The 115,037-nt window shown below is 40.9% G+C and overlaps 1 protein-coding gene and 2 non-coding genes across 9 annotated transcripts; all 3 read left to right on the forward strand.

Annotated features, from left to right (window-relative positions):
* Window positions 1–1,630: 1,630 nt before the first annotated feature.
* On the forward strand, window positions 1,631–114,075 carry UBAP2 (ubiquitin associated protein 2). 7 transcript variants are annotated; one of them, XM_047831237.1, is made up of 29 exons: window positions 1,632–1,652; window positions 32,582–32,721; window positions 39,546–39,623; window positions 42,620–42,730; window positions 48,105–48,258; window positions 50,115–50,192; window positions 63,576–63,630; window positions 66,668–66,771; window positions 72,740–72,805; window positions 77,833–77,888; window positions 83,028–83,095; window positions 85,394–85,583; window positions 89,151–89,364; window positions 92,453–92,727; window positions 93,338–93,507; window positions 95,140–95,353; window positions 99,537–99,576; window positions 101,711–101,894; window positions 103,077–103,146; window positions 107,589–107,784; window positions 108,629–108,720; window positions 109,001–109,048; window positions 111,395–111,473; window positions 111,693–111,898; window positions 112,218–112,317; window positions 112,402–112,509; window positions 112,665–112,732; window positions 112,818–113,009; window positions 113,100–114,075. In XM_047831237.1, the coding sequence occupies exons 2-29, from the start codon at window positions 32,623–32,625 to the stop codon at window positions 113,193–113,195; spliced, it is 3,411 nt and encodes a 1,136-aa protein (XP_047687193.1). In that variant the 5' UTR covers window positions 1,632–1,652; window positions 32,582–32,622; the 3' UTR covers window positions 113,196–114,075. The 7 variants fall into 7 exon arrangements, with proteins under 7 accessions (XP_047687199.1, XP_047687193.1, XP_047687195.1 ...); XM_047831239.1 differs by having other exon boundaries at window positions 77,836–77,888; XM_047831238.1 differs by lacking the exon at window positions 1,632–1,652 and adding an exon at window positions 1,872–1,976.
* On the forward strand, window positions 85,702–85,784 carry LOC125151056 (small nucleolar RNA SNORD121A). The gene has a single exon (XR_007146614.1). It is a non-coding gene; the product is annotated as a small nucleolar RNA SNORD121A (small nucleolar RNA).
* On the forward strand, window positions 101,015–101,097 carry LOC125151057 (small nucleolar RNA SNORD121A). The gene has a single exon (XR_007146615.1). It is a non-coding gene; the product is annotated as a small nucleolar RNA SNORD121A (small nucleolar RNA).
* Window positions 114,076–115,037: the final 962 nt, after the last annotated feature.

A 115,037-nucleotide genomic window follows, 5' to 3' on the forward strand; every position in this document is an offset into this window, starting at 1 on the left:
TTCAGAATTGTCTTCTTGTACTCTTTCAATTAAGTCTTTGCCTCTCAAGGGTTTTATCTTGGACTCTCCCACACATTTCTATAAAACAGGAATACAAAGAGGAGGAAGACTGAACTGACCTGGCACAATTCCAGCTCACTGTCAGAAAGGGAGAGATAAGGTACATCTACACATGAATGGTCATGATAATAAGTTTTATTTGTTTTAGCCTGAGCATTCTTTGATCAATTCAGATAAATAACAAAGCAGGACTATTAAGGTTTCAATTGTTATTCATCAATTTAACCTACAACAGTCTATTAGTAACTAGCATGTTAGTAAATAGTACAGTGCCCTGCACAAAGATCAGTATATGCTAATTTCCTTCCCACCTTACTTTTATATCTGTTGTGCCCAAAGGGTACATACCAGGTGTGAAAATAATTACTACTGATTATTGAGGGTTTACATGCCAAACAGGTACTTTACTTGATCTCATTTAATTTTCACCACGTGGTGAAGTGGTGTTATCACAAAGGAAAGCTCAAATAAATGTAGGACCTGCTGTATTCCAAAGTCCATGTACCTAACTTGCCTGGGATACTGCCTTTGAGGATCAAATAGGTCAGTTAACGAGCAAATACTTTAAAACACTATGCTACGAGTATAAAGCATTATCCCCCTTGTGCTTAATTCTTGGAGTTAGATCTTTTTGAGAGTAAGGGGTTATTCATTGCTTGGAGACAGAAAATGTGGTTTGAGTCTCTTCAGCCAGAAACACCTGAACCTCTAAGCCTTTTTCTTTCTCCTTCCTTCCTTTTTCTCTTTCTTGCTTTCTTTTTCTTTCTTTCTGAACCTCTAAGCCTTTCTTTTCTTTCTTTCTTCCTTTTTTTTTTAAAGTATTTTAATCTTAAAATAATTTCTACACCCAACCTGGGACTTCAATTCACAACCCCAAGATCAAGAGTCGCGTGCTCTACCAAGTGAGCCAGCCAGGAAGTCCTCTAAGCCTTTCTTTACCAGCTGCAATCCCTACTTCAAAGTGTTGATCATAAGATTTAGTAAAAATGGTTGTATAGACCACTGACATGAAGTAAGCGATCAATAAACATTACTCAATTTACGTAGAAGGAGCTTCGTACTGCAGAATTCCACCCTCGCATTTAACAACATATTATCCACGAAGCCCTCCCGCTCTGTTAAAGTTCCTTTTGAAGCTTCCTCCACCACGGGTGTACCTTAGCTAGCCGTTGGCGTTTTCCCGCGCAGGGGGCGGGGCGGAGCGCAAGCCCGGGAACGTGGTAGTGGAACCCCACCCCCCGGCCGGGACTACATCTCCCAGCAGGAACCACGCTCAGCTACCTGGCAAGCGGAGCCGACTGGTGTTAGTTTCGGAAGCCAACGCTGACCGTTTCCCGCCTCCACCTTCCCTCAGCACTAAGTCATAAACGCATGGTCTATGAACTCGCGAGGGAAACGGGGCGGTGGCGAATATCTCTGCTGTGCGGAGGTCTAGGAAGAGTATTCCCAGGGTTTGGGGAGCTAGGCCTGCTTTGAGTGGTTGGCCCACATCACGTGATGGGAGGAAGGCGGTCGCAGGGGAGCGACTCCTGGTGTCTTGTGAGATCATCACACCGCGACTACACGCTGCAGTTGTTGGCATCTTGGGTGCGGTATGTAGTACTCTCCTGACAACTCCGAGTACGATAAATCCTATAAAATTTCCCTTATTCCTTCCCGTGCCTGCCTCCGCCGCGGCGCTGTTGGCCTCTCCTACTAGGCTTGGGGGAGGCTAGGCGAAGCAACGCGCTCTGTGGGCGGGCTGATGAGCGGCGCGCTAGCTACGTGTGGTGGCTCCTCCTTCCCCCGTGACGCGGAGGTCACGTGACGGGCCGGGCCGCCTCTGCCGCCGCCGCCGCTTTGTAAGAGGCACATTGGCAGGTAACGAGCGGCGGTGGCGGCGGCAGCTGGTCCCGAGTCCAGCGAGAACAGCAGCGGTAATTGGCACCCTCTTTTTCCTTCCCTGTTCCAGAGCCCTGAGCGTGGCAGCGTGCGCTCTCTCGTCCTGGTTCAGCTCTTCTTTCTCCTAACCCTCTTCGTACTGCCCCAGCGCCCACTCATGAAGACCGGGCCAAGCTTCCCTCGCCAGCTTCTTGCGTCCTCAGTATGCCCAGGCCCGGACGCCTTCCTGCCTTCTCGCCCGTGGTCGTCCTGTGCTTCTTCCTGCCTACCCCTGTCCTAGTCGGCCTGGCCCCACCCAACCCCAGGGGGCGCCTTCCCCTCCCCCCCTTCGGGTTTCTGCCCTGGAGGGTGTGGTTTTTCTCCCACCTCTCCCTCCCTGCCTGTCCGCTGGAGCTCCCGCTCAACGCTGATGGTCCCCATCCTGACCACAGACCACCTTTCCGTTTTCACGCCTGTCACTAGTCTTGGGACTAGACATCTTAAACCCCAACTTCTGCGCTCTGTAGCCTTTCCCGGCATACTCGGAGGGATAGTTAGGTTCTACCCTTTTTCGTTCTGGAAGGTTTTGGTGTTAGACTCTGGGGACTCAGTTTTCCTCCTCAGTCTCGGTTCCCCTAGCCTGGTTGTATCAGAGTTGTTTTTTTTTTTTAATGTAGTTTTGAGAACGCATTGTAAACTGAAGCTTTATTGTACGTATTTAAAATGTTATTCTTTCTTTAGTGTATTATATCTGTCTTCTTTGCCTCTGAATCACTTTTCCCACTTGGCTTTTCCACCTTTTCCCCTCGGTTTTCAATCTGATTATTTGCCCGGGCATCTCAAGACCTACCACTCTGGTCTCATATTCTGTTCTCTGTAGGAGTTAATCCTGTCATCATTCCTGTTATTTCCTGTTTGAAATAATCTTGTAGTTTACTACTTCCTCTGTTGGATATTGGTTTATACTTCTATTTGATGTATATGGTCTGTGAGTATTTAGGCTTATTGTCTTTAGCCCCTGTGTGTCCTAACAGTTGAGAGCTTTTGAAGGTCTTTATAAGGTATCCAAACATCTTTTATTTGAAGGGCATATACAATTGGGTGAACCCAGGCCTTTTTTATTTTCTCTTCAATTATGGTATACCTCCTCTTTAAACCAAGAGTTATGTCAGTAGTTAGTGTGTTCCTCACTTTTTGTCACGAATTGTATATACTAATTTTTAGTGTCAGTTTGTCTAATGGAGATGGAAGGAAGCTCTCCTGTATCCTAGGTGTTAGGTGCCTAGATTGGGATGATACCTATCTGTTTCAGGAAAGGGAATAAATTCCCCTCTATGGAGAGGATAGAGTTGTCCTGTCCACCAATATCTCTTACCTGCCTGCAGGGCTCAAGCTATCATCCTCCCATTGCTGTGAACACTTCTCTTATTAGGGAGAAGTGATTAGTTTCCCACACTACTCTTCTGCTTACTTCCCATATGTTCCATCTGATTTTTGTTTTTTATGCCTAGTTCACATGTGTGATGAAAATTTCCCCCGCCACTGTCCTGCTTGTTTTCCACAGCTGTGATTTTCATTGTTTGCTTCCTTGTTGCTTCTGACCCTCACAAATTAATTCTGGGGGGGGGGGGTTCTGTTACAATTGAAATATGGCTGGAAGTGGTGGCATAGCAATGAGGCCATGGGAAAAGGTTGTGGTAATTGCCTCTCCTATTTCCTGCCGTTCTGGTTTCCTCTGGCCTCTGTCTTTAAATGTGGGCTGGACCGGCAGCAGTCACATGGAGCTGCCTTAGAACAAGGCTAGAACAACAATAACAACTCTGCTTCCCTTTCCTGGTAACTGATGCAGCCTGTGCAGTGCTCAACAGCGGTGTCAGTGTTAGTGACTTATTGTTGAGGGAGAAATGGTAGGAGAACATGGAGAAGAATGGGTTAATTTCAATATGCCTTATGCCCTGTGGGTTAATTATAGTGGGAACTGGTTGCTTTCTCTACTCCTTTAATCATATACTGTATGTAGAGGGTATAAACCAATCTTGAAGTTTTGAACTGGTCTGAAGTGGAGCGTTTTCTTTGAAAGTATTAGTCTTCAAGTATTGATCCTCCAGTCTTTTTTTTAAAATGATTAAGTTTTTGTTGTTATTAGGCACTTTTTTTTGGTGTAAGCAAATGCCTGCTCAAAAGGAGCCTGCATGAATTCACAGACTGTGAAGTTCCTGTTGTTACATCTGTCATATTTTGTTTATTAATCTTTACGAGGTCAGCAAATACCCGTTAGCCCTTAATTAATTTGAGTAAATGGAATGCCCTTTAAAAGTGGGACGTATTGTACTGGTGGTGTTGACTGGTAAGATGGTGTGGATCACTGATAGGTCTTGGAAGCAGTTGTCTCCCCCTACCTCTGCCCCGAAGGAGATTGGAGATGTAACTTGAAGGAAGGCAAAGAGAGGGAAGACTTACAGGGAATATCAACCATATATGCCTGTAGCTGGTTTTGAAATAATTTTGACCCAACTGTTGAATATTTAGGAATGAAATCCTTTTTTTCATTCTAAAGTCCAAGAATCAAATTTAACAGGTTTGTTTTTACAGATACACAGACTGCATATATTGATATTTTCTACCGTGTTTTTTTTTTTGAGATTTCTTTAGTGTTTCTCTCAAAGATGCTGCATGTCCTGTATTTTTTCTTATATATGTATATTTAAAACATTGTTTTAATGTTTATTTTGAGAGAGAGAGAGAGAGAGAGAGAGAGAGAGAGAGAGCATGCACACAAGTGAGGGAGGGGCAGAGAGAGAGAGAGAGGAGAGAGAGAGAATCCCAAGCAGGCTCTGCACTGTCAGCACAGAACCCCATGCAGGGCTTGATCTCACAAATCCTGAGATATTACCTGACCAATACCAAGAGTTGGAAGCTTAACTGATTGAGACACTCAGGCGCCCCTTATATATTGTATTTTTTAATTTGAGAGAGTTGGGGAGGGGTAGAGAGAGATTTTTATTAATTTATTTTGAGAGAGCAGTGCACGTACGAGAGAGCAGGGAGGTCAGAGAGAGAGAGGGACTGAGAGAATCCCAAGCAGGCTCCCTGCTCGAGCCTCTGACTTTGGCTCAGGTCGTGGTTCATGAGGTTGAACCCTGCATCGGGCTTGCTGCTGTCAGCACAGAGCCCACTTTGGATCCTTACCCCCTCCCCCCAGTCTCTGTCCCTCCCCAGTTCATGCTCTCTCTCAAAAATAAATTAAAAACAGGGGCACCTGGGTGGCGCAGTCGGTTAAGCGTCCGACTTCAGCCAGGTCACGATCTCGCAGTCCGTGAGTTCGAGCCCTGCGTCGGGCTCTGGGCTGATGGCTCAGAGCCTGGAGCCTGTTTCCGATTCTGTGTCTCCCTCTCTCTCTGCCCCTCCCCCGTTCATGCTCTGTCTCTCTCTGTCCCAAAAATAAATAAAAAACGTTGAAAAAAAAAAATTTAAAAAATAAATTAAAAACATTAAAAAAAAAAAAAGAGTAGGACACTTAGCCAGTTGAGCCACCCTGGAGCCCATGTCCTGGATTTTTTTTTAAAGAAAGTAAATTAGGGATGCCTGGCTGGCTCAGTTGGTGGAGTATGCCACTCTTGATCTTGGGATTGGGAGTTTAAGCCCCATGGAGTTAATTTATGAAACCGGACTTGGATAAAGGAGTAGGTGTTTCATTTAAAACTACATGGGGTTCTTTGAAAAGTTGTTAGGAATGTGTAGCTCTGTTTTTCTTCATTTGGAATATGAAAAGTAATGGAACATATATTTGATTGGGTCTCAAACTTAAAATTCATTTTAAAGATTTTTAAGGATTTAAAGAGGAGGGAATTTCATTTGGATTTAGTTCCAAGCTTACTGTTGCTGTAACTTTGTTTCTTGCTATTGGTGTAGTGTTATTATTAACTTGTTTTTAAGTAAAATATCACATAGGAACTATCTCATTTAAAGTTATAGTGTATGCACACAGTCCAATAATACTTAACAATGTTACTCTTTACTCATTTTTTTTTTTTTACATGTAGTCTTAATTTTCTGATCAGATCAGTCCTAGATATTGTGTGAAGACTTTTGGAAGCTCGGAGTTGCTTCTTGTTGATGATGTTTTTCTCCCTGTGTCTTTTAATTCTCTCCACTCCCTTTTATTTCTCTTCCCTGTGTTTTCTCTCCATTTTATTTTTTCTGCCTCCTTGTGCCCTTTCATCCCCATAAAAAAACACTCTGAACACTCAGTCTCAACTGAGGAGGTTGTAGGCCTTCTGACTGACTGTTCTTGGCACCATAACATGCTGCTTTCCAGGTTAGGCAGATGAAAACCTAAAATATCTTCACAACCTCATGGGCTTGGGCAAGGTGTATAGTGCTACCTGTATTGTGTGTCTACCTGGCTGGAATGTGTGCTCTTTGAAGCGTGGGATTTTTCATTTGATAACGGTGTTTAGCATTGCCAAATCATTAAACAAGAGAGTAAAGTGGGCTTAAAAAAATACAGGTTTAGCTGAAACAGGGTTTAGGAAAAAAAAAAAAAAAGACTAGCTTTAGGATTGATTTGATAAGCCTAATATTACATAATTTTTAGACCCAAATTAATTTTTTTTCCTCCTCTTTTCTCAAAATTTCATCTTACAGAATGTTTTAGGATCAGACTAAGAAAATACATTTTAGAAAATTTGAGAAAATTAAAAGATAAAAATTATGGGGCGCCTGGCTGACTCAGTTGGAAGAGCATGCAACTCTTGATCTCAGAGTTGTGAGTTCGAGCCTCATGTTGGGTGCAGATTACTTAAAAAAAAAAAAAAAAGATAAAAAGGACTTAATCATGGTTTAACATTTCATTATAAATCCTTTTTTTCTTTATGTTAAGTAATACATACTTAAAGTGGAATAATGCTTTTTAAATATTTTTATTTTTAAAATTTTTTTTTTCAACGTTTATTTATTTTTGGGACAGAGAGAGACAGAGCATGAACAGGGGAGGGGCAGAGAGAGAGGGAGACACAGAATCGGAAACAGGCTCCAGGCTCCGAGCCATCAGCCCAGAGCCTGACGCGGGGCTCGAACTCCCGGACCGCGAGATCGTGACCTGGCTGAAGTCGGACGCTTAACCGACTGCGCCACCCAGGCGCCCCTTATTTTTAATTTTTAAAAATTTTATTTATTTCTGAGGGGAGTGAGGGGCAGAGAGGGAGATATAGAATCAGAAGCAGGCTCCACACTCTGACCTGTCAGCACAGAGTCTGACAGAGTCTAACTCACAAATCGTGAGATTATGACCTGAGCCAAAGTTGGACACTCAACCAACTGAGCCATCTAGGCGCCCCTAAAAAATATTTTTATTTATATTTGAGAGAAAAATTGTGAGCAGTGAAGTGGCAGAGAGAGAGGGAGAAAGAATCCCAAGCAGGCTCCCCACTGTCAGGATAGAGCCTGAACTATGAGATTATGACCTGAGCCTAAATCAAGAGTTGGAAGCTTAACTGAGTCACCCAGGTGCCCCTGGAATAATACTTTTATACTTAATGATTTTTATTGAGAAATAAAAGATACATTTTGGGCAAGGTATATGAGATATAAAAACACATGTAGAGTTTTCAAAAACAAAAATAAAATGACTACCCATGAAATAGAGCATTGTTACCTGAAAGCCTGTCATCTCCCAAGGCATTCCTTTCCCTCTTTCCCAGAGGTATCCATTATCCTACTTTGTTGTTGTTGTTTATTTTTTAGAATAATTTTTATTCCATATAACCCATAACTAATACATGGTCTATTGTTGCCCATTTTCAAGCTTGCTTCATTCATTCATTCATTCATTCATTCATTCATTCATAGTAAACTATACCCCCTGACATGGGGCTTGAACTCAGGACCCTGAGATCGAGTGTCCCATGCTCTACCAACTGAGCCAGTCAGGTGTCCCATCAATCTTGAGTTAAGTGGAATTTATGAGATTCTGATACTTTTTCTCTTACATGTTTTAGATTCATTCATATTGGTTTTTACCAATTTGATAATTTTCAGTAGTATGGTACTCCATTGTAAGAATGTGCCACATCTGGGGGTCCTGGGTGACTGAGTGAGTTAAGTGTCAGACTCTTGATTTCGGGTTCAGGCCATGATACCACATTTCCTGAGATCAAGCCTGAAGCCCAGCCTTGGGCTCTACCCTGATTGTGGCCAGTCTGCTTAGGATTCTCTCTCTCCCTCTCTGCCCCTCCCTTGCTGGCTCTTGTCTCTCAAAATAAATAAGTAAACATGAAAAAAAAAAAAAGGATATGCCACATCTTACTCTATTGTGATGAATGTGTCATTTCCATTTTTTTATGATTAGAAATTTTACTTCTATGTGAACATTTGTACAACCCAACCCTCCCCCTAAAATAGATTTCTCAAGACTGTAATTGGGAGTGGAGTTTTGGGTTGTGTGGAGTATGTGTAACTTTACTAGGTGATCTCAAACTGTGTTGTATGGTCATTTTTTATTAGGCTTTTCACCTGAACTACAGAACACAGAAAATTGTGTGATTATTTTTTCAGTTCTCTTGAGGATGTTAAACATCTGATGCCAAGAAACCTCGGGAAGATGCTTAATGCATACATATAATGGATATCTTAGATATCAGAATTTAATTCCCAAGACTGAATTGATAAGAATTCCACATCCTTACTTACATTTGATACTGCTTTAATTTTTAATTTTTTTTTTTCAACGTTTTTTATTTATTTTTGGGACAGAGAGAGACAGAGCATGAATGGGGGAGGGGCAGAGAGAGAGAGGGAGACACAGAATCGGAAACAGGCTCCAGGCTCTGAGCCATCAGCCCAGAGCCTGACGCGGGGCTCGAACTCACGGACTGCGAGATCGTGACCTGGCTGAAGTCGGACGCTTAACCGACTGCGCCACCCAGGCGCCCCATACTGCTTTAATTTTTAAATGCGTTAGGCAATTCTAGTGGTATGTTTTAGATACATCTTTTATGAACATCACACAGCTGGATTTTGCTTTGCTAATATATCCTGCAGATTTCTCTTTTAACTGGAGCGTGGGAACTGTCAATGTTAATTATAATTGAGGATATTTTGTATATATTTCTGCCATCATCAAAGTCTTCTACATGCCTGGTCGTTACTGTTTTTCTGACCTTTTTGTAGTTTTCATTCTTCTGTTTGGTTTCCTTCAGCTTTTTTTTTTTTCAAGTTTATTTATTTATTTTGAGAGAGACAGCATGAGTCGGGGAGGGCCAGAGAGAGAGAGGGGGAGGCTGAGAATCCCAAGCAGTGGGGCCCGACATGGGACTTGAGCCGACAAAACCCTGAGATTATGACCTGAGGTGAGAGAGCACGAGTTGGGGAGGGGCAGAGAGAGAGAGAGAGAGGCACAGAATCCGAAGCAGGCTCCAGGCTCTGAGCTGTCAGCACAGAGCCCTATGTGGGGCTTGAACTCACAAACTGAGAGGTCACTACCTGAGCTGAAGTTGGACGCCCAACCAACTGAGCCACCCAGGTGCCCCAGAGCATAGTATACCTTTGACTTGGAGTCAGTACTTAATATTTTGCTACATTGACTTTTTTCTCTACCTTGTACATCTTTTGAGGCTGATTTGAAAGTAAGGTGAAACATCATGACGTTTATGCTTGAGTATTTCCTAAGCAAGTGTCTCTTTCTCTTTTTTAATGTTTACTTCTTTAAGTTTATTTATTTTGAGGGGTGGGGGAGGGGCAGAGAGAAATCCCAAGCAGGTGCTGTGTTGGCAGCATGGGGAGCTCAGCGTGGGGCTTGATCTCACGAACCATGAGATCATGACTTGAGCCAAGATGAAGAATCAAATGCTTAACCGACTGAGCCACCCAGATGCCCCAAGTATTTATTTATTTTTGAGAAAGAAAGTGCATGCGCGGGGCAGGGGCAGAGAGACAGGGAGACAGGATCCAAAGCGGGCTCTGCTCTAACCAGTACAGAGCCGAATGTGGGGCTCCAACTCACAAACTGAGATGACCAGAGTTTAACGCTTAACTGAGCCACCCAGGTGCCCCTCCTAAGCAAATATCTCTTTACAATAAAGAGCTTCTCTTACAAATAATCATAGTAACATAATCATACCTAGGAAATGAATATATATAAATGAATATATATAAAGAGTAATCCTAATAATATCTGATAAAAATTCATATTTAGATTTCCCAGTTCACAAAATCTTTTCTAACTCAGTTTTTGCTTTACCCTATATATGTATTGAAGTAGAATAATGACAATCCACTTAAGCAATTATTTTGTTCATTATCAGGCATAATGGCCAGTCACATCTGATAAGCAAGATAACTACTGTTACTTAGGTTAGATAATTCTTTTGTTTTTATTTTTTATTTATTTTTTATTTTTTTATTAAAAAAATTTTTTTTTTTCAACGTTTATTTATTTTTGGGACAGAGAGAGACAGAGCATGAACGGGGGAGGGGCAGAGAGAGAGGGAGACACAGAATCGGAAACAGGCTCCAGGCTCTGAGCCATCAGCCCAGAGCCTGACGCGGGGCTCGAACTCACGGACCACGAGATCGTGACCTGGCTGAAGTCGGACGCTTAAGCGACTGCGCCACCCAGGCGCCCCTATTTTTTATTTTTTAAAGGAAAGGTTTATTTTTAGAGCGTGAGTGCGGGTGGGAGAGGGGCACAGGAAGAGAATCTTTTTTTTAATATTTATTTTTGAGAGTGCATGAGCACGAGTGGGGGAGGGGCAGAGAGAGAAGAGGATAAAGGATTCAGAAGAGGGCTCTTCACTGATAGCCGAATGTGGGGCTGAACTCATGAACCCTGAGATTGTGACCTGAGCCGAAGTCAGATGCTCAACCAACTGAGCCACTCAGGCGCCCCTTGGGAGAGAAAGAATCTTAAGCAGGCTTGGTGCCCAGCCCCCGCCTGCCTCAGGGCTTGATACCATGACCCAGGGATCAGGACCTGAGCCAAAATCAAGAGTTGGGCATTCATTGGACTGAGTCACCCAGGCGCCCCTAGTTTAGATAATTCTTGCTAGTGTTAAGTAAATTGCAATTTATTGTAGGATAAGTGTAACTTTCTTGGGCTGATAGAAAGACTAAAAATGTTCTGTGTATCTTGCTAATCTGTGCAGACTTCAGATTTTTTCAAACAGTGATGAAAAGTCTTCTTGATGCGTGGGAATAAGGGTAAATGCTTACATAAATAAAAACTTTAGATAGTAAATTCTTATGGCATTTTACTTCTGTGAAATGCTCAGAATGTAGGTTAACCCAGATTAGGCCTGAGTAATAGTTTTTGTTGCTGTTAATGATATGTGCTACTATACAGGTTTTCATTTAGATTGAATGTTGCTACTTGTCAGCAACTGTTAAGTGTTGGGGATACAGAAGAATAATGCACTGTTCCTGTTTTCTAGGTGCTTGCATTCTGATGGGAAGACTGAAATAGAACAATGCAGTTAGGAGCCAGAATCCTTTTGGGAGTGACAGGAAAGCATTGTCATTTGAGTCTGGATATTAGAGAGGCTTCCTTGAACCAGTGGGAAACTGAGCCTTATTTTTCCTGTATTCTTCCTATAGGATCAATAGTAGACAAATTCCTATAGTTATAATTGTCTCTTTTGTTAAGACACTTAGAATTTTAGGGGCATCTGCCTGGCTCAGTTGATGGAGCTTGCCACTCTTGATCTCAGGGTTGTGAATTCGAGCCCCACACTGAGTGTAGAGATTACATAAAAAAAAAATCTTTGAAATGTAAAAAAAAAAAAAAAAAACCTGGGATTTAATGTTTATAATTTAGTTTTATTATAATTTGCTATTTTGATTACTATGTTATTGTATCTTTTGTTTGGCCTTGATTGGTAGTTTATTTGCAGCAGCTAGTAAAGGAAATTTAAGTTACTCTGTTTGTTAAATTTATTAATTTTTTTTATTTTTTAAGTAATCTCTACACCCAGTATATGGGGCTCGAACTCACAACCACAAGATCAAAAGTCTCACGCTCTATGGACTTGGCCAGCCAGGTGCCGCAAGAGAGACTAAGTTATTTTTGATATAAGTTAGTCACATTAGACATTTTCTTTGGGTTCGCTTTTCATAGTAACTTACTGAATGTTTAAGTTTTTCCCTCAAGATTTCATTTTATTGTGATTAAAAGTTTCTTGGTATATCAGTGAGTTGATGAAACCCTTCTTTGAATTGCTGGAGACCATAGGACCTCTTCAGAATTCTTAGCTCTGGTACTTCAGTTTATTTACTATCTTTTTAATTCCTTGTGATTGGGAGTACTAAGGTAATGGTGGGAGAATACCCCTGTATATTACAGAACAATCCAGATGGTGGTTACAGCAATAAAAACCTTGTTAATATAGGCCATTTACAATTATTTACCATGGAAGAGTTTTTAAATTTATTTTTAATTTTTTTTAGTGTATATTTTTTAGAGATGTAGACTGCAAGCAGGGGAGGGGCAGAGAGAGAGAGCAAGAGACAGAATTGGAAGCAGGGCTCCAACTCACCAACCGTGAGATCATGACCTGAGCCAAAGTCGGACACTTAACCAACTGAGCCACCTAGGCACACCGAGTCTTTTTTTTTTTTTTTTCAACGTTTATTTATTTTTTTTGGGACAGAGAGAGACAGAGCATGAACGGGGGAGGGGCAGAGAGAGAGGGAGACACAGAATCGGAAACAGGCTCCAGGCTCTGAGCCATCAGCCCAGAGCCTGACGCGAGGCTCGAACTCACGGACCGCGAGATCGTGACCTGGCTGAAGTCGGACGCTTAACCGACTGCGCCACCCAGGCGCCCCCTTTTTTTTTTTCTTTTAAGGCATTTTGAGCTGTTTAATTGTTCTAATGTTTATTGTGCTTTACCAAAAGATCCCAGCTGTAATGGGATATATAGCATACCATGAACCAGTTCATATACTCTGACAATCTAGCGATCTGTGGGAGAAAGAAATGACCAGTGTTGCAAAGGGTTTTATTGGAGTGATAGTTGGCCTGCAGTGATAGTTGTGCAGTTGGTAAATACTAAAAGTCATTGAATTTTACACTTAAAAAGGGTGAACTTTATGATATTTTCTATAACTCAGTAAAATTATTTGAATAGTTTTGAATAAATAGGCAGTATTTTGAAATTAAATCAGAAACAGAAGTGGCCAATGTACATTAATAATATAGTTATTATTTATGGTAGCTATTAGGATCTAGACTAAGCATTTGAGGTACATTATTTTGTTTGGTGCTCCTTCCAGGTTTGAGAAAGAGTAAAGTACTGGGTCAAGGTTACTTAATCATGTAATTTGTAGAGTGCAGGTCTGACTTCCAAATCTTAATCACAAATACTGTACTACTGTACCTGTCTGAAATAATGCTCCCAGAGAATGTAGCCAAGTGCTAGATGATGAGTCAGTGTCCACATTTGTGGTGCATAAACCTGGGGTTTTGCACTGGATGGGGAATAAGAGGATGAAGATGTAGGTGTGGTCCTTGAACTCCTGAGTCTGGTTCCGCTAGGCTCCATTTCACTTTTATCTATTTTATTTATTTACTTATCTAATTAATTATGTAAGCTTTATGCGCAGCATGGGGCTTGAACTCACATCCCCAAGATCAAGCATCATATACTCTACCAACTGAGCTAGCCAGGTGCCCCACTTCTGTTTTTATATGTTGGCGTTTGGTGAGATGTTTAGATTTGATTTCTGTAGTTTAAAACTGCCTTTGCTTTCATTTTTCATTCTGATTTTACTAGCTGTTCTAATCAGCAAGGTGAGCTGATCTCTAAGCCCTCTGCCAATTTTAGGTGCATTCTAGGAGGAGGTCAGGCACATAACACTGAGAAGTGGCAATTGATGGCACACTGTGAGAACAGTTGGAAGAAAGCCATGTGGTTGCATGAAAATTACACTTAAGAACTCAAACTGCTGTCAAGTAGGGCTGTTTAATATATTGTTAAGTGGCCCTAAAATGCTGTGGAGTTGTGAACATCGAGTAGAGAGTAATTGCTGTTTATGCTGAGGGACAGAAAACAAGAAAATGCGGGGATATGCTCAGTATGATGTTGAGAAACCATGCCAATGGAAGGTGGAGGCAAAAAAGTAGGTGCAATTTGGGAGAATTGCAAGGCCATTTTGACCAAAGTGTATGGATCAGAAAGGAATAAAGAGCTTGTATTTTATCAAGGAGTTGATTTGTGAACAGAAGATCATGGATTTTAGTGGTATTCTGAAAGATGAAACAGATCACTGTGTAATCAGTTTTACCGTTAAGCTAGTTCAGACAGGTAAATAAGGGTATGAAGTTTCAGTGAACCAGGAGGCAATTATTGATATTATAGTTGATAAAGGTATCTTGTAACTGCTGGGTTATGTATGTAACACTGACATCAAAACTAGTACTAGACTGGGCTACCTAATTTATTCTTAGAAGACAGGAGGAGGCTTTAAATACAAACAATGACCCTTAATTCAGGTACCTATACTAAGTTGATGGCAGAATTGTAAAGGAAGGTATAGATATAGGTCTTAAAGAAATGGTGGCGTTAAAAGAATGGTTTAAAGGCTTTGAGCTCTGCAGTCCATTGGGTGTCTGACTTCGGCTCGGGTCATGATCTCGCAGCTTGTGAGTTGGAGCCCCACGTCGGGCTCTGTGCTGACAGCTCAGAGCCTGGAGCCTGCTTCTGATTCTGTCTCCCTCTCTCTCTCTGCTCCTCCTCTGTTCGTTCGTTCTCTCTCTCTCTCTCTCTCTCTCTCTCTCTCTCTTTCAAAAATGAATAAACATTGACAAAAATTAAAAAGTTTTGAGCTCTGGAACACTGAAAAATATTGGTCACTTGGAAAATTGTGCAAGTCTTCGAATGAGATGCATTTGGATGAATTTCTTTATAGGTTAGATACCTAGTAGGCAGTTAGATGTGGGCTGAATCTTTGGAGAGACATGAGGTCTTTTGCTTTGAAGTTGGAGGTAATTATTGATGCCAGTAGAGCATAAAATTTCTGTGGGAAGGGAGAGTGTGCTCAAGAATTGAAATTTTTTACATGTCAGGGCTCAGGGAAGGATGTGGTGCTGCTGAGGATTTGAGGGAGAAAAAAAAAGAACCAGGATGTGGTGTCTGAAAAGCCACAGGAATAAAATTATGAAATGTGTTGAATGCCAGAGACCGGTGAAAGAATGAGAATAGAAAAAAGATTTGACAGTTAATTCAGTGGTGACCTGGGAAATAGCATTTTTCTTAATGTTGGAGTAATAGAGTGATAGAAACCAGACTACAAGTTAAGGAGATGTTTGGTGAGGAACTGGAGTCAGTTAGTGTGTATCCTTTTTGAGATACACAGTTTAAGTAGTCATTGCTTACCTGGTAGAACATGCAGTTTCCCAGAGTGTTGGAGGGTAATTTTTGTAACCCTTTGTTCTTGAGATTAATGTGGATGTGGAGAATAGTTGAGCCGGTTTTTAAACACATACTTGTCAGAAGGAAAAAGGTAGGGAATACTTTCTCAATAGTAGTGGTAGGAGATTTCCTTATTAAGGAATTTTATTTTTGGTATATGAATGAAAACCAAGCCTAGTGTGTGTCAGATGTGTTAACATTTGAATCAAAACATCTGTGTTTTGATACATTCTTCATGTAACTGACATTTTTTAAAAAGTTGCTTTTGGCATGAGTGAAATGGTAATAAAGTCACCATTACAATGAAACAAATACACTTTTTTTTTTTTTTTAAACAACTCGAGTATGGGATTCATTAGGGAGTTTGGAGGAGGGTAATGAAAAACTGTGGGTCTGAAGTACTTAAATCAGTGTTTATATTTCTGGCTTACAGTAACAGCTAGAGATGATATTACTGTTGTGGACTAGCTTCATAATGGATATACTGAACTTGTATAAATCAGTTGTGAAATATTTGTGTATTTATAACAATTGAGTGCCAGGTGTTTAAACGGCTCATGCAGAGCTGTGAAAAAGAATAACTTGAAGTATTCTTACTCATCTCTCTTCAGTAAGAATTGGAGATTTGTAAAGTTCTGTCTCTTGTGAAAGTATGGTTGGGATGTAATCATTTTTAGCATTAATATCCAGTTTACTATATGAGAATGGTTAGCAGAGATGCCACTTTACCCAAAAATCAAAACAAGAAAATAATGTGAGATGAAGACTATAACTTTGAAGTGGCTATCAAGTGATTATGAGTTGAACCAGGTAACATTTTTGAGTGTTGTTGTGTATGGGAGATTTCTTGAAGTCCTTTTCACACTTTGGAATTTGGAGGTTTTCCTGCATTAACTATTGTTAAGGCTTTCCTGTGCTTGAAAATAAGATAGGAGTTAAATTGATAATTTTGATTAAATACTGTTTTGGCTTAGAGTATCAAGAATAAAGATTCTTGGTTTTTGTAACTGATGTAACTGGTTAGTAGGACTTGACTAAAAGAAACATTTGGCTTATTAAACTTGTCTCCCCAAGGATTATGAGGTAGATTAGCCTACAATTTGACACCTTCTTCCTTCCCCTTTCTGAGGGGGTCTTATGAAGAGGAAATAGGCCAAAAGGAGAAGGCAACTCCCCTGCATATTCTTTTCCTCAGAAGGCCTTGGGACAGAGTTACTAATGAGAAGTTAATCTTGATCTGGTGGATGCAGAGGTGGAGGGTGGGGGTGGGGATGGAATGGAAGTGAGGATGTGAAGACAAAAAATTTATAAAAATATGTCTGTCTCAGGGTGCCTGGCTGGCTCAGTTGGTAGAGCATGTGACTCTTGATCTCAGGGTTGTGAGTTTACACCCCACATTGGGTGTGGAGCCTACTAAAGAAACAACAACAACAACAAACATGTCTGTATTACAGACTAAGACTTGTTGGCATTAAGTCTGTCCTGTTCTAATGACTCTGAGACTTCACTTGATTCTGTCCAGAGAGGATAGGTGGGACTAATGCAGCTGAACATGGTTGGGGAAGAGCAGCATTAGAGTAGGGTTAGGGACAGGAGGATTTGAGATGGGAACATTCACTTGGAATTTATTACCAATTTTTGTTAATACCCAAGAAATAAATTTGCCCTCTTCTTTCTTTCCTTCCTCCATCTCTCCCTCCCTCCTTGGTAAAATGCATGCTGACCTAAGTGCATGCTGGCAGGTGGTAAGGTTGTCTCTTAATCACTCAAGCTAGAAGTCCTAGAAGTCCTTCTGCAATCTGCTGAAAATCAAGGTTTGAGGGCTTACTCTGTATAAGGCTTGGTGGAAAGTCGCCCTCTATCCCCCAAAAGACAACAAATCAGTGTAAAAATAATGCAGATTTTTTTTTGTTTTGTTTTTTGTTTATTTTAGGAGAGTGTGAGCTGGGGAGAGGAGCAGGGAGAGAGAGAATCTTAAGCAGTCTCCACACTCAGGAGGATCATGGGATCATGATCCTGGGAATCAAGACTCAGATGCTCAACTGATTGAGCCACCCAGGTGCCCAGTGCAGATGATTTTAAAATAAATGAATAACTATTTGAAACTGCATTGTCCTTGAGTTCAGAAACTATTTTTGAAAAGTAGCCATACTATGGGGCCCAGAAGTTCTGCAGATACGTAAATGGTGCCACTTTTGAGAAAGAGGCCAAGGATAAGTAAGACAATGATAAAACGAATTTATTTAGGAAAGCAAGTTCCTAGCTATGTCTTGGAGTTAGAATATTTTATTATTAATTATAGAGTGTGAGCAGGGGAGGGGGTGGGGAAGGGGAGGGAAAGAGAGGGAGAGGGAGGAAGGGAATGAATCCCAAGCAGGCTCCATGCTCAGCACAGAGCATAATGTGGGGCTCGATCCCACGATGCTGGGATTATGACTTGATCCCAAATCAGAGTTGAACCACCCAAGTGCCCTGGAGTTAGAATATTTTCAGACTGGGGCGCCTGGTTGGCTTAGTTGGTAGAGCACACTGCTCTTGATCTTGGGTCATGAGTTTGAACTTAATGTTGGGCGAAGAGTTTAAAAAAAAAAAAGATTCAGACCAATTCCCCACGTTACTCATCACATGGGTATAATAACGATGTAGAATCAAAAAAAGTTAAATCATGTTTGTTGTGTACTGTATTTCTCAAGGAAGGGAAGTATATATTGCATTTTAGGAGGCATTTCTATCAAAAAGGATTGGAACCAAAACCATTTTAGCCCCTGAAGAGTTTTCTTTCATAGCTCCATAATGCTGGATTCCTCAGCTGAACAGGATAATTGAGGTGCTGTAACTACAATGCTGCCTTGCTTTTACATAGTACTTTATATTGCCAATGTGCTGTGATAAAAGTATGATATGGCCATTTCTAGTGGATGACAGTGATGCACTCAAATAGAAAACACTGGAAGGATACTTAATAAATTAACGATTGAAAGTATTTTTGGGTGGTGGTTTTATTTTCTTCTATTGGTCAGTATTTTTTGGAATTTTGTAAGACTGTATGATTCTTATATAGGTGAAATAAGAAAAGTGAAATCGTTTTATTTTTTTTAGTTTTCTCATCTTTCAGTTTAAATCACATAGGAACCTTTTTTTTTTTTTTTTTAACGTTTGTTTATTTTTGAGACAAAGCATGAACGGGAGAGGGTCAGAGAGAGAGGGAGACACAGAAACTGAAACAGGGTCCAGGCTCTGAGCTGTCAGCACAGAGCCCGACGCTGACACGGGGCTCAAACTCACGGACTGCAAGATCATCATGACCTGAGCTGAAGTCGGACACTTAATCGAATGAGCCACCCAGGTGCCCCCCGCCCCCCCCCCCCCCCGCTTTTTTTGAATTTTTTTTTTTTTTAACGTTTATTCATTTTTGAGAGAGAGAAAGACACGGAGTGTGAGTAGGGGAAGGGCAGAGAGAGAGAGGGAGACAGAATTGGAAGCAGGCTCCAGGCTCTGAGCTGTCAGCACTGAGCCTGACGCGGGGCTCTAACTCACGAACCACGAGATCATGAGCTGAGCTGAAGTCGGAGGCTTAACCGACTGAGCCACCCAGGCACCCCTATGCTGGATCAAAATTCTTATCTAAGTTTCTTTAAGAGCAGTAATTCTCAAACTTTAGTGTGCCATTAGGTCTTGTTTAAACATAATTTCTGGGGCACCTGACTGGCTCAGTCAGTGTAGCATGTGACTCTTAATTTCAGGGATGTGTGTTCAAGTTCCACATTGAGAGTAGAGATGACCTAAAAAACAAACTGACTTTCTAAACATAACTACTGGTTCTGTAGGTCTGGGATGACCTTGAGAATTTTCGTTTGTGAGAGGTTCTCAGGTGATGCTGCTGCCTGTCTGGGCATCATACTTTGAGAACCACTAGTTTACAGAGTAGTAGTTTGACATCCCAGTTACACATTGGAAACCTGGGGAAATTTTTTTTTTTTTTTAAGATTCTAGTTTTAAGTAATCTCTACATCCAACATGCAGTTTGAATTCACAGACTTAAGACCAAGAGTCGCATGCTCCACTGACTGAGCCAGCCAGGTGCCCCTGGAAAAAAAATTTTTTTGAAAGATATGTTTTGTTTTGTTTTGTTTTTGAGAGAAAGAGGGCACAAGTGAGGGAGGGGGCAGAAAGAGAAAGAAAAGTGGGACTCGTGCTCAATCATGACCAGAGCTGAAGTCATATGCTTAATGTATGAGCCACCCAGGCACCCTCTTTTTTGTTTTTAAATGTTTATTTTTGAGAGAGAGTGTGTGTCTGCAGGGGAGGTCGGGGGGGGGGGGGCGGGGACAGAGGATCCAAGGTGGGCTCTGTGCTGACAGCAGAGAGCCCAACATGGGGCTCGAACTCATGAACTGTGAGATCATGACCTGAGTCGAAGTTGGATGCTTAACCCATTGAACCACCCAGGCACTCCTGGGCTCCTTCTTGTTTTCTCATTCTACTGGTTACCCAGGCCCAGTGTAACTACAGGGTCAGAACATGGTAGGAGATCCTAGCATCCAGTAATTCCTTGTTGCTAGCGCCTGTGAGGAACTTGGAAGCTTTCAGAAATGGAAATTGAAAGCAGACTGTAGATGTGCCGCTGTATATGTGGATACATACACATTCGGGCGGCGGGCAGGCAAGACCAGAGAAAAATACATAGGAAGGTGAACAGAATATAAGTAGAGCAAGGGTGGGGGGGAAGAGTATGTATCTGTGTAAGAATTTTTACTGGATTTATGAGGAAGGTATTAATATGTTCTGGTAAAGGAATGGTTTATAGAAATTCTATTTTAATTTGGTCTTTTATAATTAAGCTTTTTTTTTTTTTTTTTACTTCGTAAAATAGACCCTTTAAAAGTCCTTGGCTGTGGAGTAGTAAACCTCTAATAAAGGTATCCTTTTGGTATTTGGGGGGTGCTTATTTGAATGTAATCTAAATTAAGAGTATAGTATTTAAAACATTTTTTTTTAAATTTTAATGTTTTATTTATTCTTGAGGGAGAGAGAGACAGAGCATGAGCAGGGACGGGGCAGAGAGAGAGGGAGACACAGAATCCGAAGCAAGCTCCAGGCTCTGAGCTGTCAGCACAGAGCACGATGCAGGGCTTGAACCCACGAACCATGAGATTATGACCTGAGCCGAAGTCGGATGCTCAACCGACTGAGCCACCCAGGCGCCCCTAAAACATTTTTTAATGTTTATTTATCTTGAGAGAGAGAGAGAGAGATGAGCAGGGGAGGGGTAGAGAGAGAGAGAAAGAATCCCAAACATGCTCTGCCCTGTTAGTGCAGAGTGCAGTGCGGGGCTCAAACTCACAAACTGCAGATCTTGATCTGAGCTGAAATCAAGAGTCGGATGCTTAACTGACTGAGCCATCCAGGTGCCCCAGTATTCTTTTTTTTAAGAGTATAGTATTATAAGTTTATAGGTCTTGTGAAATCCTGTATAGTATAGGCCTTTTTTTGAGGGGGTGGGGAGAGAGAAAAGGCTATTAAAAAAAAAGGGGGGGTAAGACTAGTCATGAATAATGAGAGGCTTTTCAGGGGATAAGAATAAGGTAGCTGCTGAGCTGGAGTTCTGGGTAAAAGATGGTTTATAGCCAAGAAATTAGCAACGTAGGAGTGGGACAGATGTATGCAAGCAGCCATAGATAAAATTAAATACTTTTTCCTCCTTGACCTTAAGTAACCTGAAAGAGGAAATATGACTTAAGTAATTTTTGTAATGTTCAGAGTTTACCAGCACTTATCTTTTCCATGGGCATATTATATGCACAGAATAGTAAATAATGTTGTGGCTCTTCTGTCAGCCAAGCTTGGATGTAGGGGAGTTGACCTTGTTCACCAGCTGCTGGAGGCTTGACCCTGCCCTCAGCAGCTGTGGAGAATAAAAGTATCAGCTTGGTCAGCTTCTGGCATGTAGGGCACAAGCAGTTTAGTTGCATGGAATTGCATCTCATACTAGAGTTTTTTGGCACCCTAGCCTGCCTTATTGTCTCCTGGGTGGGGGATATAGAGTTCCTCTTGCTAGCTCCTCTGGGTCTCCCAGATCAGTTGAAGTTTTTGTTTGTTTGTTTTTAAGATTTTATTTATTAAAAAAAATTTTTATTTATTTTGAGAGAGAGAGCGTGCGCACAAGTGGGGGAGGGTCAGAGAGAAGGAGAGACAGTCCCAAGTAGGCTCTACACCATCAGTGCAGAACCCAGTGTGGGGCTTGAACTCACAAACTGTGAGATCATGACCTGAGCTGAGATCAAGAGTCAGATGCTTAACCAGCTGTGCCACACAGGTGCCCCATGATTTTAAGTAATCTTTGTACCTTATGTAGGGCTCAAACTCACAGCCCTGAGATTGAGTCACAAACTCCACCAGCTGAGGCAGCCAGGCGCCCCAAAATATTTTTTTAAATTTTATTGTATCTTTTTCTAATCTCTACACCCAGTGTGGGACTTGAACTCATGACCCTGAGATCAAGAGTCATGCTCTCCCAACTGAGCCAGCCAGGCACTCCCTTGAAGTTCTTAATCTAAACCAATCCTGTTCTTTGCAGAAATGAACAAATGAATTTCTTCTCTGGAAAACAGTTGAGAATAATGGGTATTTTCTCTCTCTTTTTCTTAATGGGTATTTAAAAAAATGTTTGAGAGGGAGAGTATGAGTGGAGAGGGGTAGAGAGAGGGAGAGAGAAACCCAAGTAGGCTCCTCATTGCCAGTGCAGAACCCTACATGGGCCTTCATCCCATGAACCATGAGATAATGACCTGAGCCAAAATCAAGAGTTGGATACCGAACTGACTGAGCCACGCAGGTGCCCCAGTGGGTATTTTCTTAACAGGAAAAGCAAGAACGCAAATTGGAAGTTAAATACACATAGTGAAACAGAACTGGTAACAAAACTGTAACGATATAGAGCCAGGGAGCACCAGTGAATATCTGAAAGGTTAGGAAGATAGCTGAGATTCTGACCTAGAACAAAATCTGTCACATCAGGTGATACCAACTGTAGTTCTGCTGCCTTAAAGAGGAAGCTGACTTGGAGTCTTGTTGTGTATCTACAATTGAGCAATTAGCCTTACAGCATAGCATAGTGGTTAAGGACACAGACTGTGGGCCTAGACGACCTGGGTTTGAATCTTGGCTTTACCACTGACTAGCTGTGAATCTGTCTCAGTTTCCCGTCTGTAAAAAAATGGGAGTAATAATTAGCATATACCTCAGTGTTGTTGGGAAGTTTAATGACTTAATACTGTGCGTATGATAGTGTCTGGCACATATTAAACAGTATGTGTTTGCTGCTGGTATTATTCTACTTATGGGTTTTAGGCTTTTGGGAATGAGTGAATAAATTAAATCCTTCATATAGATGAAGGATCCCCTTTCCTTGCCAGTCTAAGATAGTCCTGGCACCATTAGTCTCAGGACTGAGTGAATAGCATCTCTAAGCATTCTTGATAGAAACTTGCTTCTTGGACATAAACTGTATATTCTGTTTATAGTAGTTGAGCCCTTAGCTGACTAATTCATGTTGTTTGAATAATTACATTCTCTTTGAAAAAGAAACATGTATTTTTGCTGTGTCTGGAATATAGATTTTTTTGATGTAGTAGATGAGCTACTCTACAGTTGTGTGAGCCTCCTGGGTTTAGAATTACCTTCCAATGCTGACACTTTGTGATACCATCTTAAATAAAGTACTTTGGTGGTTGGTGCTTTCAGCAACATCTTCATAGTTTTTAGCATGTTATCAAAAGGTGTTCTGTAGGGGCGCCTGGGTGGCGCAGTTGGTTAAGCGTCCGACTTCAGCCAGGTCACGATCTCGCGGTCTGTGAGTTCGAGCCCCGCGTCAGGCTCTGGGCTGATGGCTCGGAGCCTGGAGCCTGCTTCCGATTCTGTGTCTCCCTCTCTCTCTGCCCCTCCCCCGTTCATGCTCTGTGTCTCTCTGTCCCCAAAATAAATAAACGTTGAAAAAAAAAAAATTAAAAAAAAAAAAAAAAAAGGTGTTCTGTAAATTTTTAGAAAGATCAAGTGTGCCCTTATTTTTTCTGTTAGGGTATGATATTATGTGGTTTTTAGATAAAGTTCCAGCCACTTTTTTTTTTGTTTGGCCTAAAGTTAGCGTCCTCTTAAGATGAATTTGTGGTATTTACTTAAGCTTTAATAGAAGTACAAGTGGCTTGTAGCCGTTTTCAGTTAATTCTAAACTCTAGACTCACTCGAAAATGCCACTGTTTCACTGAGGTATCTTATCTTTAAAAAAGTCCTTGAAAAAAATAGCGGTTAATAAAACATTTTCTAAAAATATCCCTTCTACAGACAAAATGTGTAGTTTAATCAAGTTAGTTTATTCTCCTGGCTTACTTTCCTTATATAACAAGTAATTTAGACTATTCCTGCACTTGAGATAATCTAGGTAGGACGTTTTATATGGAATTTTGCTGATACTGTTTTTAAAGAAGTTAAAAATGTAGCAGTTCTAACCTGATATTAATCTGTCCCATCTTTAATTTACTTTGGATGAAGTGAGGTAAACATGGGTTTTAAAATTTGGTTGGATAGATTGAAATAACCTCGTCTTTCCTTCAGTTCAAGAACCTGAGATATGTATGTTTGAGTTTCTGCTGGATTATTTTTAGAATCTCTTGCTCTTGTCTGTTTCTATTCTAAGAATTCTCTTGGAACCTGTTGGAGAGTAGTAGTTCTTGTGGGTGGAGAGTGATAGAGGGAATGGAACACAAGTGTAAACTGAATTCCTTTGGTCTGGCAACTGGGTGCTTATTGCAGAAGCATTCCGATTTACTACACATAGCTCTGTTTCCAGAAGAGACAACATAGAATTTCCCCATGTGACAGTATGTTAGTTAAAGTTGTTGCTTTTTATAGTCTAGTTTCCTTGCCTTATTCATTTTCACAATTGATTGGTGGTTGATAAGTTTTTTAATAACTTATGCTTTTACTTTGTTTCATGAATTCACTATCTCCAGAATTTTTTTAAATGCTTATTTATTTTTGAGAGAGAGAGCATGAGAGGGGGAGGGCAGAGAGAGCAAGCGAGAGCAAGAGACACAGAATCCGAAGTAGGCTCCAGGCTCTGAGTTGTCAGCACAGCCCAACGCGGGGCTCAAACTCAAAAACCTTGAGATCATGACCTGAGCTGAAGTTGGACACTTAACCAACTGAGCTACCTAGGCACCCCCAGAAGTTATATATAAAATTAATATAAGAAAGTTTGTTTTTCCAGAAAATTTCAGTAACACTTTTTAATTTTTTCCTCTGTGCTTGCTCTGTAAATTCCCAGTTTTATCTTTGGAAGTTTTTCGCTGGACATCTTAAGCATTAAGACTTATTTTTTGAGGGGCACCTGGGAGCCTGCTTCGGATTCTGTGTCTCCCTCCCTCTCTCTCTCTGCCCCTTCCTGCTCATGCTCTGTCTCTGTGTCTCTCAAATATAAACATTAAAAAAAAGACTTCAGTTTTTGAATTTTTTAAAAAAAATTTTAATGTTTATTTCTGAGACAGAGACAGAGCATGAGTGGGGGAGGGGCAGAGAGAGAGGGGGACACAGAATCTGAAGCAGGCTCCAGGCTCTGAGCTGTCAGCACAGAGCCCTACGCGGGGCTCGAACTCACAGACTGCGAGATCATGACCTGAGCCGAAGCCAGCTGCTCAACCGACTGAGCCACCCAGGCGCCCCAGTTTTTGAATTTTTTAAAGTAAAGTCTACATCCATTGTGGGCTCAAACTGAGACCCTGAGATCAACGGTCACATGCTCTACGGACTGAGCTAGTCAGGCACCTCAAGACTTTTTTTTTTTTATTAAGTGGAAATACAGCTATTCTGACATTTCAGTTAGTGTGGGTAGCTATATTGACAGAAAATAAGCTAATCTGAATTGGTTTAAGCATCCTCAGAAGCAAATGCTGGGGCCATCGTTTTTCTTCTTTGAATTTTTTTTTTTTTTTGGCAAGGATTGTATTTGTGTTTGGTGGTAACAGTTTATGTATATATAACCCAGAGGAGTTAACTTTAATTAAAGGATAAAAATGGTTATTTCCAAACAAAAGTATGTAACATAAAGTAAGCAGTGTACTCATGTTTCACAAGGCAATATAATTCTGATTCAGCCATGGAACTGGGGACATTATTTATAGTCTAAACACCTACTTGGAATGTGGATTGAGGATTGATGATTGCAGTGGAGATAGAAGTCTTAATATTTATACTGATACAGTGAATTAGTAAAACTGTAATAGTTTGAAACATAAAAAACTTCTGTTGCTTTCCTGATTGACAAGTAGGGATTCAAGTACATTATATCAAAATGTTTGGCTGTAATAACAAGACTGTTAAAAGTCTCCTTTGGTAAATCAGAAAGGTCAGTCTTAGCATCCATTCAACTTAGCTTATGTTTATTTCTGTACATGCAGATTTTTATCAGCAGATGGCACTCCTGTAAGAAGAAATTCTTACTTTGTTATATTTAATGTATCTAGATTATTTTCATAAATGAGAGCATAGAGTGATAAACAGTTGAAAAGATGAGTGAATAAAGGGTCACATAATTCAGTACAAAAGCAACTGTTTGGAAATCTGTAAGTAAACTAAAAAAAAATTTTTTTTTTTAACTTTAGGAATACCACTAAGATTTTGATTGGATGTTTAACTTTAGATACATAAGGTAAAATTACAGAATAATCATGCTTAGAGGTGATTTTAGAAATAATCAAGTAAATCCCTTTACTTCAGAAATAACTTTTTAAAAGTTTTTATTTAAAAAAAATTTTTTTTAATGTTTATTTATTTTTGAGACAGAGACAGAGCATGAACAGGGAAGGGTCAGAGAGAGAAGGAGACACAGAATCTGAAACAGGCTCCAGGCTCTGAGCTGTCAGCACAGAGCCCGATGCGGGGCTCGAACTCACAGACTGCCAGATCATGACCTGAGCTGAAGTTGGACGTTTATACGACTGAGCCACCCAGGCGCCCCAAGTTTTTATTTATTTTGGAGAGCATGCGCCTGAGCAGGGGAAGGGCAAAGAGAGGAGAGAGAGAATCCCAAGCAGGCTCTGTCAGCACAGAGCCTGATGTGGGCTTGATCTCTCAAACTTTGAGATCGTGACCTGAGCTGAAATCAAGAGTTGGATGCTTAACTGACTGAGCCATCTAGGTGCTCTGGGAAATACTAATGTGTTTTAACATTTGTGTGGTGCTTTATAGTTTAAAAAAGTGTATTTGTTCATGTGTATTTATTCATTTTGGAGAACACTAAACTCGGAGAAAGCTGTAAAAATCATTATGGCAGAACAATTAACTGTGTTCCATGTAATATAACTAAAACAATAAACCCAAACCAACAAAATATCAAAATGGTTAAACTCAAAAAAAAAAAAAAAATTCAAAGTGTGTACTGTTACTGAGAGGCAGATTCAAATATAGTAAGTTTTTAAGTTTGTTTATTTTGAGGGAGAGAGTGTGTGTGTGAGTGCATGCAAGCTGGGAGGGGCAGAGAGAGAATCCCAAGCAGCCTCCATGCTTTCAGTGTGAAGCCCGACACAGGGCTCGAACCCACAGACTGAGATCATGACCTGCGCTGAGGTTAAGAGTCAAATGCTCAATTGTCTGAGCCTTCCAGGTGCCTCTGAAATATAGTGAGTTTTAAACCAGCATATTTGGCATGTGAAATACTCTGGTTAATTGGTTATTTGCTATTATAGTTGATGTAAAAGTCAGTGCAGTAATATGTCTGTGGCCTTTATCTAGTATCCCAGTTAACAGAGGACCTACTGGGAACATAAGTAAATGATATAAGGATAGGTAACTCAGAAAAAGCTGGTCAGACTTTCAGGGATATAATTTTCCTTGTGATGCCTGAACTGGTATGTTGAATTTTGGTTAGTCTCCTCTGAGTATCTTTTGGATACACAGGTCCAAAAGATACTTAGAAATGCTAGTATACATAGTGTCATTTCATTAACTTGAGATGTAGAAGATTTATAAATAGGGGAACATTATTCCACATCATGTGAATGCTTGCTTTGAGGTCTCTGTAACTGCTTGTTCTAGAAAATAGAATTCCATTTATTGTTCTTTTTGGAATCATTGGCTCTGCTATGATTTGGTCTTAGGTCATTCTTAATCTCTAAAAGTTACCAGATTCTATAGCATGTAAGTCATAGGGTATATACATGTTCACCTTTATTAGATAAGGCCAGATTGTTATACCAAGTGGGGCTCGAACTCATGACCCCGAGATCAAGAATTGCATGCTCTTCTGATTGAGCCAGCCAGGCACCCCTAATTTGACTTTTTTAATGTATGGTCTAATAAAAAAAATTTTTTTTAAGTATAATCAACCACTTATTTCAACCTCACTTCTTTAAGAATTTATCTTTTCTAATCACATGCAATGCCATCTCTGTTAGAAACCATAGTTGTATATGCTTGGGTCTCTTTCTGGGCTTCTTGTTCTGATCCATTGGCCAGCTTTTCTATCCCTGTACTGTTGTAATTACTGAAGCATTATAATCCTTGGTACCTGTAAGGTAAGTATTGTTCCTTTGCTTTTTGGTTTTGTTTCGTTTTGAAGGAGTATCTTGGCTGTTCTTGACGATTTGCTTCCCATGTAAATTTAGAATCAGGCTAGTAACGTTTTAGGCAATAAAACCTTGTTAGAGGGGCACCTGGCTGGCTCAGTTGGAGGAGCGTATGACTCTTGATCTCCGAGTCATGAATTCAAGCCCCATGTTGGGTGTAGAGATTATTAAAAAAAAAAAAAAAAAACTTCAAAAAAAATCCTTGTTAGAAATTTGATGAGAATTAAATTGAATCTGTAGTTGAGGGAGAATTACCACTCTAACTCTAAAAAACGGTTAGAACACTTTCTGTAAAGGGCCAGGTAGTAAATATTTTCTGCCTTGCTTCTGTTACAACTATTCAGTACTGCCATTGTAGTGCAGAAGGAGTCATAGACAATTTCTTAAGAAATTGACTTATTTTTTTCCCTTTAGCTGGCATATAGGTACATATACGTAATTTTTGTACATTGTTTTGCACACACACATTTGTATTTAGAAGTTTTGCTACAAGCTATAGCATAGAATTTTGAGGGCTGAGACAACTCATACATTTTTTTTTTCCAAAGAATATTTTGTCCATGCTGATTCAGCATGTACGAATGGGGATAGCAATAATATCTATCTATTCCTTAAGACTGTTGTGGTGTACAATAAGATAAAAAATAGGATACTTTGTAAACTAAAAATAGGATGTTACGAAAATGGATTCTTAGGGGCGTTTGGGTAGCTCAGTCAGTTAAGTGTCCAACTCTTGATTTCAGCTCAGGTCATGATCTCAGGGTTCCTGAGTTTAAGCCCTGTGTCAGACTCTCTGCTGTCAACAAGGAGCCTGCGTCAGATCCTCTGTCTCCCTCTCTGCTCCTGCCCCCCCCCCCCCCCCACCAAATAAACATTAAAAAAAAAAAAAAAGGACCTTGAGATGGCAGATAATGAACTTCTTCTAGGCTTCCTTAAGGGGATGGATAGGTTACAGCTTATCCGAGATAGGTTGGACCAATTAGGGCAGTGTAAAATGCCTCTTTCCTGGACATCTCACCATGAAATCATCTTATAAGTGGTACACAGTGTTTTTAATTTTTTTAATGCTTATTTATTTTTGAGAGAGTGCGTACATGAGAGAGAGGGGGCAGAGAGAGAGGGAGACACAGAATCCAAAGCAGGCTCCGGGCTCTGAATGGTCAGCCCCAATGCGGGGCTTGAACTCACAAACTGTGAGATCATGACCTGAGCCGAAGTTGGACGCTTAGCTGACTGAGCCACCCAGGTGCCCCAAGTGGTGTAAACTGTTAAGTTCCAGTTTTAATTTTTAGTCACGTAGGCCCAACATTGAAAAAAAAATTGATATGAAGTACATTGTTTCATGTTTCCTATTTAGCATATTGATTCAAGCAGATATTTGTAAGTCATAGAGGGTTAGTCTAGTTCCAGTTGATGCTCTTAAATGTGATTTGGAGGGAAGGATATATAGGTTTTCCCACTAATTATATTTGTCTAAGATATTTAGATAAATCATGACTTTTAACATTACCATTAATCGAGTGTATTTGTAACATTTCCACAGATCTTGATAATAGCCAGTTTCTCTAGAGAGGACATAGGTAGTAGTATGATGATTAAGTATTAAGACTTAAGTATATGTTTATTGAATGTAAGAGGATATGAGTTTTCCCTTGTTTCTTTTGTAGCAAAGCAGGTGCTTTTGGTTTTTAGGGAAGCAGAGAAGAGAACCCCTTTAAAAAGTGTGATAATTATGAGATTTTGATTCATGACCAAATGAGCAGTTATATTTTAAGTAATCTATACACTCAACTTGGGACTCGAACTTAACAACCCTGAGATTAAGAGTCTCCATGCTCTACTGACTGAGCCAGTCACGTGCCCCAGCAGTTATATTTAATATTGGCCTGATCAAGGATACCCTTAAGAATAAGGGCCCTAATAGTTTATATTTTTGAACTTTTCCAAAAATTTTTAAAAATGTTTGTTTGTTTATTTATTAAAAAATATCCAGTGTAGGGCTTGAACTCATGACTCAGATCAACAGTCACATGTTCTTCAGACTGAGCCAGCCAGGTGCCCTGAGAGCTGTTGTAAATTCTTGGAGCATGGCTTTTTGCCTGGCTGTTTGTGGGCATTGAGGGGGTGGAGTGGGGTTGCCCATTGCTTTGGGGAAGGGTATGGGAGATGTAAACCTGAAGTTTCAGGAAGCATTGTATGTGGCTATGCATTTTTCTGAGGGGGGAGTCCATACTTTTCATCAAATTGTCTGAGTACTTAATGACCCAGAAGGCTGTAAGTCAATCATACTAGAATAAAATACAGTTTTAATGGAAAACATAAAATTTTTTTTATGTTTATTTCTTTTTGAGAGCGAGAGAGACCGAATGTGAACTGGGGAGGGGCAGAGAGAGAGGGAGACAGAATCTGAAGCAGGCTCCAGGCTCTGAGCTGCCAGCACAGAGTCCTACGAGGGACTTGAACCCCTGGGCCATGAGGTCATGACCTGAGCCAAAGTCGGATGCTTAACTGACTGAGCCCCAGGCACCCCTGGAAAACATTATTTAAAAGTGTTATTCTTTGCCTTTAGTGAGGTTGTGAATCTCACAGCCAGGATCGTAATAAGCTGGAGAGTATTCTTTAGGAAGGGATGTTTTCAAATACGTATTATGGGAAAGACCCCAGTGTTAGAGGTAGATAAGAGCAACTCTTCACCTGGTGATGTCATCTGTGCCTTGAATAAATGGACTCTTTCTGGTTTAAAATTCTTTCGTGAGATAATTCAGCAAGGGGTTTATTCATCTTAACCCACATCTCCCTTGATTATTCAGTTGCAATTCTCAATTTCTGACATTAGCGTTGCTTTCATGGTAATATGTGGATTAATGCCACCTATATATTTAGGATTTCTGCTTTCATTTGGGATCCTCAGTGTCGCTCTTCAATTCTTTCTACTTGTTTTCTATCAACTTCCCCTTGTATTTCCCTTAGTAGCTATTACAAGCTTTTGCCATTTTCTTTCTTTCTTTCTTTTTTAATCAGTTAATGTATTTTGAGAGAGAGCTTGAGTGAGGGAAGGACAGGAAGGGAGAGAGCGAATCCCAAGCAGGCTTCTTGCTGTCAGTGCAGAGCCGGACACAGGGCTTGATCCCACAAACCATGAGATCATGACCTGAGCTGAAATCAAGAGCTGGACGCCTAACTGACTGAGCCACCCAGGAGACCCCCCTGCCCCCCGCTTTAAAAAACAAGTTTTTTTTAAATGTTTTATTTATATTTGAAAGAGAGCATGCAAGTGGGGAAGGGGCAGGGGAGACAGAATCTGAATCAGGCTACAGGCTCTGAAGTGTCAGCACAGAGCCCGACACAAGGCTCTAATCCACTGACCTTGAGCTCATGACCTGAGCCGAAGTCGGACGCTTAACTGACTAAGCCACCCAGGTGCTCCCCGACCCCCCCCTTTTTTTTTTTTTAAAAAAAAATAGTTTCATTTATTTATTTTTGAGAGAGTGAGCACAAGTCAGGGAGGGGCAGACAGAGAGGAAGAAAGAGAATCCCAAGGAAGCTTCTCACTGTCAGCACTTAGCCCAGTGGGCTCGATCTCATGAACCATTAGATCATGACCTGAGCCAAAATCAAGAACCATGTAGGCCCCCAGCCCTTCTCCCCCCTTTTTAAGTTTATTCTGAGAGAATCCATTTTCTTAACATTCCTCACCCATCCCATTCTCTGCAGATGTTCTTGCCTATTTTACTAAAAAAAGTAAAGACTGATACAACAAACTGTTGACTGTCTCCTAATCATAAAAATTTAGCTGTTGTAGTACCTCTCCTTCACTCTGCTGGCCTTCAGAGAGGGATCCCTCTTGTCCAAGTGAACTAAATAGTCAGCTCTACTGACTAAGCATCCCAGGAGCTCCTGAGATTTTTGTTTAGAATTGCTATAATTTTGGGGCGCCTGGGTGGCGCAGTCGGTTAAGCGTCCGACTTCAGCCAGGTCACGATCTCTCGGTCCGTGAGTTCGAGCCCCGCGTCAGGCTCTGGGCTGATGGCTCGGAGCCTGGAGCCTGTTTCCGATTCTGTGTCTCCCTCTCTCTCTGCCCCTCCCCCGTTCATGCTCTGTCTCTCTCTGTCCCAAAAATAAATAAAAACGTGGAAAAAAAATTAAAAAAAAAAAAAGAATTGCTATAATTTTAAACTATAGATTTTCGTTAAAAAAATTTTTTTTTAATGTTTATTCATTTTTGAGAGACAGAGAGAGCATGAGCAGGGGAGGGACAGAGAGAAGGAAACAGAATCCGAAGTAGGCTCCAGGCTCCCAGCTATCAGCACAGAGCTCTACATGGAGCTTGAACTCAAGAACCATGAGATCATGACCTGAGCTGAAGTTGGACACTTAACCAACTAAGCCACCCAGGCGCCCCATTTTTTAAATTTATTTTTCCCTAAACTTTGAGATTGCATTAGTTAGTAAAATTGGTCCACTTGTTGCTAGGAAAATGTAAAACCTTAATGGATTATTTCTTGAGAATTTGTGTTTTAGAGAACTTTCATGTTTTGTCTCATGTTTCCTCCTTATCCCCGGATTTTTTTCTTGCCTCATACTGTAATTTGGAATGTCTGCTTACCATGCCTGCTTACCATGCCTGCTTTCTTGCAGATTTTCTATTTTGTACATACGTTATTTTGTATATACTGTATATGATGACTTCGGTGAGCAGTGACCGTTCCCGAGGTTCTCGGGAAAAAACACAGATTTCAGGAACACAGGCATCACAACTACAGAAACAAGTAGTACAGGTAAGTTTTTGTGAAACTCTTGTTTGCTTTGTTTAGAGTTACGTTAAGTAGGAAGCACATATGTCTTTTGTAGGAAACCTTAGGATTTTGAATCTTGTTTTTATAAAGTAGATTTTACATAATGGGAAAGAGAAGCAGTGATTCATAGACACTGTCAACTACTTGATTCTGAACATTTTTCTGCTGCTGTTAGCATCTAGCTATCTCCTTTTTCTTCTTTTTCTTTTCTTTTTTTTCTTGGTAAGATTTTATTTTATTTTATTTTATTTTATTTTTTAAATTTTTTTTTTCAACGTTTATTTATTTTTGGGACAGAGAGAGACAGAGCATGAACGGGGGAGGGGCAGAGAGAGAGGGAGACACAGAATCGGAAACAGGCTCCAGGCTCTGAGCCATCAGCCCAGAGCCTGACGTGGGGCTCTAACTCACGGACCGCGAGATCGTGACCTGGCTGAAGTCGGACGCTTAACCGACTGCGCCACCCAGGCGCCCCGGTAAGATTTTATTTTTAAGTAATCTCTACACCCAACATGGGGCTCGAACTTAAAACCGTAAGATCAGGAGTCGCATACTCTACTGATTGAATTAGCCAGGTGCTCCTCCTTTTCTTTATTATTAATCTAGGTATGTGCTTGGAATATATATTTGGAGAATCCAGAATATATGGAGAAGTAATACTCTGAAGTAGAGAAATAAATGAATTATAAGACACTTATAAAAAGCTGCCTTTACTTTCAAGCATTGTTAGCTGGAAAGAGTCCTTTAATATTATATGGCTTTTAGTTAATAAGGCCCATATGTATAAAATATTTAATTTCTATTTAATAGAAATAAATAGTTCTACCTTAGATTTATTTATATTATTAAAATTTTTTTGAATGTTTATTTTATTTTTGAGAGAGAAAGAGACAGACTGTGAGTGGGAGAGGGGCAGAGAGAGAGGGAGACACAGAATACAAAGCAGGCTCAGGCTCTGAGCTGTCAGCAGAGAGCCTGACGCGGGGCTCAAACTCACGAACCATGAGATCATGACCTGAGCCGATGTCAGACACTTACCCTGACCGAGCCACCAGACGCCCCTATATTATTATTTAAAAAAATTTTTTTTTCAGTGTTTATTTTTGAGAGTGGGAGAGAGCACGCAAGCAGGGGAGGAGCAGAGAGAGAGGGAGACACAGGATCTGAAGCAGGCTCCAGGCTGTCAGCACAGAGCCAGACACGGGACCCGAACCCATAAACCATGAACTCATGATCTGAGCTGAAGTCAGACATTCAACCCACTGAGCCACCCAGGTGCCCCCAACCTTTAAAAAAAATTTTTTTTTTACTGTTTATTTTTGAGAGAGCAAGCAAGGGAGGAGCAGAGAGAGGGAGACAAAGGATCTGAAGCAGGCTCCAGGCTCTGAGCTGTCAGCACAGAGCCTGTCCCCTATATTATTATTTTATTTTATTTTATTTTTATTTATTTATTTTTTTTTTAACGTTTATTTATTTTTGGGACAGAGAGAGACAGAGCATGAATGGGGGAGGGGCAGAGAGAGAGGGAGACACAGAATTGGAAACAGGCTCCAGACTCTGAGCCATCAGCCCAGAGCCTGACGCGGGGCTCGAACTCACGGACCGCGAGATCGTGACCTGGCTGAAGTTGGACGCTTAACCGACTGCGCCACCCAGGCGCCCCTATATTATTATTTTAAATGAAGTGAGACAATTTAAATAAAATGCTAACTACAGTACCTGGTACAAAATAGAGCATTTTATACATGTTATTGACTAGTTTTGCAAACCTTTTTCTAGAGACCCATCATAAATTTCAGATTGATACTTGACTATACTTTGATAGCTAATTACAGGTACTTTTTTAAATAGTCATTCATACCCAAGTGCCCTATTGATATTAAGAGACACAGAAAGTAGGGGCGCCTGGGTGGCTCAGTCGGTTAAGTGTCTGACTTTGGCTCAGGTTATGATTTCTCTTACGGTTCGTGAGTTCGAACCCCGCGTCGGGCCCTGTGCTGACAGCTCAGAGCCTGGAGCCTGCTTCAGTTTCTGTGTCTCCCTCTCTCCCTGCCCACCCCCACCCCAATTCCCCCTCCAGCTCGTACTCTCCTTGCCTCTCTCTCAAAAATAAATAAACATTGAGCCCTGGGTGTTGTATGGAAATCAATTTGACAATAAATTTCATATTAAAAAAAAAACCCTATGTCTTGCAAAGCTGAAAAAATTAATAAACATTAAAAAATATAAAAAAGAGAGACACAGAGCATAGACTCTACTTAATTGTTGTTTTACATTTTTCAGTATAACTTTAGCCTTGTATTTTGCTTCTGTCAACAGACCTACATCTATACAGTGCTTACTCCTAAATATATTTATCCTGATACTTACTCACAAATAATCAAGAAAACTACCTATTTTTGGAAAAATTTGGACTTTTTGGAATAGGCCCTCCCTTTATAGGTGAATGCTTAAGAAAATATTTTATCAACAGCCTCTTATCAAAGAAGGAATACAAGTTATAAGTAAGCATAGGTGCAACCCTGCTAATAATAAAAAAAATAGATGAAAACAATATTTTTTTGTTTTTGTTTATTAAATCAGTCAAGATTAAAAGTGTTATCTTTTAGGGATGCCTGGCTGGCTTAGTCGATGGAGCATGTGACTCTTGATCTTGGGGATGTAAGTTTGAGCCCCACATTGGGTATAGAGATTATTTAAAAATAAAATCTTTTGGGACACCTGGGTGGCTCAGTCAGTTAAGCATCCGACTTTGACTCAGGTCATGATCTTGTGGTTTGTGAGTTTGAGCCACGCATCAGGGTTTCTGCTGTCTGTCAGTAAAGAGCCTGCTTCAGATCTTGTGTTCTCTCTCTCTCTCTCTCTCTCTCTCTCTCTCTCTCTCTCTCTCTCTCTCTCAAAAATAAACAATCAAAAAAAATTTTTATGTGTATTTTTAAGGGAGAGAGAGCAAGAGTGTGAGCATGCCAGCAGGGGAGGGGCAGAGAGAGAGAGAGAGAGAGAGAGAGAGAGAGAGAGAATCTCAAGCAGGTTCCACACTGTCAATGCAGGGCCCGATGCAGGGCTTGAATCTATGAACTGTGAGATCATAACCTGAGCTGAAATCAAGAGTTGGGTGCTTAACTGACGGAGCCACTCAGGTGCTCCAAAAATAAAATCTTAAGGGATGCCTGGATGGCTCAGTTGGTTGAGTGTCTGACTCTTGACTTTTGCTCGGGTTGTGATTTTAGGAACGTGGTATTGAGCCCTGCCTCAGGCTTCTTGCTGAGCATGGAGCCTGCTTGAGATTGTTTCCCTCTGCCCTTTTCTTCGCTTGTGCTCTTTCTCTCTCTTAAACTAAAAAGAAGAAAAACTTGATAAAAGTGTAATCTTTTAAAGGAGGGCCACATGAAATGTCAGGATTATAAATTGTTTTCATCTTAGACCCAAGTAACCTTCTTGGGCTGATATCCAGTGAATCAGTCTCCAGACTAGGGGAGGGGACTCTCTTCCTCTCAAGAGTTGTAATTAGTTTCTCCATGGGCCTTTTGGGGATGGCTCATTTTATGCAATGCGATGAAAAAACTGCATACTGAGCTGTAGGAAAGATTCTTAGGCCCTTAAATTCCTAATTTTCCTTTCTAAAAACTTGTGATGAGGGTTGGGAGGGGTGAGAAAAATAAAAAATAAAAATGTGTTTGAGAATTTCGCAAAGCAGTGTGAATAAAATTGTGTTCATGTTCATTTATCCATTAATCCCATTCTCCCATTCTAGGAAGTATTTCCTAGGGAAGCAACCTAGGGTGGGGGGGAAAACTTTATTCTGTAAGATGTTTATTACTCAATTCTAAATGTCCAAAGGTAGAGGTGTTCTGAGATAACCTATCAAACTAGAGGGAGATAAGAGAGAAGACCATGAGTGGGCCTGCCACTTTACCAGTTAGATGAATTACTTCAGTCTCTTTGAATCTCACTTTAAAAAACAAACGAACAAAACAAAAAATATGCTTTGAGAGTTAGAGAAAAGTTGCAAGAGTAGTACACCTAATTCCTGAATATCCTGCATCCAGATCTCCTAGATGCTAACATTTTTACCATGTTTACTTTATCTTTTTCTCCTTCTTACAAAGGAGAAACTACACATAGCGTTTCCCCTGAACTTTTTCAGAGTAAGTTGTAGATTGTGGTATCTGAATACTTTTATTGTGTATTTTCTTTTTTAATGTGTATTTATTTTTGAGAGAGAGCTCATGAGATGGGGAGGGGCAGAGAGAGAGATGGACAGAAGATAGAAGACAGAAGCGGGCTCTGCATGGACAGCAGCAAGCCCAATGTGGGGCTTGAACTCAAATCTTGAGATCATGACTTGAGCCGAAGTTGACTCCTCAACCGAGTGTATTTTTTTTTTAAAAACCTTAAAACAAAACAAAAAATAATCACAGGACTGCTTAATAAGAATCAAGAAATTGGGGTGCCTGAGTGGCTCAGTTTGTAGAGCATCCAACACTTGATTTTTGGCTCATGTCATGATCCTAGAGTTGTGGGATCAAGCCCCATGTTGGGTTGAAAATATAGGATGTTGGCAGGGTATCTGAAGGAGATGGGAGGCTCCCAAAACAAAGCCAAGTTCTGTCTCCCAACAACAACATTTAGTACAGGTTAATACAGGCAGTCCCTATCATAAAGGTGACAGGACTTAGCCTCTTTGTTCTATGTGACAGTTACTACATGTTTTTTCCATATGACAGGCCTAATACAAGGCCATCCCAATATCCCTACAATCATATTTTACTTGATAGAGGTGGCCCTCAAGTGTAAATATGACAATATGGCAGCCAGTGCCAGCCTGAAGGATAGGTTGGTGCATCCATTGCTTCAGGGTACAGCCTTTGGGACCCTTGGGACCTAAATCAGCTGACAAGCCACATCTGGAAGTTGCAGAGATTCCCCAGTCGTCTTCTTTTTAGTTATACTGTATCTATATACTCTGTTCATTACCTGTTGTACAGCATATTTTCTCCCTTTGAGATATCATTTGCCCTCCCCCCCCCCCCCCTTTTTTTACAGTGAGTATATGCTCAGCAGTCACAATTAATACTTAGGAGCACCTGGGTGGCTCAGTTGGTTAAGCATCTGACTTCAGCTCAGGTCATGATTTTGCAGTTCATGAGTTTGAATCCCACAACAGGCTCTGTGCTTATATCTCAGAGCCTGGAGCCTGGTTCAGATTCTGTGACTCCCTCTCTCTGCCCCTCTTCACCCCCCCCCCACCCCCCCCGTCTCTCAAAAATGAATAAACATTAAAAACAATTAAAAAAAATACTTATGTCAATGTCTATAGTCATTTTGGTTGTCTAAGGACAATACTGTTGTTGATTCCTGAGGAAAGGCTCATGGGAATAATATTCCCTTGTGATTAGGTGCTGGTAACAATTTATGCCCTTTACACTTGAGCATAAAATGAGGTTGTTGTTTTTTTTTTTTTTTTGAAGTTTATTTATTTTGAGAGGGTGAGTGAGCCAGGGGAGGGCATGGAAAGAGGGAGAATCCCAAGCAGGCTCCTCACTGCCAGTGCCAAGCCCCATGTGGGACTTGAACTCACTGTGAGATCATGACCTGAACAGAAATCAAGAGTTATGTGCTTAACTGACTGAGCCACCCAGGCACCCCTAAATTTTTACTTAAAATATTTTCCCCTTTCACCTTCTAGTTCTCTTGAAACATTGTTAAACAGTATCATGATACAGATCATGATACAATGATATTATGTTTCTTCTTTGTGTATAGTCTTCATTTTTATTTCTGAGTTAGAAAAACTTAGGTGTTGTTTTATGTATTGTATCATTTTCTTTGTGCTCTGTGCCTTTTAGTTTTGAAACAAGATAGCAATTGTGCTTTGTTCTCTAGGTTTTTTTGTGTGTGTTTTCATCGGTTTTGCTCCTTATTCTATTTTTCTTTTTCTCTTTTCTCTTCTCTGTATTTATTATTTAGAGAGAGTGAGAGTGGAGTAGGAGCAGAGAGGGAGGGAGAGAGAATCCCAAGCAGGCTTCAAACTCCCAGTACAGAGCCTGACTCAAGGCTTGATCCCATGAACTGGGAGATCATGACCTGAGCTGAAATCAAGAGTCAGATGCTCAACCAACTGAGCCACTCAGGCGCTGTTCTTCCCCTGCCCCCCGCCATGTAGGCTTCCCACCCAGCATGGAGCCCAACATGGGTCTTGAACTCATGACCCTGAGATCAAGATCTGAGATGTAATCAAGAGTCAGATACTTAACTGACTGAGCCACACAGACATTTCCCCCGTCCCCCTTGCACATAATTTTTATTTAGATAAATATAGCCCTTCTCTTCAGTACTGACCAAGATACCTTTTAAGAGTTGACAGCAGAGTTTCTTTTTCTTTTTTGACAGCCAGGCTGGTTCTAAGCCTGTGTCTAGCAGTTGCCATGGCTTCTTGTTCTTCCAGTTTTCTCTAGTACTTGTCACTCCCTTTCCTCAAGGGAAAGAAAATTTAAATGAGTCACGTGGCCAGTTGAGATGAATAATAACTTTGTCATTTGGCCAAAGGAATGGGACCTTTATGCCATTTAATTTGATGCTAATTTGGCTTATGGAAACAGATTGTATACATTTTAGAGCTCTAAATTCAGAGTCCGGTTTTTTTTTTGTTTTTTTTTTTTTTTTTTTTTTTTTTTAGTTAATCAGTATTTCTGTTACATAGTGCTGTAGTGCTTGAGAGCTTTCTTTCTTTTTGCAGCATATTTTGGCATCTAACTTCTATTTTGTGTGCTCAACTCTTTAAAAGTTGTGTGTGTGCTTTTCAGGCAACAGCTGAACAGATGCGTCTCGCTCAAGTGATCTTCGATAAAAATGATTCAGAGTTTGAAGCGAAAGTTAAACAGGTATGTTTTGGCAAATTATACTGTTATTTTGGCAGTAGAGTCTTCATAGTTACTAGTGTTATCAACGATGAGGTAGACATTTGTGAAAAGGCACATTGACATTGTCTATACCTGTGAATAGAAGGTACATTTAATATTTGGCAGGTTTTCAGAAAATTTTGTTTAATGTTAAGAAGAACTGAATTGCCTCTTTCAACGTGGTTGTGCTTCCAAACACAGGCTGGAAAAATATAACATTAAATTTTAGGGTGATGTTTTCACTTAGAACTTTGAGAGGCCATTTTGGTAATAAAATCTTAATCTCAAAATCTTCTTTCCTGTTAAGACTTCTTTTTCTTTCAAGATTCTAGAATCAAGCTGTAACACTTCTCTTGTTCCATCCCTTGGTAGAGGTCTACCAGTAATTGTTTCTTGGAGTGAATGTCCCATAGTGAACTTGTTACTGAAAGTTAGATGGAAAAAGAAAGAAGTCTCAGTTCTTTTTGCAGCCACGGTAAAGAATTACAGAAGAGCAAACAAAACAAAAAAAAAACACAAAATTTTAGTAAAGTATACTCCAATGGAGGAACAAACCAGTCAAGAGAGACGTTGGCCTTGGAAACTCAGGGTGTGGACTTAACATCAATTTTTTTCTTTTTGGCAAATCCTAAGGTTGCAACATTTGAGTGACAGACCTGGATTATATAATAATTATCCAACTATGCAGGTCCTTTCCCAAGATGTATTTGAAGCCTGCACCTGTAGGAAACCATGACATTATTTGTATTCTAGAGACATAGGTCAGATAAGGACAAACATCTGCTTTCTACACAAGTGCAACAAGCACAACAGACTTGAATCTTCCTCTGCTGGGATGTTTAACCACAAACCCACTGCTAGATAGGTGGAATGGGGTGGTCCCCTGACTCTTCTCAGTTAGAGTTCTCCATCTGGACATCTAAGGTCGCTCATGCCTACCTTCCTGCCTAACAAACTATTTTGCCCTTTACTATGTAAACGCTTTGCTCTTACTTATAGTTGCTGTTGTTAGACTGTTGGTAATATTTTTAGAAGGCCACAAAAAATTTATTAAAAATTATAGAACTCTTTTTCTGGAAGGAGATTTATGTACAGTTTGAGACGTACTGCTCCATATTATATTGCATTTTATATGAATAGCATAGTAGATACATAAAAAAAGAGCACTGGTCCAGGAGTTCAGAGTTAGAAGTTTAAATTTCAGTCTGTTACTAATTCAGTCACTGGGGGTAATTTTGATACTTAATATTCATCTTAACACAGGCATATTGCAGGTATTGCATTAATACAGATCACTGATGGGGCGCCTCGGTCTCTTAGTTGGTTAAGTATCCAACTATGGCTCAGGTCATGATCTCACAGTTCATGGGTTCAAGTCCCGCATCTGGATCTCTGCTGTCAGCACAGAGCCCACTTCAGATGATGTGTACCCATCTCTCTCTCTGCTCTTCCCTTCCTGTGTGCGTGCTTTCTTTCTCTATTTCCCAGAAATAAGTAAACATTAAAAACAACAAAACAGATCATTGATTAAAACTGACACTAGTAGATATCCAAAGACCAAAGCACTGGAAAGCTGTAAAGTGCGTAGAACTTTAGCTGTGTAAAGCAGAGAGGAAATCAGAGAGAGGGTATAGTGCAAAGAGCTGTATTTATGAGATCAAGATACCTAGATTCCAGGTAGGCTTTGCTATCAATTAGTTTTTTGACCCTAGAGAAAGCACTTCAGATGTTGGGGTCATACCATTTTGAACAGGTAGTACACACTAAAACAGTTACATGTATGTAAAACACAACAGATATGTAAATCATACATTTCAGTTGTAATTAAGAAACCTGTCTTGTGCCTAATCTGTGGTTATACTTGGTGATGAAAATGTTAACTAGCTTAATCTGCCTTGTTACAGAGAATGTATCAGGGGATTTCTTTGATTACTTCAAACATAGTGCCCTGTTGAAGCTGCTTGTGAAAGTACTGTGTCTAGAAGTGAGTTGGTCATAGCTATAGAATTTCATTTGTGAGAACTTTAGGTGTTGCAATTTAGTATGTATGTGGAGTGTTCTAATCCAAGGGGTGATAGACCACATAGGGAATGTTTTCTCTGTATAAAATAGTTGGACTGGATGTTCTGTTAATGTAGCCACATACAGCTGGTCTTTGGGAAATGTATAGTCCACTTACTGTTTGGTTCAGAATTTTGCAAATCCCAGGCCATTGAACTAAGAGAGTAGTCAGCTGACTCTGAATATGCTGAGAATGTTGGTATATATGTATGTGTGCGCTGCTGATTAATAATCTGATACTTGGTCAGTTTGAAGGAGGGTTAGTTAGTAGTTTGGCTCTTCTGTACTTATAAAAAGACAATGAATGGCTACAAAAAGCAGGTAAACCTATCCTTGGATTATAAGCTCAGAGTTTGGAAGGAGGGCATCTTCATGTGGATGGACTGTGTAGTTTTTATTTTTATATAGAAGAATCTTTTTTAAATTTATTTAAAACTTTTTTTTTAATGTTTATTTTTGAGAGAGGAGAGACAGAGCGTGAGCAGGGGAGGGGCAGAGAGAGGGAGAAACAGAATCTGAAGTAGGCTCTAGGCTCTGAGCTTTCAGCACAGAGCCTGACTTGGGGCTCGAACTCAATTGTCAGATCATGACGTGAACTGAAGTAGGATGCTTAAGTGACTGAGCCACCCAGGCTCCCCAGAATCTTTTTTTTTTTTAATGTTTATTTGTTTATAATAGAGCTCACGTGCACACAGTGAAGGGACCGAAAGAGAGGGTGAGAGATTACCAAGCAGGGTCCACCCTGTCAGCACAGAGCCTGACAAGGGTCTTGAACCCATGAACCATGAGATTACGAACTGACCTGAAACCAAGACACTTAACTGACTAAGCCACCCAAGTGCCCCTAGAAGAATCTTAAAATTAATATTAAGTGCCATTTTGGGGTCCCTTTAACTATTTCCTTATAATTTTGATAGCTTATGGAAGTGACGGGGAAAAATCAGGATGAGTGCATAGTGGCTCTACATGACTGTAATGGAGATGTGAACAAAGCTATCAATATATTGCTGGAAGGGAATTCAGACACGGTAAGTATTACTAATTATTATTAATTGTTTTGCAGTGCCAAGATTTGTCTCCAATTCCATATTGCATTTTGAACTTCACCTTTTTGGGGGTGGGGGTGGAGAGGGTTATGGGTTCCATTCCATATTTGTTTTAAGACCAGAAAGAACACTAACCTGAAATGACTGTTTTTGTTATATATGGTTTCTTCATGAAGTTGTAGAATCTGAAGACTCGAAAGAGAACTTGGTCATCTACTCCAGCCTTACACAGTTTCCAAATTCTCTGGGCCTGTGGACATTTTCACCACCTGAAAAACTTCTCTTGGCTTCACTGCTCATGTTTCTTCATCTCAGTCGTCACCTCTTACTACTTCTTATATCTCTAGACTAACAGAAAACCAGGATTTGCTGGTATATCTATTTGCTTATGTGTGAATATTCTACAGACAAATTTTGACAGATAGATAAAATAAGGAAAAAACAAAGTGTGGTTTTTTTTGTTGTTGTGTTTTTTTTTTGTTGTTGTTGTTTAGTAAAGTTTGAGGATGTGTAAGCACACTAAAGCTCATCCCTTTTATTTTAGGAAGGATATAACTAAAGCCACAGTAGGCAGTTGTTAGCCCTAATCTTTTGATTTCTACATGGAGATTGCACAATATTTCATTTGTATTTGGAATTGAAACCATTTCAGAGCAGATTAAAACAAATAATGATGCACCTTAAAAGGGGTATAAAAATGAATGCAACCAGAAATGCCTTCCTTGTCTGTTCAAGTTTAGTCAGGTTCTCATTTTTAAGGATAGGCTATATAAAAATGAACTGTTTGAAAGTAAAACATGTTATCTTTAATATAAAAAAAGCAGAATGAGTTTTTTGTAATTATAAAAATCAGATAATTGGGAAAATATTTCACTATTTGAGTATAGCAATATCTGTGAGTAAAATTTCATTCAAGATAACACTAGTCAACATGATGAGCTACCAAATATGTCAGTTTGTTGGGAAAATACGTCATGTTAAGTGATGAAATAAAATTTTGAATAGTTTTTGTTTGCTGACACTTAGGCCTATGTTTTCTAGGGAGTGTGTTTACCACATTGCTAATGGTTGCAGTGTAGAATGGCTCTCTGTTAATTTCCTCTTTTTTTTTTAATGTTTATTTTGAGAGACCACGTGAGTGGGGCAAGGGGAGGAGAGAGAGAGAGAGAGAGAGATTGAGAATGAGAATGAGAATCCCAAGTAGGCTCCCATCTGTCAGCACAGAGCCCAACGAGGGACTCAGTCCTATGAACTGTGAGATAAAGACCTGGGCTGAAATGTAGATTGAGATGCTCAACCCTCTGAGCCATGCCGGTGCCCCATCTCTATTATTTTCAAAATGAGCTGAAGGGCTAACTGTCCTCCTATTTACATATTTAAAAAATTACTCTGAATAAAGGTAATATTTCCAAATTGTTAATTGGAGGGCCTGTTTTTTTTTTTTTTTTTTTTTTTTTTTACAGTACAGGTAGGCCAGGAGACTACTTTGTGTTGCCTTTCTGTTAGCTCCAGCAGACTTTATTCCTTTTCTGTGGTAGTTGGGTGAATTTTTAAATCTTAAATGAAATGTCCAGTTCTCTGTTTTAGTTAGTTTTACTTCCTCTGCTCATTTGGCACTGAACCCAAAGGAGTTAGTACTGGGGTGAATGATAAAGAATATATCTTTGGTTATCTTGAACCTGAAAATCATGAAGTGGGGTCAGATCTGGTTTGATTTCTTCACATATCAGAAAATAGAAAAATTAGGGCCTGAATACAGACACAAAAGGTCTATGCTTGTTGAGAGATGAGAAGGCTGTTGAGAGAAGAGGCAGAGGGAAAGTCCTTTTGAAACCCTGGTTTGTTTAGGATCATGCTGTGGTACATCTTTTCTTTGGTAGTAGAACCTACCTACCTGGTTGCTGTCTGCAGCAGCCATGGCTAACCAGTTGTAAGGAATATCTTCCCCTGACTGGGGTAGAATTTATTGGACTGGGGTGCTAGACAGTGTAAACACTGTAGGGTTGGTAGGAGCAAGAACATTTAAAATAAACCACTAAAGGCCGCCTGGGTGGCTCAGTCGGTTAAGTTTCTGACTTTGGCTCAGGTCATGATCTCGTGGTTCATGAGCCCCGCCTCAGGCTCTGTGCTGACAGCTGGAGCCTGGAGCCTGCTTCAGATTCTGTGTCTCCCTCTCTCTCCCGCTTGTGCTCTCTCTCTTTCTCTCAAAAATGAATAAACATTAAAAATTTTTTTAAATCATGAATGCAAACAAATCTATTTGTCCTATTGGCTAACCTTATTTTGGGCCAGGATCTTCTGAATCCAAATTTTTTCTCTGAAAAAAATGTTAAGTGGAAATGTCCATGCTTTTCTTAAGGAAGAGTGTCTTTCTCACGGAAGAGTAGCTGTTGCAAAAGAAAATATTAAACATGATCATAAGTACTAAACCTTTTGTTTCATTATAATGCTATTTTGAGTGACAGAATATTTTTGAAATAATCAGTCTTTTGCATTAATGTATTTTTCTTTTCCACGTAATTTGTTTGTTGTGTAGTTCCTGGCAAATAGGAGGTGGGAGAGTGAATTTTAATTAGCTGGCCTGGGAAGTTGCTTTTCTGATTTGTAAATGTGTCTGGGAGGGCCATCCCTCTTAGAGTTTCTTCAGACCTATTTTACAAGTAGTGTCAAAATACAGATAACAAAGGTTGTCAGAAGTTCTGTTGAAATCTTTTATAATCATTTGGTTCGTGTTGAAAGCTTGTGTGCATGCTCATGGACTGTTGTGTCAAATGAGAGATATTCTTTTTAGCATTTACGGTGGTGTTAGGTCAGTTGCCCCTTAAGTTTGCTTTCCTTACTTTGCCTCACAAATAAGTTCTTGTCAGTCTCTGTAGAGTTCACAAGCCAAGACTTGCTTATGGGTATCCTTTGCTGAATGAAATGGGCTCAGATGTTTTTCTCAAATGTTTTATATACAAAGTATGCCCCTTTATAATGATTGAGTACTTTTAGGTCTGGCCATGTAAAGACATTATAAATTGTATACATATGCAACTTGTGCTGACTCTACTGTGTATAATTTTCTAGGACCTCTGTAATTTACTTTTTCTCTTGTTAACCTAAGAGGACAGGATTCTACCATATATATATATATAAGTATCTTGTTTATTCATATTAGCAAACATAATAGAGTTTGTACAATGCAGAATTATTTTCTGGAATAAATAAGCTTTATTGTTTACTTAAAAAAGCAATGCAGAATAAGAAATTAAATCAGATTAATGCCCTCATTTAAATAACTGTTCCTAACTTTCTTCAGTATATGCATGGGCTTCCATTTGAACAAAAAATGTAATCCTATTTTATACAGTTTGTTGGATATCTGGCTACACTTGTGTCATGGATCTCTTTCTGTGTACACCTGGATAACTCTTTAAGTGGCTGCATTAAGTGGCTACTCTTTAAGTGGCTTCCCTTTATAGATGTTCTAGGGTAGATAGTCTCTTAAGCTAGATATTTGTGCCCTCCCCACCCCCCCACCATTTTGTACTGTTGCATATAAATGTTTGCACGATTAAAAAATTATTTCCCATGAATAAAGGCCTGGAACTAAATTTGCTGGGTCAAAAGCTGTGAACTAATTAAAAGTTTGAGTATTATTCCCAGATAGACTTGCAGGAAGGTTAAAATAGCTGCATACTCATCAGAAGCGAATATACCTGATTATTATGCTGAAATTGTTGATTTTTAAAAATATTTTTCAAAGCTTAAATGCAGAAAGTTACTTGTTTTAATGTGTATTTTTTCCATATCCAGTGATTTTATATTTAAGTATACATAGGTTCAGCAGAGGTTTCTAGATGTTAGAAAAATTCCTTCTAAAAAAAGGTTTTAATTCTGGCCTCCACCGTTTTGGAAATAATTCACCTCTATGTTTCTTTAATTTTAGTTGGTTAATTTCTAGTGCTTTTGTTTATTTGGATATACATTGTTAGTAATTTCCTTTTATTGCTAAGTTTTTTTTAAGCTTAATAAAGTTATGCTCTTATTTTGGGATTGAATCACTTCAAATCTCTTGAGAATGAGTTAAATAATGACAAAGTAAATAGAAACAAATGGGCCAGTTTTGGGATTTCTCAGTAAAATACCTTTATTGATATCCTAGTACTCACTTTCACAAGAACATAGCGTTCTTTTCTCAGTGATTTACATATATATGATTGATTTGATTTCTGTACTATTATTTTTTTTTATTATTTAAAAAAATTTTTTTAACATTTATTTATTTTTGAGACAGAGACAGAGCATGAACGGGGGAGGGTCAGAGAGAGAGGGAGACACAGAATCTGAAACAGGCTCCGGGCTCTGAGCTGTCAGAACAGAGCCCGACGCGGGGCTCGAACTCACAGACTGTGAGATCATGACCCGAGCTGAAGTCGGACGCTCAACCGACTAAGCCACCCAGGCACCCCTGATTTCTGTACTATTAGAGGAGAGGCAGAGAAGGGAGGTTATATAAATAATTTGACTTCTCATTAGAACAGGTCTTTGAAGTTGAACTTTTGGGTAGTTTACTTTTTTTTAATGTTAAATTATTTTTGAGAGAGTGCACGTGCGCACACAGTTGCAAGTGGGGGAGGGGCAGAAAGACAGACTGGCTCTGAAGCAGGCTTGGGCTCCACACTATCTTTGGGTACTTTGGGAAAAAAAAAATTTTTTTTTTTTTTTTTTTGGCCTACCATTAAATTTTTTTAGATGGTCATTTTGGTTAACTGAATAGAGCAGGTTTTTCTGAGATTTTATCGAGTATTTAAAAGTAATTTTGTATTCTTTGAGCAAATCCATTTATTAATAGGTTTAAGGCTTACTGATAAAGGTGAGGATGGCATTGTGTGGGAAATTGGGGAAACATCAGTTACTTTAGTCTTAAATCATTAGTCTTAAATCACAGGTAAAAGCCTTAAAGCACAGGAAAAGGCTCTGTGGGGGGACAACACACAGTATGTTAATTCAGCTAGTTGCTGTCATATATAGCATAAATATATATATGTATGTGTGTGTGTGTGTGCATATACATATATATATATACATATATATATACATATATATATACATATATATATACATATATATACATATATATATACATACATATATACATATATATATATATACACACATATATATATATGCTGTATATAGCAATAGGAGCCTAGCAAGAGGTTTGTTGTCTTTATCATCAGAGGATAAGATTTAAAATGTTAGGCAAGTGAGTTGCAAGGCATGGGTAATTAGGTCTGAAAAATACATGTGCATACCCTTAATGAGTGTATACACTTTGAACGACAACTCTGACCATTCTTATCTTTGGTAGACTTCATGGGAGACTGTAGGGGGGAAGAAGAAGAATTTTGGAAAAGAAAGTTCAGAGAACAAAGAGAATAGAGAGAAGAGAAATGAGAGAGAAATAAATCGTGGACGTGGAAATAACAACCGGAAAGGAAGAGGTGGCAATCGTGCGAGAGAGTGTAAGTACATCTCTTCTCAATTTTTCATTATGAAAATTTTTATGCACACCGTAAAGCTGAAAGTGATCCAGTGAATGCCCATAAATCTAGTTCCTCAATGCAGTGTTTATTATTATAGTTAACACTTAATGAGCTACAACTAAGTAGTTCATTAGAATTTTAACTGATGCAATTCCATGTTAGCCCTTAACCTGAGCTGTAGGTAATTGTGTTGTCTCTTAAGACTGCTTTCTGTTATGTATCAATTGAACCCTTTAATTTTTTTTTTTTTTTTAAATGTTTATTTAAGAGAGAGAGAAAATCCCAAGCCGGCTCAGTGCAGAGCCTAACTTGGGGCTCAAACTCAGAAAATGTGAGATCATGACCTGAGCTGAAATCAAGAGTCGGGCACTTAACCAACTGAACCACCCAGGCACCCCAGGTGTACCTTCTAATTTTAAACTAGGTTTTTCATTCCCTGATAGATGATGCTGTTTATTCTTCCCACTTAACACATACTCATATAAGCAAGGGTTTGATAAAAAGTTTGTCAAATAGGAAAGATTTTCACTGTTCTTTCATTTGATCCAGAGTTTGTAATTATTTACCCATAACAACACTACCTGCTGTGCAACCATACCAAAATAGCTGAATTTTGAGTGAATAAAAGGTAAATATTTAATATTATCATCTTAGAGACGTTTGCTAGTTTATTTACTCCACAGATGTTTACCTACAATGTGGCAGGTACTCTAATAGGCATAGGGCAATGAATAAAACAAATTTTTGCCCTCCTAAAACTTGTAATGTAGGTGGAGTGAGAAGTAACATGTTTTGCAGGAATATTGCATTTTAATGATGTTATATGTGGAAATTATGGGGAAGAACAAAGGCATCAAGATCGGGATTTGAGGGAGGTATTTGGCAAATTTATTTATTTTATTTTTTTTAAGTTTATTTATTTAGAGAGAAAGAGAAAACGAGCAGGGGAGGGACAGAGAGAATTCCAAGTGGGATCTGTGGTGAAGCACAAATGTGAGGCTCTCGAACCCATGAACTGTGAGATTATGACCTGAGCCAGACCACCTAGGTGCCTCAGGGAGTTGTTTGGCAAATTTAAATGGAGTAGCCAAAAAAGGCACTCGGGACAACACCAATGACTCATGGGAAAAGAGATGAGAGAAAGCTGTGCCAGTACTGCTCATGAAATTTCTGTATTCTATACAGTCATTAATGCCAATAAAGGGATGAGGAGAAGACAAGACCGTGTTGACATATTCTGGATAGCATCCTAAGAAAACCGGTCTGCAACGTAATTTTTCTAGCAACTCAGTATTTCTTTGGTATTGCTGTTTCACTATTCAGTGACTTTCTAGGCTTTGAACATGAACAGTGGGCCAATGTTGGTGTGTTATGTAGCTGGATAAGCATTTTTTTGAAGCAAACTTGCTTTAGGGGAGGGCCAAGTTCAACTAGAACAAAGAAAAAGTGGTACATCATTTTAATTTCCCAACAGAATTTTCAGTTATGAATTTAACAAGATGTGTTGTCATCAGTCTTTAAAAATTTCTTTTAAATGTTTAATTTGAGAGACAGCACGAATGGGGAAGGGGTAGAGAGAGAGGGAAAGCGAGAATCCCAAGCACACAGAGTCTGACGTGAGAATCTTATGAACCTTGAGATCATGACCTGAGCTGAAAGCAAGAATCAGGCGCTTAACTGAGCCACCCAGGTGCCCCACTGTCTTCAGTTTTTGATCCACTTTTATTTGGTTTTGTTTTTTCCTGTTTTCTGATCCAAAGGTGAAACTCTTTTGTCCTTGCCTTTGATAATTCATACGTACAATTATATACAAGAGGTGCTCTTTTCTTCCATAGTTAGAGGCGAAGAGAATGGAATTGATTGCAGTCAAGGGGACAAGCATTCAGACCGTGGCAAGCGAACCCGTGGCAGAGGTAAGACAGAATAACAGGGAAGGAGATGGTTGTGTTCAGAAGAAGGATCAAGCTTTTGGTATACTTACTTCTCCACTAAGGCATGGCAGTGTACTCTGAAAGAATGGTTGATCTTGTGTAGTTTTTTGATTTGTTTACTGATGGCTATGAATGAATTGTTTGAATTCATGTAATTTTGAGGAAATTTTGTGGTTGTTTTCAAATAAGCCAAGAAAGCCCTTTAAATGAATAATATAAAACTTGAAGTTCTGATCAAAAAGTTACTAAATTCTTTTATGTTGGACTTTAACAGATGTGTTTTACTCATATGATACTGGTTTTATTTAATTTTTTTTTCAGTTTATTTATATTGAGAGAGTGAGTGAGCTCAAGAGAGAGAGAAGGGGAGGGGCAGAGAAAGGATCCCAAGCAGGCTCCCTGCTGCCAGTGGAGAGCCTGACAGGCTCTGTCTTGACGTGAGGCCCAGTCTCATGAACTGTGAGATCATAACCTGAGCTGAAATCAAGAGTCAGGTTCTCAATCGACTGAGTCACTCAGGCACCCTATGTTAGTGATCATTTCTCAACATTCATTAATCTGGCATGTCATTAAGCCACTTTAATAACATAATTTCATATTCTTTAGAGATGTGACTGAATTTTCCCAGGGTTCTAAAATCAAGATACACAGTGTAATATGCCGATGTTACTTTGGTTCAGTGGATGATCTCCCAGAATTGACATTTTGCTTGATCCATTTTTTTAATTGTGTGTGTGTGTTTTTTTTTTAATGCTTATTTTTGAGAGAGAAAGCATGAGTGAGGGAGGAGCAGAGAGGGAAACACAGAATCCAAAGCAGGCTCCAAGGCTCTGAACTGTCATTGCAGAGCCTGACACGAGGCTCTAACTCAAGGACTGTGAGACCTGAGCTGAAATCGACTGAGCCACCCAGGTGCCCTTATTCTTTTTCTTTTCTTTTGTGTTTGTTTGTTTTTGAGAGAGAGAGAGCGCGAGCGAGCGCTGGGGAGGGGCAGAGAGAGAGGGAGACAGAGAATCTTAAGCAGGATCTGGGTTCTGAGCTGTCATCACAGAGCCCCATATGGGGCTCGAACCCATGAACCATGAGATCATGGCTTGAGCCGAAGTCAAATGCTTAACCAACTAAGCCACCCAGGTACCTCTTGTTTTTCTTTAAGCTTTTATTTTTACATAATCTCTACACCCAACATGGATCTCAAACTCTCAACTCCTAGTCAAGAGTTACAGGTCTGCCACCTGGCCAGATGCCACTGTTTGATACATTGTTACATGCAGTTGTGACTGTTCTCCATGTAAACACTGCATATTGACAGAATTTTTGATCATTAGTGTTATTAAGCACAAAAATAATGTAGACACTATATATCCTACCACCAACTACCTTGGGTGTTCATTGAACTGTCACTCACTAAAATACTATATAGGCCAAAGGTAAATGATATCCAGAGATCAGAGAAGGGCAAAACTGTGTACTGATTTGCCAGGCACAGTCAAAATAAGATTGGAATTATCTAACAGATTTTAATTATAATTCCCTTTTCTAGCCTTTTAAAATTATGATCAATTTCGGAAGTGCCTGGCTGGCTCAGTTGGTGGAGTGCGTGACTCTTGATCTCAAGATTGTCAGTTTGAGCCCCGTGTTGGGTATAGAGATTACTTAAAAATAAAATCTTAATAAAATAAAACAAAATTATGATCAATTTCAAACTTAGACAAAAGTGGAGAGAGTAGTTAAATGAACCATATGTATACTCCCTCTTAGTCAACAATAACTAAAGATTTTTGTCCCTATTGGCTTTATATGTCTCTTTCCTACCTTGTCTGCAGAAATTTTTAAGTCATAGTAAACTTTTGGTATCATCTAATAGTCTGATTTTTTACAAAATTTTATGATTATTTAAAAAATTTTGGGGCGTCTGGGTGGCTCAGTTGGTTAAGCATCCGACTTTGGCTGAGGTCATGATCTCGCGGTTTGTGAGTTTGAGCCCCACATCGGACTCTGTGCTGACAGCTTGCTCAGAGCCTGAAGCCTGCTCCGGATTCTGTCTGCTTTTCTCTCTGCCCCTGCCCTGCTCACACTCTGTCTCTGTCTCTCTCAAAAATAAATAAACATTAAAAAAAATTTTTTTTTAATGTCTTTTCACAGTTGATTTCTTTGAGGCAGGATTGAAACAAGGTTTATACGTTGCATGTTCTTTTTAATCTAGAATATTTTTCTTCCTAACATCTCTGTACCACCTCTTTTTTCTCTTTACCATTGATTTGCTATCAGAACTCTGTCATTTGTCCTTTTAGGATGTCATGTTTCACATTATACAGAAAGAATGCTAAGCAAGCACTGGGCTGTCAGCGCAGAGCCCAGTGTAGGGCTTGATCTCACAAATCATGAGGTCATGACCTGAGGTGAAACTGAGAGTTGGACTCTTAACCGACTGAGCCACCCAGATGCTCCTATTAAAAGGAGCATTAATAAACATTAAAATTTATTTTTGAGAGAGGGCATGAACATAAATGCACAAGAAAATCAGTGGGGGAGAGTCAGAGTAAGAGAGGGAATATTCCAAGCTAGCTCTGTGCTGACAGCTCAAGAGCCCCATGCAGGGCTTGATTCCATGAACTGTGAGATCATGACCTAAGCTGAAATCAAGAGTTGATTGCCCAATCGACTAAGCTACCCAGGCAACCCTATTTAATTTTTTTATTAGAGAGAGAGAGAGAGAGAGAGAGAGAGAGAGAGAGCGCGCGTGCGCGAACTGGGTAGAGGGGCAGAGGGAAAGAGAGAATCTTAAGCAGTCTCCATGCTCATTGCGGAGCCTGACTTGGTGCTTGGTCCTATGACCCTGGGATCATGACCTGAGCCAAAATCAAGAGTGAGTTACCTAAGCTCTCTGAAAGATTTTATTTTGTAAGTAATCTCTCTATGCATTTGGGAATTCAAAATGGAGTTTGAATTCACAGCCCAGAGATCAAGAACCACACACTCTATGGACTGAGCCAGGTAGGCGCCCCAGTACCTAATCCTTTTTAAGAAAGGATGTAAAGGGGCACCTGGGTGGCTCAGTTGGTTGAGCGTCCAATTTCAGCTCCGGTCATGATCTCGCAGTCTGTGAATTCAAGCCCCGCGTCAGTCCCTGTGCTGACAGCTCGGAGCCTGGAGCCTGCTTCAGATTCTGTGTCTCCCTCTCTCTCTGCCCCGCCCCTGCTCATGCTCTGTCTCTCTCACTTTCAAAAATGAATAAATGTTTAAAAAAAAAATCTTTAAAAAAAAAAAGGATGTAAAGTGGGAGTGAGGGATTCAGATTGACCTTCTATAAATCAAATTGGACTTAATTTTTTCTTATTATTTACTGTTGAGAGGGAGAGAGAGCATAGGCAGGAGAGTGGCAGAGAGAGAGGGAGACACATAATCCAAAGCAGTCTCCACAGGCCCTGAGCTGTCAGTACAAACCTAGGAGCTGTGAAATCATGACCTGTGCTGAAGCCGGATGCTTAACTGACTGAGCCACCCACGTGCCCCTATAGATCAGATTAGACTTAAAAGAAATCAGCCTACCATATACCCCACGTGTAAACGTGAGTTAAAATTTGTATATCCTAACACCTATATTTAAACATATTTAAGCAAGTTCTTGGAATGGTAGTGGTCTGTGTCTGGAGATTTCTTTCAATTGCTTTGACTCCCACATCCAGCACATGGCAAGAGGGGGAAAACACTTAGTACCCTATATACACAAAAACACAATTATTTTGCTTAGTGAATATTAGTACAGTTTGATAGTTAATTGTGGTGTAATTGTCACTTTAATAAAGAAGGGATAAATGTCTTTTGTTTTATGTAACCCAGAAATTCACTTGTAAGTCATTTAATATCTTAATTTACTTTCTTATGGTCTGTTTAATTAGTCTTTTAAAACCATTCTTCTGTCGTTTTGCAGTTATTTTTGGTTTGTTGTGTAGTATGCAGATTTTAGAGTGTGTACTTAGGGGCACTTTCATGGCTAAATCTGTTGTGTCCAGCTCTTGATTTCTGCTCAGGTCATGATCTCGTGGCTTTAGCCCCACGTTGGGCTCTACCCTGCTTGGGATTCTGTCTCTCTTCTTTCTCTGCCCCTTCCCCTGCTCATACTCACTATCTTTCTCAAAATAAATAAATAAACTTTACAAAATACAGTGTATACTTAAAAACAAGTATAAGCTGTATAGCATGTACTTAAAAACAGTTCTTTACGGTCTCCGTTGCCTTTTTTCTTTTTTTTTTTTTTTTTAATGTTTATTTTTGAGAGAGAGAGCACAAGCAGGGGAGGGGCAGAGAGAGAGGGAGACACATAATCCAAAGGAGGTTCCAGGCTCTGAGCTGTCAGCACAGAGCCCAGTGAGGGGCTTGAACTCACGAACTGCAAGATCATGACCTGAGCTGAAGTCAGAAACTTAACTGGCTGAGTCACCCAGGCACCCTGTCTTTTTTTTTTGTCTTTTTTTTTTTTTTTTTTTTTTATTTGAGAGAGTGTGTGTGCAAGCAGGGGAGGGGCAGAGAGAGAGGGGGACCAGAAGATCTGAAGCAGGCTCTGCGATGGCAGAGACCCGATGTGTAGGCTTGAACTCATAAACCACAAGATCATGACCTGAGCTGATGTTGGATGCTCAACCGATGTTGGATGCTCAACTGACTGAGCCACCCAGCGCCCCTGCATTTATTTTTTGATTTCGACAGTACTTGTGAGCTCCTCTTGCTGACTTCACATTGACTCCCGCTCAGCATACTAACTACATTTGTGACTAAATTTGCTAAAATTTCAAAGTGCTAATAAAACTTGTCTTACTTATTTATTGCTTTATGTGTATAGTATTGGCTTAAAAAATATTGTGAAACAGCATGGATTCAATATGGTAACCTATAATTTCTGGGATACCTTATGTTAAGAATTTGACCCAAATGTCCATCAATGGATGAATGGATAAAGAATATGTGGTATATATATACAATGGAGTATTACTCAGCAATCAAAAAGAATGAAATCTTGCCATTTGCAACTATGTGGATGGAATTGTAGGTGTATTATGCCAAGTGAAATTAGAGAAAGACAAATATCGTATGACTTCACTTATACGAGGAGTTTAAGACACAGAACAGATGAACACGAAGGGAAGCAAAAATAATATAAAACAGGGAGGGGTCAAAACATAAGAGACTCTTAAGTCTGGAGGGGTTGTGGGAGGTGGGGATGAACTAAATGGGTAAGGGGCATTAAGGAATCTACTCCTGAAATCATTGTTGCACTATATGCTAACTAATTTGGATGTAAATTAAAAAAATAAAATCAAAAACGTATCTGGTATCTGTGTTAAATGAAAAATCATACGTATAATATGGGAGTATGTTTTATAGCATGAAAAGTATGAGCTCTCTAGCAAATGAAGTAAAAATAAATTCCCTTTATATGCCTAGTGTTTCTGTACCATTTGCTGAATGTTTGCTCAGAGTAGCAAGAATGATTGTGACACTTGTAAGATGTATTTTACTATAATTTGTTTAAAAGTTTGTAGAGAAGTATCTTGTGAGTTGTGTGTTTTTGTGAGGAAACAACAGCTTCTTTAGAGGAGAGAAATAGCAGTTGTGCCTGGCACTGTCCTAAGTATCCTGGTCTTTGGTTTTTGGTGTCAAAATGTTTGGAACTATATAAATGTTGACCATTCAAAGGTAACTTGGCCATCAAATAATAATTGTGTTTTGTGTACAAAATGTGGAATTTAGCTGATATATATTAAGTATCTACTGCATGACTGGAAGTTTTCCTCAATGATACTGACTTAATCCTGAGTTCAGATTGAAGATCATGTTAAATATCTGAGATTTGGAGTATTCTGGGTAAAGGTCTTTGTCATGTGACATATAGTAATTAGTAGAAACTAATTCTGTGTTCCAGGAGCCAATGCTGCTTATTAGTATTGTATATCTTTAGGAATAAGTTTTCATTATTTACTTATTTAATTTTAGAGAGTGAGAGAGAGCCAGAGAGGGGCAGAGGGAGAGAGTGAGCGAATGTTATGCAGGCTCCCTGCAGAGCACGCCTCTTGGTCCCGTAAGTTAGGATCATGACTTGAGCTGAAATCAAGAGTTGGACATTCAGCTGAGCCACCCAGGCACCCCCTAGCTCCTGTATTTTAAAACAAATTAATACATGAATATGCTCTATATAATATACTTGGAAAGTAATTATTGACTACCTATTGTGTGCTAACATAGTATTTAAAAATTTTTTGCATTGTTTTATATGGCTTCTTGGGTTCTGGTACAAAAAGTATTTGACAAAATATGGTGTTCTTAAATGTATTAATGAATCGCTGGGTTGTTTCCTATAAATGAATAGTGATGTTATATTATCTTTTAAAATAAGAGTTTAGGGTTTTTTTGGGGAAATATTTTTATATTTTTAAGTAATCTCTACACTCAGTGTGGGACTCAAATTCATAACCCCAAGATGAAGAGTCATATGTTCCACTGACTGAGCCAGCCAGGCACCCCGGTAGTTTAGTTTATGAGAAAGTTCCATGTGTATGTAATTGGACTTACATATCAGTCTTAAATGCAACAACTAATATTTAAATACCTGTTGTATTGCTGCAGATAAAGCTGTGAATACAACATGATTGCTCATACTCTGGGTGGGAAAGGAGAAGAGACTGTCAAGTAAAATCACTTTTTGACTTACTTAAGAAATTGATTGTTGATGTGGTCAACTGTCAGTAAGGGGCTTCTTCCTCCTTCTCTCCCTTCCTTTTTTTTTTTTTTTTTTTTTTTAAAGTAATAAAGCTAGATGTCCAGTGTGGGGCTTGAAGTTACAAACCCTAGACCAAGAGTCACATGGTCTACCAATAGAGCCAGCCAGATACACCAGTAGGGTCTATAAATTGAGTGGCTTGGGAAGTTCTCAGCGGAGGTGGGATTTAAGCTGAGAAGGAAGAAAGCCATGGGAAAATTTGGGTAGGAACATTCTATATAAAAGCAGTTGATAACGTAAATGTGGAAAAGAACTTGGATCTTTTTTTTTTTTAATTTTCTTTTTTTTCAACGTTTATTTATTTTTGGGACAGACAGAGACAGAGCATGAACAGGGGAGGGGCAGAGAGAGAGGGAGACACAGAATTGGAAACAGGCTCCAGGCTCTGAGCCATCAGCCCAGAGCCCGACGCGGGGCTCAAACTCGCGGACCGCGAGATCATGACCTGGCTGAAGTCGGACGCTTAACCGACTGCGTCACCCAGGCGCCCCGGATCTTTTTTTACAGAATTAAAAGTTACCTGCTGGAAAATAAAATATACATAAAAGTGCTCAGGGTTTGGTTTGAACATTTTACCTTGAAATTAAAAAGTACAATGGAATTTTGCATAATGTTTACTCAGATTTCCTGAAAGTTAGTATTTTACATTTGTTTTATCATTTTCTCTGTTTATGTTACATCCTATTGTGTTTTCTGAAACCTTTGAATATAAATTCCAATATAATGGCTGTTTTGCCCCTTAACATTTTAGTGTATATCTTCTCTAAGAAAAAAGATTCTCTTAGGGAGCTTAGAATAATAAAATCAGGAAATTACTATTGATGCAATCTATAGGCCTTATCTAAAAAATTCTAGTTATCCTGTAATGTTCTTCAGAGCAAAAAAAAAAAAAAAAAAAAAAAATTCTAGTTTAGGATCCAATCCAGGATCACACATTGTATGTAGTTACTTTGTCTGTTTAGTGTCCTTCATTCTAAAACAGTTCATCAATCTGGAATAAACTTTGTCTTTCATGGCCTTAATGCTTTAGAAGCATTTGTAGAATATCCTTTTATATCAGTCTGAGAAGCTTACTCATGAATAGATTCTTATTATCTGGTGTTTTAATTCCAGTAAAGTTAACTTGTTATTTGTTTTTGATAGGAATACCACAAAGTGATGATCACTGATCTTCTCAGTGCATCATATTAGAAGGCACATGATACCAGTGTATCCCTTACTAATAATGTTAGTTTTGATTAAATTTAGGAATGGTGGTTTCTGACAAGTTTCTCCTATGTGAAGGTACTACTCTACACTTTATAATTAATACATACTTTCTGAGGGAAGTACTCTGAGAATATATAAATACCCTTTTTTGTATGTGTGTATTTGTCCTCGTCCAGTCATGCCTAAACCCAAACTACCCCAGTTGCATACAATTAAAATTGTCTGTTTTGAATTAACTAATTCGAATTGGGTTTTTCCTTCAAGCATCCTGAAGAGCCCTACTTGAAATGGGGCTTAGGAGAAATTATTTTCCACTTGGGAATTCCTCAAATTGTCACCATAAGTGGGAAGGTTTACTAGCCCAGAAGGAGGTCAGTCTTCTAATGGTTCTGGGGTGGAAGGACCTGGAACCTGGTCAGCCCCTGCCAGGCAGAATACATGGCATATAGGGTATGGCTCTCCAGTGTACTAGTGGGGTAGAGCACCCCAGGGGTTGGTCATCTAGCTCAGAGAATTCCCTAAATATCTTTTTTTTTTTTTAATCAGACTTATACTTGCTAGTTTGAGAATCCATTAATTCCTGAAACAATTGCCACAACACGTTTATAATCAGACTTCTTTACTAAGGATAAACTAATATATGGGATATGAGGGTAGATTCTAAGCTTTATTCCTCCCTGAATCCCAGAGGGAGTTTGCTATTGTCATTTGACTTGTTCATACTGCTTTAGGTTTGGGAAGTTGTATTTGTGTCTGAGAATATACCTTAACCCATGAACAGAGACAATTTGCTGGATTCCCAAGACTCTGATCCATGCAAGCTCCAGAGATGCCCTATTCTGTGTGAGGACTGGATAAGTCTCTGGGGATGGAGGCAGCTCATAGTCAACACTGCAACTACTTTTATCACTGAACCAGCCCTGAAATTTTGTGAATTTTTGTCAGTACAAAGAACCTTAGAACTAGTCAGGACTTTAAAGATCTTTCATGTCATGACCTAGAGTGTGCAGTGAGATATTTGAGATCACAGAATTTCTGGTACATTTGGCTGTTATCAAAGCCCTCCATATAGTCTCCTGGGGTTGAGGAAAGGGATTACTTTCTGTCATCTTAGGATCATTCTCCCTACTTGTTTCTATTTAGGGTACACATGCTTGGCACTGGGAGGGGCAGGGAATGTCTATAGTTAGGATCCACTTCCACTAGAGGTGATTGGCTGTTTTCTATGTTTGGGCTTTTTCAAGGGAAATGAGTGGCTTTTCTATTCTGGCTCTCAGTGCAGAAAAAAACAAATATTAAACAGCTGAAAACTTGAGTAGTCATTCAACATAGATACCATCAGAGAGGCCTCTTGGGTAAAAAAATAGCATTTATTATCATATGGGCTTATTCTTTATGATAATCTTATTTAATCTTGTGTTTTCTCTATTAAAAGACCCCGTCTTTATTATGAGCTGCTGGATAAAAATATCTATGTGTACCAGATAACAATGTAGGGAGAAAACAATGTTACTGGTAGTGTTACTAGCCAGGTGAATAGGAAAGATCAATTTTGTTATTTTGCAAAAATGTATGGGAATAATGGGTTTAATTTTTTTTTTTTTTAATCTGGTTCCGATATTTGTTGTGTTTGTGGTTAATAGTTGGGCACAGCTTCTGATCTCTAGAGATGGGAGATATATGTAGTTGATACTTTTTCCAGGGTACTTGGGAAGATTTCTTGAATTTTTGCCTAAAATTTCTTGAATTTTTGCCTAAGGCTATGTATTTCTTTTATAAATTCCTTTGTCTCTTTTTCATTAACATCTTGCTTTCTGGCTCAAGTATTCCAATTATTGTTTAATAATTCCTGAGTGGAGGGGTGCCCAGGTGGCTCAATAGGTTAAGTTTTCAACTGTTGGTTTCACCTCAGGTCATGATTCCTGAGGTGAGTTTGAGTCCCTCCCATGCAGCTCTGTGCGGATGGTATGGAGCCTGCTTGGGATTCTCTCTCTCCCTGGCTGCCGGAACTTCCTCCTCCCTCCACCCATCCCCTTGTATGCGCTCTCTCTCTCAAATAAATTAAAAAAAATTTCTGAGCAGGATCCCCTTTTAAAATCGTGCCACTGTCTTAATACTTACTGTTAAGTTCCTTTTTTCACATGTATACCAATGAAATGAAATTTTCTTTTGTTACAAAGGGTACACATGAACTCACCTGTCAAGAGCAATTGTGGTTTTTTCTTTTGCTTTCTCTATTGGTAACTATTCATTATAGCAAAAGTAAGTTCTTGAGATATAATTCATGTACCATATAGTTCACTCACTTAAATTGTAAAATTCAGTGGTTTTTAGTATATTCATAGAATATACTGTATCCAACTGTCAACATGATCAATTTCAGAACATTGTTTTTATCTCAGAAAGAAACCCTGTCCCCTTTAACTATCAATTTCCAACTCCTCCATCTTTTTCACCCCCTTCCCAGCAGTAAACAACTACTAGTCTATAAATTGACCTATTCTGGACACTCCCATTTAAAAGGAAATTTTATAATATGTGGTCTTTTGTGCCTGGCTTTTTTCACATAGCTTAATGTTTCAAGGTTTCATCAGTGTTGTATCAGGATTCAGTACAATATTGTAGCACGCAGCAGTATGCCATTCCTTTTTTCTTCCCCCCTAATGTTTATTTTTGAGAGAAAGAGAGTAAAGAGGGGTAGGGACAGAAGATCCAAAGTGGGCTCTGTGTTGACAGCAGAAAGCCGGATGCAGGGGTCATGCCCACAAACTATGAGATCATGACCTGAGCCAAAGTCAGATGCTTAACTGACTGAGCTACCGAGGCACCCCAGTATTCTGCTGTTTTTATTTTGTTTGTTATTCTGCTGTTTTTATTCATTTCTTTTTATGGCCAAATAATATGCCATTGTATGGATGGATATACCACAGGTTTTTAGTTAGTTTTGTTTGGTTTTGTTTGCTGTTGTTGTTTTGTTTTGCTTTGTTTTTTGGAGAGAGAGAGAGTTTTAGCGGGGCAAGGGGCAAAGAGAGAAAGAGAAAGAGAATCTTAAGCAGGCTCCATGCTCAGCACAGAGCCCAAAGTGGGGTTCGATCACAGCTGTGGGATCATGACCTGAGCTGAAATCAAGAGTCAGATAGATGCTCAACCAATTGATTCACCCAGGCAACCCTTGTCAGTTTTTTGTGTTTTTGTTTTGTTTTTTACAATAAAGTGTTCTATTTCCTGAGAATTGCTTTTCTTCTATGAGACTTTCTTTTTTAAAAGTTATCCTTTTCCTAAATTTTGGATTATATTCTTGGCCAAAAACCTGTAGCTTGAAAGCTTTCTTCTTAGAGCTAGTTTTCTTTCTGCCTGAGTTTCGACTTTTCCTGTAGGCTGTGGAAGTGGTTGTGTGTGAGTCTTACCTTTGCCTTTTGACAGTGTTACAAGAGGCAGTAGCTACTGATATGCATTATTAAGATTCTTTGTTTTTTTAGGACATTTCTCTCTATTCTCCCATCTCTGGGAATATAGTAGATTTTGGTTAAGACCATGTTTTTAATAATTTAACTTGAACTGTGGGGTAAGTTAACCATACGTAATTAATACGCATTTTAGTTATATTAGTATGGCTAATAAAGCCCTTGGCAACCATCCTTCTCTGAATTCTACTCTTATGTACCTCATATATGTGGAATCATAAAATATTTGTCCTTCTGTGACTGACCTGTTTCATTCAGTGCAGTGTTCTCAAGGTTCATTCATGTTGTAGCATGTGTCTGAATTTCCTTCCCCTTGGGACACCTGGGTGGCTTAGTTGATTAAGCGTCTACCTCTTGATTTCTGCCCAGGTCATGATCTCATGGTCGTGGGATCAAGCCCCATGTCGGGCTCTGTGCTGAGCATAGAGCCTCCTTAAGATTCTTCCCCTGCCCCATGTGCGCATACATTCTCTCTCTCAAATAAAGATAAGTAAACATTAAATAAAAGAATTACCTTTTTTTAAGGCTGAGTAATATTAAATATATCTCTTTAAGACTCTTTTCAAATTCTCTTTGGTATATATCCAGAGGTGCAATTCCAGGATCATATGATAATTCTGTTTTACTCTTTGGGGGCACTGCTGTACTATTCACCATGGTGGCTGTACCATTTTAGATTCCCAGCAAAGTGTACTAGGGTTTTAGTTTCCCTGCATTCTTGCCAAAACTTGTTATTTTCTGTTCTCTTTCTCTCTTTATCTTTCTCTCTTTTTGATAGTAAGCATCATAATGGTAACTGGTTTCCCTAATGATTAGTGATACTGAGAATCTTTTCATGTGCTTATTGACCATTTGCATATCTTCTTTGGAGAAATGTCTATTCAGATCCTTTGCCATTTTTGAATTAGGTTCTGTTGTTGAGCTGTAGAAGTTCTTCACACATTCTTGATATTATTCCTTTATCAAATGTATCATGGGCACATATTCTGTGGGTTGCCTTTTTATTCTGCTGATATAGGTGTCTTTTTTTGTTTTGTTTTTAAGTAATCTCTACACCCACCATGGTGGTTGAACTTACAACCCCAAGATCAAGAGTTGCATGCTCTACCGACTCAGCCTGTCAGGTGCCCCGTATAGTTGTCTTTTGATGCACAAATCTAACAACTGGTTGTTTGTTTTGTCTGTGCCTTTGGTGTCATATTTAAGAAATCATTACCAAATTCAGTGTTGTGAAGCTTTTGCTCTATATTTTCTTCTGTGAGTTGTATAGTTTTAGCTCCTGAATTTAGGTCTTTAGTCCATAGTGGAGGATGTTATGAAAAACTAGAGTCACTGAATAAAATGATCTCTTTTTGCTTGCTCGCTTGCTGCTGCCATTTTGGTTATTGACCAAAGTTCTAGTATAAAAAACAGTGTGTAATAGTACCTTCAGCTTACATAGCAGTTTTCCTCTTTCTGGTTCTCATTTCATTTTATAGTAGAAGTTTAAAATGTTACGGTGTTTGCAGTAACTGATTTTAAAACATCTAGAATAAGTTTTTTTGTTTTTTTCTTAAGTAGGCTCCCTGCCTAGCGCAGAGCTAGAACTCATGACCCTGAGACCAAGAGTTGGTGCTCTACCAACTGTGCCAGCCAGGCAACCCCAGAATAGTTTTTAATATAAGCTGCCTGTGTTAAGTTGCAACATATCACAAGTACTATATAAGCAGAATGAAATCCCTTCTATCCTTTAAAATCAATAACTGTGTAGATAGTTGTTTCAGTAGTGACCAGCAGGTTGGGTGCACCAGATGGGAATGTTGGTGCTGTTAGGAACAGTGATAGTGTTGTTTGGGGTGTGTAGAGAATGACATTGGTAGAATTATAATTTCGTAGGGTATAAATACTATTTAACAGTACTATTTTCGTTTTCAGGATTTGGACCTGGAAGAGGGAGAGGGGCAGGAAGATTCACAACACACGGCATGGGGTAAGTCTGAGCCATCCTATTTTTATAGTTCTTACTCTCTTTAGGTATTACTCAAGGGTTTTTCTGCCTCTGTCCTGTTCCCAATTTATTTATCCTGGTGAATCAGATGTTAATTATTAAAAAGAGAAAGGGCGCCTGGGTGGCTCAGTCAGTTAAGTGTCTTACTCTTGATTTTGGCTCAGGTCTGGATCTTGTGGTTGTGAGATGGAGACACTGTGGGGCTGAGAGCTGAGCTGAGTGTGGAGCCTGATTAAGATACTCTTATTCCCTCCCCGCCCCTCTCACCATCTCCCATCTCTCTCTCTCTCTCTCTCTCTCTCTCTCTCTCTCTCTGTCTCTCTGTCTCTCTGTCTCTCTGTCTCTCTCAAATAAAAACTAAAAAAATTTTTTTAAGTGCCACAAAAAAAGAAAATTGTGAAAAAGTGAAATGCAAATAAAATTGTATTGTAATAGGCTTTCTGTCCTTGGCTTTTTTTTGACATTTTGGATTGAATAATAGTTTGTTGAAGTAGTGGGGTATCCTTTACATCCGTGGCCTCTCCCCATTACATGCCAGTAGCATCCTTTCTCAAGTTGTGACAATCAAAAAAAATCTTCAGGTATTGCCAGATATTACCTGGTTGGGGGGGGGGGGCATAATCACCCCTCGTTGAAAACCACTGTATAAGAGTTAGGTTGATAAATCCAGCAATTGTCTTGAATGGTGAGTTAATGCAATGTTTATATAAAAATGTTAGTAGGGGCGCCTGGGTGGCGCAGTTGGTTAAGCGTCCGACTTCAGCCAGGTCACGATCTCGCGGTCCGGGAGTTCGAGCCCCGCGTCGGGCTCTGGGCTGATGGCTCAGAGCCTGGAGCCTGTTTCCAATTCTGTGTCTCCCTCTCTCTCTGCCCCTCCCCCGCTCATGCTCTGTCTCTCTCTGTCCCAAATAAATAAATAAACGTTGAAAAAAAAAATTAAAAATGTTAGTATTTTTATTTTATTTTTTTCTAAACAGTGAACATACTAAACAGGTGATATAATCAATTGTTCATAATTTCCGGTTGTTCTTTTACTTTTTCCTTCTTCTAAAACATTAGCTCCCCTTTGGGGTGCCTGGGTGGCTCAGTTGATTAAGTGTCCAACTTTATTTCAGGTCATGAACTCACACCTCATGAGTTCAAGCCCTGCATTGGGTTCTGTGCTGATAGCTCAGAGTCTGGAGCCTGCTTTGGATTCTGTGTCTCCCTCTCTCTTTGTTCCGCCTCCACTTGCACTCTGTATCTCTCTCTTAAAAATAAGATTAAGGGGCACCTGGGTGGCTCAGTCGGTTGAGCGTCCGACTTCGGCTCAGGTCATGATCTCGCAGTCCGTGACTTCAAGCCCCGCGTCAGGCTCTGTGCTGACTGCTCAGAGCCTGGAGCCTGTTTCAGATTCTGGGTCTCCCTCTCTGACCCTCCCCCGTTCATGCTCTGTCTCTCTCTGTCTCAAAAATAAATAAACGTTAAAAAAAAATTTTTTTTTTCTAAATAAGATTAAAAAAATTTTTTTTTCTTTTAAAGCCTTAGCTCCCCTTAGGTTTTTAGGAAAAGTTTTTAAGCTTATAGAAGCCATCTGTATATAGATGACAGTTGAGAAAGGAAGGGAATTGGTTCCAGGAAAACCCTTTTGTCTCTCCTTAGCTCCAGGGTAGCACTGTAGCAGGGGAGGGTCATTGCCTTCAGGTGATACCTCTTGCCATTTCTGTTTCCTGCTTGAGCTCATTGTGGATAAAGGAAAGATGGATACACAGGGAGCATATTGGCTGGAATACATACTGTGTGTGCCCAGACCAGCTTTTTAAACTCTTTTGTGGTTTTTTCAGTTTACATTAAAAAATACTCTTGTGATTTTTTTATTTGTCAGATACCTCAGTAAAGCTGGAAAAAATTTTTAAATTCTGTTCTGAAAATTTTAGAGATAGTATTAATTTGGCCCTAGTTAGACTTCTGAATATGGGTGTTTAGAATTTTAATGGAAAAAAAACCTTAATGAAACATTTTCTTTATATTCACTGTTTTTATACAAAAAGGATCTGGATTCTTACTCTGGGAAATAAACACTTAGTGTGTGTTTAAGTCTAGTCTTAGTTTTATTTATTTATTTATTTTTTTAACGTTTATTTATTTTTGAGACATGACAGACATGAACGGGAGAGGGTCAGAGAGAGGGAGACACAGAATCCGAAACAGGCTCCAGGCTCCGAGCTGTCAGCACAGAGCCCGACGCGGGGCTCGAACTCACGGACCGCGAGATCGTGACCTGAGCCGAAGTCGGCCGCTCAACCGACTGAGCCACCCAGCCGCCCTTAGTCTTAGTTTTAAGGGAAGTTTTCCATGAGAACCCTTATTCTTCCTAATACAGTTATAGTTGTGTACATCTGCTTTAGGATGTGGAGTGCAGCAACTTAGGGAAATAAGGACATGATACAAGAACATATGGAAGGTTCCCTAGGCAACCTCTGCTTTTTAGAAAATCTACATCCTGATAGTCAAGAAGAGTTAGCTATAATTAAATAGGGGAAAGATGGTGAAGTTAGGAAAAAAAAATTTTTAATGTTTGTTTACCTGTTTACCTGTTTTTAAAGCTTATTTTGAAAGAGAGTGAGGGAGGGGCACTGCCAGTGAAGACTCCAACTCAGGGTTCAGACTCAGAAACAGTGAGGTCACCACCTGAGCCAAAATCAGGAGTCAGATGCTTAACCCACTGAGCCACCCAGATGCTGCCCCTATTTTCCTGCAGAGGGTAGAGAGAGAGGGAGGAGAATCCCAGGCAGGCTCTCTGCTGACAATGCATAGCCCAAAGCTGTAAGATCATGATCTGAGCCAAATCATCCAGATCTGACCTGAGTCAACTGACCATCTAAGGGGTTCCAGTTGCCCCAGTGTGAATTTTATTATATTGGCTTTTAGAAGGACAGGGTATTTGGGGAGGAAGAAGATGATATATGGTTAATGTTGTGATTTTGGTAATTGTTGCACTTGCTTTAATTCTTTTTTTTTTTTTTTCCCCAAACACAAGGACATTTAATCCTGCGGACTATTCAGATTCTCCATCTATAGATGGGTGTGGGACAAAGCCAATAGTTTGGGAAGCTGCTCAGAATGGTGCAGATGAGGGGACTGGTAAGTGTCTATTGTCAAAGATGTGTTTTAAATGTTTGAGTTCTTAACATACAAAGATGTACTGATGGAGAAGAATGAAAAGCAGGCTGCTGTCCTACCTCTGAGACTATTAGCTGGTTCTTACCTCCAAGGTCTCATTTAAAAATCTCATTGACCATAAGGTATTTGATTTTTCCCTTGTGCACTCTGAGGAAGAGGCTTTTATCAATCTGTGTAAGTCAGTACAAATTCACACTCAGATCTCAGTGTGTTAGGGATATATGTAATTTCTTACGGGTAGGTTTGTTACTGAAAAGTATCATTCCTGATGATGGACACAAATTCGGCCAGATAGAGTGGTAGGTGACTAGTAGGTTTGGGCATCAATTGCTTTTGTAGATTTTTTTCTGTATCCTGATGTTTTTGGATTATTTCTTTTTGGAAATTCATGGACAAATACGTGTTAATTGGAACTTCTAGGATTTGTTCATGATAATACATCATTAACTACTGCAGTTATATTTATAAAAACATAATTTGGCAATTCATGAATTATAACTGAAAATATAAAAGTGTAGTTCAATAAATAATCTAAAAGCAAACCACCCATATAACACCGATTCTGGTAAAAAAACAGGACTGTGCCATCACCACAGAAACACCATCAATGAACTAGAAATCAAGGATACTATAGAAAGGATCAGCAAAAGTATAAAAATGGTTATTTGAAAACACTAGTAAAATTGATAAGCTTACTGTGAGACTGATCAAGGGAAGGAGAAACAGCATACATAATTGGTTATAGGAATGAGAAAAGGGATATCGATATTAATTATAGTTATAATTAAAGTATATATTATGTATAATTGACGGTTTAATATAATCAAAATTGTAATTAATATCAGGCATTAAAGGATACTTCATGTCAGTAAATTTTGTGCTAACATTTGAAATTACAGACTAATCTCCCTCTTCAACAAAAATGTAGAAATCTTAAGCCAAAATATTGGAAAACCATTCGGTAAGATAGAAAAGAATAATACATCATGACCATGTTAAATTTATACTTGGTAATCAAGTTCTTTCACATTAAAAAATCAATCATTTCCCAGATACATATACTGAAGAGAATGGAAGACACAGCTTTACATAAAACCTTGTATACAGATGTTCATAGAGGCATAATTCATAATGGCCGAAATGTAGAAACAAACCAAATGCCTTTCAGTGGATGAATGGAGGAGTAAATTGTTGTGTATCATCCATACAATGGAATATTCATTCTACCATACAAAGGAATGAAGTGCTGATGTATGCTGCAACATGAATGAATCTTAAAAACATGCTGAGAGCCCAAATGTCCATCAACTGATAAATGGATTAAGATGTGGTGTGTGTATATATATGTGTATATGTATATGTGTGTGTGTACATACACACACACACACAGTGGAATGTATGGAATTGAATACTACATGGAGTGTAGTACAATGGAATACTACTTCATGATGAAAAAGTAAAATCTTGCCATTTGCAACAACATGGACGTAACTGGAGGCTGTTATGCTAAGCGCAATGAGACAGATAGGATTTCACTCGTGGAATTTGAGAAAGTTAACAGATGAACATAGGGGAAGGGACGGAAAAATAAGATAAAAACGGAGGCAAACCATAAGAGACTCTTTTTGTAATTAAATATTTTTTAACGTTTATTCATTTTTGAGAGACAGAGACAGAATGTGAGCAGGGGAGGGGCAGAGAGAGAGGGAGACACAGAATCTGAAGCAGGCTCCGGGCTCTGAGCTGTCAGCACAGAGCCCGATGTGGGGCTCAAACCCACAAACCGTGAGGTTAGGACCTGAGCTGAAGTCGGATGACTTACTGGCTGAACCACCCAGGCACCCCAAACCATACAGAGAACAAACTGAGGGTTGGTGGGGGTGGGTGGTGGTGGTGGTGAGTTAAATGTGTGATGGGTATTAAGGAGGGCACTTTTGGGATGAGCACTGAGTGTCATATATGAGATGAATCACTCCATTCTACTCCTGAAGCTATGACTGCACTGTATGTTATTAACTAACTTGAAAAAAAAAATCATGCTTAATGAAGGAAGTCAGTTATAAAGGATCACATACTTTATAGTATATGATTTCACTTGTAGGAAATGTCCAGATCAGGGGGAAAAAAAAAATCAGTAGATTGTTGGTTGCTGAGGGTTGGAAACATTTGGGGAAAAATGGGGAATGACTACTAATGGTTTCAAGATTTCTGCCTGGAATGGGGCGCTTGGCTGGCTCTTTCAGTAGAGCATGCGACTCGATCTCTAGAGTTGTAAGTTTGAGCCACATGTTGAGTATAGAGATTACTTAAAAATAAAATCTTAAAAATAAAAAGATTTCTTCTTGGAGTGATGAAAATATTTTGGAATAGGGGATGCCTGGATGACTTAGTTGGTTGAGCATCAGACTTCGGTTCAGGTCATGATCTCACAGTTTGTGAGTGGTTTGTGTTGGGCTGGATCCTGCTTCAGATTCTGTGTCTCCGCCTCTCTGCCCCACCCCTGCCTGTGCTCTGTCTCCATCTCTCAAAAATGAATAAATGTTAAAAACAATTTTTTTAAAAATTCTGGAATAGTCATGATTGTTTCATAACTTGTGAGTATACTAGACATTATTTAAATGTGTACTTTAAGAGGATGGATTATATGCTTGTGTGAGTTATATCTCAACAAAAATAATTATTTATACTTTTAACCGATTAAAGCTTAAAATTCCTTATTAAAGAAATGCATTTGACAAAACCTAACATCCATTTCTAATTTTTTAAAAAACTGGCAAATCTCGAATAGAAAGAAATCTTAGACAGGGGATATCTACAAAACATACAGCAAGCATTACAGTAAATGGTGATGTGTTGAATGTTTTTTCTCTGGAAGGAGGTAAAGGGGCTTCCTCTTACTCTTTCCATATACCAATGTACTAGAGGTCCTAATCATTGCAATAAGGACTGAAAAAAGTCGAAGGGTTGGAAAGAGTAAAAACCTGTCATTTCTTGAAATGATATAAAAATCTATAGATAAAATATTAAAATTAATAAGGGAGTTTTAAAAGGTGCTAGATAGAAGTTCAATAGATGTATTTCTATAGACCATCAACAGAGAGAAAATGGAAAAAAAAATCTGTAGCCTCAAAAAATTTCAAATGCCTGGCAGTGTAACGATATGCCAGATCATTAGCCTTCTACCTGTGAAAACGTAAAATATAAAATTTTATTTTAAAATATAAAATTGAAGCTCAGTCAGTTGAAAGTCCATCTTCTGATTTGGGTTCAAGTTTTTGATCCCACAGTTGTGCCTTGGCTGCACACTGAACCTGGAGCCTGCAGCCTGCTTAAGATTCTCATTCTTTCTTTCTCTCTCCCTGTTGTAAAATTAAAAAAAAAAAATTTATATATATGTGTGTGTATGTGTGTATATGTATATATGTGTGTGTGTATACACACGTATACATATTTGTATATATATGTTTTAAGAAGAAATGAATAGAAAGAATATACCGTATTTATATATTTCATGTCTGGTTGTTGTGAAACTTAGTTTTTACTGACTCTCTTTGGACTTATTAATGGTAGTCTACCTCATGAAAATTTTCCTTGCTGATTTTTTTAAATGTCAGGTTTATTGAGATATGCTTTATATGCAGTAATATTTACCCTTTTGAAGGGCTATAAGTAGGTGAATTCTAACAAATGCATGTAGTTGTGTGACCAACCCTAAAATCAAGACTTTCTGTATGAGCCGTCAACAATTGCAAATAATTAAAAAGGAAAAAAAGGTACCGTTTATAGTTCATACAAAAACATGCGATATTTATATTAAATCTGATAAAGTATGTCTAATATTTGTATGCTGAAAATTATGCAACCTGATGAGAAATACCAAGACCCCAAAATGGAGAGAGAGATACTCAGTACTTATGAACTGAAGATTCAGTATGTTATTAAAAAGTTATATTTTTCCTCAAATTTATGTTTACGTGAAGTGTATGTTTAATCAGAATCCTAGCAGATTTTTTTTTGGTGTAAATTGAAAATTTGATTTAAAAATTTTCATTTTAGGGTGCCTGGGTGGCTCAGTGGTTAAATGTCCGACTTTGGCTCAGTTCATGATCTTGGCGGTTTGTGAGTTTGCTTGTTTCAGATTCTGTGTCTCCCTCTCTCTCTGCTCCCATGCTCTGTTTCCCTCAAATAAATATTTAAAAAATTTTTTTAAATTTTTATTTAAAGAAATTTGTATTTTGTTTTAAGTTTTTAAGAAATTTCTACACCTAGGGGTGGGTGCCTGGATGGCTCAGTTGGTTAGGCATCTGACTTGGGCTCAGGTAATGATCTTGTAGTTCATGGATTTGAGCCCCCCGTTGGGCTCTGTGCTGACAGCTCAGAGCATGGAGCCTGCTTTGGATTCTGTCTCCCTCTCTCTCTCTCCAAAATAAAATACGTTAGGGGCTCCTGGGTGGCTCAGTCGGATGAGCGTCCGACTTCGGCCTGGGTCATGATCTCACGGTCTGTGAGTTCGAGCCCCGCGTCAGGCTCTGTGCCGACAGCTGGGAGCCTGGAGCCGGTTTCAGATTCTGTGTCTCCCTCTCTCTGACCCTCCCCCGTTCATGCTCTGCCTCTCTGTCTCAAAAAAATTAAATGTTAAAAAAAAATTTAAAAAACCGTAAAAAAATTTTTTTAGAAGTCGTCTCTATACCCAGTCTAGACCTCGAACTTAAAACCCTGAGATCAAAGTTACCTGTGCTTCTGGCTGAGCCAAGCCAGCCAGTCTCCCTGATTTTAAAGTTTTTATAGAAAAGTACAGATACTGGCGTATAACCCATACGAATTTTGAAAAAGATCAACAAAGTTTAGATCATACCCATCTTAAAATTCCAGCCCTTGTTTTTTATTGAAAAGGAAAGAAAACATCCATACAGAAACCTGCACACGGTATTTTTAAGTGGTTTTATTCATAACTCTTACTGATTTTTAAGTCAGGTTTTGAAACATTGTTGAATTAGTTGTTTAACTGTTATTTTTCTTTTTTCTCTCCACGTCCTCTTCTTTTCCCTTCACCTGTCTTCTCTGGGCTCCTCTCTTTCCCCTTCTTCCCCCGATTCGCATTTAGAGTAGTAGATTCCTTGCTGAAAAACAAGGAAATGTGTTTAATGCAGAATACAGTTAAAGGATGTCAGTTGAGAAGAGTGCTGGGGCTGTTTCTCTAGGGGCCTCACAGAATGGCATTTTCTTGTTGAAAACATACAGTTCTGCGTGTGGACCTCAACCATAATTATAGGCTCAGAAGCATGACTTTTGACAGGATTGTAATCAAATCCATTCTTTAGAGGCAGACCCTCCATTATGGAAAATGGAATGACTGAAGGATAGTTACAATAATGATTTATAAGTCGAAACATACTAAACATATTTGTAAAACTTTGTAATGGTTTTAACAAGTGGGAAGGGAGTTTGGTGAACATGGGGATGAGAACAAGTGTAGTTGATGCAATTGAATGTTCAAAGGCTGTCTGGCTAATAGGATTTATAGTTGAGGTACAGTGGGCTGTCACAGTATTTTCTTTATTTTTATTTTTTTAACGTTTATTCATTTTTGAAAGAGACATTGGGAGTGGGGGAGGGGCAGAGAGAGGGAGGCACAGAATCCGAAGCAGGCTCCAGGCTCCGAGCTGTCAGCACAGAGCCTGATGTGGGGCTCGAACCCACAAGCTGTGAGATCATGACCTGAGCCGAAGTTGGACGCTCAACCAACTGAGTCACTCAGGTGTCCTGGGCTGTCACAGTATTGATTGCAGTACGTTTCCCTCTCCTCGGATGCACAGCCTAGATCAACTTTGATGCTTTAATTTTGTTAAGTTGCTAAACAGTTTTTCTTCTGATGAATACCTTCATTATTTTGATATGTGAAAACCTTCCATTTTACATTGATCTGCAGAACTGGCATCAAATGCTCATAATGTAGCTCAGGATCTGCCACACAAAAATTCCTATGGACTCAAAGGTATGGTTTTCTTAATTCTTTAGTTAAAAATCTTCGGGTTGGCTGTCTGGCTCAGTTAGTACAACATGCAGCTTTTGATCTTGGGGCTGTAAGTTCAAGCTGCCTGTTGGACATAGAACTTAGTTGAAATAAAAAGAATCTTCCAAAATGCTTACAGTGTCTGCCATTTTAATCAAGGCTAGTTAAGTAGAATTCATCAAGTGAATATTTGTAAAAACTGTATTTTTACACCTGCTTGATTAAATATCAACTTAAATGTTTTTTAATGTTTATTTTTGAGAGAAAAAATGTGAGTGGGGGAGGGGCAGAGAGAGGGAGACAGAGAATCTGCAGCAGGCTCCATGCTGTCAGTGCAAAGCTGGAAGGGGCTGGAACCCAAGCACTATATCATGACCTGAGCTGAAGTCGGGTGATGAACCAACTCAGCCACCCACGTGCCCCTTAAATACCAACTTTTGATTATGGAATTGTTTTACAGATTGGCCTTCAAGGCAGCACAGATTTTTATCTCGTTTTTCCTACATGGCTACCTTAATGTGCTTTTGATAGAATGCTAACATCAACTTAAATGCAACATAAAGCATGCACCTCAAATTTATTGTTTTAAGCTGAAAATAAATCAATATCATTGGTGTTTTCCCACGTTTGAGGTGTAGGTTTATAGGTGAGTAATGGGGAACGAAGTCTTATTGTAAAAGCCTAATATTTCACAATAGTATTAGGATCAGAGCCTGTATTGTTTTACATGTAATGTCTTGTAATTTTTATAGTCTGTATATTTAGGGTGGGTTTTTAGCTTATTTATTTTTGAGAGACAGAGTGAGTGAGCACAAGCAGGGGAGGGGCAGAGAGAGAGGAAGACAGGATCCCAAGCAGGCTCTGCACTGTCAGCACAGAGCCTGACCCAGGGCTCAATCTTTTGAACTGTGAGATCAAGACCTGAGCTGAAGTCAGAAGCTTAACTGACTGAGCCACCCAGGCACCCTGGCCCTGGTTTCTGATAAGGGGTTGCCTCCTCTGTGGTCTGACATAACCACTTGTTGCACTTGGTTGTGACTACGTATATTGTCTTCTTATTAAATGTACTCAAATTCTAACTATAATCTCCATCTCTAAATTTGTGATTATTTTCATAAGACCCTTCTAAGTGTTAGGCCAGTCTCTTTACATATACATATATGAAAGTGTGCTTTAACTGAATACCACTGAATTGGACATTTAAAAATGATCACAATAGTAAATTTTATGAGTATTTTATCACAACAATTTTTGGAAAAATATTTTGTAAACTTGTAAGTTTCTTTTGGAGAGAGAGGCAGTGTGTGTTGGGGAGGGGCAGAGAGAGAGAGGGTGAGAGAGAATCCCAAGTAGACTGCACCATGAGCGTAGAGCCTGATGTGGCACTAGAACCCATGAAACCGTGAGATCATGACCTGAGCCGAAACCCACAGTTGGATGCTTAACCAGCTGAGCCACCCGGTGCCCCAGTATTTTGTAAATTTCAGGATACTTTCGATATTTTATATAGAGGGTTTTGTAATGCCTCGTCATTGTTTTTCTCCTTTGGAGTATCCCTTCTCAATCTAGAGCGATCGACCAATCGATGGATCTTCCCAGCTGTTTTCCAGCTTTCAGGATTTGTTAAGTTTTTATTTATTTTGAGTGAGAGGGAGGGTGGGGGAGGGACAGAGTGAGAGAGAGAGAGAGAAAATTGCAAGCAGGCTCAGAAATGTCATCATGGAGCCCAACATGTGCTTAATCTCTCAGACTGTGAGATCATGACCTTAGCTGAAATCAGGAGTTGGATGTTCAACCGACTGAGCCTTGCCAGCTGCCCTGATTTTTTTTTTTAACATTTTATTTTAAAGTAATTTCTGTATCAAACGTGGAGCTTGAACTTAACCCCGAGATCAAGAGTTGCATGTTCTTCCAACTGACCCAGCCAGGCCCTCCCCCCCCCAACTTTTAAGAGTTTTGCTATACTTTGTTTTCCCCATAAACTTTCTCTTCCCTTTCTAGCTTTCGTTAACTTTTTTTTGTCCTCTACATTTCCAATTATTAATCAGCTCTGTGTGATTTATTGTTTAAAAATATACACCATGATCACCCACAACATTTTTGTCTTTCCAGTGAAATAGGACTTTGGTATTTAACATCATGCTAAACATGTAGTCTTATTTTTTTTTTTCCAGTTTTTATTTATTTATTTTGAGAGAGTGAAAGCTTGAGCAGGGGAGGGGCAAAGAGAGGAGAAAGTGTTAATGTGAAGCAGGCACCACACTGCCAGCATGGAGCCTGATGAAGGACTTGAAATCATGAATCCTGAGATCATGACCTGAGCCAAAATCAAGAGGTGGGCGGCTGAGCCACCCAGGCGCCCCAAACATGTAGGCTTTTAACCCAGTATTGGTTTGTTGATGATTGATGATGAAGGGTTTCCGAGAAAAATTCCACCATAAATTGTTTCCTACTAAGAGTCTTAAAGGCCTTGAAGATGAATGTTTTAGGAGTGATTTTCGAGCCTCTGCAGTTGTTTTCTTTTTCTTGATTAGAATGCTCCTAAAACTGCTTACATTGAACGCCAGCTTTTTGTAGGATTCCTTAATCTTTAGAGTACTGTCTCCTATGATAAATTTGACAGCATGAACCATAGGGTAGGTTGGATCGAGGTAGCACCAGGAACACTGTGTACTGGCTGCCCTTTAAGTTAGTCTCATTGTGAGTTAAAAAAAAAATTATTTTAAGTTTGTTTATTTTTGAGAGAGAAAGAGTGGGAATGGGGGAGGTGCAGAGAGAGGGGGAGACACAGAATCCAAACGGGCTCCAGGCTCTGAACTATCAGCACAGAGTACAACTCAGGGCTTGAACTCATAGGCCTGGAGATCATGACCTGAGCCAAAGTTGGACGCTTAACCGACCAAGCCACCCAGGCGCCCCTAGTTGTGAGTTTTCAAAACTATATATCTACTTAGAGAAAAGTCTTGATGGAGATCTATTAAAACATTGGGGATTATGTATCAGTGCCTTGAAGAAAATCACATTGCAGAAGGAATATAAGAGTGGAGAGTAGGTAGATGGTTTGCCTTAGATATATTTAGCTTTGCGTACAGGGTAATCTCTAAGAAGCCTAGGCAGAGGTCTAGAGAACAACTTTTCACTACTGATTTCTGACTGGGACTAATTGCAACTCGTGTTTTTTCACTTAAACTAGGACCTCTTCCTAGTTTTAAGAGGCTGTTTGAATTGGGAGTGAATGGGTGGCTCAATCAGTTGTGGTTTCGACCTCAGCTCAGATCATAAGCTCGTGGTTTGTGGGTTCGAGCCTCACATCAGACTCTGTGCTGACAGCTTGGAGCCTGGAGCCTAGAGTCTGCTTTGGATTCTGCGTCTCCCTCTCTCTGTGACCCTCCCCCACTCACACTCTCTTTGTCTCTATCAAAAATAAAAACCTTAAAAAAGTTTTAATTCAAAGAGATATTTGGGTCCACTTAAATTCCTAATTGTTTTATGATATTTCTGGAAAAGTTGTGGAAACCATTAAAAGGTATGATAAGTGAACCAGTAGAAAGGATCACACTGTCAGTTCAGAACATTCTGTATTAATGTTTATGATTATTTCAAGGATACATGCAGTTGAGAGGCACAGAAGAACAAACAGTGCCTGTATCCATGTTCTTCCTTCCTTTAATGTATATGTCCTATGATCCATGATGATAGATGATGTCTCTCAGTGATGTGTGTAGGGTTCTCACACAGGAGGGAATGTTTTTTAGGTTTGAAATATCTCCTATATAGTAGCATATCTTGGGGGACGTTTTACAGAGTGCCATACTGCATACATTCATCAATTCTATGTTTGTCATAACCAGTCCTAACAAGGGACATCCACCTGAAAGAATTCCATTAGGAAGGACTCTTTTCATAGGTAACACCTTCTGTTTATTCATGAAACAGTTGGTTATTAGGTTATAGACCTAGTTCTACGGAAGTTAGATCTGGTTACCTGCCCTTTTCTCAATTGTTTTCCCCTTCTTCTCTTCCTTTTGTCCTTTGCATACACAAACCTCATCGTAGGTCAGATGCTCAGCTCATTTCTTTCCTGTTGAAGGAGTGAAAACATGCACAGTCTTACTTCCTGGGGGTAGTTATAGTTGATATCTTTGTGTATTTTCTTATGAAATCATTTTCTCTGATTTTTGCACGTATGTATTTGCATGTAAGTCAGCATTTCTGAATACAAATGTTTCGCTTTAAATATTTATTCGGTAAGAATTGTTTGAGCAGATCTTCTGCATCTGCTCATCAGGAATTAATATATAGCACCAGAATTTATGTGAGCAGGACTAATGCTCAGCTTTGCTGGAGATCTATTAGGGAACCATAGAATGGACCTAATATCTTTTTTAAGTTTATTTATTTTGATAGAGAAAGCATGAGCAGAGGAGGGGCAGAGAGAGAGAGAGAGCAAGAATTCCAAGTAGGCTCTGCACTCTTAGCGTTGAGCCTGACATGGGTCTCCAACCCAGGACCGTGAGATCATGGCCTGAGCTGAATCCGAGTTGAACACTTTCTACTGAGCCATCCCAGGCACCCCTTTAATATCTTACAAAGAGGATATATCTATAAATTCAGTAGTTGAGTAATCTACCTGAAATTAAGATCCAGCCAAGCCAGCTTCATAATGAATTTTGCTCTGTTTTAAATGTTACATATCATAAGGGTCTCATGGTTAAATATGTGTATTTGTGCTATGCTCATACTTTATTAATCATGGCAGAATTGCTTGGATATGATCTACACTGAAGCAAAATTAGTGTGAGACTTTGCTTTCAGTTTATGTGGATAGTATCTAGCTAAGTTGAATTTGACTACATGGCATTTTATTGAGAATAGATCAGGAGCTTCATATTAGATTGTAAACTAAATTACTAATAAGATTTATGACACATTTTACACAGTATACTATAGAGAATTAGTTGGAGTGAGATGATATTTGACTTTGTGATGTAAACTATGATTATTGTCAGCAGGGGCCTGGAAGAATTCGGTGGAAGAGTGGACAACAGACGACTGGACTGAAGATGTAAGTATTTAGTATCAGATTAGATCTGTCTTCCTCTTGTTTTCTGGTAAGGGCATGCATTCTTTGAAAAAGCTGGAAACATCTTGTGGTTGCCCATGGCTCTTTTTCAGACATGTGATTATCGTGTTTTTAAGATTTTTAAGAAACTTGGTTTTGATTCAAGTCATGATCTCATGGTTTGTGAGATCCAGTCCTGCTGTAGGGCTCTGTGCTGACAGTGAGTGAGGAGCCTGCTTGGAATTCTCTCTCTGCCTCTCTCACTCTGTCCCTCCCCTGCTCATGTTCGCCTGCCTGCCCTGCAGATAGATAGATACATAGATAGATAGATAGATAGATAGATAGATAGATAGATAGACTGACTGACAAAAAATTGACAAGGTGTTAGGGATGCCTGACTGGCTCAGTCTGAAGAACATGGGACTCGAACTGGGGGTCATGAGTTCGGTCCCCATATTGGGTGTAGAGATTACTAAAACATAAACTTAAAAAAAAAAAAAGGATCAGGTGTTAAGTAGGCCTAAAAATCATTTTTTAGCTTATCTTTTGTTTTTAAATGTTAAAAAAAATTTTTTTAATGTTTATTTATTTTTTAAAAATATATATTTTTTTAACGTTCATTTATTTTTGAGACAGAGAGAGACACAGCATGAACGGGGGAGGGGCAGAGAGAGAGGTAGACACAGAATCGGAAACAGGCTCCAGGCTCTGAGCCATCAGCCCAGAGCCCGACGCGGGGCTCGAGCTTACGGACCGCGAGATTGTGACCTGAGCTGAAGTTGGACGCCCAACCGACTGAGCCACCCAGGCGCCCCAGTGTTTATTTATTTTTGAGACAGAGAGCGACAGAGCATGAACAGGGGGAGGGTCAGAGAGAGGGAGACACAGAATCTGAAGCAGGCTCCAGGCTCCGAGCTGTCAGCACAGAGCCCGACGTGGGGCTCGAACTCTTGGACGGTGAGATTGTGACCTGAGCCGAAGTTGGATGCTTAACCGACTGAGCCACCCAGGCACCCCTTTTTTTAAATTTTTTTAATGTTCATTTATTTTTGAGAGAGAAACAGAGAGTGAGCATGAACAAAGGAGGAGCAGAGAGAGAGGGAGACACAGAATCCAAAGCAGGCTCCAGGTCTGAGCTGTCAGCACAGAACCCAATGCAGAGCTTGAACTCAGGAGCTGTGAGATCATGACCTGAGCCAAAGTCAGACGCTTAACCACCCAGGAGCCCCTGTTTTGTTCTGATAACTATTGCCCTGGCCTGTGAATGTTTATTTTTTATAACATTTTAATTAAAGGAGATAGTGTTTGGGTCACAGTTGAAATTAACTGATTCTGGTTCTAGACCCAACCCCTTCTTCTTAAAACTAGACTAGCTTTTTATATTCATTTATTTGATAACCATTTTCGAGTGTACTACACTAGCTTCTCAGTGTTGATCTATAACTCTGGTCTCAGCATAACATGCTCTTTGATAAAAAAAAAAGATTTAATTTTAAAAAATGTAACTGAACTAATAGCCCTATACCATATTTTATATCATTTTTCTGTTTGACCCTCAAGGTCCAGAACATATATGTATGTGATAGACTGGTAGAGCAGACATCATGATGGAGAGGAAAGGCCCTAGAAGTATCGATCTTTAATATAAAGTGACCCAGTCTTTGAAATTGTTGAGATTATTTTTCCCCGTCTTATCATTCTGTACTCACAAGTATATCTTTAAAATTTTATTTATTGATATTTATTTATTTATTTATTTATTTAAGAGTTTACTTATATTATTTTGGCGGGGCGGGGGGGAGGCAGTCAGAGAAAGAGAATCCCAAGCCTGATCTGTGCTATCAGTGCAGAGCTCCACACGGGGCTTGATACCAATCTAAAAAATTAAAAAAACAGGGGTGCCTGCGTGGCTCATTGAGTTGGTTCAGCTCATGATCTCATGGTTCGTGGGCTTGCCCTCGTCAGGTTGTGTGCTGACAGAAGCCTGGAGCCTGCTTCAGATTACGTGTCTCCCTCTCTTTGCCCCTCCCCTGCTAATGCTCGTTTGTGCTCTCGCTCGCTCTCTCTCTCTCTCTCTCTCTCTCTCTCCCTCTCTCTCTCTCAATATTAAAAACAAATAATAATTGTTATTGAAACATGAGTAATCTAAGGTGCCAATCTAAAATTACTTGAATTATTAACCTTTCCCTTCCTTCTCCTTTTTAAAATTTTCTTTTAAGTAAGCTTTGCCCAGCATGGGGCTCAAAGCCGCATCCACTTTAAATAATTTTTACATATTTCCTTCTAGTCTTTTTCTTTTCCTAAATATTAAATTACGGCTTGTGTCTTTTGAAATCTGAGAATGCTTCCATTTTACATAATACTTTCTTTAAACTATTTTATTTTATTTAAATGTTTATTTATTTTTGAGAGAGAGATACAGAGAATGAGCAGGTGAGAGGCAGAGAGAGGGAGACAAAATCCCCAGCAGGCTCTGTGCTCCCAGCGGGCTGCTGCAGTGTCAGTCATGACCTGAGGTGAAACCAAGAGTTGGATGCTTAACTCACTGAGCCAGACAGATGCGCACAAAGATAGTATTTTTATTTTAAAGTAACCTCTACACCGAACATGACGCTTGAACTCATGACCTCAAGATCAAGAGTCACATGTTTTACTGACAGCCAGTCAAGTCCTTTTTTTTATTTTTTATTTTATTTATTTATTTTTTATTTATTTTTTTTCAACGTTTATTTATTTTTTTGGGACAGAGAGAGACAGAGTATGAACAGGGGAGGGGCAGAGAGAGGGAGACACAGAATCGGAAACGGGCTCCAGTCTCTGAGCCATCAGCCCAGAGCCTGACGCGGGGCTCGAACTCACGAACCGCGAGATCGTGACCTGGCTGAAGTCGGACGCTTAACTGACTGCGCCACCCAGGCGCCCCTAGTCCTTTTTTTTAAAAAAAGAAGGAGGAAAGAATTTAATTTTCTGTTTTCTGCCAGGGTCAGATAGGATGTTAGTGATTAATGGTGGTTCTAATTTGATTTGAACTAAAATTTTTATGGCTTTAGATCTTCTCTGTCATTGCATTTCACAGAGTTATTCCTTTATTGCTTTTCTCTGTGTCTTACAGAATCTTACATGGTAGATGGAGTTGAGGCAAAAATAGATTCCTTGGTACTCTTCAAGATACTACCTTGAAATAGGGTGTAAGCTCTTCTTGTTCAAGCAGTAATCTATTCAGCACTTTTTATTTGTTTTTCTAGAAAATGAACACCTACTGCCTGCTCTGCCCCTATCAGAGTTTTAATTTGTGAGGGCAATCTGATTTTTATCCAGTATTTCAGAGTTCTGAGACATTTAGAGTTAATATGTATTATAGAAGTCTTTGAGAAATATTTCCTGCAGTTACATTATCTCATTATATCAACTTTTTAGCCTTTAAATGCTCATGCCCCACTTTGAAAATGTGAAAAGAGCCTACCTTTCAATAATGTCAGTTAAGGTTTCAAAAAATTTTATCCTGGGTGCCTTAAAACATCAAAAGGTGGAGGGTGCCTCAGTGGCTCAGTTGGTTAAGTATCCGACTCTTGATTTGGGCTCAGGTGATCTCAGGGTTCATGGGTTTTAGCCCCACATTGGGCTCTGCACTGTCAGTGTACAGACTACTTGAGATTCATTCTCTCTGTCTCTCTGTGTCTCTCTCTGCCCCTCCCATGTTCTCTCTCTGAAAAAAAAAAAAAATCCCACAAAACTTCAAATGGCATTTAAACGATACGCGTGAATTGAAAATAATTATGTTCAATGAAAAAAGTTAGACAAAAAGATTTTTTGCTTATTTATTTATTTAACATTTTAATTTATTTTTGAGAGACAGAACCCAAGTGGGGAGGTGCAGAGAGAGAAGGAGACAGAATCCAAATCTCAGCTGTCAGCACAGAGCCGGACTCAGGGCTTGAACTCAAAAACTGTGAGATCATGACCTGAGCAGAAGTCAGACGCTTAAACTACTGAGCCACCCAGGCACCCCTTATTTATTTTTAAAGTTTGTTTATTTTGAGAGAGTAAGAGCAAGAGTGGGAGAAGGGCAGAGAGAGGTAGACAATCCCAAGCAGGCTCCATGCTTTCAACACAGAGCCTGATGTGGGGTTTGGTCTCACGAACCGTGAGATCATGACCTGATCTGCGATCAAGAGTCAGATGGTCAATAGGCTGATCCATCCAGGTGCCCCAAGATTGCATATTTAAAATTCTAGAAAATAGAACCCTAATCTGTAGTCACAGAAAACACATTGGTGGTTTCCTGGGGACTAAGGTGAGTGGTGGGAGGGATTGATTACATAGGGACAGGAGCAAACTTTTAGGGTAATATGTTCATTGTCATGATTTTGTGATGATTTCATGGACATATAAATATGACAAAACCCAGTTATTTGCTTTGAATATTTGCAGTTTATTGGATGTGATATACCCCCAATAAAGTTGTTTTTATAAAAACAAGGAAACCTATGACTTAATAAAAAAGAAATACAGATTACTAATAAATGAAATACTAAAACCATCTGTTTGGAGGGGGGAGAAGAAACATCAGTTTTTTGCTCTTTCAAACTTTTGGCATTTGTGGTGGTTTTACTGGTGTTTTCATTTTGTATAACGTCAAATAGAATAGCGTGACTGGGACTTGAACCCTGGTCTGACTTCATTGTTTCTCTCATGTGAAGTCCTTTTTTCCGGTTTGTCAGTCTAAAAATTACCTTCCCCCTAATAAAATTGTTACGATCACTTGTGTATTTCCTCTGTTTTAGACCACTTTTTGGGTGAAGTGTAATGAGAGTACTGGTGACTAAAAATTGTCAGAAATTTTATGAAAAAAATTTTTTTATCATTTTTATTTACTTTTTTGAGACACAGAGACATTATGAGAGGGGGTGGGGCAGAGAGAGAGGGAAACACAATCTAAAGCAGGCTACCAGCTCTGAGCTGTCAGCACAGAGCCTGACATGGAGCTTGAACTCAAGAACTGTGAGATCATGACCTGAGCCAAAGTCAGACGCTTAACCGACAAGCCACCCAGGCGCCCCAAAATTGTCAGAAATTGGATACATTTTGGGTTTTATGTTACGTAAAATAAGAGCAAAGTATTTTTTATTCGTTTCCATACAGCTTTCTGAAACAAAAGTCTTCACTGCCTCAGCTGTTCCAGCAGAGAATCATGTCACACCTGGGCAAAGGTAAACACTTTTTGTCCCCTTTCGTTTGTTATTCAAAGCATAATTTAAATTTCTTACTCCAGAAATTTGTTTTGGGTCTCAGGTCTCTTTCTGTTTTTTTCCTTTTCTTGAATCTCTTCCTGTTTTTACTATTTTCTTCTGAGAATTTGTTGTATCCTTAACCTTCCTTGTGAACTGACATAGCCTACATCATTATCTACTTAGTTGTATCCACTAATGAATTAAAATAGCAATTATGTGTGTGATTTGTTATCATTTGTGATAGAGATTATATTAAGCCTATTTATGGTGGTTCTTTTTTACTTTGGTAAATTCAGTGTATTGTTTGACAGATAAACTTAATACAAAATACCTTTGGTTTTCTGTGTGTAATACCATTTATTTAGGCATTCTCATACTAATACAAATTTCTCATTTTATGTGGGCTCTTCTATTTCTTTCCTCTCCTCCCCTTTCCCCTTCTCCCTTCTCCCCTTCCCCTCTTCCCCTCCCTCCTCCCCCTCCCCTCTCCTCTTGTTCTTCAAATGTTTATTCATTTTTAGAAGGAGAGAGAGCAAGCCGGGAAGGGGCAGAGAGAGATGGAGAGAGAGACTCCTAAGCAGGCTCTCTGCACTATCAGCATGCAGCCTGACATGGGGCTCAATCTTATGACCTTGGGATCATGACTTGAGCTGAAAACAAGAGTTGGACGCTCAACCGACTCAGCCACTCAGGTGCCCCAGGATCATTTTTATTTAAGAAAAACAACAAAAACCTCCGATACTTGATAATGGCTTGGGTCATGACCTCACGGTTGGTTAGACTGATCTCTGTGTCCAGGATCTGCACTGACAGTACAGAGCCTGCTTGGGATTCATTCTCTCTCTCTCTCTCTCTCTCTCTCTCTCTCTCTCTCTCTCTGCCACTCCTAAAAATAAATAAACATTAAAAAATATATGAAGCCCCTTCTCTATTCACTGAAGCAGAGGAAAGGATGGGTTCAGAGGTCACAGTTGGGCATGGGAGGGAATTTAAAGAAAAAAAAAAAGAAATATACTTATTTAATGGTTAGTTAATAGACAGTGCTATACTATATTAATACATCTTACCAACTTTTTGGAATAGAACTTGCTGTATTGTGTGTGTGTGTGTGTGTGTGTGTGTGTGTGTGTGTGTGTGTGAGAGATAATGTATCTTTTGAGATGGGTTATATGTAATATAACTACCCTGTATTTATATCCTTGGAGTTAGGATATCATAAGTATAACATCACCTGGGGATCCAAAATACTAGTCTGGTACTTTAACCTGGTTATAGGAGAGTAAGTGTGGGTAGTGCATAAGGAGAGGAATACAGGCCTAGGAACTTTGATCTTTATTAGATAGTAGTGGGCCTTGAATTATTTGACCTCCCAGAATCTGCCTCACTGGCATGGTGAGCGTTTCAGACAGGAGAACTGAGTGGGAACTGGCCTTTGAAATGGTTTAAGGGAGTAAATTACCTTGTTAGTAAATTCTGAGCACCTTGCAGTTTCTGTGGAGGAGTTAGTAGCTAGTTCACTCACATGTCAGGTTGTATATATCTTGAAGATCATTTCTTCCTCAGGCTTTTAGGTTTTCAGGCCATAAGTTTTAAGTTGGAATATCTCGAGAGAGGATTTGTTACTGTGTTTTCCCCTGAATGTTTAAGAGAGAAAATTATTGGAGATTTATATAAGCTTAAATATCTTATACCGTAGAACGTAGAACTTAGAAATATTTATGACTGTTTGGATTGTCTACTATGGCTGTGGTTCTCAATCCCTCAAAATAGAGATTCACCCTCTTTGAGGCAAGTTGAAGAGATACTGGTTCCAAGTAATGAATGGGGCAAAGTATTGTAAAGAAAACGAGCCAAACTTCAGAATACTATTTACTCATTTGCTCCAGGTTTTCAAATGAGTTGTTATTGTGCTATTTCTGTGGAACTATCTCAATGTACCTTTTCATTTCTCTTCTCTGCAAAGCCCTGCTTTAGTCTCTGTGGCTTCGTATGCTTTTTTTTTTTTTTTTTTTTTTCTTTTTTTGGGTCATTGATGCTGTTCTTTTGGCTCCTTTAAACTACCGTTTCCAAAAGTTTTCCTCACTTAAATTATAACTTTTTAAAACTTTATTTATTTAAATAATCTCTGCATTCAGCGTGGGGCTTGACTTATGACCCTGAGATCACCTCACTTAGATTATTTTTACATGAATTTACTTTATATTGATTCACTTCTCAAATTCATTGTTGGTAAGATGTGCTTTTGACTCATTCCTCATTTGCTTTTTGTCTGCTTAGCATTGATCTGGTAGCCTTGCTCCAGAAGCCTGTTCCTCCCAGTCAAGCCTCAGAAGTCAACTCCTTTGAAACTTCCCAACAACAGGGCTTTGGCCAAGCCCTTGTCTTCACAAATTCTCAGCACAACAATCAGATGGCACCAGGGACTGGCAGCTCCACTGCTGTCAACTCCTATTCTCCTCAGAGTCTGGTAACTCACTTTTATTTTAGTATGGGATTTGAAGGACTGTACCCATGAACAAATGTATTCTAGAATGACACATGCCTGATAATTATTTTCTAAATACAAAAATATTTAGATGATCTCAGTCCAGAAAACAATGATGTGATACTTTCCAAGCACATATCTGATGATTCCATGTGGAATTCAACTACTCTGAGTTTCCTGGACAATGATTTTTAAAAAATGCTTCTTTATGATTAGTTGAAATCTCTTAAGTCATAATCACTGAGGCATCCTTCTTATTAGTAATTTTTTTCTTGTATTTTCTTTGAAAGTCTGTACTTAAGACATTAAAATTTTCATTTGTTTTCCAGTGTAGTAAAATACAAATGTTTGTCAGTATTGGCTTGCTAAAATCATGCTAAAACAGTTCTAAGTCTAGGAAGGCTTTTATTTTTTGCATTTTTAATTGTTATTCATAAAATTAGTGTATCTTTCCTTAAAAGATCACTTTGTAGCAGAAGCCCTTTTAATGTGGATGTGTTTTCCTTAAAATAAGGGTCATCTGCCACTTGCATATCTGACTCTAACTTCCTATGAGAATTTAGCTCCTATCAGAAAGGACTTCAGGAACTGTTAGTGAAGGATATGAAGATAACCAAAGAATGTAGTTGCAGAATAATGGTGAACTGAAGGCCCTAACTGTAGGTACTGCTCAGTTGGCAGTGAGGTATTCTCAGTTGGAACACCTCCAAATATAGATCCACAGCTTTCACTAGTGGTAATTATTTTTGTTCATTCTTTGTTGTGTTTTACCTGAAATCCATGGTTGAGAAACAGAATTTATAAATATGATAATAATCTTTCTCTCCTACTTGACTCAAAAATCATTTGCTGAGCCACTTCATAAAATGGAGAATTTAATATGTAAACTTTTCATTGTGGTGTTCTACTCTGCACAGCCACGTTATGTCATGTATAACTGGGTTGAGAATTTGGCATTTTTAGTACCACTGATGATTGTGTACGAGAGAATGTGAGTGCTTGAAGTGGGACAGCCCAAGGCATGATGCTATCTCTATTTTGAGGGGGTCTCAAGTTTTTCTTTTTTTTTATAAAGATTTTATTTTAAGTAATCTCTATCCCCAATATGGGCTCGAATTTATAACCCCAAGATCAAGAGCTGTATGCTTCACCAACTGAGCAAGCCAGGTGCCCCAGTACCCTCATGGTTTGAGGTGAACCATCCCTGTCCTTTCTGCCTCCGATGCCTTTCTATCTGCTACTGGTCTGCTGATGTAATGTCTATGCGAACTGCTGGAATCTTAGGCCACTCAGAGCATAGGTAGGACATGAGTTTTGTTTGTTTTATTATTTTGTTTTTTTCTTTTTAAGACATGTGTTTTTTGTTTTGTTGTGTTTTTTTTTTTTTTTAACAGTGCCTTCAGGTGTGTTGCCTTTTGTAATGAACAATACCTTGAGAAACTGGAACAAGTAATGTTTAGCATATTAGAGGAGTGGTGCTCAACCTACTGTACTTTCATAATCACTGGGGAACTTCAGTAAATAACAACAGTAGTAAGGATAATAAAATAATGCCAGAGTCTGCACAAACCAAATAAGTCAGAATCTTGGGATTGCAAGTTGGGCATTTGTGTGTATTTGTGTATATGTGAGTGCAGGCATACTTGTGTATCAATACACATTTTTAATTTTTTTTTTTTCAACGTTTATTTATTTTTGGGACAGAGAGAGACAGAGCACGAACGGGGCAGGGGCAGAGAGAGAGGGAGACACAGAATCGGAAACAGGCTCCAGGCTCTGAGCCATCAGTCCACAGCCTGACGCGGGGCTCGAACTCACGAACCGCGAGATCGTGACCTGGCTGAAGTCGGACGCTTAACCGACTGCGCCACCCAGGCGCCCCACAATACACATTTTTAAAGCCCCCATCTATTGAAGTGTAGGTGAAATTGAGAAGTCCTGTGCTAAATGTTAACCTGAAGCAAGGTGCTATTCCTTGACTCAGTGATTTCATTATGTTGTAAAACACACAGAAACTGCATTTGATAGTATTGGCTAATGCAGGATAGAAATTAGGTAGGAAAAGAGGAAGAACAAAAGCATCATTCTGGAAGCCTTTACTGAACAAGTGGGCTTGAACTGGGTTTTTGGATTTGTAGCCACATAAGACAGGTGTTTTGGCAGCATGAAATAGCAAGGATTCTAAAGTAGTGATAAATAATGTTAGTAGATTGTGCAATGTGCAATAACTTCCTACAACTTAAATGTTTTACTCAAATTGGAGAATTTGGTCTTCCTTAGAACAACTGGGATACTCCATGCCTTTGGATATTGTTAACAGAAACAATTATTTCAGCTTTCTACATCTGATCTCTTAAGAGAATGCAAGTCATTTCTATTTGTGAACTTTTAAATGGTTTTGAAAGGTTTTTCTTGGAGGGGGGCTTGAGAGCGAGCGCTCAGAGCATAGATGGCACAGAGAGGGGGGAGAGAATCCCAAACAGGCTCCGTGTGTCAATGCAGAGCCCAATGAGGGGCTTGCACAAACCATGAGATCATGACAAAATCAAGAGTTAGACTGAGCCACACAGACACCCCTTGAAAAGCTATTTTTTGACAACTTATCTTTTTCAGAAACTGAATGATCTTGATAGGTAAAAATGAAGTTGATCTGCTGTTGTGTTCACTAGTCCTAGGGTTTCATTCTCCTTGGATATTTTCCCAGTAGTTTATTTTTGCCTTGGTTTCCCTTGCCTTAGGAGATGTATCTAAAAAATGTTGCTATGGCTGATGTCAAAGAAATTATTGTTTTTGTTCTCTTCTCGGATTTTTATGGTTTCAGGTCTCATATTTAGGTCTTTAACCCACTTTGAGTTTATTTTTGTGTATGGTGTTAGAAAGTGGTTATAAAGTGGTCTTTTACATATATCATTCTCTTTGGATCTTGGTATGTGACCTGACAGGATAGATGGGGGAGGTGTAACATTTTCTTTTGTATACTTGTGGAGCATTTTTGGTGTTCTTAGTCATCAAAATAGCTCGAAATAAGCACAGCAGTGTCCAGGGTATCTGTCCAGTACACAGATACTTCATGTGTAAATCATTGTCTGATTTTAGAATATTAACTTTTCAGACAGGTACTGCAAACTGCATTTAATATTGTAGGATTACATGGCTGAGCCTTTCTGTGGCCAAACTTAAAGGTGATTATTGTTCCATATTTTGAGAAAGTACTATATTTTTATTTCTCTAGCTTGTCTTTATCATTTAATTCATGATATTTCTCTTTAGAAAACTATTTTGTTTGTGAACTTGTGACATCACTTTTATCCTAAAATCCAGGGAAAATAGTCCTCTTCCTTTAACCTCTCATCAGAATCAGGACTGATTCTTGGATTTAATCAGATCTTTTTTGGTAATATTTTCCTGTAGTATTTGCTCAGGTGAGTCTTGTTGATTCCATGTTCTGGGTTATAGATTTTAAAATCCTTGTGAAAATACTTGGTATGTTTTAACTCTGGGATAGAAATTTGTATTGCTGAAGGTTTTTCTTTTTCTTTCTCTTTAAAGTCATCCGTCCTTGGTTCAGGATTTGGAGAGCTTGCACCTTCCAAAATGGCAAACATCACCAGCTCCCAGATTTTGGACCAATTGAAAGCTCCAAGTTTGGGCCAGTTTACCACTACCCCAAGTTCACAACAGAATAGTACAAGTCCCCCCACAACTACTACTTCTTGGGACCTCAAGTCCTCAACTTCCCAGTCCTCAGTCCTTAGTCATTTTGGTAAGTACACATGTTCTGTGGTGGTTTGCCCCTAGTGAGGACATGCTGAACATTAGCAGAGTGTGTTGACTTGTAACGCTAATGTGGAATTTATCCAGAGGTACTATTTAGTAGAATTTCTATAGCATTTCTGAATTAATTCCGTTAGCTTTGTATTGTGTAAATATCTGTATTTAGTTAGTAGTAGTAGTAGTAGTGGTAGAAGTAATATTAGAACATACTTTGAAGAGATGTGCAAAAGCATGGGAAAGCCATGCAAATATATGGAAACAACACTTTGTAAGTAAAGGCCGAAACAGAATTTTCTAAGCTGTATTACAGTAGGGTGGGGACTGAGTCAGGGATGTGGACAACATTAAAAAAATTTTTTTTTAATGTTTATTTATTTTGAGAGAGAGAGCACAAGCGAGCAACAAGCAGGGGAGGGGCAGAGAGAAGGAGAGACAGAATCCTAAGCAGGCTGTGTGCCATAAGTGCAGAGTCAGTGCGGGGCTCAAACTCATGAACTCTGAGATCATGGACCTGAGCCGAGATCAAGAGTCAGACACTTAACAGACAGCGCTACCCAGGCACCCCTGGACAACATTTTAAATCACACCCTATGGATTGCTTTCTCATTCTAACATTCATATGTATCTATCATGATTTGTGCTAGGCTTACTGTCAGTGGTTTGTAACATAAAGGCACCATGTGTAAGTTTGATAATTTCTAATCTATACTGCTGTAGACTTTGTGATGTTAAAACACCTGTTTCCTATTAACATACACATGCCACACTGCATTAAGGAACAGCAGAGGATTGTATTAACCATAGGGTTGGTTTCCTGGGCAGGTTTATGTTTAGGACTTATTCAAAGAGATAGAAGTACATTTCTCTACTCAAAGAAATAGTTCTTTGTAATGGAAGTACTTGAGACCACTCCCATGTTTGAAGTGATGTCCACCAGGCTTCAGAATGAGGTGTATCTATTCATTAGAGCCTCATTGCCCAAAGTTTTTTACCGTCTGCTGAATACATACTAAAAGTCCACATTCCCAGAAGGAAAGTAACTGTATGCTATAAACCACATTGTACAAACATTAAAGGCACAGAGTCACTTTTAACTGTTAAGAATGCTGGCAGCCTTTGCCTGGAACATATCAAAAGTCTGTGTTCCCAGACACTAGCCAAGAGCCAGTTAAACAAGGTGGCATTTTTGATGGCAGCTATAGTGCTGTGTTAATCTTCTTCTGCAGACCCACTGCAGTGGGTGATAAGGGTTTTTAGATTTGCACATGCTATTCCCATGTTCCTTATAAATCCTGTCTTTTTCCTACATGCCTCTAATATAAAGTCCAAAAATAGATTTATCTAAGATGGAAATACATTAAGTCATGGGTTGGCAAACCTTCAACTAGATTTGTCACCTCTTTTTGCAAATACGGTTTTATTGGAACACAGCCATGACCACTCATTATGTTTTTTTTTTTTTAATGTTTATTTTATAGAGAGAGCGCGCATGCAAACACGAGCAAGGGAGCACAGAGAGAGGGGGAGACAGAATTCAAAGCAGGCTTCACGCTGTCAGTGCAAAGCCTGATGTGGGGCTTGAAATCATGAACCACAATACCATGACCTGAGCCGAAATCAAGATTCTGATGCTTAACCAGCTGAGCCACCCAGGCGCCCATTATGTGTTGTCTTAGCACTACTTGCAGTCTATAGAGGGAGAGTTGAGTAGTTGCTAACAGATGGCCTTCACAGCCTAAAATATTTACTACCTGGTTCTTTGCTGAAAAAAATTACCAACTTCTATCGTGTATGACTTGAAAATCATGTAGACAAAGGGTAACTTCCTTATAGAAAAGAGTAACTAAAGGGGCGCCTGGGTGGCTCCGTCGGTTGAGCGTCTGTCTTCAGCTCAGGTCATGATCTCGCAGTTTGTGGGTTCAAGCCCCGCGTCGGGCTCTGTGCTGACAGCTCAGAGCGTGGAGCCTGCTTTAGATTCTGTGTCTCCCTCTCTCTGCCCCTTCCCCACTCATGCTCTGTCTCTCTCTGTCTCTAAACATTAAAAAAAAAAGTAACTAAAAATCAAGGAGATGAACAACAAAGTAAAAAAAAATGGTCAACAAGGTATGGTCAGAGTTCATAGGCAAGGTATATTGGAGTGTATGAAATGATGCTTCATCCAACTTATTTTTATTTGCATCTTTTATGCTATTTTCCATTATTCAAATTAGGAAAAGAATCTTGAAGTATTTGTCAAAATTAAGAGTTGTTCTTTGAACCAATAACTCTTCTACAGGTATACTTGCACTTGAGCAAAATGTCTTACATAAAAAACCGTGCATTACAGCATTGTTTTTCATAGCAAGAGTTGGGAAATCTAAAAGCCCTTTAATATAGTACTGGTTTTAAAACTTGATGCCTATGTACACTGGATTACTATGTGGCCACAAAAATGAAGTAGCTCTTCACACATTAATGTGGAACAGTTTCTGAAAACTAAATGGTTTGTGAGGAAACTGTATATAATGTATGTGTGTGTGTGTCTGTATACGTTTGTATTTTGAAACAGTGTCTCTGAAGATACTCATATACCTGGGTGCAGTGTCTGCCTTTGTAGACTGAATCTGCAGATAGTGTTGGAAGGGTGATTTATGTTAACATATACACTTTTTTTTTGCTTTCTGGATTTTGTGATATCACATAATAGTTACTTGAAAATAATTTTTAACAATTTAGTTACAAAATTCATAAAGCAACAAAATATAATTCGCTATTAGCTAAAGGCCAGTGTGTGTAGCAACTCCTTGCTTTTCTTATACACTTTTCAACCAGTATAACTTAACATAAACTGCATCTCCTGTCTGCATAAGAATTTATCTATAAGCCCATACAGTCATCCTTTTGTTTTATCATATGCTAGCTATAATATATCACACACCCCCCACTTAGGGGATTCAGCTAGATGGTTGTTGGGAGAAACCAGTGATAACTACAACCTTTCTTTCTCAGTCATGGTGGAAGAGGGAGCTCTAAGCTCGTGTGCCTAAATAATTGATTGTTGCTTACTTTCCTTCCCTCCCCCTTCACATATTTAATAGACTTCAAATCTCAACCTGAACCGTCCCCGGTTCTTAGTCAACTGAGCCAGCGACAGCAGCACCACACTCAGCCCGTTGCTGTTCCTCCTCCTGGGTTGGAGTCCTTTCCTTCCCAGGTAAAACTGCGAGAGTCAACACCCAGGGACAGTACCTCCACTGTGAACAAACTTCTGCAGCTTCCCAGCATGACTGTAGAAAACATTGCTGTGACTGCCCACCAGCCACAGCCTAAACACGTCAAACTACCGAAGCGGCGGATACCCCCAGCTTCTAAGGTGTGTTCTCCATCCAGAAGTCACAATCCCAGCAGTGGATATAATTTAACATTTAGCTCAAGGGCTGGGTTAGTAAGCCTCAGAAGAGGTGACATCGTATTTGTTTTTCATGCACATAGCTTCCTGCTTTATGAGAATTGGCCATTTCTGAGTGCCTGGGCTAATATTAGAGGGAATGGCTTTTTGTTAGAGATAGAGACTGTTAATTCAAAATTACTGGACCTGGCTCAGAGAATTTGCTGGTCTTGTGTATTTAGCTGTGTCCCACAGATAGAGAATAAGTGGTTCTTTGACCAGACAATACTTTCAGAGGAGGCCCGCTCTCTTCCTCCACTCACCCACCACCAACTCCCCCTTTCTTCAGCCTTTGCTGTAAGAAGTAGTTGGTGGCATTGATCATTCTGCTGTTAACTTTTAATTTTTCTTTTCTCTTTTTTCTCTTGTCTTTGTTTTTTGCAATATTCTGTTCCTTTTTCCTACTACTGGGCTTCTCACCCCATGTTCCTCAAGTGTGCCTGTAGTGCTTTGGAAAGCCAGTACTCACTGGCTATATTACAGGCCTCTGGGACTTGGAATCTCTGTTCCTGACCTGATGGCTCTGCTTTTTCAGATCCCAGCTTCTGCAGTGGAAATGCCTGGTTCAGCAGATGTCACAGGATTAAACGTTCAGTTTGGCGCCTTGGAATTTGGATCAGAACCTTCTCTCTCTGAATTTGGATCAGCTGCAAGCAGTGAAAATAGTAACCAGATTCCCATCAGCTTGTATTCAAAGTCATTAAGGTACACAACTTCTTCTCCGGATTAAGTCCTTTGTTGGCAAAATAATGGAGTCTAAGAGATCACCTGTTGGAGGCAGTACACCATGTGGTGCTGGGTTTGTACAGCCATTATTAGTACCTAACTGCAGAACTTTTCTTCCATAACCCTAAAAAGAACCTTGTGCCTGTTAGCAGTCACTCCCAGTTTCTCCCTCCCCTTTCCCTTTGGCAACTAATCATCTGTCTCCGGAAATGCCTATTCCAGATACTTCATATAACAAGGATCATTTATGTTGTAGCATGTGTGCATTTTATTTCTGAATAGTATTTCATTATGCAGATATATCACATTTTGTCTACCCATTCATTAGTTGACGGACATTTGGATTGTTTCCACTTTTCGGCTATTAGGAATCATGCTGCAATGGACATTCATTTACAGATTTGTCTCCTTTTAGTTCTTTTGGATTTAGACCTAATAATTGCTAGGTCATATGGTAACCCGTATATTACCTATTTGAAGAACCAGCAAACTTCTTTCATGTGGCTGTAGCATTTTACGTTCCTACCAATAATCTATGAGGGATGCAATATTAAAAAAATTTTTTTTTCCCCAATGTTTATTTTTGAGAGACAGAGTGAATGGGGGACGGACAGAGAGAGAGAGAGGGAGACAGAATCTGAGTCGTCAGCACAGAACCTGACATGTGGCTTGAACCAGCCAGTCGCGAGATCATGACCTGAGCTATAGTCGGATGCTTAACCAACTGAGTCACCCAGGCTCCTTGAGGGATGCAATTCTTGTATATCTTTGCCAACTCTTATTTTTCTTCAGTTGAATATTTGTTTTATAAGTAGAGAATCCCTGATTTTAGATTTTATTAATTTTTCTGCTCTCTAGTGCTAAAACTTGATGTTTGTTTGGGTTCTCTTTCTACAAATGGTCCCAGACATCTGGATTCCTTAAAGATTCTTAAGGATTCTTTAAAATGTCCTTCTGCCTGTCATTTAAATTAGGTGGGTCTGCGGCGCCTGGGTGGCTCAGTTAGTTGAGCATCTGGCTCTTGATTTCGGCTCAGGTCATGATCTCACATTTCTTTTTTTTTTTTTTTTTTTTTTTCTTTTTTCAACGTTTATTTATTTTTGGGACAGAGAGAGACAGAACATGAACGGGGGAGGGGCAGAGAGAGAGAGGGAGACACAGAATCGGAAACAGGCTCCAGGCTCTGAGCCATCAGCCCAGAGCCCGACGCGGGGCTCGAACTCACGGACCGCGAGATCGTGACCTGGCTGAAGTCGGACGCTTAACCGACTGCGCCACCCAGGCGCCCCTATCTCACATTTCTTGAGATTTAGTCCCTCATCAGGCTCTGCTCTGACAGCACCAAGCCTGCTTGGGATTCTCTTTTTCCCCCTCTCTCTGTCCCCCTGCCCCCTCTCAAAATAAATAAACATTTAAAAAATGGTGGGTCTGATTTGGAAAGGAGGGGTGTTTTAAATTTGCATCTTTAATACAGTTAAAGAATGTGGTAGTGTAAATGTGTAGGTACAGACATGTTTGTTTATAGTATCACAGTAAAGTGATGAAATAGTTCTACTCAATGAAACCATGTAACACGAAATAAATTTATGTCAAAATCTGTTTATTCTCTAGTGATTCTTTGAATACCTCTCTACCGATGACCAGTGCAGTACAGAACTCCACCTATACAACTTCAGTCATTACCTCCTCCAGTCTGACCAGCTCATCGCTGAGCTCCACTAGTCCAGTAACAACGTCTTCCTCCTATGACCAGAGTTCTGTGCATAACAGAATTGCATACCAAAGCTCTGTGAGTCCATCGGAGTCAGCTCCAGGAACCGTCACGGTAATTGGTCTTTCAAGTTTCTTGTACAAAATCCTATTTAGAGGTCCATGTTTAGTTTGGGAAATGAGGGTTTTAGATGTTAACCTTTTGAATACAATTCTTGTAGTCTGTTGAGTTTTCTAATAGTGGGCATCTGGTGTAAAATCTGCTTTTCAGGTACCCATGCACAGGAATGTGTGAATGGACCTCATAGACTTAGTATACAGAAAGCATAAGGATATATTCCAAGTTCATAGTATTTTGGATGGGGTGAAGGTGGGGGTACTCTAGTCTTATTTGTAACATTTTAGTTTCCTGTAAAGCAAAGGTGTTCAAACATTACTAGAGCTACTTCAAAGAGTGGACAAGAACATGAAAATAAGGGAAATAGTTGAATTGGCGTAGCAGAAATTTGGGTTCATTTTCTTAAGTTTCCTTCTAAGACTCTCAGGATATATTGTACAAATTCCAATATTGTCTCAACATAGGAATTTTTTTCCCTCCCTTTCTTTGTTTTCCTTCTTTTATGTTAGATGTTCTCCTTAAATATCTGGTGATTTCAGGCTGCCTACTTGACACTAAAAGGTTAACTATGGGCTTTGGCTTGTGGGGTATATAGTGGAATGTGGGCTTTGATGTGGAACAGCATGGGCAGGCCATTTCTTTGGGGGGTGGGTGGGGGCGGGTGGACACACCCCCCGTGTGGACACCTCCTTTGTCAGCTCCTTTGGCCTGTTCTGTTGAGCTTGTTTAGATTTTCCAGATACTCTTCTTGTCACTTCCCTATAGGGCCTATGTCTATCTGTCAGTGTCTTAAGAGCCTAGCAGAAAGAGAAGTCTGTTGTCAGAATACTTGTTTTGTCTGTGTTAATCATTTTCGTTAACACTACATCTGGCCACGTGTTAACCCTTTTGATGATGTTTAGGGCCTGAGAGAGAAGGTGGGAGGGGGCAGTTACCTTGCTGTGCAAATGGAGAGAGAGGGGAAGGGATCTGGTCTGTGCAGTCTTTAAACAAATCCTTCTACATTTAGCTGTACCTCCACTCCCACTTTCAAAGTTATCTGGTGCAGATAAATACTGAGTTGCTTGGTACGGCTCTTTGATTTAGTTGCCTTATTTCCTGGATTTGCCTAACACTACCTTTGGATTTGGCTTTACCATGTGAACTAAGTCAGTTCCCATTCTGTCTATGCTTTCTAGTCTACAGAATTTTGTTATCATTTTTTCACCTGTACTTGTCTTACTGGGTTTACATATTTTTTATAAGCCATATACTCTGATCTATCATCTTTAACAAGAGGTTTATTCTTGTATTTTCCAATATGGTAACAACTAACCACATGTAGTAGTTCATTTTATTTTATCTATTAAAATTTATGTATTTATCTTGAGAGAGAGCACAAGGGAGAGTCAGTGAGGGGCAGAGATAGAATCCTAAGCAGGGTCTGCACCTGCACAGTGCAGAGTCTGACTTGGGGTTCTAACCCACAAACCGTGAACCGAAACCAAGAGCCAGACACACAACCGACTGGGCCACCCAGGTGTGCCACATGCAGTAGTTCATTTAAGTAAACAGAATTTTAGCTCCTCAGACATACCAACCAAATTTTAGTTTAGTTTAATTTATTTAAGTTTATTTAAGTTTACTTATTTATTTTGAGAGAGAGAGAGGGTGCAAGTGGGGAGGGGCAGAGAGAGGGAGCAGAGAATCTCAAGCAGGCTCCCCACTGTCAGCACGGAGCCAGCCATGGGGCTCAAACTCACAAAACAGTGAGATCATGACCTGAACCAAAACCAAGAGTCAGATGCTTAACCAACTAAGCCACCCAGGTGCCCCCTAACCAAATTTTAAATGTTCAGTATCTATAGTGGCTATAATAGAGGAACATGCACATGTGCATATAGAATATTCCCTTTATTGCTGAACATTTCCTTGTATAGTAATGGTATAATTTCCAAAAGAGAAATCAGACTCTGTGCTAAGCTTAAATCCCTATTGTCTGCTCGACTTCTGAATTCCAGCTCTAATTTCACCTGGTATGCTGCTTGCTCAGATCATTACCCACCTCATTTCTTGCTTGACTAGTTGAACTAAGACCCTGCAGACTTCTGATCTCTCATGACCATTTGACACTTCTTTACTTTTATTCCCACCATTCTTCTGCCTAGAATTACCTCCACCCCAAATAATGTGGCTTCTGTGTTGAATCAGTTTGTCCATTGTTTTTTTGAGAGAGGGAGAGAGTACTAGTTGGGGAAGGCCTCAGGGAGAGAGAGAATCTTAGTTTCCACGCCTGGTGGGAGCCTTACACAAGGCTCCATCTCATGACTGTGAGATCATCATCTGAGCTGAAATCAGTAGAGTCTGATGCTTAACCCACCGAGCCACCCGGGTGCCCCCACTGTCTATGCGTGATTTTCAAGGTGGAATAAAATACTCCTAAGGTCTGATGGCTGTTCTTTTCTGTTCCCCCTTTTTATTCTTTCTGTATGGTGTGGTTTTGAGAACATTTCTTTGTCACCATTTGTGCTGTTTTGAGGTACATGCTTGGTATCATGTGTATGAATTTAGTGCATATATGTTTTTAAAATATTTATTTTAAGAGAGAGAGAGCGTGCATAAATGGGGGAGAGGCAGAAAGAGAAAGAGAATCTTAAGCAGGCTCCATGCTCAGCGTGGAGCCCAGGGTGGGCCTCATTCCCATGACCCTGGGATCTTTACCTGAGCTGAAATCAAGAGTTGGATGCTTGACTGAGCCACCCAGGTGCCCCTAGTGCATAGTGAACTCTAGTTTAAGAGAGGCAGAGAGTACAATTTTGATTGCTTTCTAACCTATCTGTATATATACTGGTAAGGTGTATTGTATTTTCCTTTCCCTGACCTCAGTCTTATATTTTAACTCATTTTTTCCCCTCCTTGAAGTTCTAATCTTTTATTGTCTACATTTCTTGTAAATAATCTCAAAAATTTTTTTTCAGGAAAAAAAACACGTTAGGGACATCTGGGTGGCTCAGTCGAACACCCAACTCTTGTTTTCAGCTCAGGTCATGATCTCACCATTCTTGGGTTTGAGCCCTGCATCGAGCTCCCTGCTGGCAGTGTGGAGTCTGCTTGATATTTTCTTGCTCTCTTTCTCTCTCTGCCCCTCCCCCATGCATGTGCACATGTTCCCTCTTTCTCTCTTTCTGTCTCTCTCTCAAAATAAATAAACTTTAAAAAATGTTTAAAAAAAAGGAAAAAACATATTATCAATAACACAACAGGATTTGGGTTAAATGTAGAAGCAACATCTAAAGGCTTGTCTTTTTTCTTTAGTTTAAGTTTTCACCTTTGTAAGAAGGAAATCTCTGTCAGCTTCCTTTTCCCATCTAGGGATAGTGTCTGGGCCTTGTAGGCCCCACTATCATTCACTGTATGCTTTGGTCAATCTGTGGAAATTTTCCTTGTGAGTATACCTCCTTTTGTGTGTCTAGTTTCCAATGAAATGCCTTATGGTTAATGCAAACTGTTTCCAGATTCCACTTTTTTTGGTACTACCACACTCTGCTAACCTGCTGTTGCCCTACCCAGTTAAGAAAAGCCATGTTTCACAGTAACATCTCATTTTATTTGAGAACTATTTTCCATTTAATTTGGAAACTTTTTTTTTCTTGCCTGAGTGGTACTGAGGAGACCATGTGAGATACAAAGATGTGGTGATTTCAGTATAAGTTCCCGAGTTCTTTGTACTGCTTAATAATTTTTAGGACAGTTTCTTTGCTTCCTGTGATTAGAGTCTGTCTTGTTACTTCCCTAAATACCCAGTCTGTTTTTCAAAAATGTCAGCTCCTTAGGATTTTTAAAGAATGTGTTAATTACCTCTCCTTTTATTAAGAAGCAAAATAAAACAAGCCATCTCCCCCCCCCCCCCCCCCCCCCCGTAATGTTTTTTATTTATTTTGGTGGGGGGAGCAGAGAGAGAGGGAGAGATCCCAAGCAGGCAGTGTAGAGCCTGATGCAGGCTTACTGTCATGGACTGTGAGATCATGACTTGAGCCGAAGTTAAGAATTGGATGCTTAATCTACTGAGCCACCCCAGTGCCCCACATCATTTCTTGATCAATCTATGATTCATGTATTTCTGACTAAATCCCAATAGAAAGTCAGCTAGGTTATCATTTGATTTTTGTGGTATGCTTACTTTCTTTTCTCTTCCTTATAGAATGGACATGGTGGTGGTCGAAGTCAGCAGACTATAGACAGTAAGTATATAAGCTGACTATTCTCATTTTGTGTGGTGGAAATCAAACAAAAAGAGTATAGCTGCTAATATGATGGGGAAAACAATAAGCTAGTGACTAATTCTGCAAAACTAATCCTTTTGCATTTTTCTGATAGCTACTTCTTATCTGTTGGCATCATTTCTTTGGTAGGGTTTACAAGTTCAGCTAGAGATTCCTGTGAGTAGATTGTTGCTGATGGTATTATGAGAAATGTTAGCTACAGCAAGAAGGAATTGATAGCCTCATATAATTCTGTTCTAGTCAGACCACACCCCAAGTGTAGAGTGTAGCGTGGATTTAAAAGATGCTTTGCTTAGAGGCACAGGTTCTGGTGTAGTCAGAGGGCTCTCATTCCAATACTGTAAAGGACTTTTAAAGCAGAAATTGGTGTGCTAGTTCAGGAAAGGCATGCTCTTTGCCTTCTGGATTCGATGAACTATTGTGCGGAAGAGAGATAAAATGATGCTCTCTGTAAACACTTGGGAAAAAATGGGGATAAGATTCTATTAATTCTAGTAAGCTCAGTGTTCCCTGGAGATGATGGTTGCAGGTAAATCCCTGTTAGGTGCTCTTGGCTTACCTGTGATTGGTTATGATGATTTTCATTCATTTTTCAGTAACACAAATGGGTATCCATTATAGAAGCCAGAAAGACTTTCCTTTTATTTAGGATTTTTGGAATGTGGACATGGGATTTTTTTCAGTCCAAGAGGGGGCCTCAGTTGGAATTGAAATGACACATGTGATTACCCAGAGTTGGTTTTGATATTGCTGGGCTGCCGGAACTGTTTGGAGGTACATTGGTAGCTCTGAGAACTTGGGATGTCAGAGGACATTCTCATTTCACAAACCTTGGTGGCAAGTTTCCTCTCTGCAGGCTTGAGATTGAGAACATATCAAGGTGTCCTAGATCATTTGGAGATGAGGCTTCATACCCACAACCCTGAGATCAAGAGTTGCACACTCTACCAACTGAGCCAGCCAGGCGGCCCAATTATTATTTAGAGATTATGAATAAAATCATGAGATATGAAATGTCTGGAAAACATAGCATGCATTTTAGACAGGTTTTTATCTCCATCTGTCTCTCCACTGCCATTCTTTCAGAGGCTTCTTGTGAACTTGTTATAATGTGACCTACGATCTACGTAGGTAACTTACAAGGTCTGAGTTTTGGGTCAGGGACATCTGTGGTGCTTTTATCTGGCTTTTGTAACAGGTGTCACGTTTGGAATAGACCGTCAGTCAAAAGCAAGTCTCAAGATTGTAAGGACCACTCTTAAGTATGGGTCATGTTCTGTGTTGACCCTGTTGCTACTGTGTTTGTTTTCAAATTGTCTTTTTGAGAGACTAGCATGTTTTCCCTCAGACTCCCAGGGAGTTCTGCAGATGGGTCAAGATTGCTTTTCCTTCCTAACTGGGAAAGACAATGATGCTTTATTTCCAAGCACATATCTGAGTTGTATGTGTGGATAGAACTGAAACTGAGTCTTTCTACAGCTAGGATGGATCACATTTATGATCTTCTGGAAGCCTAATAAGCTCCTTTATGTGCTCTGAGGGTTTGGTTTGTTTGTTTGTTTACGGAAATGTTCACTATGCATGTGAATGTGGGTGTTGGACAGTGGATTTTAGGCATATGTAACTCTCCACAGTATATGTACCCTGGGCTCTCAACCCCCATGTGCCCTCAATTAGCTATGAGCTTTCACAAGTCAGCCTGATACAAGCAAAAACCTAACCTTTTGATGGTCTTGCCTACCAGATTTGTACCATCATCCTTTGTTGAGCCTTTTCATAAAAATTTGCCTCCTAGCCTGTTGCTCTTTGTGGGTGCAGCTCTGGGTCAGGTTCCTTTAGTTAGAAGTATATCCATGGCACAGGCTAGTTGATGATTATAAAGCTGTCATTTCCTATTCTCTGCCAAATCCTGTTCGTCTTACCTTCACATGTCATTTTTATTAGTTATATCTGACAGAAAATGCTTGGGCATTTTCCCTGGGGAATGTAACTTTGTATGTGTCTCAAACCGACCCTGACCTGTCACAAGATATTGAACATATTGTACATACTTACAAATGGTTCTGAAGCTAAACCGATATGTTTCTTACAGCTACTTCATCCGTTCCAGCTCCAAAGACAACGGACCCTCCCTCTGCCCTCCCATCTGTGGGCTCACTGCCCAGCACCACTTCCTGCACTACGCTTCTACCCTCTGCATCCCAGCACACTGCCACTTTGCCCTCCATGTCCCAGCCTGGTGACCTGTCCAGCAGCCCCCTCTCTCAGCTTAGCAGGTATGGGGAAAATATGAGCTCACAGTGAGAGGCACAATGGCGCGAAGTCCCGAACCCTTATAGAAAGCTCTTCCAACGAACAAAACTCCTGTTGCCTCTAGCATGATGTCCTGGCCTTTTGTAATAATGCCTTAGCGCATTCATTTTGGCTGGACACTATCTCAGAAGCATCAGCAGCTGTGTAACAACATGTAATGCCCCTGCTGTCACGGAGCACTGGGGTCCCTGGGAATGGTGGAGCTAGGGTGTTGCTGCTGCTACTTTTCCTCCACCTCTCAGGAGTGTGCCCTGAACCTGGCCTGGCCTTTCCCACTCTGGGCTCGAGTCACAGTGATGTGAACTGAGAATGATGTTTTTTGTTTGTTTTTGTTTTTTAAATTTTTTAAATGTTGATTTTTGAGAGAGAGAGAGAGCATGCATGTGCATGCGTTCAAGCAGGAGAGGGGGCAGAGAGAGGGCAAGACACAGAATCCAAAGCAGGCTCCAGACTCTGAGCCATCGGCACAGAGCCCGACGTGGCGCTCAAACTTGCAGTCTGTGAGATCATGACCTGAGCTAAAGTCAGATGCCCAACCGACTCAGCCACCCAGGTTCCCCGGGAATGATGTTTGGTTTCTGAGCAGGTCTTTTACTTGCTCCTGTTGTGGCTTCAGAGATTCAATTACTAGAATAGGGTGTAGGAGAATGGGTTTTGTTTGGTCCTCATCCTATATCTTTGGAGTATGCCTCTTTCCCTCTTTAGCCAGGAATAAAAGTGTTTGATTTGAATTCTGGATTTGATGGGAAGTCAGGCTCTGGCTCTGTCACATGGGGTTGAACATAGGAACTTTCTTTCCTTGCACACAGTTGAAATGGGTGTCTCCATGACTGGCAGTGTTAGTGCACTCCTGTTCTAACTTTTTACGGTGTAAAGCGCAAATGATTTTAGTTGACTGAGGTTGTCCCTGAAGCCTTCCCAGGCCAGGGTGTCCCAGATCCTCATGGTGAATGACCCTTTAGATCATTTCTAAACATCAGAAAACCTGTTCTGGTCCTCAAGGTGATGAGGAATGAGGGATGTGAAGGTGGGGCTACCCTTGGAGGGATGGGGCAAGCTTAATATCTGGCCCACCTGGACATGTGGGCCTCTCCTGTGGGTTGACTTAGTGTGGTGGACATGTGGTGCTCTGTTTTGTCTTCTAGTTCCCTCTCCAGCCATCAGAGCAGCCTCTCCTCCGCACATGCGGCACTCTCCTCCAGCACGTCACACACAGTAAGTGTCCTCTGGGCTCCCTCATCGCCTTCCCTGCTCAGCGAACTCGAGCGCAGAGCTTAGTCACGTGGTGATTGGAGTTTAGTCACTTGCAGGTGGGGTTTTAATATGTGTGTTTTGAATGTCTGAAATAACCTCAAATTCCTCAGGTGTGTTATCTCAATCTAGGTATGTGGTTTGAGCTGTTGCTTTTGTTAAGCACCACAGAGAACATCTTGATTCTTAAATTGGGACTTCCATGAAGGATTTGCTTCTCCAGAGCTGATCTGTGATGGGCAGGGCTCTTGGGGTGGATTTGTTCCTGAGCATTTACTGAGCTCCCTGTTTGTTAGGGGAGACTTTTGGACCTAGTCTGGGATTGGTCATGTTGAGGTATTTGCAGACTTTTTTGAGGAAAAAGGCTCATTGCAAGGAAAGTAGGCTCATTGCTAACTTCAGTTTGGTCTCCACCAAAAGTCACGTTGAATCAAGAGCATTGTTCTAGATAACCTTCTGTTACTTTGTAAATGCCATTGTAGAGAGAATGCTTAGAGGAAAAAGAGCTATGTGAGGACTAGCCATCTTTTGGCACATGCATCTCTCTCTCTCTCGTCTGTCTGTCTGTCTGTCTGTCTGTCTGTCTGTCTGACAGTCCCAGCTCTTAGCCCAGTCAGTGGAACCACATTTCAGTTTGTTGGTGGTCATGAGGACTTTCCTTTTTGTGGCTTAGGTATTCTTTCCACTGACCTCATGCCATTGCAGGCCACCTTCCCCAGCTCAGAGGCAGACTTTGAAGAGGGAAGTCTGGGGTATGGAGGGCAGGAATGGAAGTGTAAGTGGGGTGCCAGCTGGCGAGGGTCCTGATGTGTCAAGGAGCAACCCTAGGTGACGGTTATTGAAGTGTGGCTTCTTGAGGTGGTTTCTTGGCAGCACAGTTTCAATGGTGGGTGTGTGTAGCTTGTGGTGAGCGGAAAAACGAACGTTGCTGAAATGGTGAGGAGGCAGGGTGGTGGTGGGGTGTTTAACTCAAGGCTAGGGGACACTGGAGCTTAGGGGTCTACAAGAGGTACCTAGATTGACCACGAAGTCCCTCACTGGGAGATAAGAAGAGAGAGGTCTCCAAACAGGGAAGGACATTTGGGGTACAGATCAGTAGGAGTTGTTATAAATCAGGGAAATTTGTTTCTCTGACGAGGTCATTTGCTGCCGAATGGGATGATGGTGAAGGGTTGGCTCTATCCTTCCATTAGGAAGTGACTATCATCGAGCTTTTCAAACTGGTTTTCCTAGTGAAATCTTGGACATAATTCTTTGTCATAAAACACATAGATCACCATATTTAAAGCAGAGTGTAACTACGGAGTAAGTGCCTGTCCCCCTGTTTGGCCGATGGGAGCTGTGAGTGGTCCCTGCTTCCCTGGCCCTGGTGTGTTGGAGCCAGTGCTCTTGCTCCCATGGATTAGCTGTACTCTGTGTTTTAGCATGAAACTCCAAATCCTGTAGCCCAAATAGCCACAACCAGAATTGCCTCCTCAGGGAGTCCTGTACTCTGTCAGGTGACACAACTGCCACATTGTTAATATAATAATGAATAGTATGAAGAGATACATACTGAAATGTTTTTCTGTATTTATTCTGCTAGGTCCTGCCCCTTTTCCTACTCTTTTCTTGACCCACTGGAGTTGGATTTTTTTTAACCCATGAAATGGGAAATTCATATGCAAAGTCCTTTTCCCCCTACCTCTTGCCCTTTTTCATTAATAACATAAATGGGAGTATTCCCTACATAGTGTCCTTCAGTGTTTTCCCCATTAACAGTGCATCTTTGAGATGTTTGTGTTGAAACCTAGATTCTTTCTTTTTCTATAGCTCTACGGCACCACATTACTCCCTCAGTCTTTTAGTGATGGAGCTTCAGGGCCATTTTCTGTCTTGAATACAAAACAGTATTGCATTCGATAACCTTCTACACATGCTGCTTCACATGTATAGCTATGTTTGCAGGGTATATCCTGGAAGTCGAATTCCCAGGCATTTGACTTTTTTTTTTTTTTTTTTTTTTGAGAGAGTGAGAGTGGGGGAGGGGCAGAGAGAGAGGGAAGGAAGGAAGGAAGGAAGGAAGGAAGGAAGGAAGGAAGGAATCTTAAAGCAGGTTCCATTCCCAGTGCCGAGCCCTACACAGAGCTCGATCCCATGACCTACGTGGGCTCAATCTCAGGGCCGTGCGATCATGACCTGAGCCGAAATCAAGAGTCAGGAAGCTTAACCCACTGAACTCCCCAGACGCCCCCCAGGCATTTAACATTTTATACAAATTGCCAAATTGCTCTGTACAGTGATTTTAACCTATTTACCTCCTACTGGTAATGAATGAAATGTACTATTTCCCCACTGCCTCCTGAAATCATGTTATCAAATGTTTTTATGTTTCCAGTGTGTTAATTCAAAAAATGGCCTGTCAGTGCAGTTTTTTTTTTCCCCAGTTAATTTCTATTTATTTTGAGAAAGAGATACCAAATGGGGGAGGAGCAGAGAGAGAAGAAGACAGAATCCCAAGCAGGCTCCAAGTTGTCAGCTTAGAGCCCAATGCAGTGCTCAAACACATGAACTGTGAGATCATGACCTGAGCAAAAATCAAGCATCAAGACACTTAACTGACTCAGCCACCCAGGTGCCCCTGTCAGTACAGTTTTTAACTGAGTGAGCTTGAACATCTTCTTTCATATATTAGAAAGCCATTTAATTTCCTTTTCAGTGAGCTCTTCATATTGTTCATTTTTCTGTCAGGTCCTTGGTGTCTGTTTCTAGGAACCCCTGTTCAGGAGACTAGTAAGTAGCCCTTTGTGATGGGAGGTGCACATACTTTTCCCAGGTTTGTCATTTCATTTTTGACTTTTGTATAGTCAGATACATCAGTCTTTTCATAGTTGTTATAAGTTGGTCTTTCCCACTTGAAGGTTATAAAGGAAATCTCAGGATTTTCTCTTGCCCTTTGTGTCCTTATGGAAGGTTTGGTGCAGCTGTGCTTTTCTGGGCTCTTTCTGAGGAGCTGGCTGCACCGCCCCATTGGAGACACTGTGCGAGCAGTTTAAATGGAGGGGAAGCCATTTATGCCAGCCCTTTGTGGCCCTCGCAGATTTGAGAGGTGAGGAACAGAGACAGGAGCCCAGTCAGGTTCAGTTGGAGGTAGGAAAGACTTGCCGGATGAGTTCCTTTCAGCAAGTTAAGAACTAGTTTTTTAGCAAGCTGCTTTTCTCTCCCCAGACTAGTGAATAGTAATTTTTTGTCCTGTGGTTAAGAGAGCTTTCAGTTCTATGACCGGTGATACCTAGGCACAGTGGTCAGAGCTGTTCCTCATTCTGCAGCAGGTGGTCAGCTTGGCTGTGTGCAAAGGACTGTGGAGCAGGTGCTGGGGCTGTCCTTACCCTGCTTCTGTCAGTCTAGGCTGAGGGGGCGGAGTCCTGGGGTGTCCCAGGAGACCACGGTTTTAGCCGTCTTTACCTTGCTGAACTGATTCTGGATGTCAGGGCTCTAAGATCAGTGCTCAGATGGGTAGGGCAGCCTGTGAGGCTGGGACCTACACAGAAGTGTCTTCGTGGTGGAAAGCACGGTGCATGGTTGTCCCCCTTCTGGGATTTCTTATTCCTGAGGCTTCTCCAGGAGTTTTCAGACTACTGTTTTCTGCGCACGTTCTGGTTTGGAGGCTGGTCTCAGTATTACAGAGCCAATTCTTCCCTCTTTGGGCCTTGTTTTGCCCACCCAGATGTATCTTTTCCACCCACTCCCCACACAGCCCTTAAAGCCCTTTCTGGTACCTTGTTCCTTCCTGGAGCTGAGCAGCAGGGCAGGCTTCCTAGAATTCTGCAGAGCTTTTGTGGGTTTCACCCTTCTTTCCTAGGTGGATCCTGTCAAACAGGCAGAAGCACAGGCCATGCTCTTCTAGGTAGGTCCTAGTGGCCTGCACAGTGCTCCCAGGTTCTGGAGCAAAGGGCTCCCTGTGACTTCCTTATCAGAGTAGTTAGGAAGCCCAGTAGAAGGCAGCTATTCCCAGACCGCTCTGACTTGGGCTGGGCTGCCTGTGGTGCCGTTGTTATCAAATATTAGTCTCTCCTGAGACCACTTTTCTGTGAGGTGGGTTCTCACCTCACAGTCAGATGGTCTTAGTTCATATGTGGTTTAGGTGGAGTTTCTGTGCCTTATTTCAGATACCTTAGCTTGAGCAACTTTAACAATTTTTAAGAGGGTGTTGCTCACAAAGCTCAATTTCAGTAGCTTGATATTCAGCTTATGAGTTGTGTCCTGATGGCCTCCTCTAGCTGCAGTGTGGTGGCCCACATTGAGCACCAAGCACGGAGCCCCTCACACTAGTCTTCAGAGTGCAGGCCCCAGTGCCAGACCAGGTTCTCCTGCACTCTTGTGTTTTACCCCCAGATCCATGTGTCCTGACTTTTTTGTTTTGCCAGCATGCCAGCGTGGAGAGCACCCCTTCCCTCCAGTCCTCAGCCACCTTCTCAACGGCAGCAACCTCTGCCTCGGGTGCCACGTCCTCAGGGCTCAGCCTGCCGAGCAGCATGAACACAGTGAACAGCCTCTGCCTGGGCGGGACCACTGTGAGTGCCCCCAGCAGCAGTACCAGGGCCACGCCCTTGGTGACCTCAGGTGTGTGCTCTACAGACTTTTCCTATCCCCTGCCCCTAGAAGATGCACTTTCCACATCCCAGGCTTCCCAGGGAGGATGCCTAGAGGTGGCTGCAAGGCATTCTGGGTAGCTAAAAGCCTAGGAACATCCTGGTCTCCCTCCAGCCCTGCCATTGCTCCCTTGTCCTCTTTGTTCCACTGACCTCTTGAGGCCCAGTCCTTCCAGCGATGATGTGGGATGGGTAAAATCAGTCTTCTGGGTAGACTCCCCCCCTGGGCAGGATTCCTGGTAGCCTTTTTGCTTCTAGCTCCCCTGTCTTTTCTATCCTCACTCTTTCCTGGAGCTGAGATGGCCTGGTGACATGGAGGGACCAGGGAACAGCTATCTTGGGCTCCTTGTGGCCACTTAGTATGATTGATTCCTAATCAGCCAGACCTAGGCGGTCTGTGTGGGCCAAGCAAACTGTGGTTTGGTAGAAACTGCTAAAAGCTACCTTTGACACAGCCTGTCCCCCTCTCCTGGGACCGCTCAGCCTTCCTTCTGTTCTGAGGAGGCAGATCATCCTTACGTGCAGATTTGCTCGGTGCAGAGTGATGGTCAGGAGTGTGGAGGGGTGGTGTTTTCTGTCTGGGCATGGATACCCTCTGATGTGGAAAGAGACTGAATGTGGTATCACGAGCTTTCGGTCTCCCCCACTTCCTGGCACAGCCCTCTGTATTTTTCAGCTGCTGCCCTCCCCTCTCGCACTGGCCCCATGGGGGGCAGCACTATGACAGTGAGCTCAACTCCCCCATCCCCCACAGTAGCTGAGGCATCTCATGCTTTGTGGTGGCGTCTTCACTCCTGTGATTTTTGCTTTTACAGGCAAAGCACCCCCTAACCTGCCCCAGGGAGTACCTCCCCTGCTGCACAACCAGTACCTCGTGGGCCCGGGAGGACTGCTTCCTGCCTATCCTGTGAGTGCATGGTTATAGCTCCTGGCTGCCTGATTCCTTTGGCCTTAGCGGCTGACACCTGGCAGGGCCTGGTGAGATGGGCCTTGGGTTGCTGCAGCTCCTTCCCTGCTATTTCTCTCTCATCTAGTCTCCAAGGAAAGGTGTCTTTCCACAGCAGATGATCTGGTTCCCCTTCCAGAATATGTCCTAGCTCCTCAACCTTGTTTTGGGCCCCCATATGGGTCTGGGCTTCCCAGGGGATGGGATGTGAACCCTAACACCCTTTTTGGTTCTCATACAGATCTATGGCTATGATGAGCTCCAGATGCTACAGTCACGGCTGCCAATGGTGAGTGGGATGTAGCAGGGGATGGGGGGCTTTAGGCTCTTTCACAGGTCCTCCTTCCCTCGGCCTTCACTGCCACCTGCTGAGAAAGCTGCTTGCATCTTGGGGTGGTGCCTAGTGCCACTGTCGCTTGGGCATGAGTGTCCTGTGCTTACTGCGTGGGAACTTGAAAACCATTGGGACCTTGGGTCCCAGTAGGCAGTGTCTCCTACTGAATGTGAGTCCTTCTCTTCCTTCATCTCCCCCCAGCTCCCCCTAACTCTTTTTAAAAAGACAAAACATATGACACAAGGTGGGGTTGCTTGACTGCCTCTAGAGTTCTTATCAAGTCCTCCTCTTAGAAGTGCCTCTTAAGTGGCCATCAGTGATGCATTGTGATAGCAGCTTTGCTTGTCTGTCCCCAGCTGAATCACCCACTGGAGCTGACACTCTCTAAGGGCCTGTGTGGGTCTGACCTGCCATCACTGCTTGCTTGTAAGAATACTGGCCCCAGAATGTCCCTGGTTGCTGCAGCCTCACTCTGAGGCCAGGGCAGTTTCTTGAATGTGACCCTCACTCCCAGGATGAGGTGCCTGGCCTTCAGGCACATCACCACAGTGGGGCAGGTGTTCCCTGACTGACCAGCCTACAGGCTGCAGCGGTGCCTCTCCCTCCTTGGTCTGGCATTTCCCAGACTCCTGAGAATTTTCAGCAGCCTAGGGCGCCTGTTACATTGTTGGGAAGTAGAAAGTTATGCAGATGCCTCTGCTGAATGTGGTGTTTCCTGTTCCCTGAGGAGGAGGTTTTTCCCCAGTGAGGTGTCCTTCCTCAGCCTCTTCCCCACTGGACTGCCTCCTGCTCTACCTGCCCACAAAGAGCTCAGGGTCCTGCAGGTGTCTCCTCCACCTCCCAGGCCTGGTGGCTGAAGCTCCTGTCTTTCAGGAGAATGCTTCTCCGGCTTCTGAAGTATTTCCGGAGGTGGAGTTGGGGTAGCTGGGCAGCTCTTCCGCTTGGGTGCAAACCAGCAGTCCATCACACTGCTGCCCAAGGGCCTGCTGGACTCTCCAGCTGCTGCCTGTGTCCTCGAAGGACCCAGAAAGGGTGTTGAAGACATGATAGCAGATTTCTAAGGTGGTCAACATAACTTAGGGTGTCTGGGGGTTGCCTGAGGCTTAGGACTTTGCAGAGGAGCTAGAAGTGGCCCTGGCCCCCTTACAGCCATCTGACCCAGGATCTCCAGGCATCAGAGGTGGAATATAAGAGGGTGTCGTGGTGGAGTCCTTAGAAGTGTGTCATTGGGATCCCAGCTCTGGGATCCTGCCTCATAGTTTTTGTATCATTTTGTGCCTTAAAAGAAATCCCCTCTGAGCCTACTTTTGAGATACGTTGCGTTCACTCTCCCCTTTGTTCATTTATTAGCCTCTGGTACTTTTGTGTCTAGTTCCTGCCTTTGGTTTTTCTTTTTTCTTTGAAAGAGCTCCCCCTCCTGGGCTTTCTCTAGGCCTGCCTCCAGTTGTGACTTGCTAGCTCTGTGACTTCCCGGTCCTGCCTCCTTCTGGGGTTCAGGGCTGAGGAAGCTATGGGTTTCCTGAAAGTTAGGTGGAGAGGAGGCTGAAGGAGGATGTAAGTGTCATTCCTTGCCAGGATGGCTCCCATCTGGTTGTGACCAGGCACTGTTGGCCACAAAGAAAGCAGGAAGGCTTTCCTCTGAGGTTTAGGGGCCAGGGTACAATATGTCTAGGACTGGCAAAGCCCTGGGTGGTGAATAAGGGCCAGGTCAGACCTCCCCTTCTCCACAGAGCTCCAATGTTTTGTGCTCTTGGCATCTACACTTGCCCCAACTCCTCTGTTTTCAGTGCTGTCAGGACGGAGTGGGTGGTGAGGGGCCAATTCAGGACCTTATCTGGGATCTTTTGTACCTGTACTTACCTGGCTTTACGGTTCTGACCCCTGTTAAACCGTCAGATAGCTCCTCTCCTGCTGGTTCCTTTTCAGGGTGCTTTCCTAGCTGCTCATAGAATCTGTCACGTAGGAAAAGCCACTTGAGTTTGCCGGTGGCATTTACCAGCTTCCATCTGTGCTGTAAATTACACGTGAGATTGGGCCTCCAGTGGCTCTGCCTGGTGAAGGCTGACGGCCTTGTCAGTGTGTCTGCACACTTGTGGCTGCCACATTGCACAACTCCGAAGGACACCATTCACTTTGAATTCTCTTTGAGTGCTGCCCTCTGGAGGTATGCATGTGTTGCTGCAGTCTGGCCTGTCCACGGAGCATGGCATTGCCTGGATGGCCTGTGCTGCCTGCTTGCCCTGCTCTCCTGGGCCTGGGACAAGGCCATTCTGCTGATCAAGCCTCCCTGGTCTCTCCTAGGATTACTATGGAATTCCCTTCGCTACACCCACAGCTTTGGCCAGCCGAGATGGGAGCCTAGCTAATAACCCGTATTCAGGTTAGTCTGTTCAGGGGGTGGGGAGTGGGGCATGGGACTGTAGCTAATCCTAGGAATCTGGAAGCAGAAGCAGAAGGGCTGAGAGAGGCCTGCGAGCTTCCTGTTGTTGAGGTGGCAGCCAGACCTGTTCCTGTTTGCAGGAAACAATCTGGCTTTTTCCTGGTTGGATAAGGAGGGAGTGGGGGCAGTGATTGGAGTTAATGATTCCTCTTCTCCTAGGTGATGTCACCAAGTTTGGCCGAGGTGACTCTGCATCCCCCGCGCCCCCCACCACGCTGGCTCAGCCTCAGCAGAGCCAATCCCAAGCCCACCACACAGCCCAGCAGCCCTTTCTGAATCCTGCGCTGCCACCCGGCTACAGCTACACTGGCCTCCCCTACTACACAGGCGTGCCTAGTGCCTTCCAGTATGGGCCCACCATGTTTGTGAGTATTTGTGTGTGTGGGTGGTGGTGGTGGTGGTGGTGGTGGTGGTGGTGGTGGTGGTATTCCAGCTCTGGGGAGAAGCAGGGAGAGAGGGACATGACCCTACTCAGTCTCACCTGGCCTTCAGGAATGTTTTAGGCTGAAGCCAAAGCTACTTTCCCGTCTATTTTTATAGCTGCTAGCACGTGTTGTACTAGTGACCACAGACAGGTCCCTTGTGGTTGTGCTACCTGCTGCCTAGGGCTAATAAGCTGGTGGGTACCTGACCTGCTCCCCCTGCCCTGGTCCTTCACTGATACCTCTCCTGCTTCCCCACCAGGTCCCTCCCGCCTCAGCCAAGCAGCATGGTGTGAACCTCAGCACCCCCACCACCCCTTTCCAGCAGGCCAGTGGTTATGGCCAGCACAGCTACAGCACAGGTGAGGGGTGCTCCCAGCACGGAGAGCTGCAGATGGGACAGGCTTGCCTAGCTCACACGTACCTCTTGTACCCTGCCACGCTAGGTTATGATGACCTGACCCAGGGGACAGCAGCGGGAGACTACACCAAGGGTGGCTATGGTGGATCATCGCAGGCACAAAACAAGTCTGCAGGTTCTGGGCCTGGCAAAGGTAGCGTCTACCCCTCCTTTCCAGGATTGAGGCCCAGAGTAGTTGTCTTCTACTGACTCTTTCTCAGGCAAGGCTGTCCCAGAGAGTCCTTGGAGGTGTGGGGGAGGCTAGAGCCTGGGCCCTATTGGTGTGAAAACAACTGCTTTCCCTCCTAGGAGTGTCTGTGTCTTCAAGCACCACCGGCCTGCCTGATATGAGTGGCTCGGTCTACAGCAAGACTCAGGTGAGGGGAAGGATTCAGGTGGACGAGGGGGTGGGTGGGAGGTACAGCCCGAGCTGGCCCTTACCATTGTTTCTTTACCCTGCAGACTTTTGATAAGCAGGGATTTCATGCAGGGACTCCTCCACCGTTCAGCCTGCCCTCGGCCTTGGGCTCCACCGGGCCCCTGGCTGCTGGAGCAGCCCCTGGTTATGCGCCCCCACCGTTCTTACACATTCTGCCTGCCCACCAGCAGCCTCACTCACAGCTGCTCCACCACCACCTTCCACAGGATGCCCAGGTGAGCCCAGTGATGGAGGCAGCCAACCTGCCCTGGACTGGGGGTTCTGTTCCACCCCTTACAGCCTTCTCTCCTCCTCCTCCTCCTCAGAGTGGCTCGGGTCAGCGCAGCCAGCCCAGCTCCCTGCAGCCCAAGTCGCAAGCCTCCAAGCCTGCCTACGGCAACTCTCCATACTGGACAAACTGAACCCTGAAGAGAGGGGTGGTCTAGGGCGGGGCTTACCCTGGGCAGGAGAGAACATGCGGAGCCCATTGCTCTGGGAGCCCAGCACCCTTTCCTAGAATTCCTGAGACGTGTAACTGTGTCAGCCGAGCCTCTGTGGGGAGCCTGCCTCCCAGACTCGCTCTTGTATGTAATGTATTTATGTATGTATTTGTAAATGTGATAGAAGTCTTGGGAGAGTGGGGAGGGTACAGCTGCTACTCTTAGCCAGGCCTGCTCTCCCAACTACAGCCCCTTTTCACTGTAGCAAATAACCCCCTCTTTCCACTTCTGCCTTTAGGCCTTCTGTATAGCCTCCCAGCCAGCGGGCAGCTGGGAGCAGTGTCTGGAAGGGCTGGTTGAAGGCAGTTTGGGTTTTGGGGTCAGGTACCAATGAAGAATCACGACTTATTTTGCTCCCTTGTAAGCCATTATTTGAGGTTTCCTTCCCTGTGTAATTACTTTAGCCCTCGCTTTCTGAGAAACTGGTCCTTTTGTCATTTGCCCTGTTCCTCTCCTGCCAAATCTTGATCTGGGAATAGCAGAGATATCCTTCCTGCCCAGCGTGAAAGTGGCACCTGTTTGTCTGCATATAGAGCAGAGGCTTCTGCTTCTGGTCTTGTCCCCAAGAGACTTGCCTTCCTCTGGCTGACCGTTTTTTAAAAACAGTCTGAAGTTGCACTCAGAGATGTTGTCAGTCTGCTCCCTTTAGAAAACAAAAAAATCAAAGATACGCTGTCACCTCAATGAGAACATGTCTCCAAGCAAAGGCTCCTCTATGCCAGTTGTCCTGAACCAGGTGGGCGACTGTTTCAGGGGTTTTCTCTTCTGCCCGATCTCCACCTAATAAAGTTCTGAGAGCATGCACAGTCTCTGTGTGGTGTGACTCAAGGGCAGCTTAGGGTGGAGGCTGTCTTCATTATTATTCTGGGCAGCCTGGACTTCATAGGGCTGGGACTGAAGTATAGCCCCTGTGGTCAGTCTTCTGACGATAGGGTGTAAAGGCTTAAATTGGTATTCCTTCTCTCGCCTCAGCCAGGTCAGCATCCAGAGGGTGTAAAGGTAAATGATAAGGCTGAAAAGACTGCTAACCCTCCTGACCGGGCAGGGGCAATGGTTCTCAAAGTTCATTTTGATAAGGCAATCTCTGTTTATAGGGCCTGGTCAACAGGAATACTAGGGCAGGGTAACTTCTTTTCCAGACGTCAGCTGACATTAAAATAGGAAATAAAGGTAAGAACTGAGAATATTTTTCTCATGGCTGGAGGGAGAGTTTGGACAGCTAATCCTCCTTTCCATCCTGTGTCCTTCATCAACCAAAGAGAATCTTGATTAATAGTGAAGGGATGGGATTGAACAGACTAGTGAGTTGGGGTGGTTTGAAGTAGGTAAGCGGGTCCTGGGCTAAATACCTGCTCCACAAAGTCCCAAGCAGCCATTCACCTGGGGCCAGGATACTAGTGCAGCTCCTTCCTCCTGCTCCCAGGCCATCAGGGAGGAACCAGGGCCATCCACTATTCCTGTTTCTGACACAAGGCAGGTCGCCCCACCATAGCACTACTATGCTCCAACGTAGAGGTGTTGCCAGAGGCTTTATAGCCTCCCATTTCATTCCTAAATAACCCCCTCAGACTAGACTAAGGAAGCAGCAAACAGAAGTGGTGCCTCAAATACTGGTCAAGTCAGTGTGCCAGAACCAGCCCAGGGTCAGTCTTCACCTTTTCTGCTTGTGGCCTCTAAAATCAGTGGTCCTTTCATGAGTTGGGGGTACGTGCTGCTGTTGCCAACAGCTTGAGCTCCTGACCAGGAAAAAGGTAAGTGCTCCAC

Source organism: Prionailurus viverrinus, chromosome D4, assembly GCF_022837055.1.
Source record: "Prionailurus viverrinus isolate Anna chromosome D4, UM_Priviv_1.0, whole genome shotgun sequence".
NCBI classification, from domain to species: Eukaryota; Metazoa; Chordata; class Mammalia; order Carnivora; family Felidae; genus Prionailurus; species Prionailurus viverrinus.

What these genes read in the sequence shown, in the direction of transcription:
- UBAP2 (XM_047831237.1), top strand. Translation starts at nt 32,623, where the DNA reads ATGATGACTTCGGTGAGCAGTGACCGTTCCCGAGGTTCTCGGGAAAAA. An exon ending in CAGACGACTGGACTGAAGAT is followed by an intron (nt 77,889 to 83,027) that starts GTAAGTATTTAG and finishes GTTTCCATACAG; the next exon opens with CTTTCTGAAACAAAAGTCTT. An exon ending in AGGTTCTGGGCCTGGCAAAG is followed by an intron (nt 112,510 to 112,664) that starts GTAGCGTCTACC and finishes TTTCCCTCCTAG; the next exon opens with GAGTGTCTGTGTCTTCAAGC.